The 144,179-nt window shown below is 32.7% G+C and overlaps 8 protein-coding genes across 8 annotated transcripts in view; 4 read left to right on the top strand and 4 right to left on the bottom strand.

Moving 5' to 3' along the window:
* LOC127704899 (CD151 antigen-like) overlaps window positions 1-779 on the bottom strand; it is a 10,498-nt gene extending 9,719 nt beyond the window's left edge. The window contains exon 1 of the mRNA XM_052209133.1: window positions 699-779. The gene's annotated coding sequence lies outside the window, so the exon portion shown is untranslated. The remainder of the gene's footprint in view (window positions 1-698) is intronic.
* Window positions 780-3,193: 2,414 nt separating this feature from the next.
* LOC127704845 (uncharacterized) lies at window positions 3,194-5,300 on the top strand. The gene has a single exon (XM_052209069.1). The coding sequence runs from the start codon at window positions 3,371-3,373 to the stop codon at window positions 5,072-5,074; it is 1,704 nt and encodes a 567-aa protein (XP_052065029.1). The 5' UTR covers window positions 3,194-3,370; the 3' UTR covers window positions 5,075-5,300.
* Window positions 5,301-7,115: 1,815 nt separating this feature from the next.
* On the bottom strand, window positions 7,116-13,205 carry LOC127705312 (proline-rich transmembrane protein 1-like). Its single transcript, XM_052209629.1, has 4 exons — window positions 13,064-13,205; window positions 10,616-10,797; window positions 9,823-9,942; window positions 7,116-7,444 (listed from the first exon to the last, which is right to left on the bottom strand). Exons 1-4 carry the CDS (start codon window positions 13,077-13,079, stop codon window positions 7,295-7,297), a joined length of 468 nt encoding a protein of 155 aa, XP_052065589.1. The 5' UTR covers window positions 13,080-13,205; the 3' UTR covers window positions 7,116-7,294.
* A 25,595-nt stretch (window positions 13,206-38,800) lies between these two features.
* LOC127705982 (uncharacterized) lies at window positions 38,801-50,334 on the top strand. Its single transcript, XM_052210366.1, has 5 exons — window positions 38,801-38,837; window positions 43,390-43,547; window positions 47,007-47,084; window positions 47,458-47,604; window positions 50,151-50,334. Exons 1-5 carry the CDS (start codon window positions 38,823-38,825, stop codon window positions 50,314-50,316), a joined length of 564 nt encoding a protein of 187 aa, XP_052066326.1. The 5' UTR covers window positions 38,801-38,822; the 3' UTR covers window positions 50,317-50,334.
* A 4,822-nt stretch (window positions 50,335-55,156) lies between these two features.
* LOC127704414 (BTB/POZ domain-containing protein 3-like) lies at window positions 55,157-69,243 on the bottom strand. Its single transcript, XM_052208447.1, has 3 exons — window positions 69,124-69,243; window positions 58,093-58,383; window positions 55,157-56,564 (listed from the first exon to the last, which is right to left on the bottom strand). Exons 2-3 carry the CDS (start codon window positions 58,350-58,352, stop codon window positions 55,520-55,522), a joined length of 1,305 nt encoding a protein of 434 aa, XP_052064407.1. The 5' UTR covers window positions 58,353-58,383; window positions 69,124-69,243; the 3' UTR covers window positions 55,157-55,519.
* A 3,810-nt stretch (window positions 69,244-73,053) lies between these two features.
* On the top strand, window positions 73,054-100,609 carry LOC127705543 (kinesin-like protein KIF18A). The gene is made up of 12 exons (XM_052209869.1): window positions 73,054-73,152; window positions 75,121-75,530; window positions 76,123-76,280; window positions 76,849-76,953; window positions 77,778-77,888; window positions 79,109-79,306; window positions 80,526-80,623; window positions 82,338-82,413; window positions 92,608-92,682; window positions 93,401-93,489; window positions 99,108-99,264; window positions 100,430-100,609. Exons 2-12 carry the CDS (start codon window positions 75,143-75,145, stop codon window positions 100,607-100,609), a joined length of 1,635 nt encoding a protein of 544 aa, XP_052065829.1. The 5' UTR covers window positions 73,054-73,152; window positions 75,121-75,142.
* A 2,208-nt stretch (window positions 100,610-102,817) lies between these two features.
* Window positions 102,818-119,828, top strand: LOC127705125 (uncharacterized). Its single transcript, XM_052209379.1, has 8 exons — window positions 102,818-103,002; window positions 105,017-105,225; window positions 106,796-108,046; window positions 110,515-110,611; window positions 113,179-113,315; window positions 115,191-115,269; window positions 116,592-116,657; window positions 117,461-119,828. Exons 1-8 carry the CDS (start codon window positions 102,917-102,919, stop codon window positions 117,513-117,515), a joined length of 1,980 nt encoding a protein of 659 aa, XP_052065339.1. The 5' UTR covers window positions 102,818-102,916; the 3' UTR covers window positions 117,516-119,828.
* Window positions 119,829-127,055: 7,227 nt separating this feature from the next.
* Window positions 127,056-144,179, bottom strand: part of LOC127705326 (uncharacterized) — a 26,481-nt gene continuing 9,357 nt past the window's right edge. Inside the window, exons 7-9 of the mRNA XM_052209642.1 lie at window positions 142,427-142,544; window positions 139,875-139,925; window positions 127,056-127,730 (exon numbers count right to left, since the gene is read on the bottom strand). Coding sequence (XP_052065602.1) covers window positions 127,168-127,730; window positions 139,875-139,925; window positions 142,427-142,544 — 732 coding nt within the window. The 3' untranslated portion in view covers window positions 127,056-127,167. The remainder of the gene's footprint in view (window positions 127,731-139,874; window positions 139,926-142,426; window positions 142,545-144,179) is intronic.

The following is a 144,179-nucleotide window of genomic DNA, read 5'->3' as shown; positions in this document are numbered from 1 at the left end:
TTCTTTTACTTTAGGGGTCCCAACATTACTTTTTTTTAACATTACTATTAAAAAATGGAGGGTCCAACAATATATAGCGTATTTAAAATGCATTGTGCTGTTGTTTTAATAATACTGTTGTATTTATTGTTTATATAATATTGGCTTGCATATAGGTTGTTAGTCCAAATAATTCTGACGTCAGAATTATTTGGACTAATAGGTTGTGGGACCCCTAAAGGATCCTAAAGTAAAAGAAGGCATTATTGCACTCTTTTACTTTAGAGGTCCCATTAGAACCACCTATATATAGGTTGTAGGACCCCTAAAGTAAAAGAAGACATTATTGCACTCTTTTACTTTAGGGGTCCCATTAAAATTTCATTTAAATAATTAAAATTTGGCCTTTTTCGGCAACCGATTACTTCTTACAACAGGTAAAGAAGTAAATATTTAATATCATTACAAAAAACGTACTTTTATGGACAGGGACCCCGAAGTAAAATCCAAAAATGTCGCGACCCATAAAGTAAAAAAAATCATAGATCATTCATTGGGGTGATTGTGTGCACAAATAAATAGGACTGAAATATAGGAGCGAAAAGTCATTATTAAAGAAATGTATACTAGTATACAACATCGCTGCAAGCCATAGAACAGTATCAGGATATGCAGCTAAAAGCAGTAAGAAATTAAAGACTTTGATATTCATGAATTACCAAGTATGACCTTTAGAATATTTGTAAAATGACCAAGATATATGTCAGACTCTAAAATGCAGACGACGTATTCTGCGTACCGGAAACAAAAGAAAGACCGAAGTAAAAAAATCGATGACGTACCATATATTCGTTCTTTCCTTTACGGAATGGTTACAGTAAATGGACTATGTCACAGATTTCAGTAAAATTTTGCATACAACTCTGGCTCGATGAACTACAACTGAAAATCGAAAAAATAATGCATTTATCTCATTTAACATTTGAAATATTACTGATTGAATTCTTTCAAAATGGGTAAACATTTGTAAAGAAAGCACATAAAATCAGCGAAAACCGTCTAGAATTTGTCTTCAAATTTTCAAACTTCTGATATCTACTCCATAGATTGTACTTAAAAAACTATATGTTGTTGATGCATAACTTTCCGTTTTAATGGTGCAAAAAACAAATAGGGTCACCGACTTCGTTTTTACGGTATATATCATTCAAAATTGAGTTCTTTGTGAAAAAATGCCACAAAACGTCGAAATATATTGTAACGTCATCGCGTTGCAGGTCGTAAAACGTTGATTTTTGACGTTTTTCACTACCAAAAAGGTAACAAATTGATTGTTAAACAAAAAACGAAGTCGATGACCATATGATTGTTTTATATCATTAAAACAGTATTTTATGTGTCAAGAACATACAGTATTTTAAGAAAAATCTATGGAGTAAAAATTAGAGATTTGAAGATTTTAAGACAAATTTTAGACGGTTTATGGCCGATGTTATGTGCTTTCTATACAAATGTTCACCCATTTTGAAAGAATTCAATCAGTAATTTTTCAAATGATAAATGAGATAAATGCATTATTTTTTCGATTTTCAGTTGTAGTTCAACGAGCCAAGGCTGTATGCAAAGTTTTAGCAAAATCTGCGACATAGCCCATTTACTGTTCCTTGACCTCAAGACAAAGAATCATTCATGAGGGTAGGAATGCCCCTTTACCGTCAGGCGTCAAATAATTATCGTTTATACCGTTATTTGTGGAAAAAAATCAACGTGATTCGTCAAATTTAGTCGATTTTTTTTTTATCGTCTAAAAGAAAGTGTACATTTTATCGTCATGCACCAAAACTTACCGTTAACGTCATTTGGCAAGATTGTTTACCGTTATTCGTCATGAAGGGACCCCATTACGTCCCTCATTCATGAGGGTCTGGACGGGAGATCTCCATTTCTGTATCTGTTTCGATATTAGTGTAACATTTGGTGTTTTGTGTCTATTGGCAGACCGGTTCTGCTGGCGGTGCTCGAGTATTTTATCAAATGTTCGTGATGAAACGAATCGCAAAATCATTTCTGATAAAGTTCATAGGAATAATACTCGGAATAATAATTATATTGATTAGTATTTGAGACACCCGTAAGGGCATGGAATATATTCTTCCAGGATATGATACAAACTAAAAAAAATCCAATATTTCGAAGAAAAAAAAGACACATTGAAAGCGGTTTATGTGTGTACCGCCAACGGTACGGTACCGCCCCTCTAAATAAGAAAAAAACGAGTAGAGGGTGCGGCACATCGTAAGCTTGTGTTAGTTATGTATTAGATATAGTTAAATAAGCTAAAAATGAAATCAATTGAAAATAGAAAATAATTCAACGGGATAAATTGGGTGTTAATTGCCTATGGTGTCAGTGACCAATCATGAAAAACTCAAGCAAGTGACTATATGCTATAGTTCAACGGATTCTCCTGTGAGGGTCTGAAGATCATCCGTTGGTGTACTGAAGTGACCTGCGGTTTCAAATAAAACGAAACATCCTTGACTTGCATACACGTCCTCTCCACGGGAACCTTACGACGTCATTGCAACAATATTAATGAGTAGGAATGTTAAGATATTAAAGTGCATGTGCCTAGTTATTTCGATTTAAAAAAATATACATATAAATATAATTCGCGAATCCCGGCATTTTGTAGTTTTATATGGTCCCAAAGGACCTATGACAGTATTAGTAATCAGTGTTCATTGTATGGGGTGCGAAATTCCAGTGAAAATTGATATACATTGTACATGCATATTATATAAATATTCAAATCGTCTCAAATTTAGCCCAACAATGTTAGATCTGCAAATTTGCGTTCTTCCCTCAACGGGATTCGAACCCTTTCTTCTGTGACATCGTGGCCACATCGCCTGCACTGTGTCAAGCGCCCTAGACAACTCGTCCTTTATATATATAGAAGCATGAAAATATGTGAATATCAATGAGCAGAAATCGAAAGTAAATGAATATTTGCATTTCTTAGTACAAAACAAGACTCTTTCTCCTTCGCTTGATTTGTTTGTTTTCTGTCGGAATATAGTTCATAACCAAGGCATCCATGCAAGGTACGGGTTAATTTTTCGTGTTTCAAATATACAATACACAATAATTAGGCATTTAAAAATATTAAAGTTATGATGTAATCTATATTTATAAGATCATAAATAGGACACAGGTAAATGTATAATATATACATTTCCCGTCAACCAGATTTTCCAAAAGTTGATTTAACAGAAAACAGGTCATGTTAACAAGCGTTAACGATTGCAAATAAAATGGAGGAGAATTATTTCTATTGCTGAATATTTCTGGAATTATAAGTCTTTGAACATTAATTCTCGCTGTTAAAATGTCTGGATCGTTTCAAGAATTTGCTATTTCGTGTCAGGGATGTCCGGAACAAAATCCTATCAAGGGTAGATGCTTAACATGTAATTTGTTTATGTGTATGAATTGTTGTATTCTGCATCAAGTGAACGAATTGGACTTGTATAATCAGCACAAAATTGTGGATATCGAGGTAACTGGTTCAACCGAGCAGAGGTATGATAGTATTGTTAACTGTGAAACCCACCGACAGCGCGGCTGTGGTTTTTGCAAGCAATGCGAAGATGTCGTCTGCACAATGTGCATTTCGCAACCCCATAAGGACCATCCAATAATTGATTTAGATTCCGGTTGCACATTTTCTCTTTACAAATTAAAAGCTCGAAGTTCTAAATATCAAGAGATTATTGTCGACATGTTTAGACACCAAAATACATTAGGGTCAATAAAGCAAAGTGGTTATTTAAAACTTGAATCGGAAATTCAGAATATTCAAAGACAAGGAAAGACTTTAAAAGATACCATAGACGCACACACAGAAAAGCTGTTACTCGAACTTAGTATGAAATGGGAGGCAATAAAAAGTGAAATTGAAGAAGAAGAGAAAAAGATAAATAAATACGGAATAGAATTGGAAGAAAGAAATAACAGTCTCACAAATATCGTCAATTCTAAAAATAAAAGCGCCGTGTTTGAAGCTGCGCGAACAGAACTGAGTTTTGATATAAGGATAGACTTTCAGACGAAGTTTGATTCTTTACCGGAATTCAATCCAGGAAAAGTAACCCAGTGCGGTATAGAATCGCTTTATGGAATTGTTAAAAATGTTGAAGAACAAGACATTCCTGCCAGTATCTCGTTCAGTGTATTGGAAAGTTATGAATCGAAATTTCCGTCCATTGGTAATATTGAAAACTGTTCTGACGGTTCTATACTTATGAATGCAGAAAAAACAGACATTTTCGAAGGTGAACTCCACCATGTGAAACTTTTCAATGGAACACTAGAGAAAATACACGAATTCGTTGTTAACTTTAAAAGTATGGCATTTCTGCCGTCCGGAGATCTTTTATTATCTACTGAAGAGTCTATTCTCTGCAGACTTTCTGCTGACAAAAAATTAGAAAAATCTAAGTACAGCGTGGCGCCATTGAAAACAACCGCTGCTCTTCATATCACTAGCGAAGGCGAAATTATTGTTGGTGCCACCGAAGATTATTTGTACACAGGAGATACACAGATTATTGTGATGAACTTGTACGGAAAACACATAAAAAAGTACAGTGTAGACAACAACAAGAAACCACTGTTCGAGGACGATTCCACACCATTCAAAGTTACTTCAGACAAGTCGAGGAATATTTACGTGATAGACAAACGCAAGTATCGTAATGGAAGACTGATTATTTTGAGTGGAGACGATAGTGACGCAGTTAAATGCATTTATAAAGGTTCAGTATCTTCTGACCAGGGAACCTTTACTCCTACTGACTTAGTAGTCACAGAAACGAATCGAGTTATTTTATGTGATGCTGCAAGCCTCACGTTACACATTCTTAATACTTCCGGCCGATGTTTAGCAACTCAGAGTTTGAGAAAATTGGATATCAAACACACACCAAAGTGCCTTGCCATCGACCATCGCGGATTTGTTTTATTAGGATGTAGTGGGGGTTTGGGGAAAAAGAATGCGAAACTCCATGTCATTAAAATATCAACAACGTGAAATTCTAAAAGATTATAGAGTTGTAAACATTCTTAACCGCTCGATTTTTGTTACGTGGTAATAACTTATTCCGATACACATGAAGTGTTATTTTGTCACAAGAAAAACATAAAAGTTCTTTTCATGTCTTTTATTGCATGTAGAATATTCTACCATGAGTGTAAGACATTATGTACAATTTCCTACACGAGTTACTGATTTTTAGAAAGAATAAAAAAATTGTTACCAATTTCGTTGATTCATCAAAATTTCGAGTCAAGTATTATTAAGATAATTTACCTCCCAAGTTTCTGTGCCTGTTAATTACGACAATATTTTTTTCATCATTAAATCTATCTTAACTCGCGTGCTCGGACACTTTATGAGTATAACGAAATTAGAGATCTATATTTTAATTAGATTGCTTCCCTTAGCTGGATTTGGAAACTCCTTTCCTACTCCGCACCTGCATTATTTTCATCATCCTAGACCACTCCACCTTATAGACTATATAGTCGATTAAAGCATTTCTTTCTCGGCTTCTTTTTGGGTTGATGGTTGCATGTAGATCTAACATTGTTAGGCTAAATTATATATATGATTCATTTTTGTTTGCTTAACGTCGTATGCCAAAAACTTTATTCATATTCAAGACGACAACAATATGGTATTGCTCACAAGCTCTATCGAGCTTTTCAGCGAAACGTTAAACGAAATCCATATCCCAAATAATGCGGGAACAGACAACAGAATTATATATTAAGCAAACGTCGCTTAGTACTAAATATAGCAAGAATGCGGATAAAAAAAATCGACGAAACTTGTACGTGCAGTGCATTTATGCGAGGAACAGTCTGATCCTGTGTCAATGCTTTGCTTACAAGGCTTGGACAGATGATCTGTATTTTAACCAGATGGTGAGAAGAATGTATATTGATTTCTTAAAGTCAAAGAATGATATATGGACCATATGTACATCTTGATCTGTCATATAAAGAAAGTTGAATCAATTCAATTAAACAAACAACTTATTCTATTTCTCACTTAACTTTGGTTGTTCTACACTGATGGCTGTAATTGTGATATCACTGCAGCTCAATGTTGAAGTCCTTTTATAAGTAATGCTAATTACGTTACTACTTTGTTCTGCCCAATACTATATGATATATTGTCTCCAGGGCAACCACCGTGGCATAAATGAATCCACTAATTTGAACACTTGGGGTGCTTAAATGTACTTACTATGTATTAGACACGGGCAAATGTTGAAAACGACAATTTCAACTTATCACAAATATAGATGGTTATTGTTGAAGTATTATTCAATCTGTAGTAAAGTAATAAAAAGTAGTAGTTTACACCCAAATTTTGCAGTAATAATATTCATAAAAATAACGAGTCAATGCCCTTTAATCTTTCCATATATCTGGCTTATTGACTATATATATAACTGACGAGGTTAAACTATATTATTGTTTTCCAATCATTGCGTTTGGTATTTTTTGGGATGACACCAATTCGTTAATTTTTATTTTTAAGTTAGACTAAGATGTTCCCTCTGCATGTTCTGTGTAAGTCATTGGATCGTGTCTTATTGTACTGTTTACGACCGTCCTGGATGAAATGTACTCTGAAGCACAGCCATATTAAGAGTAAATACGACGGCACAATTCCATAACAGCAGGTTATTTTTGTTTGAACTGGTGTTTTGTCAACTATTATACTGTTATAAAATGAGGAAGTGGTTGATATCTTTTAAAAAGAGTTCATGTTCATACGCCTGTCCCAAGTCAGGAACCTCGTCAGTGGTTGTCTTTTCAGTATATCTTGCTGGCCATATTGTACAGACGACTGTATATTGTTGTAGACTATATGTTGACCGCTAGACGTTTGTTTTTGTTTTTGTGTTTCTATGGGTTACTGTAGCTTTCACGTATACCCAGTATGTCCGTTCATGCAGATCCAAATTGAGTAATTAAATCCTCATAAATTTATAACAATGCATAATAATTTATATAAGAAAACGTAAAATAAATATAATAGACAGAAAATAAATCTGGAATGAGTAAAAAATAATTTAATTGTATTACAATAATATCAGGTTTTCCAGAACTATTTCAGATCATTTCTTAAATAATATACAAACATTATACATATTCTACTAATTGAAACATGTGATTTTAATTCATCCGTTTTTATGTAAACTGTCTGGCCTTTCAATTGGAATAATCAACTCTCCAACTAAAATACGTAAATCCGAATTAATATATATGCCACTAAAAAAGCCCAACCAAGAAGTCCCACAATTACTGCAACTATTACTAGGTTTCTGGCATTCTTTGCCTTCAAATGTGCTAATTCCATATCTCCACGTTGGACTGCTTGTTTTGCCTGTAAAAAAATAAATAATAATTCTTAATTGATGAATCAAACCTAAGAATGATCTTATATGTAATATTTTTTTGCGTTGCTATCCCAGATTCAAAACTTTTTCTTGTTACCTTTTATTTTAGTTTGCATACTTCATACAGACAGAGTTCATGTAAATTATTCGATGTTTCAAACAAAATGTTTTATATGTATAGGCTTAATGTCTGAGGCTAATGAGAAGTAGACGGGTGCAATATTCAACATGTTGCCATTATTGAAAGAAATTTCAGCGATACGAAGAGTAAAGACTATTACACACAATTAAGGCTCGTTAAGTGGTCAACATTTCACCGTACCGGCTCCGAAACTAATAGTGCAAACAACTTATTAGAGTCATCATTTTAATTAGGAGGAACTTCAGCAATACAGAAACAGACTTTTGAGTGCTAAACCATTCACCGTTTTGCTCTGAAACTGTCACTATGGTTGGTTCCAAATTTGTCCCCAATTACATCGCTTTCATTTAAGAATTGAATCCTTTTTATAATTTATAGGGGTGTAAAGACGTTGACCGAAGCACATTTTGTATGAAGCGCTTTCGTAGCATGTGCGCACGATCAACGCTTTTACAACACTATAAAATTACAAAAAGAAGCATTCAATTATTAAAATTACATTTTAATGCTAAAACCACTAACTTAAAATTTATATCAAGCTTTTCGTTTGTTTTTCTATGCATTGTTTTACCATTATCACGGATAGCGCGGGCAGTCGTAACTGTTGTATTCTAATCGGAAATAAAATACGGTAATAGAGTGCCTGGCGATTGTTGACAGCCAATCAAAATTACGGATTCTAATGAAACAAACGTGTAATGTAATTATTTTATTCTATTCTAAAAGTTCATCTTTGGTCAGCACTACAATTGCTTTTTCAATTTTCAAGTTTAATTGTATATTATCCTGCAATCGACCTTTCTAATATAACATACAGGTTGACAGATCTATATCATGAAGCGATATAAACGTTTATTGTCTTCTGGTATTCTTCGTCTGTTGTGAGTTCTTCTTCTTCTTCTGGTATACAGTTACAGCTTCATTTATATTGAAGATTACGAACTGTTAACGGTTATTATAGGATTAAACGCCATTTTAAGGGAATTTATTGGTGTATAATTCGGACTTTTATTTGTACATTGCAGGAAAAAATATAAAATGTATTTTTACACGCTACGAAAAATTAGAAAAGCTAGGCGAGCTTCGCTTTTCTCTCCGTTTCTAAAGCTTGTACAAAATAAATTTTATATTTGCCTACAATGTACAGATAATCTATTTATCTTAAGGTAATGAACTAACATTTCATCAAACAGCGACTCTCTGTCGTTTAGAGAAAGAGCAAAGAGTGTGGTCGACTAGGAGGCAGAATAATGTGTCTGGGTAAGGTGACGTGTCTTCCTGTAGACTGTGACCTTGTGACGTGGAGGTCGACTAGGAGGCAGAATAATGTGTCTGGGTAAGGTGACGTGTCTTCCTGTAGACTGTGACCTTGTGACGTGGAGGTCGACTAGGAGGCAGAATAATGTGTCTGGGTAAGGTGACGTGTCTTCCTGTGGACTGTGACCTTGTGACGTGGAGGTCGACTAGGAGGCAGAATAATGTGTCTGGGTAAGTTGACGTGTCTTCCTGTGGACTGTGACCTTGTGACGTGGAGGTCGACTAGGAGGCAGATTAATGTGTCTGGGTAAGGTGACGTGTCTTCCTGTGGACTGTGACCTTGTGACGTGGAGGTCGACTAGGAGGCAGAATAATGTGTCTGGGTAAGTTGACGTGTCTTCATGTGGACTGTGACCTTGTGACGTGGAGGTCGACTAGGAGGCAGATTAATGTGCCTGGGTACGGTGACGTGTCTTCCTGTGGACTGTGACCTTGTGAGCTTGTACGCTAAATATCCGTTTCAACTTTTAGGTCTTGAACAAAGGTTCATATTTATTGAACATTAACATATTTTTATTTTGAAATATAGATATAAGAAGACGTGGTATGAGTGCCAATGAGACAACTCTCCATCCAAGTCCAAATTTATAAAAGTAAACCATTATAGGTCAAAGTACGGTCTTCAACACGGAGCCTTGGCTCACATCGATATATGCATATAATATTTACCACAAACACTCCCATCCATCTTATTGGAAAAGAAATACATGCATTATAGTGATTATACAAATACCACCTTCATGTTAGACAGTATGGTTTTGTGTAAGGTATGTCCATACCATATCCTGCAATTTTCTATTTTTCGAATAACAGTTTTATATAGACAAAATCATATTTAAACTTCTATTAACTGCAACATATAAAAATATAAATAGACTCTCATTACTATATAAGTTTAAGACTCACGTTACTTGCGCTTAAGATCGCCATTATCCCCAATGGCCAAGCACAACAGAAGGTTGCAAAAACTGCAGGCACGGTCCAGTCTTTGGGTATGTTCCCTTGTGTATGTTGTCCGTTCGGTACCTTAAAAATACAAATCAATACAAAAACATGATTTGTCTCCTTTCATTACAAATTGAGAATCTGTCATTGTTTATCGATTACGATATTACTTCACAATTCTAAAAGAGCATAGACTTAAAATGTATGGTTTGACCCCATGTTGTCCCTGTACTTAGTCGGACCGTCTGGGCCATGTGTTCTTTTTGTTCACGAGTCTGTTTTGATTTGTGTGGGTTTTGATATTTGTAGGTTGAACAGTCGGTAATGTAGTTTTTTTCACGCTGAGAAAGTGAGGATTCTGATTAATTTTCAGAAAGTATAAATAATTTAAAAGGATATAACGCACCAAGTAATAAGACGGGTGCCACTAATAAAGCAAGAATTGCTTACCCATCACGAGAATCTGAGTTTCGCCGGTTTTTGATGGGGTTCGTGTTGCTTCATCTTAGTTATCTGTGTAGTGTCATGTTATCATTGTATTTACTTCGTTTCTTTGCCAAGGTGTTGTTTGTTTTTATTGGAATACTGATTTTTTATTGCCCCTCGGTATCTTCTCCCATTTTTACAATATCGCCTTTACGTAGAGGCATACAAGTTAAAAATAACGGGGCTCTTTGTGGGCAAATCAGAAAATTCCTAGTCTAACTTTAAAGGTAGATAAGTAAATGTTTATTCATTTAAGTTTCATACTCACGACAACATTTCTTGAGGGTATAATATTTGGTTGATTGTACACTGCAGATTGTGAAAAACCTTGACCCGGGTGTGAAAACCCTTGACCTGGTTGTGAGAATCCTTGACCTGGTTGTGAGAATCCTTGACCCGGCTGAGAGTAAACCTGACTATAGGCAGGTGGTGGCGGATAGCCAGACTTTTCTGAAGGAAGAGATGTTGATTATTAATATTAAGTATTTGGAATGTGATTGTCGGAGGAGTGATATCCAACCCATATAACAACATTCATGACAAATAGTTTATAAGACAAATGGGAAATAATGACATTGGTATGTTAACTGAAACCCATCTTGGAGATGACACCATCAATATTTTTCAGTATGTAGATCAAAATCGTCTTATTTTAGATTTTATGGAGGGCTTGGTTATCCTGATCAAAAATCATTTTCGCCAAGGAGTAATTTTTTTAGAAAAATGCGAGTAAAGATTTCCAATGGCTAAAACAATTTTTCGACTTGCATGACGAATGATATCTTTCTCCTTTTTGCATATATAACACCAAGCAACTCAAGATATTCAAACGATTTAGTGGATATTTATTAGAAAGTAGATACTACTAACAAATATAAGAATGACAAGAATGAAAGCGGAATTGTATTGTGTGGCGATTTGAAAGCCCGGTCATGTTCAAAGCCAGATTTTTTAACAAAATGATGAATATATGATAGTTGTGCATATTCCTATATATAAAAATTATGATTCAGAAAATGTACGAGAATTAAGGTATAGTTGTGATAAAAAAAACTTGATACAAGAGGTAAACAACTTTTAGATGTATGTATTTTAAATATTATGTGAGATTTACATGGCAAATTTACTTGCCATTAACCTAGTTGATTATGTAATAGTATAAAATAACTTTATTTGAAAATTACATCCATATTGGTCAAGAAAATAACCCACAAAATATATATAAAAAAAGAAGATGTGGTATGATTGCCACTGAGACAACTCTCCACCAGAGACCAAATGACATAGAAGATAACAACTATAGGTCACCGTACAGCCTTCAACAATGAGCAAAACCCATACCGCATAGTTAGCTATAAAGGGCCAAGAAATATAAAACAATTCAAACGAGAAAACCAACGGTTTTATGTACAAAACAATAAACTAAAAAACAATATGATATACAGCAACAAACGACAACCACTGAATTATAGGCTCCTGACTTGGGACAGGCACATACAGAATGTGGCGGGGTTTAACATGTTTGCTGGCGTGAAACCCGCCCCTAACCTGGGACAGTGGTGTAACAGTACAAAATGAGAACAAACTACAAAAATCAGTTGATAAGGGCTACACTCATCGGATCTATATACAAAGCACAGAAAACGTAACAAAACCACAAAAGACACAAAGTACAGATCTGAGAGTACTCGCAGTTACTGTAAGCTAGTTCAAAGCCGATAACAACTAAAAATTAAACCATGCATCTAAGACAGTTCAGTATTAACACGACAGTCTAGAATTACAAGAATAAACATTAACAAAAAAATAGTCCTGATAATGTAACTTGATATGGACCTTATTTTCGCAACTATAAAGTCACAAACTGCTTACAAACGTTATATTTAGGATTTAAAAGTTGTTTTAGCTTGAAACGTAGTTGATAATTTGTATAACCGGGTTTTATATTATTGGTTTTTTAAAAATAACTGATCTCTTTAAGTTGAGTTCAGTTAACAATCGAGAAAAAAGTGGTATGCATTCTCTAGTTTATTACAATATTTACAGAACCTTTGGTCTCTGGGAATATTTCTATATCTTCCATTTTTAACTTCACTTACCCGAAATTTAGAGATTAACAATCTGGTTTAAATAATATAATTGATAGTTTTGATAAGTAGTCCACTATTTTTAACTCAGATTTTATTTTGCTCTGAAGAAATGATTTTATTTGTCTGTAATAGGGAAAAAATATTTAATACCTTTTTAGTATAGACGTCATGTGTTATCTGTTTAAATTTCATCTTTAAGGAATATTTAATTTTACTATATAGTTTATCTTAAGTTTCAAAATCTGCAGCAGCTAATCCCGTCTCTTTAGAGCAAAACCACAATAAAAACCACCATTATGCAGGGACTTAATATTTAATTCATAGTTTTAACAGAGGGTTAACATCATGGTATGAAATCAACAAAATATAACATGAATTGTGGTTTAACAGATGAAGTCATAGCCAATCTACCTACTTCTGTTTTGGTTGGCTGATATATTACATGTTTTTGATAGTCCTAGGACAAATTTACAACATTTTTTCAGTGTAAATTTGTTTGTTTTGAACAAGGAAGTTGATAATAAGTATATTATATTTAATAAACCAAGTTTACAACTTTTAAAACATTATATTCATATACTATATATATAATCTTTATTGCATATATAGCTTGTAGATTTACATACCTGGATAGTTGTCCATGTTGTGCAGCAGGTATATATTATTCTGTGGATTTTATTTTATTGACACACATTTAAATTGCATGTGACTACATTTCGAAATGGGTCTGGTATTGATCAACAGTAACAATTAACGTACAGTAATTTTGATCCGACATTTAATTTATTAATAACGATGAATCGATATTTACAAAACTCTAATACAGGTCGATGTTACAGACCGTATATTATGAATGATAGATTTATATAATACTTCAGTTGGTGAACTTTTCCTTTAACTAGTTTTTTTTAAAAAGGCAGTCACGAGACTTGACTTTTGATATACATCATCTATAATCAACACAATGAAGGGTGATTGACGAATGTGGCTGCGAATTTATGCATCTCGCACAATAAACGGACCTACCACTTTTGCAATGAGTTTGCAACTAACGGTCGGAAGAAGACTAAGAGCTGACCATATTTTTATTTCCTGTCACCCTTGGGGTTCATGATAAAGGAGTTTTGAGGATATACTTCAATGAAAGAGCAACCTAATCATGCTAAAAAATCTTTCGTATTTCAATAAAATGTTGAGCAGAGAAACGAAGAAAAAGTCGAACATTTGGTTGAAATGATGAAGGTAACAAGGCGTGATTACGACACAAATTACCAAAGATATCTGTAGAATAACATTCAATCTACAACAATAGACAGGTGTATATTTATACAGCTAGTTAAAATGTTAAGCTCTTAAGTTGCCGGAGTCTGAACACTATGTGTTTATTTAACACAGACTTTCGAAGATCTGCCAACAACACCGAGCTATCCAAAAATAGCACCCCAAAATAAAAAAGTAATGAATATTCATTACTATATAGACATCGACAAAATGTAGGACCATGAATGTACATATGTGTATAGCAATACTATTTAACTGGGTGTAAATTAAGTGATAACAAAATCAATATTTATACCGATAAAAACAACTCAAAGATATAATGACACTCACAGAACTGAACTCATAACCGTTCAGAATAAGATTATTTATAGGATCAATAAGTTTACCCGGATCGTATCTAAATTTTCGGGCTCGGTAAACAACATCACCGTAAAAATTGGATGTTCTATCCCGTTTGTAATAAGTTTTCTACAGGTATAGCCAAACGTCCAAACCAAATCCTTGTATCAAGAAAGAATTTAGTAAACTTAAGGTTTAAGTAATTTGTGGTAACGGAATCCTTTAATCAATAATTAACCAGTACTACATATATATTTGGATTTCAATAACGTTTATTGAAATCCAAAACGTCACCACAGACAACAACGCAATACAACAAGAACTGTAAACAAAAATGGACGGAAGGATCAGCATTTCCTATTCCACTTGTGGCACATGTAGTGTTACCCATGACAATTTGAATCCGACAGCAAATCAAATGTTTATGGTGTCAAAAACGAGTAAAAGAAGGAGTTATTGCTACGATATATAAATCTGTCAGTAATCATCTTTCACAAAGATATCCAATGATCTTTCTTTTACTCCAATCTTGGTGTGATCGGTAAATATACAGCAAGAGTTACAATATACTGATTTATTCACGTGTTGTTAGAACTTTTACCATGCACAGTATTCGTCGAGCACCTGAAAGCACTAAATATCGGTAGACAGATTTTTTTCATAATATTTGTTAGCAAATTGTTGGTAAAATGTTGGATTATTAATGTTTTACAATTTAACTCAAAGGATTCATAATAATTTTCCGTTGCTCACCTATAACAAACAAGTTATTTCGAACATCTACTTTAATTCTTATTACACTCATATTACACTCTTATAAAAATTTGGTAGTGATCGAAATTAATGATAGAAATCAACAGAAAACTTTTATCATGAAATATAAATTGAATAAAAAAATGATGTTCAGAACTGCAGCACATACAATCTAACAACTAAACCTCCAATTAAAAGACATTCTATAATCCCAACAATTACCGCCCACAAAACCATGTTTTGAGCACGTTTCGCCTTTATATATGCAAGCTCCATATCTCCATGTTGTTTTGCCAGTCTTGACTAGAATAAAAAAATATATAGGAATTTCAATAAATGAATGTAACATTTAATGTTAAAATTGTTTATTCAAATCATATCTGTTTGAAAATATCATATCATGCCCAAAATATACTAATACCATAAACATTCGGTTACGAATCATACGTCGTAAATAACAGTGTATTCACGAGGATAAAGGTCAAACTTGATAAGGTTTTGAATTAATTCTGCTTAATACAAATACGAAAACAAGTCTTTCAGTAGGAGTGCAATATTAGTATCCATTGGAATAACGACTGTCTGTTGAAATACCAATCCTCCAAAGTCGATCTTAAAGTCCACCAATTTGTTGAAATGATATTCCGTGGATTTAATTTTGGAATCAGTGCTGTTCTCATGACCAAAAAATAAGAAATTTGTATCTACAATTCTCTTCGTAAATTTTACGGACGACATCACGAGTTGGTTGACCGTTATGGAATATCCGTTTCACAGATGACAACGTTTATGTTCCAATTGTCGTATCTACAATCCCGTCCCCTTTTCCCCGAATGTGACCTACCGAATTAGACTTATCACCGGGTTTGTACTAACATAAGCCACACGACGGGTGCCGCATGTGGAGCATGTGGAGCAGGATCTGTTTATCATGCTTCCGGAGCACCTGAGATAACCCCCAGTTTTTTGGTGGGATTCGTGTTGCTCTGTCTTTGTCTGCTGTGTTTTGTGTTTTGTGTACTGTTGTTTGTCTGTTTGTCTTTTCTTTTTTAGCCATGGCGTTGTCAGTTTATTTTTGACTTAAGCGTTTGAGTGTCCCTTTGGTATCCTTCGTCTCTCTTTGTAGAAAATTTAAAAGCTCAGTTTAATGAAACGATGTATGCGATTGGATATTTTGCAGTAGATCTTTAGAACTTTAAAGAATGCTGATCCGATTGACACCACCGGTTGAATATGCATCATCACAATATTTCTGAAAGCAACCCTTTACTCTAGAAATAATGATGGTTAAAACTTCAGACATATGTCAATATATGATCATATATATGGGATATTTATCGTTGATTATAAGAATTTTTGTGAAGTTTAGGTATCCAGTGTAAAAACGGGAGATTGTGTCGTCCTTTTTTATGTTAATACCAAAGGAGAAAAGAACGAGTTAGTGATTTTCTAAAATCCCCTCTTTCGTGAATGGTGTAGTGGTAAATGTGTGATTCCAAACTTTTCTGTGAATTCCGACAACAACATATTTGTCATGGATAAAACATAAAGCATCCAGAACCTCGGGCTTCTGGAAAGGGTTTTAAACTCGTGTGCTCATTGCAGGTCGTAGATTCATTTGGCTTGCGATTTACCCATTTTCTGGCATAATCTTCAACTGCATGCTTGAAAGCTTGAAACTCTTATTACGGTTGATGGGCTGGGGAATTCGATTTAGCTAACAACTCTCTTTGTTGTCCCTTGTTGGCAATACCAAGGTCTCCAGTAATAAAATGACCAAAGGACTATACCTGTATGGGGACGATGAACATGAGCACGCAATCAGGAGGTTTGTATTTTACATCCTGGATGGTAAAAATCTCTCATATCCTCTTGCGGTTTAAAACAGTGGATGCAATATCTTTGGTGTAGAAATATGAAATGACAGGTGCAACTATATCTTTGAAGTTATCAGGTATTGATTTGTGCGCATATTTTTGATTGACAATATTTGCTTATATTGCTAATATTGCTAATATTGATAAAGGATATCTTGATCTTTTCCGCTATATTGACACAGATCGATAAAGTGTACATATCTCTATTGATACGTTACGTTCGTGTATTACACTATACGGTCTTCATAAGCAAGGTCGTGCTCCTTACACCAAATTGTTCCAACAGAGTTATGAGGAAGAACGACTGAAATCAACACTATACTATAAAGTAAAAGTTTTACCGTCACTAATTGGTTTGACTGGTACAATGTGTCCGTGTCTCAACACGCGACATGTTTTGCGGTCTTAGATCTTTAGATACAAGAATAGTCGTCTGATCTATTGTTCGACTGATTGTGTTCAATTCCAGATTGTCACCTTTTGGCTGAGTATGATTTCACAAGGCGGGTGATGCAAGTATAGCAGGAAACGCTTACCCTGTCGACGCACCCGGTTTCTCTCCTTTGTAATATATGCAGTTCCCTTAGTTTTTGTTTGTTACCTTAGTTTGTCCCTTTTTAATTGATTTCCGATATTTTATCATCGTACACTAATGTTGCCTTATTGCTGACTATGCGGTATTGTTGAAGGCCGTACGGTGACCTATAGTTGTTAATTTCTGCTGTGTCATTTGGTCTCTTGTGGAGATTTGTCTCATTGGCAATCATACCACATCTTCTTATTTTCATATTAATTGACAGCACCTTCAACCTGATTAGCGAATTCTACGTAAAGCACAACGTTTTTCCTCATCTTTCGGAAGAGTTGTAACAGAACGATTACTTTGTGGTTAGCAATGTCCATAACAATTGCAACCAATCTATACCGAAAGTGTTCTGGTCCTTTTGGAATAGAAAATTTAGCTTTGATAATGGTTTAGAAAAACATCATCAAAGATACAGTTTCCAAAAGTTTATAAACAAAAAGTAACAAACTGTTCATAGATACGGTATGAACTGAAGGTAGTGTATATTTTCGATGAACGTGACTCTCATTGCGTCGAACAGAGGATCACTACACCTGGAAGTAGACAAAATACATACACCTATCAATTTTGTTGTTACATCCGTGGTGATCATTCATTCTTTCGTTTTAGTGTTTGTCGTGTTTCATCGACACATATCAGTCATCAAAGAGTACCTTCAATACCGTACACAATATTAGAAGTAGTAAAATATAGATCCCTACCATTACGTGTACCATTTGGTGATCAAGTTACTGTGAAACTTATAGGGTCTTTGCATCGGCACTAAACACATTTATTTAAAAACCAGTTGTTGGCATGACACGGGTTATGTTCTTCTCATATATGTTATGATGGTATGATACTAAACCCCTAACGGGAAGGATTGTGCCTGATATTCATATGATGAAGACATAATCTTTCAATCAGTTTAATTGAAGTCTGGGGCTGGCATGTCAGTTAACTGCTAGTAGTCTGTTGTTATTTATGTATTATTGTCATTTTGTTTATTTTCTTTGGTTACATCTTCTGACATCAGACTCGGACTTCTCTTGAACTGAATTTTAATGTGCGTATTGTTATGCGTTTACTTTTCTACATTGGCTAGAGGTATAGGGGGAGGGTTGAGATCTCATAAACATGTTTAACCCCACCGCATTTTTGCGCCTGTCCCAAGTCAGGAGCCTCTAGCCTTTGTTAATCTTGTATTATTTTTAATTTTAGTTTCTTGTGTACAATTTGGAGTTTAGTATGGCGTTCATTATCACTGAACTAGTATATATATTTGTTTAGGGGCCAGCTGAAGGACGCCTCCGGGTGCGGGAATTTCTCGCTGCATTGAAGACCTGTTGGTGACCTTCTGTTGTTGTCTGTTCTATGGTCGGGTTGTTGTCTCTTCGACACATTCCCCATTTCCATTCTCAATTTTATAAGTAGTGAGTATACAACAAATTTTTACATTTTGCTTTACCATAACATTACGAAATGAAACAATGTTGCAAGTTGTCATTGCAATCTAATATATTTGAAAATTGTACAGTAAAGTGCCGAATACAAACAAAGTTTTACAGTACAGTGCCGAATATAAACAAAGTTGTAGAGTATAGTGCTGAATATAAACAAAGTTGTACAGTACAGTGTCGAATATAAACAAAGTTGTCTGAAGTTTTGTAGTACAAAAAGGAATATAGGTTTTTGTATGCACCTGTCCTAAGGCAGGAGCCTGTTGATCAGTGGTTGTCGTTTGTTGATGTGGTTCATAGGTGTTTCTCGTTTCTCGTTTTGTATATAGATTAGACCGTTGGTTTTCCTGTTTGAATTGTTTTACACTAGTCATTTTTGGGCCCTTTATAGATTGCTGTTCCGTGTGAGCCAAGGCTCCGTGTTGAAGACCGTACTTTGACCTATAATTGTTTACTTTTTACACATTGTGACTTGGATGGAGAGTTGTCTCATTGGCACTCATACCACATCTTCTTATTTCAAAGAAAGACTAAATAAAGGTTGTATTTATGTCATCTTTTAAGATGATCATAGGAATACCTATTTCATTCGGTGTTATTGTGTCCTTGACAACATCAGATTGACACCTATTCATCTTGTGCGACATACCATCTAGTATATTGATATACTGACTCGAAACAAATGTCCTCAATTATTATTATTATTTCATCTTAGTCTTTTCTTTTGTACAAAAAGAGTTGAAAAACATAATTAAATCAAAATCAAAGAAATCCGAGTAAACACATAAATATGACACTAAATAATGTAATTGACTAGAGGCTTTTTCCTAGGCGTTCTGCTAAAAAAAGGCCACAAAGTAATTAAAAAATTTCTGCATGCTGTTTTTGCACAATTATATTTTATGGAAAATGGTATCCCATTTTTTTCTTTTTGTTTTTTTTTTTTTTGGGGGGGGGGGGGGGGGGGGGCTGTTAAAAAAGAATTAATACATATAAATTTTATAAATATACTTATAGTAACATCCTTCACCATCTTCTAAATCGGTATCTACGTATTTGTAGAATTTGTATGATGTCGTCTTGACGCTTATTCGTCGGATGTTTTAATATTTATGCAGTAAATGCGGGTACTCTTAGATCGGAACTTTATTTCCTTTCTCAATTTCATAGTGATTTAGTGTTTAGTATCGATCTGACTTGTCAAACCTTTATTCAACTGGTTTTGAATTTTTGTTTTTGTGTTGTGCTGTTACAATGTCCCTTTTCCAACTGAATTTTTACTATTTATCCTTGTGTCGTGCTGTTACAATGTCCCTTTTCCAACTGATTTGTATTGTTAATTCTTGGGTTATGCTATTGAATTGTCCTTCACATGATTTTTGTTTTTTATCCTTGTGTTGTGCATTTACATAGTCCCTTTCAACTGATTTTTACTGTTAATCCTTGTGTTGTGCAGTTACATATTCCTTGTCAACCGATTTTTACTATTTGTCCTTGTGTTGTGCTTTCAAATTGTCTCTTTGCAACTGATTTTTACTGTTTGTCCTTGTGCTGTTTAATTGTCCTTTTCATCCGAATGTTACTGGTTGTCCTTGTGTTGTGTTGTTCTTTTGTCCCTTTTCAATTGAATGTCACTGTATGATGGTACACTGTCCCAGTTTATGGCGGATGGGCGCTCACAAACTCGTTTAACCCCACACCAATCTAGATGTGACTGTCCCAAGCGCGTGGTTGTCGTTGGTTGTTAAAATTGAGAATGGAAATGGAGAATATGTCAAAGAGACAACAACCCGACCAAAGAGCAGACAACAGCCGAAGGCCACTAATGGGTCTTCAACGCAGCGAGAAAATCCCGCACCCGGAGGTGTTCCTCAGCTGGCCCCTAAATAAAATTGTGTACTAGCTATTATAGTTTAGTGAAAATGGACGTCATACTAAACTCCAAAACATATAAATGAACTAAAATTAAAAAACATACAAGACTACCAAAGGCCAGATGCTCCTGACTTGGGAAAGGCGCAAAAATGCGGCGGGGTTAAACATGTTTTGTGAGATCTCAACCCTCCCCCTATACCTCTAGCCAATGTAGAATAAAGAAACGCATAGCAATACGCACAGTAAAACTCAGTTTAAAAGAAGTTCGAGTCCGATGTCAAAATAGGTAACAAAAGAAACTAAGCAAAATGACAATGATACATAAATGAACAAAGGACTACTAGCAGTTACTGACATGCCAGCTCCAGACCTCAATTAAACTGATTGAAAGATTATGTCTTCATTATATGAAAATGTAGTCTGGCATAATTTTTTTTCGTTTAATGTAATTAGAGTAATGTGATAGCGGTTGAGGTTATCGATCAAAATCTCAAATGAAAACACCAATATATCATTTCACCCTAATTTGGTAGAAATTGGAATTGAACTTATCAGAATTTTTCATCAGAATTTGTTTGTTTAACACTCCTTCACATAAGCGCGCCCAAACATGTAAAAAATCAAATATACGCACATGTAAAATTCGGTTGATTCTACGTTAAGTAAGACCCCGTTCACACTTGGACATTTAGATATATGAGTTTGAATGTCCCTTAGGTATCTTTCACCTCTCTTTTAGATCGATTTAAACTAGATCGGTTCACTTTAGATCGATTTTAAAAGTCCAACGTGAACGCTTTGAATCAATCTTGAATCAATCTTGAATCGGTCTAAACTAAAACACCAAAAGAGGTTGTTTAGATTGAATCGATCTCAAGTGAACCGATCTAACTTTAAATGTAAAGATCGATCTAAACTAGTACGATTGAATCGAAAATAAATTGTGCACATGTATGACGGTAAAATTACACGTGCAATTCATTACAAAATGGATGACAACATATATAAAAGGGCTGAAAATAACGAATACGAACAGCAGTATCAACATTTGAACTTGTAATTCAAGTGAAACAATAACTCCATCCATTATTTTTTTTCCAAGCGTGTGTATCAACACAATACTTTGATTTTATATTTCTATTTATACACATTGTTTTCAGTTTCACGGGTAATAAGGTCAGATCGATTGCTTGTTTTCTTGTAGCGTGAACTATTGTATTTGTATCTATATCGTTATTGAACTTTCTCTGTAAGCTTGTCCATGTATTTAGTTTTTAAAGAATAAAGTATATATCTATCTAACGCAGTGGTTCAGATTAGACTGATATAGATCGTTAGGATTTCAGATAATGTGAACGCTAACTGGTTTTATTTAGATCGATTTAAATTTATATTGGTTAAAATAAATGCTAGTGTGAACGGGTCTAAATGTTCGTTTATAACTAGAACATGATAAACACGAAAAGCAAAAAGGCTTACTTCCTTGGCGCTTATAATTCCAAGCAACCCCATTGGTAGTGAACAGAAGAAGGCTGCCAGTATAGCGGGTATCATCCAATCTTTTGGTTGATTAAAATCAGGTTGCTGTTGTCCATTTGGCACCTGTTTGACAGACAAAATAGTTTATAATATAATCTAAATAATTTCGTTTTTAAAATTCGGTTGTTAACGTTGCTGCGTTGATGGCGCTTTTAAAGATTCACCTTTATCAAAAACTTTCCAAGTTGCAAGTCTAAGTAAAAATGATGAAGCAATTACAATCACTAAAGAAACCGTGTGAAGATAAATTTAACTATATTGTACGAATATGTGCATTTGATAATGATGTAAAGATTGTGACAAAATTACTCAGTCGATATAAATTTTGTTGAAGCAAATTAGCTTTTACAAAAATACACGTTAACAAGTTTTACTGTAATTGATCACATCATATGCGTCATTAAATAGTTTGTTTCTTGTCCTTTTGAATGTAAATAAGTTAATTTCATTTCTTGGTGTTTAAATTCTATTTTTCAGTCATCTGCTTTTTTGTAATATTCAGTAAAGTTATTATACTAATATGATAGCCTATTAGCTCCTATATTCTTCACCGTTTGAATGGCCTCGGTGGTCGAGTGGTCAAAGTAATTCAACTACTAGTACTGTATCACTAGCTTATCAACACTGATGTTTTTAGTACGAACCTACGCAAGTGGCAGGTGCGTTCGGCTTCCTCCGCCAATGAAAATTGACTGTCACGCCCAAATCAGACATCTGAATTGCTAGAAGGGCTAATTGTTACCACAAAGTCGTTAAATGCAAATTACTGTAAAAATTCATCTTTTAGTTTGCTTTTTATTCTATTCACCGATAAACTCAATGTATAATAAGAAACTCGATGTATAACAAGCAATACTATTAACAGCAGTATCACGAGCAACAATATTGGTTTGACTGTTTAGTGCAGTGTTGCGGTACAATTTTATCCCAAGTATTGCATTTCTTCAGTTTGATTACATATTTCAGAACTACAGACTGGTCTTTTTTCATAACAGTGAACCGCTGTTGCTTGTATTTGGTTTTACCGACATCGTTGTGGTTTAGCATATTTAGTTTTTATATGAAAAAAAAATTTTCAGTATCATGCATTTTAACATTCAAAATAAATAATGAAGAAATCAACTGAAAACACCGATCAAATATTCATATATGTTGAAATTAAAAGATAACGAAACTACATTGAAAGTTCTGCCCTCGATGTGTACTTATTATTTCAGATAACAGTCTCATATAATAGAAAGGCAGTCTACGGTTACAACAATATGTCACTTGCAAGTCACACAAATTATTATTTAGGGAGCTACCATTTGATCTTTATGGGGGGCTAGGATGAAAAATTTTGTCCTGCATTTTTTTTTAGTTGTAATCTCTGTCCTGCCTTTTTATTTTTTTCTCTATTCGGTCCTGCCTTTTTTTTAATAGTTTATCTTGACTTTTTTTACATAAATTGTCATCCAGCCTGTTTTTTTTTTTTACTCAAAACTCCTGTCCTGCCTTTTTTTTTAAAATTTCATCCTAGCCCCCCTAAAAATCAAATGGTAGCTCCCTTACTATTATCCAGAAATTCATGCAACTGCAGCAATAAATAAAAATCTGCTTTTTTATATAATTAAAGGACGTAAAACTAACCAAAAACAGTCGAGAAGTGACAAGGAAATACCACTGAATCGTATCAGCTTTTTCCTATTCAATCCCCCGAACAAAACCTGTAAACATATACTCACATAGATACCATCATTCAGATCATCTATAATTCTTACTAGTATCTAACGTTTAGGTTAGCTGTGCTTATCATTACACATTTTATAAATTCTAGATTCGATCCTTAAACTTAAAATTCAATTCATATCGGTGTTTTACTGTCTTTTGGAACTATATGCATTAAACGTTCAGAAACTTGATCATGCAGGGCATTTCGGGCATTATTGTCTACCAGCATGAACAACTATAATCGTAACAGAAATTTCTGTAATTTACTTCAATATGTTTATTTCTTGCTTCTTTCCTGCTCATTGTTTTCTTGTTCTCCTTGTCCTGTGAATTTCGGTACAAAAGAACCACATCACGCTGGGTTATTCGTCATCGAATTCAAATTCTAAAGCATTAATGGAAGTCAATGAGGATCTCAAATACACCTTGGTCTCAATGAATATCCCTTCTAGAAAGATTTTTTTCGCCATCAGTAAATTTGGTGTATAAATATTGTATGAATGTAAATCTCTAATGAAAACAAACTTCTTCTTTGGGGAAAGGGTTATAAAATGGAGGCAAAAGATACCAATGAGGCATTAAAACTCGTCAATGGAAGACAAACTGGCAACACTATGTCAAAAAACGAAAAACGCCGAAAAGACAAACACCAGTTTACAAAACAATACATAGAAAACTAAAGAGGAACACAATTCCCGCTAAAAACCTTTAGTAACCTTTGTTGCAGAAACTGCTTAACATTTGGCACCCGTCGTAATTAAATGCTCAAAATATGTACCGTGTTAAATCGATCCAACAATTTTCACAATCTTTAGAATAGGACGTCTCGATTTTTTGTACACAAATGTATGGTTTTCTCGATGATTACGTATTAAATGTTTTTATTGGAATAAACATCCGGTAGAATTTGTCAAAAATTCAAACGTTTTAAGAAGTGTTTTGTTATTGGTGTCATTGTCTTTAACCTCTCTGGACTAGCTGCATGTAAATACGGATATTTGGTATGTATCAGTGACGTATAAACCCAGAAGAAAATTTAATTTAGGTTGGTAATTAGGAATAATTATATCCATATTAACACCTGAAACCAAATTAACACAGAACTATAAAGTTCTGTTTCGTCACTTGCTATATTTAGAAAGTGATGATAGCATCTTTTATTAGTTCTGTCTTTATTGTAAAGTTTTCCCCATTTTTACAACTTTGAAAAAAAGCGTTTTTCCTGTGAAAGAATAAACGATAGCGTCCTCGCGGAGAACGTGTCAAACATTGAAAAGTTTTTGTCACTTGCTTGTCCACTGACTTGCTTCCTGTACAGAGCTACCCACCAGTGCCGTATCACGATCGAATGTTATCTAACAATGATCGATCCCGTGAAAACGTTTTTGCCTTTCTGGGTAAAATACTAATATTCACTTCTTTTGTATAGAATGTTTTTTATTTGAATGCTTAAAAAAAATGATTATAGTCTACTATTGGTAAGTACATGACAGTTTGAACCTCAGCAGCAAAGGGTGGAGTAAAAAAGCGATAGAAAAATAAATCTACACACCCTATAAATATGTTGTATTTGGACGAAGAAAGATAAGAGAGAAATTGAGGCAAAGACACATCACATCAATCGCGTTTTTTTTTTATTTCTCGTGGTATACTGACTATTTAACACGCGAGTTTATGCGGGTATTTGCTAACTTATATATTTGTAAAAGTTAGCGTACGATTAACTACTGCTTTTAGATTAATTCATACAATTTTACTACTAAAAAAATACATCAGATAAAAAAAACCCATGCAGATGGTAATGGCAAATCATTCTATCTGCTTATGCATGAAAACAGTTTTGATTGTTTGCTTTACATTCAGAAATAGAGAAAAAAAATACAATAGGATGAAGGGCGGAAAATTTAGAATGCCACTGGGAAATTAGGGTCTGCTGGAAAGGGACAGAAATGTATCCTAGTACTAGGCCACCTCATAGGAGTTGCATGACAATACATATTGAATATACGTCAAAAAGACAGCAACAAAATACCACAAAAACATTGTTATTCTTTTAGGATGGGAAATGAGTTGGTCACCAAACTTTTTGTTGTGTAAGTGAATTTAATGTGAGACAAGATCTTAATGTATCTGTTTCTTCAAATCAAATCTAATTTGAATTTACCGTTAGAAATGTGCATTTATTGTGTAGCAATGATGTACAGTAATCGGAATAAGCATTTTAGAAATGCAAAATAATAATTTAACAGCATAGAAAACTCAATGTGATTTTTTATGATAACTTGTAAAATTAAAATGATACTTAAAATGTTCTTATTTTCCAGTTGGCGAATACCACTGTAGATGTGTTCGGCTTTTTAAAAAAAACAATGAACAGTCAATTGTATTTTCAAACGCAATGCTAAATGTACTCACAACTACATTATTCGGATATTGAATACGCGTGTTTTCCTGACTTGTCGACTGAGTGTTATTGTTTGGTTGTGTGTATCCTGCGCCTGGTTGGGAGAAACCTTGATCAGCATGTCCTTGTTTTGAGAATTCCACAACGGGAGCTTCTTTTGGGTAGACAGTCTTCTCTGAAGAGGAAACACATACTGATAATTTTCTATGAAATATTATATAATTACAATATACTTACACCTATTCAAAACTGAACAAAAAATAAATCATAATTAATTCAATTGTGTTATAGCTCATGTTTCTAGCGAGTAAGACATACCACCGCGTTTGGACTTACATGAGCAACACAATGGGTGCCACATGTGAAGCAGGATCTGCTTACCCTTTCGGAGCACATGCGATCATCCCGGGTTTTGGTGGGTTTCGTTTTGTTCAGTATCTAGTTTCTTTTTGTATACTGTTGTTTGTCTTTTGATCGTTTTTTGTCGTTGTTTACCATGGCATTGTCTATGTTGTAAGTTTGTTTTCGACTTATGAGTTTAAATATACCTTTGGTATCTTTTGCCCCTTTTTTGTAAATATTATTTTGTTCCTTCATTACATGTTTCATGTGAAATGGTTTTACAAATTTAAAACAGGTTCTATTTTAATACGATCGACATGGAAAACTATGACAACGCTTATGAATAAATTGTGATTGTCCAAAAAGGCCAATATGAACTTTATTATCCAAATTATTTATATGTAATTTCTGATTAATTTTGAAAAAAATAAAAAAATAAAACTTTTCTCCTTGTTCTTAAAATCATTTTAGTAAATGAAATATACATGTAGCTTCCACTGAACTTCCGATATGAATTGACTCGGATGATAAAACGTAATCAAACGATGGACATTTTTACATAGAACTATGCCCACTCTTCCAATACACAGTTGATACCTGAACTTACAGACAAAATATTACTAACAAATTAAAAAAAAAATAATGGAATAATACAAAATGTATATACTACACATTTGTGAAAAAATGTATATCGATAAGTTTTTGTAAGTTGGTTTAAGTCATTATGCCATAATTTTAAAAACAAGTCTAAAGACGAGTTGAATGTTAATGCATTATATGATAAGTATGCAATAAAGGATTGTAGTATAGCCGGGTAAAATGGCGTTCCGACTATATGGAATCAAGAAGGAATATTTCGCTCCTTAAAGTTTTATTTTAGCAGTCCGGCAAGACCGAACAACAAACTCCAAACTAAATGTAATTAGTGTCCGACACGTATTTGTAAATTATTGTCCAAACTGTCACAGAGAATACTTGAAATAATTAAATGAATAGAGCAAATGAATTTAAGTCCTTTGTCCAAGATTATGACACATAATCCGTGTAAAACACTTATGTCTAAATTTACGACAAAGTCTAGAATAATAAAAAAATTAAATAAATGCAAAACATTAAAATACATTAAAACAATTGAATTAATAAAATGTTGTTCAAAAACTAATTTCACACTGCAAAGTCCAAATTGTCCGGTCATAGTAGTTTCGGGTAAAAAAAATGAAGGGTGACCAGCTGCAAATATCAAGACATTGTTTAGCACAATAACTCTTTCTCACCGAACCATTTGTTTTAATTTTTTTTGGTAATCATAGATTTTGTTATTTATTATTTTCAGGTGCAGTCTTCTTTAGAATTGATAAAGTTGTCTAAATATGTATTTTTTTCTAGTTATTTAAGTTAATTTATCAAAGATACCAATACACATTGTAATAGATGTAAATCTACAAAATCTTTTCAATTACATAAACTAATAAGAAAAAAGTCCGACTTCTTTTTTATGTATACATGTATTAAGATGTACAAATGGAAAACATTTTTCAAAAATGCTTCAAAACATAACTCACCCATTTTGCAGATATATATATCGAGAGTAAGTCTTACCATAGGTGAAGTTCCGTTGTCTCCAAATACATTTTATACAAAAACTCTATGCAACAAAAATATTTACAAATATTCGTATACTTTTCTTTTATCGATAATCAAGCAATATTTAAAATATAAAATACTTAAAAAGTTTAAATTCCTGAATTGTTACGTATTTGAAGTTGAAATGTTTGCCTTGTTTAACATTTGATCAAGTTCATCTACCACCTTTTCACGCAGCTTTGTAGAAAGGACGAAATTCAATTTTATTCCCATTCCAAATATTTCTTCCCATTTTTATGCCACCGCCGTAGCGGTGAGTGCATTAGGTTTTACCCGTGTCCGTCTGTACGTAACGTACGTACGTACGTCCCAAAATTGGTTTCCGTTCTCTAACTTGAGTTTGCCTCAACCAAATGTTATGAAACTTATATTCAATGCTTATTACTACAAAACACAGATCAAGTTTGAATTTTGGTGGCGTCACTTTAACCGTTCTAGAGTTATGCCCCTTTATAAATGGAAAAATTGCAAAAATTTTAGTTTCCGTTCTCTAACTTAAGTTTGCCTCAACCAAATGTTATTAAACTTTTACACAATGCTTATTACTACAAAACACAGATCAAGTTTGAATTTTGGTGGCGTCACTTTAACAGTTCTAGAGTTATGTTCCTTTATAAATGGAAAAATTGCAAAGTTTTTAGTTTCCGTTCTCTAACTTAAGTTTGCCTCAACTAAATGTTATGAAACTTATACACAATGCTTATTACAACAAAACACAGATCAAGTTTGAATTTTGATGGCGTCACTTTAACCGTTCTAGAGTTATGTTCCTTTATAAATGGAAAAATTGCAAAATTTTTATTTTCTTCTAAATATCAAGTAATTTTTTAAATTGGAGTTATCTTCCTTTGTCCATGATTATAGTTGAATCATATAGTTGAATCAACTACAATCAATGCTTTATACAATGCAATGTTTAATTTTGACTTCCACTGATAAAACACAGATGAAGTTGAATTTGGATAGTGTCACTTTAACCATTATTGAGTTATGCCCCTTTATAAATCGAAAGATTGCAAAATTTTTAGTTTCCATTCTGTAACCTAAGTTTGCCCCAACCAAACATTATGAAACCTATAATACACAATATTCATTACTACAAAATTAAGATCAAGTACAATTTTTTTGTTTCCGTATTTTAACTTTAGTTTGCCTCAACCAAATGTTATGAAACTTACACACAATGCTTATTACTACATAATACAGATTAAGTGCGAAATTTCACTTTTACCATTCTTGAGTTTTGTCCCTTTATAAACATAAAAATTGCTGAATTTTTCGTTTCCGTTCTCTAACTTTAGTTTGTCTCAATCAAATGTTATAAAACTTATACACAACCGTTCTAGAGTTATGCGTGTTTACAAATAGAAAAAATTGCTGAATTTTTAGTTTCTGTTCTCTTCTTAAGTTAGCCTCAACCAAATGTTATGAGACATACACGCAATGCTTATTACCACAAAACTCAGATCAAGTTCAAATTTGGGTAGCATCATTTTTACCGTTCTTCAGTTATGTCCATTTATAACTATATGATATGCAAGCGGGGGCATCATCTGTGTCCACATGTGGACACTATCCACATTTATTTATATTATCAAACTGCAAAAACATCTTTTAATAGCGTTTGTCATATTCGAAAAGGTAAAATACAAGGCAAAATATCAATATTTCACAAAAGATCGTATAGCTTATTATTCAATATATAATAGACAGTTTGTTTGAAGTTTATTCAATATTTCCTAAGGACAAACGAATTGTGTAAACATATAAAATCTTATTACAATAGCATAACATTGATACCACAATTGACATAAAAAACGTGAGAATACATGGCCAACTGTAGGTCTCTTAATAAATCGTCTTATCTGGCAAATGAGTAATTATTGTTATTTTTAGAAGTCAAGCTTTTTTTCATTTTTCCTTGGGAAGGGGTGAAATGGTGCAGACAAATTTCAAACAATAAATATAGCAACAGACGAATTTACTGCACAGGTTACTGTTACATAATTATATAAATATTAAACATATAATATTACAAAATATTAAACATATAATATTACAAAATATTAAACATATAATATTACAAAATGAATGAGTGTAAGGAGAAGTGTGGAATTGTCAATGAGACAGCAACCACACAAATAATTAAAATACATGGGTAAGTCTCCTCAGAAAAGAATGTAAGAATGTTGCGACAACTGCGTCAAAGTCGCCTCTAACGACAAAATTCGTAAAGACGTTGCACACGATGTTGATACTAGTGAGTGTTACACGACATTCCTTATTATAAGGCGATTTTGACGATTTCAAAGAACGTTTGAAGCGTTCAAGCTTATATTTGATGAGCTCAATTAACTGTAAAATAATGCATAATTTTTACAAATGAAACTTAAAGTGGTCGTATATATGTTTTTTTAATTGAATATTCATTTGTACAGGAGTTGTAAGTCGTTCATGGTCATTAATAAAAATTTTCCGTTTGCCTGCAGTTCGCATCAATGAATGCATATAATAATTTCAAAATTTACACATATTTTTTTTAATAAATTATATATTGAATTTATATTCCCTACTTTTTGCATATATATACTCCTTTCGTCGCAATTCTTTCAGTTTCCTTTCATTTCTATGTTTTATCATTTCCCGATGTCGCAAAAGATCTAGGTAGCTAGCTATACAAATGCACACTATTTGGGAGTCGTATTTTTCTCATTTCCGTATTTTGTGGCATGATGCATGTCCTTTTGTTGTTATAATTTGCCGGCAATGGTTTTTCTCTATTTTTTTTAAAGTTTACGATAATATTTTCTTTTTTTTCTTTTGACCACTTGAAACCTGTAGATAGAGGTGTAATACCACCAAATCATAGTACTTCACATCCGGTTGCATACGAAAAGGGGTCGAAAAAAAAATATTCCCTTGAATTTGACAGTTGTAGGAAATTAATCCTACATTTCATTGCAGTAAAACATTCTGAGTAATAAACTTATATCTTGGGTCTTTCAAAGCACCATAATTTTTTTATTTGGTGTTTCTATAGAATATTTTGGAAACTTGAGGTTACATGGTTACTAAAGCTTGTACACAGGAAAAAAAGGGGTGAACATTTGATTTGTTAACTTCCAGTGATGGTTATTTTCTTATATGCAATGAAATGTTATGTGAAATTTTGTCTATAGTACTGGACAGGATAAAACTTTACTCATGCCAAGTATTTCTTTATTTGAAACGAAAGATAAATTTTGCACAATTTTTTGAAAAGTGCAAATTTAACAAAGACTAATAGGGGAAAATCAATGATGGCTATACTTTTTGAAGTCATTGCGATAGAAACTATAATAGTTTTCTACATAACACTATGTCTTTCCTGCGACTGTTGTTGTCAACGTATACGTTGCACTTCTGTAAATATAGACAATGCAATTTCCCATAGGAACTCCCTTTGCGACTAAAGCTGTGCCACTTTTACTATGAAGTTTCGTAAACAATTATATCCTAGAATGGAAACTTGATATGCACTACTTTTTTATTCAGAGGCCAAAACATAGGGCTGTGCGGCATATTTTCAACGTTTATATACCCCGAACTTCTGAGAGTTAAAACTTAAACTAAAATTCTGTACTACCCCTACCTTCACTTTGGGTCTTTCTGAGAATTCAATTATCACCGCTACCATGTATTTTTATACTGGTAACATTCCCAAGTTAATTTCTCTATGACATGAAACATAGAGATCATATCTGGGAACCAGTACATAAACAAAACAAAATATCTATGAATACTATATATCTCCCCAAAAGAGGCGTGGCTTGTGAAACAGCTGTATTTACTAAGTGCAACCTATAAGTTAGTAAAGTCGACTGCCAAAAAGGAAGTTCTCTCATCAATAAAATACAAAAACATGAAAAAGAAAAATGCTGTAAATTGTGAGATCTTTAGAAAGACATTAAAAAAATGATGTGTGCATATGAAAACAATAATGTTAGAGGCCAAAAGAGAATAACAAAATGTATCTAAGGTTATTTTTGCCCGAGAGGGTTGTAAACCTTATTAAAATTATTATCTAATGTATTAACGGTCATTTACAATCATATAATCATGCATATCATTCATCAACAATTATGTACCCGGTTAATTGTAAAAAAGTAGATTGTAATTTAACTAAACTAGCAGAACTATTCTAGTATTAATGTAAGCCCTTTGTATTAGTTTCTTTGACTAATTAAGAAATTGTATATGAATGAATATTTTATTTGCAAAAGCATACAGAACATGCTATGGCAATACATAATATATACACAATGTGAAAAAAGACTGATAACAGAGAACAATACAATAATAACATAACTAACCAATAATATCAGATCTAGCTTTCCATGCATTCTTCAAATAGTTACAGATCTTAATTGTAAGCGATCTAGAATTAGCTTTCAACAAACAAGATAGTTTAAAAATATTAGGCCATGAACAATAATAGCGTGGCAGAAAAATATTTCTGATTGCCCTATATGCTGGACATACCAATACAAAATGGAATTCATTCTCAACTAATTGCATTTTACAACATACACATAAACGCATTTCTCTTGGTATATCAGAGAAGCGACCAACTTCAACATTTAGTTTCAATGTACCATTTCGTAGTTTCGTAAGAATGTGAACATTATTAATGTAGCTTAAATAATTCTCAAGACAAAAATCAAACTTTATACTGCTATATACACTTAATTTCTCACAGTCACATATATCTGCTGACCATTTTTGTAGATATTGGTCTTTAATGCGTGTCTTTATAACATCAAAAGATATATTAATATTATTTTGGTCAATCCAAATACGGTTCATTCCAAGACTAAATAAAAAATCACGCACATTAGATGCCCAATTAATTTTACCTTGATTTGCATCGTCATATAAAATATTATATACATCATATACAAAAGCTGGTTTATATATAACAATACGTAACCAATACTTTCAGATTAATTGTTTTCTCAAAACAAACATAGGTAGATGACCAAGCGCACCACACAGAAAACTAATTTTAAAACTAACCTACAAAAACGGTTATGAATAATCTCTATGTCGTTGGCGCGGTGAAAACCCCATATTTCGGAAGAATAGTTCAGTACAATAGATTTGATAGAATGTGGGAATACCAGAAGTAAACCATGCTCAGAACTTAATTCCAGAAGTAAACCATGCTCAGTGCTTAATACCAGAAGTAAACCATGCTCAGTGCTTAATACCAGAAGTAAACAATGCTCAGTGCTTAATACCAGAAGTAAACCATGCTCAGTGCTTAATACCAGAAGTAAACCATGCTCAGTGCTTAATACCAGAAGGAAACCAAGCTCAGTGGTTAATACCAGAAGTAAACCATGCTCAGTGCTTAATACCAGAAGTAAACCAAGCTCAGTGGTTAATACCAGAAGTAAACCATGCTCAGTGCTTTACTGAATATGATTGAAATGTAAAGGTAGTATACAAACACTATAAGCTTCAACTCTTACACCATGTATCTGCTTTTTTTCAACAATTGCGAAAAACAAATATGACAGACATGAACCATCGACAACCACTGAAATACAGGCTCCTGACTTTGGACAGGCACATAACGAATGTTTATGAACGCTCAACCCTTCCCTGGGACAGTGGCGTTACATCACAACATAAGAACAAATTAAATATAAAAATCTTTTGAAAAGGGCTTTACTCAGCAGATCGATACAAAGCAGAAACATATCTAACAAAAACAGACTGGACGTGGATTTAAGTCTGGATCGTCGTCTTGCAGTAAGAGGACATTGAATTAATATAGTCGATGTTTTCAAATATTGTTGAATAGTTTCATTTGTTTCCTGATCTAGCATACTTCAACACATGTCTTTTATTAGTCGCTTTGTTAATTTTTGTATGGTTTATTAAATTACGTTTTTTTTCAGTTTTCATTTATTGATTATTTCTTATGTGGTTACTAATACCATGTATTACAAATCTATGTCAGTGTCTTTTTCGTCTGAAAGCTCGTGAGTTTGAATCGATAGAATCTCAATCGGTTTTTACACTATTTTTAAGATGATGGAAACCAGCTTTCATTTAATCATAATCGTCTCGGGGATAAATTTATATTTGCTGCGACTCTGCTCAGCACACTTAATTTAAGAGTAAGACCAATTACTTGTCTGCCTGGAGTCGGTTTCACAAAAAACTTACGACCAAGTTTAATAGTAAGTATACTGAATTGTTCATGACTTACGATTTATTTTAGTCGTAAGTTTTTTTTTTAAACCGACTTCTGGAGACCAAATAGTATTTCCGGGTATTGTGACACGTTTTCCTGTTGACTCTTAACTTGTTAAATAGCACGTTAAAAATCCGGCTTAATATGTCAGTCTAGTACAAGGCGGAGTTTATGTTCATATTCATATCATCAGCACATTCTCGTCCTGACATGTAACATTTGCAACTGAACGTTAGATACCAATCAATCCATTTGATTTGAAGATTAAGGCTTCTCTCGGTTTTCAGCTATAGAAAATATCCCTGCAAATTGGTATTGTGCCAATAGTACAAAAGGTCTTTGACTGAATTTTAAGTAAGTGTTACGCCCTAAAAAGATAAATGTGCTTGATTATTTTCAATATCTATATTAAAGGCAGGATAGCGGAATATTCCAATCAAGTAAAAAGTAAAATAACAAAAATATCGAACTCCAGGGGAAATTCAAAACGGAAAGTCCTTTATAAAAAGGCAAAATCGAAAGCTCTAACACATCAAACGAATGGAAAACAACTGTCATATTCCTGACTTGGTACAGGCATTTCCTTATGTAGAAAATTGTGGAGTAAACCTGGTTTTATAGATAGCTTAACCTAAAAAGTAAAATAACAAAAATACCGAACTCCAAGGAAAATTCAATTCGGAAAGTCCCTTATCAAATGGCAAAATCAAAGGTTCAAACACATCAAACGAATGGAAAACAACTGTCATATTCCTGACTTGGTACAGGCATTTCCTTATGTAGAAAATGGCGGATTAAACCTGGTTTTATAGCTTGCTAAACCTCTCACGTGTATGACAGTATAAAGGATTGTTAACAATAGTCAAAAGAAAAGTCGTCCCACTTTGCTTGCAATGGGTATAACAAAACTTATCAAAGCTACAAGGCTAATTAATTGTTATGCCATACGCACTCTTCGTCTACATCAGACTGATCAGTGACGCTCAAATCAAGTATGAAGTTGGAGAGCATTAAGGGCATACGATACAGTTACAGGACGTTGCTAACGTAAAATGTTACTTTTCACGACGAAAAAACTGTGAAATATTTGGAAAAGATGCATTTTTCGACTAATTTGAATCAATTTAATAGCGTGAAAACAAGTTCATAGACCCTCTCTTTTAAAATGATATTTGGCTTGATTTTGTATGAAGATTATTTGTTCCAATTTTTATGAACAAATCACCGATGGTTTTTTTTAAATTAGATGAATAATCAGCAAAAAATGCGTTTTTTTTTTAAATCATGAACATTTGATAAAATCAATAATTTCCAAAATTTAGATCATACTTATGTAAAGAAGATTTTTCAAAAGTTTTTACAAAAAACCGTTTCTGTTTATCTTTTGAAACAAAAAAAGTTAGGTATGTCTTTCCAAAGGATAGAAATGTCCAAGAAATCGAAACTTTGAGTAAATGTTTAAAATTTCGACCCAATTTATCTCTAAAAGTAGCACATGCAGTATATTTTTTATAACATATTTGAATTCACTAGGGGAGAAATAGCTTCTATGCAAATTTTTTTTCAAAAAATCAACATGGGACCAAAACTGTATCGTATGTCCTTAAGAACTAAAAATAACCAAAAGTTTAGCTAAATACGGCTAAGGTAACTGGGCGAAGAAAATCCAATGAAAGTCTCAAGATTTTCCAAAACCTTTTATATACTGCTTGTAACATGTGTATATAAATGTTTGTACATATAAATACATATTGTATGTCAAAAAGCTAGAATAGATTATAGTTGCGTCAAACTTAATAAAAATAAGGAAATTGATGTTGAATGAGCTGCTTAAGTATTTAGAACAAATAGGATTAAAGATATGAATATATAACTTATGGAAATCATAACATTTCCTTACTGTCTTGAAATGTGTTATTAATGATATAAAATGATGTTCTGGTTTATACCTGTGTGACATGATTTATAACAAACCTGTCTAAATTTGTCCGTTTATACATTTCGAAATTGATAAGAAACTAAGGTTTCAACTCCCTCAGGCAAAGTTGACCTTAGATGGCTGTTATTTCTATGTCCATTTTGATTATAAAGCTCTTAAACTGTTTAGGTTCTTATATATATCCCTGGCTTTCAAATATTTTACATTGATCGTTCCTGATGAAGGTAAATCAAGAAAAGCGCTTCAAACGCATGGAATTTATTAGGTGTTGTTTTTGTTTTTTTTTACATTTTGCAAAAGAGTTGCGCATGTAATTTATATACTTAAGATAAAGGAAAGCAAAGAAACATATTATCTAATCATAGAGTATCTTAAATTGACATGAGTAATTTATGTAAGTAAAAGTGAAAGGCCATACTAAAGTTAAATTTGAATACCGGGTACACTGTAATTGAAATTTGCAAACTAATTTCTTGGCAGTGTATCAAAGACTAATGTAAAAGTTGTTTTATTCAGTAGTAGTCCCCATTTTTAGAGCAACAGGAGAAAGTGCATTGATCAAAACGTTGCATGGAAAAAAAATTAATATAACTACACAGTATTTGATCTGTTCCTGGATTCAACTTCAAAATAATTTAGACATTAAAAAAAAAACAAAAAACAAAAAAACAAACAATTTATGACTACATTAATACAATAAAGTGCGCGCAAGATATAAAGGTACGAATACGCTATATCAAGAACGACCGACGTTCACATGCCAGTATATTTCTTTTTCAGATAATTTTCAAAATAATTTGTTAAATATTAGAATTCATACAGACTTTTGGTTGGGATAATTATGACTCATTATGAATTATATTTTATAGAGAATTCCATGACCAAAAGGAGAAAACATCTTAATTGAAGGAATAAAATTCATCCTGAAGAATAATTCATTCAATTTTGACTTTCAAATATATAAATAAGTGTCTGGAACAGCCATTGAAACCAAATGGGAGACGCTTACACTGTCGACACACTCGGTCACTCTCCTTTTGGGGTTCATGGGTTACTATCAGTTTATTGTTGATATCTTGGTTTTGCTTTAGTGATTGCAACATCGGTAAAATCTCACCAAAGATACCCGGCTTATAATTTAGTACGCCAGACGGTCAATTACTATCGAATTTTGGAAACCTGTAAAAGGCTGACTCTTTGCTCAATTTTGAGACATCTGTAGATGTTTACATTTTCACCCTTTAGACTTTGGCTAAACGATAGGTATCTGTATAAAGTTAGCCCGATCGGGCATGGCTAAACTTCTTCACAATTGATGCACGTTAATTTAAAAAGGGTTTGTTAAAACTGAGCCACTACTTAGATGTTGTAAAACATTTGCTGGGTCATATTCTTGAATACATAGACATTAGGATCACGTGTTTATCTTTTCGATAGAATGCCTTTAAATTACATAGTTGTTCAAGCCTAACCTGGTCAAGTAAAATTAGTATAGGAACATCGCTTAATTTTCATATTACATATATATAGCATTTGCAAAATTACATTATTTAGCCGAATATAGCAATTACGCAACAATATTACAATCCAATTGAACATACTAAACAAATAAAGCATAGTAGTATAAAACCCAAACAATTCGTTGCCCTTTATTTCTCTGCACAGGAATGTCTAAGGCATCAATTGTGAATCTAAAATTAAAATAAATTGCACTGTGGGATCTGTATTTATTTCTAGGTACTTTTTACAATACGTTCAACATCCTCCTTCGGAAAGGGAACAAAATTAACAAACCAGACACTAATAAGACCCTCATCAATTTTGTATACTATAGTATAGTTATTGCCCAAGCATTGACTGCTGTTAAGCTGATTTTTCTTTAGTCTTTGTATGTAATAACTACCAAAGCATTAACTTAAAAGATTCGCTAGAAGACTCCCTATGGAAAAGGCTGTCTACCAGCAAAAGTTAGTTATCGATCCAACGGTATTCTTAAAATTTCCTTTAAAGTGGTATCATGTTCGTTCAAAAAACAATTAGGTTTCATTTAAAAAGCACACATCTTTTAATAAATTTGTTTACTTAACTATGTCGTAACTTAAATATTATGAATCTAGTTGAAGCGATTTTTATAATACAACTAATAAGCTTAGTATTCATATCAAATATTGCACGACTATTTCTATTAAAAAAGCTTAGAGGTAACAGTTTTTGTTTTGTTATTTACAAATTTATGCATTTCAAAGTACAAAAAAACTCTTTCAAGAGGAATGGAAAATTATGATTAAATTATAAGTCATCGACCACATAACACTGTTACACATGCATGTACAATAAAGGGATAAGCAAGCAATATGTCACAGGAGTATAAAAGGAATATTCACTGTTTGTGGTATCCTGCTTTGTTGGAAGCATGGAGAAGTATTTTGTAAGTAAAGTTTGAAATTCTTTTTAATAGAAATCACACGTTCATTAATTATTGCATAAATATATTATACTAAAAGTAATACTCAATTGAAAAAAAGAAGATAGGCTATGTCTTGATAGCAAAGTTTATCAAAATTAAGTATAGGCTATCAATAAAGACCTTTTTTATTGATGCGTCAAAGCCTTTTGTTTTCCAAAACGTTTAAGTCTAAATTGTGTCAGTTACTGATCCAGACAAAAGTAGTGGATAAGCAGAAGATTCAAAGAGATGTGCTACTAAATAAGTTTGGCGTCGGATATAGCTAACCAGCATATATAAGTAAAAATTGTTTTGGATCACTTGTAGGAATAAATCTTCGTTTGAATTTAATGACTTTCATTGAGCCCAAAGATTCAATAACTTTTCTAAGGTGAAACAACACCAAAAACATAAATAATCCAATTGTCCATGAAGAATTCCAGGCCAGAATAAAATTGAGAACGGAAATTTTCAGAATCACTATATATATTATACATTAGGCATATATGATTTGTACCAACTTAGAAATTTTATATTGGTCAGTTTAATAAATTAGTACACATACTTAGCTTTACCCCGGAATATGTTTGTCATACTGGAGTCTTCGTTAAACAGTCTTTACAGATCAGGGCGACGGACCCCTGTCAGACAAGTACAGTATTTGAATTTGTTTATACTACTCGAAATCTATAATAGAACGCATTATTTTGATCATGAAATAGATATAATAGCATCAATGTGCTTTTGTGAAATACAGTTTAGAGTCAATGTACAGTAAATGGGCTATGTCACAGATTTTTGTAACATTTTGCATACAACTTTGGCTCGTTGAACTATACTGACGGATTATAAAAACGCACTAAAAAGACACTAGATTATTCTATTTAATCCTATTTTCAAATATGCATTTTTTGTAAAATAAATTTATAAACACAAATTTCATTCATTACTTCATTATCTAAAAAAAGTTTGCAGTTCGAAAGTTGAATTGAATACGCCAAGTTTATTGTTCAAATCACGTGATATGCACTGAAACCCTGGTTTTCCTTTTATCAATGGATGTGTCACCGTCGAAGGCAAGTTACCAACGCCTAGATGATTAACAGAAAAGTCAACCAGTTCTGTTGGGCATGTTTTTAGTTCTGATTTGGTCTCTGTCCCATCCATTACAGTGTAGTGTGTTTTAGCTATTATGCGGATTAAGGATAAAACGTTTTTCTGTAGTCGATTCTTTGGCATTTCATTCATGGCGTGAATCTTTCTGCCATGACAATCGACGACTTGATTAGCAGTTGACATTGCGGTGGTAAACATGTCTCGCAAATGACGTAAACGATTTTTTGACATGGCGTTGTCACTACATATAATAATTATAATAATAATAATAATAATAATAAAAATAATAATAATAATAATAATAAATACTTTATTTAAAGAGGGTAAAATCAGTTAGTACAATACTAATCTCCCCTGATGCCCTCTGAATAACTTAAAATATAATAATATAATATATATATATATGGTCTCCAATATGTTGGTGAATCTATGCAGCCATTTCACAAACGCCTTAATGGCCACAGGAGTGACCTCACAAAAAAACCGCACATTCCTGTCAGCCAACACTTCAGATTACCAGATCACAATCTGAAAGATTTTGATCACATGAAGATCCTTGTGATCGAACAGGATTGTACATGGCAAAATAGGCAAAGAGAGAATCGGGAGAAGTTTTGGATAAAAACACTGGGTGTCCTCCATCCAGATGGAATCAATAGAAAGAAATAATTAAATTTACAGTCTAATGCTTATATTATGATATTCAGGATTTTGGATTAAAATCAATCGACCAAAACTTACCTGTATTATAACTGATCTATGTTTACACCTTATACATTATATATCAGTATTGTTGAAACTTTTAACACTGAGGAAGGCCATTTGTTGAGCCGAAATATTTGCAATTATTGTATAATTTATATCATCTGTTCAGTTTTTCCATCTTTGTGCGATGATATTCAACACTTTTTAGTGTTTTGTTTTCCATCTATTTATCGGTATTGTTACACAATCTTTTAGACTCATATAATTTTCCCTGTTTGTGTAGTATTGTCAACTTTGATGATCCAATACCTATTAAGTTTACTGGTTGGCAGATTCTTATAGACTCTATATATATATATATATATATATATATATATATATATATATATAAGCAAGTCTAAATTGAAAACAACGTTCAAACCTATGATTGCGTTGGATAAAAACCGCAATTTTTATACGTGTGCATGCAAAACAAATTTCTTGGTAGAGGGGTCTGAATACAGCACAAACAACATTTTCCAAAAGACCAAAAAAGTATATATATATATATATATACAACTTTTTATGCAAAACAAATGGTGAAAACATAAAGATTTTAAGTGTTACGTTTCATGAACATATGTTCTTAATGATGTACAAGACAAATATATGGATTTTTAGACTATAGATAAATTTCTGTGATAATCATTATTTGGTTGGTTTTACATGTTTGTTTATGAATCTGATAATTAGCTGCCTTTTTGTTCTAAAAACAAGAAATTATGATACCTTTGTTTGAACTGTTTATCTTTTCTATTTTTTTTTTATTTCTATAGGAATACTGTTCCAAAGAACAGTACCGGAATATTGAAATGTCTTTTTCATAAAATTTGTTCTCGGACTTGGTATAAAAAGACAATTATTGTCCGATGAACGCAAAGAATATCTTGCATTGGCATTCTGGTTATTGTTAAATACTTGACACAGATAATCAGGTGCAATACTATTTACAGACTTATACATAATACTCCTTTGTGATATATGATTCTTTTTTGAAAAGTTAACCATCCTAATTGATTGAATAAAGTTTTTGACGGTGTTTCATATGCTTTGTTAAGAATGATTCTGGCTGCCCTTTTTGTAATTTTAACATTTTTTTCCATATTTGAATTACTTGTTTCTGTCATTATTGTACAGCAATAATCAAAGAGAGGAAGTACATATCCATTATAAAATAAATAAAAACCTTTTTGTGGGATATAATGCTTCAATCGATTTAGTAAACCTAGTCTAGTTGAAATTACAGTACATACTTTGTTTATTTGTTGATTCCATGAAAGACAATCATCGATTAAAATGCCAAGTAATTTTTCACTGTTTACATTTTGTAAAAGAATTCCACTGTATTCTATCTTCAATGTTTCTTGTATGCTTTGAAGCTTCCTGTGTGATCCAACCAACATAGATTTGGATTTTTTAATATTTAAAATCATATCATTATTTTCACACCATATTTTAAAAGTTGCTATTTCGTCATTTAGTTTATCACATATATCATCAACGGAATTTGAAGAGTATTTAAGTGTTGTGTCATCCGCATACAAATCAGGCTTTGTATGATTTAGTTGAAGTGGGAGATCATTAATATATAAAAGAAATAATAAAGGGCCTATCTGGTCTATATTGATCTGGTCATGGTTGGTCATCAACAAATCCCGTCTGTCTATACCGTTGTTGTTAGAACAGAGGAGTTTCTGACGTGAAATTGTCTAGCAACATCACGTTCACGTATTCCTACTTACAATCTTCTTATGGCCTGATTAAGATGTTCATTGCTCAGTTGTGGCAATATAGAAATGCAACATTTTTTTTACTGATTTATATGTTGGTATGGATTGAAAGAATTGTTTCACGAAGAAAAAAATCTTAAAAAATCATTTATGGGTTTCAAATATCGCTTTGAGAAATTCTTGCGATTTTCATAATCCGGCATGTTTTTAAAATTACCTCAGGTACATCAGGTATTGAAGTATTCTAAATAAAAAAAAGTATGGTAAGCCTGAATAGTAGTTATATGAGTTCAATCATGATTTTGTAAAAAAAAATCATCACAATGTGTGTTGCGTTTTTAAAGTCCGTCAGTATATCACTGTAAATCTAAAAAAAATTGCATTTATTTGTCCTTAACATCTTACTGAATTAAATCTTTTAAAATAGATGCATTTTTTATTTTGTGTATAGGAAACACATAACATCAGTGAAAATCATCAAATGTCCAATTACAAATCCATAGAATTTTCTTAAAAATTGATATGTAGTTGATATATAAATTTCCGTTTGATTGATATCAAATATTCATAGAGTCACCGACTTCGTTTTTGGGGCATTAACCAATTTGTCATCTAGTTGGTAGTGAGAATCGTCAAAAATAAACGTATTACGGCTAACAACGATATGATCTTATGCTTATTTCGACGCTGTGTTGTATTTTGTTCACCTAAACGAAGTCAGTAACCATATTATCATTTTACATCATAAAAACATAATTTCACCTTTTTCAGGATACACTTTTGTTAGTTGCTAAATTTTTTTAATGATTTTTTATTTGTTTATTGTTGCTTTTTTGCGTTTGACAATGGACATTTTATGTAATATTCGATTATAGTTTATGAAAATCTGTCTTAAAATTGACTGAAGAAATGTACGATTCAAATGCGAGTGTATATTTTTGTAGAAGTTGGTAGTCTTTGCAATAGTTCTGTTGTTCTGTGTGCAAACACTGGTAGAGGCACAACAAACATCGAAAAAATGCCCAAGGTCTAGTTCTAAAGTCAACAAAACCGATGATACAGAACCTCCAAGTTCCGGTGAAAAGCCTGAAAATAGACTAAGGTTGGTATGCTTTTCTTTTGTAGTGATATTTGTTAAAATCAACTTTGTTTAATCACTTTTCTCCGAACAATTGCAAACATCCTATTCTTCATAAAATAGATATCGGAACTGACAAATATATAAATATGTAGTTGATCTATTATACGACCGAAACCTTTTTTTGTGTGTGTCTATGAGTTGCTGTCTCATTGAAATATACATTTTTCTACATATTACCTTTCATTCGTACAAATTTCTAACCACCTTCGCCCAAAAAAGAAAGAAAAAAACATCATCTAAGAGACAGTGGCAACATTTTCACTGTCGATAATACTATAAACCAAAGAAAAAGTTGGGTAAACGTCAATGATATAGCAAAGCAACGACCTCAGTCAACATACCGTCATCAACGTTAGAATATGCAAAATGTTAAAAAATCATAATCGTGTTAGTTTAGAGACGTTTAACAGAAACTATCAAACAGATACCACCAGTATCTCATTCTCTAAAGGACACAAGAATTTATCATTATTTTATAATACCAGCTACTACTTAACTGTAATCTCTCTCTCTAACTTTCATTCCACAAAATCGCATCATATATTAGTAATGCCTTTTAGATTGATCAAAATATTGTTCGTATATATTTTCTAGGCTGTAAAATTTTACTTAGGTGTTACTTCACTACATGACAATCAATTATCATAAAAAAAAACTCCTAAAATTATCATGTTTCTAGCGAGTTTTGCTTGATTGTACATATTTCAAATATTAATTTAAGTTGCGCGTCGGCTTTCAAATGTTTGTTACTGATCCTTCTTGATAGGAGGTTTTTTGGTTGTTTCCTTGGTATCTTCGCTACTTGTGGTCTTTGATTTCCTCCTTGGTATCTTCGCTACTTGTGGTCTTTGATTGCCTCCTTGGTATCTTCGCTACTTGTGGTCTTTGATTGCCTCCTTGGTATCTTCGCTACTTGTTGTTTTAATTAGTCTCCTTGGTATCTTCACTACTTGTGGTCTTTGATTGCCTTTCGCTACTTGTGGTCTTTGATTGCCTCCTTGGTATCTTCGCTACTTGTGGTCTTTGATTGCCTCCTTGGTATCTTCGCTACTTGTGGTCTTTGATTGCCTCCTTGGTATCTTCGCTACTTGTGGTCTTTGATTGCCTCCTTGGTATCTTCGCTACTTGTTGTTTTAATAAGTCTCCTTGGTATCTTCGCTACTTGTGGTCTTTGATTGCCTCCTTGGTATCTTCGCTACTTGTGGTCTTTGATTGCCTCCTTGGTATCTTCGCTACTTGTTGTTTTAATTAGTCTCCTTGGTATCTTCACTACTTGTGGTCTTTGATTGCCTCCTTGGTATCTTCGCTACTTGTGGTCTTTGATTGCCTCCTTGGTATCTTCGCTACTTGTGGTCTTTGATTGCCTCCTTGGTATCTTCGCTACTTGTGGTCTTTGATTGCCTCATTGGTATCTTCGCTACTTATGGTCTTTGATTGCCTCCTTGGTATCTTCGCTACTTGTGGTCTTTGATTGCCTCCTTGGTATCTTCGCTACTTGTGGTCTTTGATTGCCTCCTTGGTATCTTCGCTACTTGTGGTCTTTGATTGCCTCCTTGGTATCTTCGCTACTTGTGGTCTTTGGTTGCCTCCTTGGTATCTTCGCTACTTGTTGTTTTAATTAGTCTCCTTGGTATCTTCGCTACTTGTGGTCTTTGATTGCCTCCTTGGTATCTTCGCTACTTGTGGTCTTTGATTGCCTCCTTGGTATCTTCGCTACTTGTTGTTTTAATTAGTCTCCTTGGTATCTTCACTACTTGTGGTCTTTGATTGCCTCCTTGGTATCTTCGCTACTTGTGGTCTTTGATTGCCTCCTTGGTATCTTCGCTACTTGTGGTCTTTGATTGCCTCCTTGGTATCTTCGCTACTTGTGGTCTTTGATTGCCTCATTGGTATCTTCGCTACTTATGGTCTTTGATTGCCTCCTTGGTATCTTCGCTACTTGTGGTCTTTGATTGCCTCCTTGGTATCTTCGCTACTTGTGGTCTTTGATTGCCTCCTTGGTATCTTCGCTACTTGTGGTCTTTGATTGCCTCCTTGGTATCTTCGCTACTTGTGGTCTTTGGTTGCCTCCTTGGTATCTTCGCTACTTGTTGTTTTAATTAGTCTCCTTGGTATCTTCGCTACTTGTGGTCTTTGATTGCCTCCTTGGTATCTTCGCTACTTGTGGTCTTTGATTGCCTCCTTGGTATCTTCGCTACTTGTGGTCTTTGATTGCCTCCTTGGTATCTTCGCTACTTGTGGTCTTTGATTGCCTCATTGGTATCTTCGCTACTTATGGTCTTTGATTGCCTCCTTGGTATCTTCGCTACTTGTGGTCTTTGATTGCCTCCTTGGTATCTTCGCTACTTGTGGTCTTTGATTGCCTCATTGGTATCTTCGCTACTTATGGTCTTTGATTGCCTCCTTGGTTTCTTTGCCACTTGTGGTTTTTGATTGGCTCCTTGGTATTTTCGCCACTTAGGGTTTGATTGCCTCCTTGGTATCTTAGACACTTATGGTTTTCAATTGCCTCCTTGGTATCTTTGCCCCTTGTGTTTTTTATTGCCTTCTCGGTATCTCGTCTACTTGTGGTCTTTGATTGTCTCCTTGGTGTCTTTGCCAATTATGGTTTGCAATTGCCTCCTTTGTATCTTAGACACTTATATGGCTTTCAATTGCCTCCTTTGTATATTCGCCACTTATGGTTTTTGATAGCCTCCTTGGTAACTTCGACACTTCTTTAAACTTGGAAATTGACGGAGACTCAACAAATTTGCTTTAGTTTTACTTCCATTGATGCGTTAAGATGAAATATGAATAAAACTTGTTACTTTCATTAAAAATCGTTTACCGGTGACAGACCATGTGATGCCAAGGTCATATCTAGTGTAGTAGATGGAATAGATCCTCAAGGTATAATCAATAAAACTAAAATTTACTGAGAGTATAGCGCTGTATATAGCCAGAGAAAATCCATAGCAATTGCCATCAACGATGGGTATATGCATTGACTGTCATGAAAATTGACATGTGAATTTCAGCCCAAATGAGCAATCTCACTTGGGAATTTGAAGGTTATTTCCACCAAAAAATTAAATCCTTACTACCGAAAAAAAATATTCTTTTTTTTAACTCAATTCAAACCGTCAACCATACAATAGTAAGCATTTATCCAAATATTTATGTAAATTTAAAGTGAAAAATTTCACTTCACTTTCCCTTGAAAACAATTATTTTATGCGTATTTCAAGTAAATCTTGTGAAGTTTACACTGTGACACTACATAGGGTAATTTCCTTGTATATTCAGAGAAAAATGTCCATACAAATACGGCATTGAAGTTTCGTGGTTTTCAAAAACTGTATGCGCACTTGGATATATATATATAGTGGATAGCAACACCAATGAATCGTTTAATATGTTGTTCTTTTTTCTCTACAGGTTGCCTAGGAGTGCACTTAAACACCCATCAGATTACTCAGAGACTCTGAAACAGTTTAAATGCCACTGTCATAAAAAGTATGTCTTATTGTATATGTATGTTCAAGTTTTAATGGATATATAACAAAAACCTTGAATCAGTTTTAGCATTCTGCGATCTTCATAAAAACTAACGTTATTTTGCCACGAGTTTCCCTTCTGAATCTCGTAGTAAATTAAACAGAACTTGAGAAACCGCAGGCTGCATATAGATATTCATAATGACACATATTTCTTTTCGGAGTTCGCTTTGAATTACCGACACGAATAGTCTTTTTCAGAGATGATCAAAAAGATAGTCTAGGTATTCTAAAAAAAATGAAATATCATACATGATAAAGAATTTGATCAAAATTTGAACAGAGAACAATCGTAATTTCATGCTTTTAATGCTATTCCTGTATTTTTGAAGCATTAAAGACGTTCCTAAGATTCAGCCAAATTATTTAGATGTATGTCCAGCAAAAACAGCCATTTTTAAAATAGGCTCATGGTTTGGTAAATGCTGGGTAGCCTGGCCATTTAGAAAATATCACTGTCCATGGACAAGATGTCTTAAGTAAGTTTATCTTGTAAGGTATGATAATATAGTGGAGACAAGCTGCTGTATCACATGGAAAGATGTACGACCAGTTTTCTTTAAATCAAATTCACACAAGTATGATACAATCCTGTGTATGCATTACTTTTTATCACAATGTTATGTTGTATTTAAGAATATGTAAACAAATTAGAAATCCTTAAGGAGGGTCCATGTTTTTAAAACATTTTGGAACATGCGTATATACGCATAAAATTATGAAAAAACATTCATTGCCAAGAACCAAAATTTTTATCAAAACTAAAGCAACGTATTATCTTTTATATTCATTTTAAGACGAGGCAGTATCTACGAAATTCGTGTTTTATGTGATAACTGAACAGCCGCATTATTTATAGATATCAATTGAAAATGTGTTTCATGTCATATTCAGGACTTTTTTTTAGTAAAATGTAAAATAGGCTTTAGGTTATCACATAGGACTTTAAGCGCAATTTCTGAGTTTGAAGGCTTTTTGTTTCATTCGTATCAGTGCAAATGTTATATTGTCTTTAAGCATATTATTAAAATATGAAAAAAATATATTTGGGGTATACATATACTTTAATGAGATATATTCCTTTTTCATATTTGATTTTGTAAGAATGAGTTGATGTTGATAAAATTCATTCGTATGTTAAGATAAATCTTGATTGCTTAAAAAAATATTCTCTTAATTAAGGTCTTTCTCTCTCCAGACTGAAAAACCAAATATCCATACTTCTGTTTATTAGGTCTTCCCCATTTTCGTGGAATGCCTTTGGAACCTGTTTTCGTTACATTTGTTTCCTTTCGCTATCTGGTTTTGTTTCGCAAACGACCACAAAGACTTTTATTTGTAGGCGGTATCTCCAAAAAAATGTTTTTATTGTTACTGCTCCACTTCGTAACTGATAAAAAATGAAAACAACACGTTATAAATTGTATGCGTCCGAAACGCTTTTCTGGATTTACCTTCACCAGGAATGCTCAAAGCCGAACATTTGAACGTAACAGTTGGCCAAAAAGGACCTAAAAATAGCCAAATTTATCAACGGTCAACTTTGCCTAAGGGAGTTGAAACCTAAGTTTCTTATGATTTCCAAATTTATTAACGGACAATTTTAGAAAGGTTTGTTATAAACATCGACAAGTTGTACAGGTTCATTACACCCTCAGAAAGTTTCAGTCAATTTTAATCAAGCTACGTCTCAAAGGAGTATTATCTTCCCAACCACTATTTTACGACTTATGAATTGATATGTCGTTTGATTTGAGATCCTCATGTAATAAGTGATAACTGTCGCATCTCCTCTAAAAGTATAAAAGGTAGATATAAATAAAAGGACTGGTGCCGAATGTTTGGGTTGTTGAGGGTGTAAGAGTAGCCCTTCCCTGACAAATAATAGTGCTTTTGGTGTCATTGTTTACTTGAACTAACCAACAAATTTGCAAAAATGAAACTGTTGATGAAAGAGAAATATATTTAGACCATATTGAGCCAAAATTTACTTTTCCATGAGTTTTCATTAAAAATTGAGAATTAATGCGCTCTATAGTATACTTATTTAAGATTTCCAGAAAACCAGGGAATATTTTTAGTAGTAGTTACCTTCGAAACGTTGGTATTTTACTACAAGATTTTAAACATGGGTTGAAAATTGGCATGTAGAAAGGTGATGCATGTACAATTCAGGATATATCTGGTTTCTATGAAGTTAAACTTAAGGTAAAATATTTAGAAAGCTGTGAACAGTGAAAAATTTGGTTGAATAGATAGGGATTTTGAATTGGTGGTCTAACACCTGAAAAGCAGATTTGGCTCACTTGGTCGGACGTACGCGATTTTTTTACTTAGGTATAATTGCAAATTAGAAAACTGTCCACCTTGGACCAAGGGACATATACATAAACAGCAATAAGGTAAAGAACGGCCTTCAACCATGAGCAAAAAATAAACCCATACTGTATAGTAAGCTACAAAGGACCTGCGAAACAATTAAAAATAAAAAATCAAGCCCAAATATGCTAAAAACAATAAAAAAAAAACGCTGCATTACAGGCTCCCGACTCAGTTGAATAGGAACTTAAAATGTGATTTGATTATACATGTTTTAAGCGCTCAGCCCTCTCCTATAACATTGGACAAGGGTGTAACAGCACATCATTAGAACACACCGTAATAATATTTTGGAAATATATAGATATAGGAAGATGTGGTATGAGTGCCAATGAGACAACTCTCCATCCAAGTAACATATATGTATTAAGATCTACCCTTCTACAACGGGGTGATCACTGCAGAAAGGGGACCAACACATGCGTCTTATAGAAAGTACAACGAATAATGTACAATCAAATAAAATACACATAAGACAATAACAGTTACAAATTGTTATCCTTTAAAAAAGGCATCTTTCATAAACTGGAGAATTAAAGTTTACATGAATATTATTGCACACCCAAATCACAGTAAGCTTAATTTTCTATGATCGAAGACTTGTGGGGGTAAATCGGTGAATTTTTCGTTTATTTTTTAATTTTAGTTATAATAAATGCGACTATGTCAATCCCTATTTTGGAAATTCATGGTGTGTGCATACCCAGTTCAAGAAGTTATCGATATATGTCATTTGCTGGGAAGGACATTGGCATTTCAAGAAAGTCTCCATTAAGATACCGACCTGTTGTGGTTGTAGAATATATTGTTGATTTACATAGTAATAAAATATGTTATCTGATTCTCTTCTTTCGAACATACGCCACTCTTTTAGATAGAATCCTGAAATTGCTGAAAAAGTCGAAAACAATTACAGGACATTACCAGCATTTAAAATGAACGGTCATTTTAATATACCTTTCAGTTGAAATGTATGTGTTCTCTGGTGGATGGTTGTCTCGTTGGAAATAAAATCGCATCTTGGGGCGATTTAGAACTTGATATGACACAGACAGTATTAGACTGGTATTTTTTTACCTCTAAATGTCTTTCTGTATATGATAATGACTGATGCGGATCCATGCAGGATTTAAAAAAAAGGGGTGACTAGGGCCCCAAAACTAGACATAGTTTGGAGTGGAATGGATAAAAAGTCTTGATTTAACCTTAAATGTAGTTTCACACCCCCCCCCCCCCCCCCACCCCCCCCCCCCCCCTTCCTTAATCCGCCTCTGAATGAACTGTATTGTAATTGACGTTCATCCCACATCTCTTTTTTATGAAAGTAAGGAGATGTGGTTTGATTGCCAATAAGTCAACTATCCAGCAGAGTTCAAATGACGTAGATATAAGCAATTATATGTCATCGTACGCTCTTTAACGATGAACAAACCCAATATGGTACAGTGATCAATTAAAGACCCCGACATGACAAAATCTAAAACTATTCAAACGAAAGAACTAACAGCCTAGTTTATAACAAAACAATTTACGAAAAACAAATGACATACATGAACCGACGACAACCACCGGATTCTGACTCGAGACAGGCACATAAAGAACGTGTGTGTGTATTATATCAAGTTATGTTTTAACTTATCAAGAATAAAATCAATGTAAGTACCGATTAAACAATGTTTGAGGATTTAGACAGATCATCACTAATTTTTGCCTTTAATAAAACAGGAACAAGTCTGATATTAAAGGGTGCAATTGGTGCCAATAGGAATACCTAAACCTCTCGATAAAATGTATTGCCGAGACGTACATTATAGATGTTGTTAATGAGAAAATTTACAGCTTTTAGCATCTCATCACAGTTCAAATAAAGTTGAACAAAACCGAAATGCAGTATTCAGTATGTAGGGCAAACTGGACGCCTATTTTTCAAACGAACACAAGAACATCTATACCGCTTTTAGCAGACCTAAGATACTCAAAAGTTTAATTTACCAAAATTTAGAATAACACAAACACAATATTAAATTTATAAAATTCTAACCACTTCAAACCGTCCAGAAACAACCAGGACAATTACATAAACAGTTTGACGATTCCTATAAAATTGGCTAACTGTCTTGGATTAAACGACTACAGACAGGGTATCCCCTAGGTCTAAATGACAATATCATTGGCCAAGGGAACATATCTAAAACTTCCTCTATTGACATCATGACAATTGTGGATAAAAGACAATGACAATCGCATTAACCACAATCAACGAAATCACAATCGTTCAAATTTTACACTTGATGATTTTTATCTATATTTAAAAACAATGATAGACATCAATTATTATGCAAACTGGGTCAAATGCAAATTAGTAAATTACATAATATTTATAACGAGTGTGATATAATATCGTTTTTCAGTCCAAAATATGAGCGTATACGTATTATTACAGCTTTTGACAAAACATACCGTTCAAAACTATACACCTCCATATTTTGATAACATAGACAAATGATAGAGCCACCTATAATTTCTTATTCGTATAAAAAACTCAGTAGAAGTTTAAATTTTCAGTTACTTCAGACGTCAGTACAGAAAATAATGGTCCTTCGACATCAGACTGTGAAACATCAAAGTTTAGATATAATCCCTATGGCCATGTAATTACAGGGTACCTCATTATCTTTCAAGACCGAGAGGTTATAAACTTTCTGAAAAAGGGACCAAAATATCCTCCACCGTCGAAAATAAATTGAGAAGAGTGTCGTCAGGTTATTACAGATGCTCTTTCATCCTACTGTAAAAAATGGTGTAAACGGGAGAAATCTGGCAAAAAGTCACTTAGCCTCTAGTAAGTGTTCTACTACTAATCTTTCAGTGCTTTTAACGAGTTCATTAACTACTATAAAAGAACTTATCATTAATTTTTGTAATAACACATACGAAAATAGTGGAATTAACCATTTTTTGGAGTGTAAAAACATCTTTGGATGTTTCAAATAAATTACGTGCCTTTGATGGTCCTTTTGGCTCGTTTTGACTTTTCCACTCTTTATACTACACCTCCACACAATCTTATTAAACAATATTTTCCTATTTAATTAAATGGTCGTTTGATAAATCTGATTGCAAATTTATTTGCTGTGACTCATATAAGTCCCTTTTCTCTAATGAGAAAGGTAAATATACAAAATATACTTACTGGAGGTGTGATGGGATGATTAAAGCCATACATTTTCTCCTTGACAACATTTATGTACGTTTCGGCAATAAAGTTTATCGACAGATAGTAGGTATTCCTATGGGCACCAATTGTGCGCCTTTAATAGCAGACTTATTCCTGTACTGTTATGAATCACAGTTTATGACCAAACTCAGTAAAGACCCATCTAAATTCCATTTAATTGATACATCTAACAACACTACAGTTATCTTGATGATATTTTTTCGTTTAAAAGTCAAGAATTTTCTAAATATATTCAAAGGACCTAACCTTCAATAAATCAAATATTAACAGCAATAAGCGTCCTTTCCTAGATTTAGACATTTCAGTTTTACACCAGAAACTCTCCACAAAAATTTACGACAAAAGGGTTGATTTTTGTTTCCCTATTGTTAATTTTCCTATTTTGGACGGTGATGTTCCTTTGGCACCGTCTTTAGGTGTTTATATGTTCCAACTCGTTCGCTATGCCCGTGTCTGTAGTGACGTTTTGGATTTCAATTAGCGTAATCTATGTAATACTGGTAAATTATTTAGTCAGGGATTTCGTTACAAAAAATTACTTAAAACCTTTACTAAATTCTTCCATAATACAAAAGTTTTTGTTTGCAAGTTTGGCTGTACCTGTAAAAAAACTTATTTCAGACGGAATAGCACATCCTAAATTTTACGGTGATGTTGTTTACCGAGCCCGGAAATTTATATACGATCAGGGTAAACTTATCAACACTTTAAATAAACTTATTATAAAAGGTTACCAATTCAACGCTGTAATTAGATCTTTAAATATTGTTTTTATTGGTTTAAATATTGATTTCCTTATCAGTAAATTAAAACCATACTAAAACACATATGCACTTTCACGATACTACACTCTGTCGATACTTATAATTTGGCATTGCACAAGGTCATGTTTATTAGTCTTAGATACATGATTTTTTTTATTTGTTTTTATTGGCTTTGAACTAGCTGTCAGTAACTGCGAGTACTCTCAGATCTGTTTTTTGTGTCTTTTGTTGTTAGGGATGTATAAATACCCTGCTACGTCCGGTTAGTGTTTTTGTTAAATGTTTTTCTGCTTTGTATCGATCTGATGAGTTAAGCCATTTTCAGTTAATTTTAATAGTTTGTTCTTATGTTGTGCTGTAACACCACTGTCCCAGGTTAGGGAAGGGTTGAGCGCTCACAAACATGTTTAACCCCGCCACATTCTTTATGTACCTGTAGTTCAGTGGTTATCGTTGGTTCATGTCTGTCATATTTGTTTTTCGTAAATCCTTTTGAAATAAATTAGGCCGTTAGTTTTCTCAGTTAGATTGTTTCATAATTTTCATGTCGGGGCCATTTAAGCCGAATATACGGTATGGGTTTTTCTCATTGTTAAAGGCCGTACGGTTGCCTATAATTGCTTACATCCACTTCATTTGAACTTGGGTAGATAGTTGCATCATTGGCAATCATACCACATCTTCTTCGTTACAGCAAAAAAATAACTAAACGTAAAATTTTCATTCATTCTTTCTTCATTATTTGCTGTAAACATATTTCATATTCATCAGGGACTGGTCATTTTCTTTTATCTGAATTTCTCTTACGTTTTCACATCCCCACCATGAATAAGGAAAATAAATTCAACCCCCCTTCCAAAGACATGAACATTTCAACCCCCGCCAACACTTCTCGATACTTTATTCTTTACAACAACAAATACACATGCATACAATTTCTATTTATAATATTATTATTCAATAAGATAGTGCATCAGTCGTGGAAATAAAGCTTTAAGTGGGGTTGTTGTTTGTTTGTTTGTTCTGGTCTTATTGACATTTACCACACCTTCATTCAATTTCAGTCCATTGTTCCTATCCTTTGTTAAAGGATACATCGTGGTCCACTCACTTTGGTTAGTTGTTAATCTATTCCCGTCCGGAATATACTTAAAATATTAGCCAACGGACTAAATCAAATAACATTCAATTTAAGTTATAAACGTATTCAACAGATTTTATTGACACTTGTTCATATTTAATTAATGAAGTTTGCGCAACTAGATCATTAAACTCTCAAAACCAAAGATGTTTAACATGTATAAGTACATCAAAGAATAATCAATATTTAAAAAATAAGGCGACGTGTTTTTATTTTCAATGAGACAGCTATCTATTTGAGACCAATGAACGAGGATGTACACAACTATAGGCCTTGAAGAGAATATTTATGCGAAAAAAATGTAAAAACAGCAGACAGCAACCAACGACAAGCACTGAATTACAAACTGTAAAAATCAGTTTGAAAGGGCTTGACTATAAACTAAGGTAATCTTCCATTGCATAAAGAAGAGGGAACCTTAATAAGCTAAAGCTGAGAATACCTCTATAATTAAACATTTCTGGAATATAATATTTCCTCTTAAATTTTAAACTTCACTGTGTAATGAAATGACAGAAATTTTCCAATTGATTTATCAAAAGGTTATCATTTTAAGTCATATAAAAATGTGTTTGAAAACAACATGTAATATTTTCAATTACAACTTAAAATGATAAGAATTATTTGTAGTCAATACAATAAAATATATCTGTAGTATTAACAAGTCTGTAAGAATCATGATTAATAAAAGAATAGTGATACATATCATATGTCTTAAGTGTTTCTTTCATGAAAGATTTGAAAAAAATACGCAGCTGTCTCAGTTACCTTCTCTTGCACTTGCATGGTAGTTGAATGTTTTAGTATAGTGACCGTCTATATTGTGTCTGCTTATCGTTGCCTCTTAAAAGTAATAGGTATCTCTGTCAAATTTATAAACTAAACACTAAACAAGCAAATTGTCCTTGATGTACATTCGTACCACTGGTACAATGCGGAGAATTCCCGAATGATATTGTGACCCCACATGATGGTACTACAGCTTTAGTTCTACAATTTGACCCATAATATGAAAGAGCCATGATTCCGTGCATTTTTATTGTGTAGTCTCTTTCAGCTAGAATACGAGCAGGTTTAGGAAAAGTTATCTTACTTGTTGAACCATAGCCTTCACCATAACAAGTCTCTGCAGTATACAACAACACTTCGTCATCATAAGTATCTAATACATAAATAAATACAGTAATGGACTCATTGTGTCCAGAATTACTTGGGACAGGATTAAATATATGGACCCCTCTTAGCCAAATATCTACATCTGGTTTGAAGGTTAGTGCATGCACACCATCGCGTCCCCAAGGGTGTGAAATCGACGAATGTCTTCCAACGGTGTATATTTTTTTCTTTGATACAGGTTCTCGAGGACCGCTGATGAAAGTTTTTTTCTTTACACCAAAATGAGACTGGTATACGTCAATGACCTCTGCCTCTGTAAGTAACCCTGATTCAGCAATTTCTTTTGAAAAAAATTCCATATCGACGACTGGAAATCGTATCAAAAATATCAAATCGCCAACAGTTTCTCGTATACTTTCCGCTGTAAGTTCTAACTTAGCAATCTCGCACTGACCAATTCCCCATTTTAACAGAAAAGCACAGACGTCATTTTCCGAGCAATTGAGTTTCTCTGACTTTAGAATCTCCTCTACGCAGATTCTGGACAGTGATATAGCATGTTCTGATAAAAGGCATTTCTTTGTGTTTTGTTCTATGTATTCCATACTTTGTTCTTTAAGATCGTCAAGATGAAATTCACAGGCTGTCTGTAGAGATTTAGTAGCATGTTCGGATACTGCAGATTTCTTGAGAAGAGTTTCACATACCTTTTTCACTTTTGAAAGCATGTATTTATCCGAAGCATAGAGCATTTCTTTTACGTTGTCATTGGAAACGTTTACCTCGTCAGTGTATATGTACCTAAAAAAGAATACCGGTACATATATTTTGCAAAATCAAACCTGCAATCTGCCATCTTTTACCATGTAAGGGCGGGTTAGGAGAGTGGTGCTTCGCATGCAGAAATCGTGCTCTAGAATATCCTATATCGGGGCTTCAAATAAATTCAACAGACGATATAATAATAATATAATAATAATAATTCTTTATTTAAAGAGGGTTACACAGTTAGCTATAAAACTAATCTTCCCTGAGGCCCTCATGAAATACAATGAAATATAACAAACAATTACAAAATATCAAACAAACACACATATATGAAAAAATGAAATAAAAAATTGTTATGAAATATACAATTTTCAAAACAGGTAAAAATTACAAATTCATATAGTATTGGCATCATTCAAATTACCTCAACAATATCTTAAGTTTGAGTAAGTGTGTGAAAAATTATTATACATATAAAATTACACAGCTTCTTAAATTAATGTTCCAACAAGTAATTTTTTAAATCTTTTTTGAATGAGCTTGTACTTGAGGTTGATTTTTTCAGGGATGTTGGTAAGTTATTCCATAAAATAGATCCTAAATATACAAAAGATTTCTTATACAGCTCTGTTTTGGCTTTTGGAACTTGTAAATTTTTGCAAGACGCATTCCTCAAACAATATTGGTTTATTTCTGGCATTTCTTTAAATTTTTCAGTGAGATATACAGGGGCTTCGTTCTTAAGGCATTTCTGCATCAAAACAGATTTGTGGTATGAGATTCTGTTCTCTACTGTCATCCACCCAAGCTGTTTAAACAGTGGAGCTGATGATATCAAGTACAAATTCAGCCATTAGCTTAATATGAATCTACTATAATAATAGAATGACTTTAAATTACTAGCATCTCACACTGTGGCAATCCAATACATGCTTCTTGCGGTAGAATTTGGTAAAATATCTTTTTTTAGCAAATGGTCTTTTTTAGTATATCTAATCAATTAAGCAAGACAAACGTAAGATTTTTTTTCGTGGAAATGTGCCGGCATTTGTCGCTGGCATATTTTATTTTAAACTGACAACACTTTATACGTTTGACCGCATGACAATCATACATTCTACTTTGTTTTGTTGTGTTTTTTAATTTTATGTAACAAAATTTCGTAAATCATTTTAAATTAAGAATTGTATCTCCCTCATACACAGTTCTGATTCCTGGTCCGACTTTTTTTTTAATTTTTGTTTAATCAGCTCTCCAAAGTTAACGTTTGTATTCGGTTTGGATTTTCAAATATTGGCCTCGAGCATCACTGAATAGAAATTGAAAATGCGCATTTGGCATAGTAAAATTGTTACCGTTAATGTTATTTACATAATTTTAACCAAATGACAATAATCATGCAGTAACTTTTGTCTTTCTCTTAAATTCTATGTACTTGCAGGGAGAATCAGCAAATACTTATCTTCTCAGTGATGGATAGAATATATGACCTCCTGCATTCAGTTCTGTGTGGAGCTACTTAATTAGAATCCATATTAACATTTGATAAACAAAAACTTACTTTAAAATTTCACGAAATGTCTTTAAGTCAATATCCGGTATAAGTATGTCTCCTGTTTCAGGCATCGAACCTTCAAACATCGTATAAAATACAGGACTTCGACTAGACATCATATACTTGTGTGCATTTATTGGTGTTTCTTCATCACCTATCATCAGTGTGACATCACACATTATTTCTTTCTCCAACATATATATCATACATTCCGATAGAGTCTTTCCGTCTTGCCAGTCCTTTATGTCTGCTTCAGAATTCATCATCTAACTCCAATAGACTGCTGCTGATCACACACTGTAAAATAGATATTTCTTGCTTGTAATTAATCCTTGAATAAATTTCTGCTCGACTCCTGAGAGTTCACATTTTTAAGACATTGCAACGTTTCTGTCTACTTTTATGAAAAACAAAAATAGACAAAGTGTGATCGTGTTTGAACTTTTAATTTTTCTAGAGATGTTTGCCTCTCATGTTTTCAACGTTAACTAGCATTTGGTGTGTCTTATGCAATACAACTTCTATATTTCTCAATAATTTAATTTTGGATGTAAAACGTCTTCTGATTTGCTGAAAGTTTTTTGTCTATCAGCTCATAGACAATATTATGTCATGTGACCGTGACGTCATAAAACGCTTTTTTCATGATTTGCTCCTTAAAAAAAGGAATTTAGAATTAAATTATAAGGAATGACTGTTCACCGGCCGAGTGTAATAATTTTTTTCTGTCTGTTCGAAATAACCTCAAAAATGTGGTGCACACGTTTAAATAACCCACTACGCGGGTTATTCAGTGTGCATCACATTTTTTATGTTATTTCTTCATATTATTAGACAGAAAAATATTACAGTCATTCCTTAAATATTTTTTTTTCAATGTAAACATTAACGACGTCATAGGAAAAATATCGATAAACAGATTATCAATGGTCTTTCAAACTCGGGGATGTTTCTCGGCCACATCTCATCTCAGGGATCTCGCTCCTCTCGTTTGAAAAATCATCGACAATCTATAAATATCAGGGACATTGACTTTTCCCGATAGTCCATGGTTAAACAGGATCGCTACAAGATAACATTGGGTATCGGAAAACCCTCAATTCGTTAATTGTCAGTAACTATTGATTACCCGGAAAACAAAGGATCTGGACAGTGCATGTAATCTGAGATTACTATAACACATGTGTTATAGCAGTGTCAGGTGTTATTGCCGAATAAACAACGGTAAAGCACAGCTGGGTTCGTCTTTACAACTACGTAGCTTATATGAATATTTGTGACATCAAGGATTTCATAATTTTCTAAGATTGTCAGAATTTAATTTTCAAAAGTGTATATGTATTACAGTACAAGTTGGAATTCAGTAGGATCCATAATCCTCCTAGTACAAATTGGAATTCCATTATCTGTTAGTAGAAATTGGAATTCTGCATGATTTGTACTAATTAAAATCCAGTACAAATAAAAATTTCAATATCTGCTCGTAAAAATTGGGATATCCAGAGGATCCTTGATTGTACTAAAAGATTACTTACATAGAAACAATGATAACAATATTTCGATTTCCTTAAAAAAAACAATTTAGTGTATTTCTGAACATTCAATCACATTAATATTCATTGTAGGTACCTAAAGATGGTTTGAAACTTTGATTTGAAAAATTTTTGAGTAATTATTCAAAAATGAATAAGGATATTCTACCAGAACCAAAATTAAAAAGGAAGTATTTCCTTATATTAACTATTAGATACACATTCAATCTAATTAAAATATAGATCTCGGATTTCGTTATACTACGTTATACTACATACGAAGATCTAACAACTACCCGTATAAGGTTTCACTTCTGAAGGATTATGCATGTGACTTTTTCAACCAATCAGAATTCTAGTTATCCAATCTGAACAGCGCACGCGGAACATATTTACTTGAATGAGGTTCATTGAAAGGTCCCGAGGGTATCCAAAAATAAAAACAATGGGACTTAAAATTTATCGCTTCGATTGTTAATCGTTTGGAAATAGTTTTTAAATCTCTTTCGTCGTCATATTGTAACTATAGCCATGAATATTTGAAATATGTGACGTTTGTCAAAGTTTTCAGATGTGCCTCATATGCTTTATGACTTGAGGTCGGATCGTAATCGTGGAAATTAAAGAGTACAGTAAACACTGTTAAACTGTACACTATAGCACTGCCAGTGGCGGATCCAGGGTGGGGGGGAGGGGGGGGTTGGAACCCCCCTTTTTTTTGACGATCAATGCATTTGAATGGGGACATATAGTTGGAACCCCCCTCTTTATCCTGGGTTAGGAACCCCTCCCCCTTTTATAAATGGCATTCGCCCCTGACTGCTTCCCTCTGCCAGACGTGGATCAAGGATTTTGATAAGGGGGTGCAAACTATGCATAGTTTGAATGGGACATGTAAAAAGTTTAAGCATTGATAAACCATACATATATATATATGTTTAGCGCCACAAGCACCCCCCTCGGCTTGCATACAAGAAAAAAAAACTGTCCTCTATTAGCTGCTCTAGTGAAGTTTTTTTTTAGCTCAGTTGATCGAGTCTACAAGAGAGGTGCCTTACTGTACGAATTTTTGTGAACTGTCAGGGAGGGGGGGGGGCTCTTTTATTTTGTATCTAGTAAGAAAAAATCTTAGGTAGTAGGCTATATATTTAAATACATGTGTATTTCCTATACAATTCCCATGCTGTAGCAGATACATATATACAAAAAACCAATCCTAGTGTATCATTGACATTATAATTGATAAATAAAATTCAAACTTGATCTGTAACTTGTCATGATAAAACAATACACCAAAAATCAAATCAATATCTTCAAGCACGAAGAAAAAAAGTGTGGAAAACTGATTTGCCAGACTGACGGAGTGCAAACCTTAAGTCCCCTTCCTGTGAATTTAGCTCGAACTGAAAATTCTTGCTTTTTTACCTTTTAAATAAATCCTTACATTTTCAGCTGAATAAACCTGACTTCCAAATAACCTTGCATTTTGTAAGATCAATATATGATTGAGATAGCTGTAGAGTTTTATTAAAATCCAAGTTAATTTGAAAAAGTTATATAGGGAGCTACCATTTGATTTTTAGGGGGGGGCTAGGATGAAATTTGAAAAAAATAGGCAGGACAGGAGTTTTGAGTAAAAAAAAGGCAGGATGAGACACTTGCAAAAAAAAAAGTCAGGCCACACTTAAAAATATTTTGGTTTGCCCAAACCCTACCCAAAGGTAGAGACAGTGGGTAGGTAGGTAGGCATTTTCTTTTTTTTCAGTAAAGAGTAATTGAAGTGTCAGATAATTTTTAGTCTTCATGCCTATCTGATTAAAAAAAAAACTTTTTCACATCAGGACAATAAAAGATTTTGAGTAGGCAGCTATTATATGGGTAGATAGGGTTATAAGGGCAAACAAACATATTCTTTTTTATGGCCTCAGGATGACAATTTAGGTAAAAAAAAAAGTCAGGATAAACTTTAAAAAAAGGCAGGACCGAATAGAGTGAAAAATAAAAAGGCAGGACAGATATTATAACTAAAAAAAAATGCAGAACAAAATTTTTCATCCTAGCCCCCCCCCCTCCCTCCACCATAAAAATCAAATGGTAGCTCCCTTAGTCCAAAATGAAAATTCTAGCTTTTTTTACCTTTTAATCAAATTTTTAAATTTGAAAGCAATAAACTAAATTATCAATAACCTGTCTTTTTTTAAGATCAATATATACTCGACATAGAAGGGCTGCAGAAGTCATATGCAGAATATAGTGGCCCTATTGCTTCAAAGTGTCTGCAAAATAGACCAAAATCATAAATAGTAAATCATGAAAAAGGTCAAGGTCAGAAAAAAATGCCTGTGTCGGACATGTTCACCTTAAAATCATTCCATACACCAAATGTAGAGGCCTAATTGCTAGTTTGAGAAATAGACTTAACCACAACAACTAAAGATTGAACCATGAAAAAGAGGTCAAGGTTCGATGAAAACTGCTAGTCCAAAATGCACATGTACATCTAACAATTATTCTATACACCAAATATAGTTGACCTATTGCTTATAGAATCTGACATACAGACTTGACCATAATACATTTGTAAAGTGAAAATTTCAAATGAGAAAAAAAAGCAAAATTTTTAATCAAGCAGTCACTGAACCATAAAAATTAGGTCAAGGACAATGGACATTTGTTGGACAGAAACTTAGTGACTACACATATAAGGTACACAAAAATGTATCTGTGTACAAGGTATAAAACATCCAGGTCATCTATCTTCTGAAATATCAAACTTTATTCAAATAGTTTATGCTGCTGCACGATTATGCTGATTGTAATCCCTAAGTGTCACATTTTGCAACAATGGTCTCAGGTGACACAAAAACTATTTCATTAAATTCAATCACATTTCAAGTGCCTGTACCAAGTATAAACCCTGTTGTATACTTGTAGTACATGTTGCATGGCCTACAGTTTTTATTTTTTTATTTTTAGAATTGTGTATTAAATGCATATGACAGATCTATATAAAATAGATGTGGTACATTTTTGTACATGCAGTGATGTGATGTACATGTACATGAATGATTATCACAGACACAATGAACAAGATATTTCTGCTGAATTTATTCACTACTTTTATAGACACATTAAAGACTAGAGCTTGACATATTGCATAGACAATTGCCTTTCCCTCTATTGAAGCCTTATATATACATGTAGGTTTCATTCTAGATGTCATTTAATTATTTTTTGCTATTTTAGTTGCTGTCGGTCTATTACAAAGCAGGGTTATTATTCACATCATATAAACATATTCTTGTCCTGAATATGCATATTAATTTGCCAATGGACTGTAAGCAGCTATCCATCATCATCATCATCATCATCATCATCATCATCATCATCATCATTAACATATATATAAACGTTTCATGTATAGTATCTCTTCTTGTTCATATGTAAACTTTGACCTACTGCTTTATATACATTGTGTAGAATCTGAGAAATAGAATTAACCACAATATATATTAATTTGCACAAAAAAATAACCTTAATCACTGATGGGTAAAATGAGGTTGGGGTCACATGAACACCGTCTTTTGTTTAATTTAATTTTTACCTAATGTGTATACCTTAATTTTTTATTTAGATATCTGTAGACTATAATTATAAGTTGAAACAAGAGTGCACACGCTGAAATGTCTCGCCTACTATACTGACCATTGATTTTATGTTGATAGTCCTACTTGTAAAGTTTTACTACAAGTATCACATTAACATTTATGATCCAAGAAAATGAGGTCAAGGTCAGATAAACCCAGGCGGAAATACATGTACACCTTTAATACAATCATTCCATACACAGAATATAGATGACCTATTGCTTGTAGTATAAAACAAACAGACCAAACCATGGAAATTCCATATGGACCAATGAACCATGAAAATGAAGTCAAGGTCAGATGATACCTACCAGACATACATACACCTTACAATCATTCCTTACACGAAATATAGTTGACATATTGCTTAAAGTTTAAGAGAAAGAGACCAAAACACAAAAACTTAACATTGAGCAATGGACCGTGAAAATTAGGTCAAGGTCAAATAAAACCTGCCAGACTGATATGTACATTGTAAAATATTTCCACACACCAAATATAGTTGACCTACTGCATACAGTATTAGAAAAACAGACCAAAACACAAAAACTAAACTAGTACCACTGAACCATGAAAATGAGGTTTCAGATGACACCTGCCAGCTGGACATGTACATGTACACCTTACAATCATTACATACATGTACGCCAAATATAGTAGACCTATTGCTTATAGTATCTGAGATATGGACTTGACCATGAAAACTTAACCTTATTCACTGATCCATGAAACGAGGTCGAGGTCAAATGAAAACTGTCTGACAGGCATTAGGACCTTGCAAGGTACGCACATACCAAATATAGTTATCCAATTACTCATAATAAGAGAGAAATTAACATTACAAAAAATGGTGATATACATGTATGTGCTCAGTTGATACAACATTTTACAATTTTCATGCATCTTGGGACTCGCAAGTTTTGAAAATGATGAGTCCAGACTGATTATGATGAGTCCAGGACTCGCCTAAGTCAGAACCCGGGGCTCGACAAAAAAATTGAGAGACAAGTTGAACCCCGTCTGACAACACATGTAAACCTTTGATCCCATACATGTATACCAAATATAGTTATGGTATTACTTATAATATGCCACAAATTCACTTGATAAAATCATTACACATGTAGTTTTTTAAGGAGCTCTGAACAATGAAAATGGAATAAGGACAATGGACATATGTCTTGACAGAAACTTCTAAACATAAGGATTCCTTATACATTATCATGATTATGATTTTAAGTATGAAAAATCCATGATTTCTACCCTCTGAAATATAAAACTTCATATAAATAGTAAATGTTGTTGTCCGATTAGCATTTCATGTCTTGCATGTCTTGTATTCTGAAACTTTTGTCACAGACAGGACATAACTGGAGACCTTGGAGGAATTAAGCCTACTTATACATGTTATAAGCCTCATGGTGATAGTCATTAATTTATCTGGAGGAAAATGAACAAGGAAGATACAAAAAGTGAAGGTAGACTAGTCTTCAGTTCCAGAACAGACATAGTTGTCAGAATTTTTTTTTTTAATTATCTGGTTTATCCGTTCAAATAAAGACAGAAGAAATCTATCTATTACTAAAATATAACTGTTCTGAACTGCATTTTATTTAATGAACATATAGCACTGTCAACATGTACAATGTACCTGACAACAACCAAGCAACAATCTTTTAGTTCACAAGTACAACAGCTTGATCCATATGTGATCCAAAATGTGCAGAATGCTATTATGGTGGGAGGTTCAAATTCACTTTATACTTCTCTACTTTGAATATTATATCCTATATCACCTTCATTGCTGGTGATCATCATGTCATGTACATGTAGAACTTATTTTTAAACTTCTATTGGAAACCAGATTGGTCAAATATGTCTTCATAACGAGTTGAAAATATGGAATGTCTTGGACTAGGTACCGTGGCTTCCAAAGATTTAAAGATTGTCTGATGGCCTTAAATCTGTATGGTCATGATGGTATATGACTGTTACATGTATAAATGAAAAAGTCTTTTATATCTCTGCTTTTGTACAGACATCATTGACATTTATATTAGCAAACAATTTGCATTTCCTGGCATATCTATTTGTTTGGCGGCTGAACATTCATGTTTTTCACATCCTTTTTAGTTTTCTGATGAAAATGCTGTTGCTTCCAGTTGATACAGATTCTATAGCTGAGCCTGTGTCTGGCCATTTCTTTATGTCTAGCATGTGTGTGAATTATTCACAGTGACTCTAAATTGCATTTCCCCAAACTTTCTGTGTCTGATTCCTTTCAATGAAGCTATATAGACCAGGGAAGAATGTCTGCTCCTGAAATATCAATTTAAATATATTTATGGAATATTCTGATTTCAAAACAATGCTGACTTCATCATAAAGCTTATTTATTTAAGATTATTTAACATCCGTTTCAGAGGAACTCATTTAATTTTTGTCTTTAATAATTATTACTAGCTTTTCCAGACTAAAAGATGAAGAAAAAATGTACATGCATGTTTTTTTAGGGTTTCCCTACCTCCATGTACATACCCTGTTACTTAATACTAGTGTTTATTCAAACACATTTTAATTGATATGTTCCTCTGGTTAATGACAGAATGTTTTATTGTCCTTAAATAAATGTTACTTACAGATATACATGTAGGTTATCTAAAAGTAAATTTATAAATTGACACTGTGAATCCATTTCTAGGATCCACATCTTCTTATCTTTGAACATTTTTTGGGGAAATAAAAACACTGGCCCTTGAGTAATCCTTTTTGGGATTAGTCCTTGAGGTGTGGATTCCCTAATCAAATTTGTACGTACATGTATTAATTATCAGAATCTGTACACAAATCTTTAAACTTGTATTTCATTTCATTTCACATTTTTTACTTTTTGTTTAGCATCATCATTTCCAGACATTAATCTTATAAGATACCTATTGATTTTGTTTGATGGTTGGTTGTTTTCTGAACAATTTAACATATATGTATGTACTATGATAGAGATAGCCTCGTCTGTCTTGTTCTTCTATATATTGATCAAGTATATGTATTGGACATGTTGAATTTAAAGATAGAGTATTCTATCAGTCAAGAGCATAATTACTTAATCAAGTCTTCAAAATTATTTATACTAGTAATGTTACAAATAAAAACAAAGCAGTGGCGGACCCAGAAATTTTCTTCATAATGGGGGCCTGTACAGCCATGCTTCAGTGATTCCCTATATAAACAACCATTTTTCCAAAAAAGGGGGCCTGAGCCCCTTGAGCTCCCCCTCTAAATCCACCTCTGCAAAGTTACTCAATCATGTAGTTAAAGCTAAATATTTGAGTATGAAAGACTACAATAAATGGGGAATGTGTCCATAGGACACAGATGATGCCCACTCTTGCAGATCATATAAAGTTATAAAGCGACATAACTGAAGAAAGGTAAAAGTGATGCTACCCAAATTTGTGCTTGATCTGAGTTTTTTTGGTAATAAGTATTGTGTATAAGTTTCATAACATTTGGTTGAGGCAAACTAAAGTTAGAGAATGGAAACGAAAAATTCAGCAATTTTACCATTTGTTCTGGAACGGTTAAAGTAACACTTTTTGCCTCTTTCAACTGATTTTTATAGTTCGTTCTTATATTGTACTGTTACACCACTGTCCCAGGTTAGGGGGAGGGTTGGGATCCCGCTAACTTGTTTAACCCTGCCACATTCTGTATGTTTGTGCCTGTCCCAAGTCAGGAGCCTGTAATTCAGTGGTTGTCGTTTGTTTATGTGTTATATACTTGTTATTCGTTCATTTTTTTAGTACATAAATTAGGCCGTTAGTTTTTCTGACTGTGCTATATGGGCTTTGCTCATTGCTGAAGGCTGTACGGTGACCTATAGTTGTTAATTTCTGTGTCATTTGGTCTCTTGTGTAGAGTTGTCTCATTGGCAATCATACCACATCTTCTTTTTTATATGTACATAAACAGGATGAAGTTATTTTTCTCACAAAGCATTAAACTAATATTTAATGAACACTGAAACACTAATTATCATTCTGACCCACTGTAGCCGAGTCCAAGAATAGTGAACAATTAATTTCTTTCTTGGCAGAAAATTTCCCCTAACAATTATCTGGAGCACCACATGATATCAACATGTATCAGTGTGTGACAGAAGTAAAAAAAGTATGCTGATATTAAAACTTCTTCTGCATGTGCTGGCATAAGTATACATGTATATCTTTGCAAGTACACAGTAGAATGTCATTAATAAGATGACATTATGATTTATATACTATTTCCAATGAATTTAGATTTATCTGATCCCATATCTTCATTGACTTTGTAAATTATAATTTTTTGGTAGGAGAATTAGGAGAATGAAGACTTGCAATGTATTTTCTGGGATATTGTCATGTTTTTTTAAAGTACACTGTGAATCCTCCACAAATATTTTTTTTAATAAACACTCGGAAGAAGTTGCCCAATGATAGAAAAATGTCAACCTTTATTAAAGGCTTTAATAATACTCTATTTTCGAGAATTTACCTTTGAATGCAGACTTGATTGTCGCCATATCGGGTAGCAGATATCTGGTATGTAAACTCTTTCCATATCCCGTTTGAAGCATGTTGGAAGCCTGACCATGCAATCTTTGATTTCCAAAATTTTTCTCTTCTCAAATTTCAATTCTTTCACTTTGTACTAAGGCAAAATTTCAGTTAATGCATTTTCTATGTTGTTTTTCCATTTCTACGTCGCCATCTTCAACATGTTCCTAGGTCGCGTTTATAAGGAGCATTCTGATTGGTCGATATAAATACTTTCTGGGGTCAAATATTACGTTATATAAGGTCACAAAAGTGAAACCTTGTAGGGTACTTGTTAGATCTTCGTATGTAGTATAACGTAGTATAACGAAATCCGAGATCTATATTTTAATTAGATTGATACACATTAATTAATTTATGTACATAATTTGACAAAAACATGTTGTTTTCAATATTGTCTTCAACAGCAATATGCAGTGCTGATTATCACTTTGATTCTAGGGAAATATGTAATATTGATGATTATGTTTTAATATAAAATAAGGAGATGTTGTATGATTGCCAATGAGACAACTATCTATCTACTAATTGACGTAAATGTTTTCAAAAGTCAATAAAACCACACTATTTACCTCATCAAAAGACAGTAATTTTATAATATACGTTATAATGTAATTCCTAACAATAAAGAGAATCGTAACAAAATTTGTACGAAATATGCATGCACCGGTCCACTCGTGTTTTGATAGGGTACTATCTTTCGCAGAGTTCTGTAGATTAAAAAACATATGTTTGACCGATGATAATGATGCAATATAACTATATCATGGATCAGCAGGAAAGTACAGGTGAAACAACAAAATTCATGACAATTGTACCAATAAAGAGGAAGACACAAAGAGGGCAATCAAAATTCATCTGTAATAACGAGGATAAAACAAACAAAAAAACGACGAAAAGACACAACAATAACAAAAAATTACCCAGAAAACTTAAGAGTGAGCAACACGAACTCCACCAAAAAACCAGTGGGTAAACGCAAGTGCTCTGGACTGAGCAGTTCTTGCTCCATAAAGAACCAAGTCTTAGATCAATTCACTCGAACAAAACAAGAACCCAACCAAGAAACCTACTGCATGTGTAAATGTTATAAAATGTTGAAATATCTTGATGTGTATATTGCGATCTATGTATAGCTTCAAATGTAAAACACAGATCAATAATGCACAAATGGCATTTCAAATGGCTGATTAGCAAACAACACACACTTAAATATAAAACATTTATAGTTAAACCTAAATTGAATAAAAAAGAATGACTTACCTTTTATCTTCACTATAAAATAAGTAGTTAACATTTGTTTTTATAGATTCATGAGGTTGATTAACACCTTCATCATGTTCATCAATAATACCTTGCTAAATAAAAGTCGACTACGTTAACTGACAGATCTATCCGGATGTAAATTGGATGGATGGATTGTTGTTTAACGTTCAGCGGCAAGTTTAACATACACATAAAGACGAGAACATATTGAAGTGATATAAGTATGAACCCTAGTACTCGTTATAACGTATCAGTTCACACGGAATTATCAATTACATTCAGGCGCAGATCTAGAATTTGATTGGGGGATGTTAGCGCGCTCCTGAGAATTAAGAATTAGATGTTGACCCAAAATTGGCTGTAATTTTCCTAAATTCTATTTTTTCATTTATATGATAAGAGCGACCCAGCCTGTTCGGCACTTGACATTTTATTTTTCACAAAGCCATACTTAGAGCATCGGGCAATTCTATTTTACTGAACACACAGGTAAATCATTAAATTTGTATTTAAAATGTATAATTGTTTGTCTGTATTGCTTGACCCTTATGGTGTAATTTTGCAATTTTGCAATAAAATTAAACAAATCGTCGAAATAAATGTTTATATAGTACATATAATGTTTATATATAAATAAACTCATTATAGTTACCAGGATTAAAATTGTGCACGCCAGACGCGCGTTTCGTGATCAAAAGACTAATCAGTCAGACAGTGACGCTCGAATAAAAAATAAACGTATAAAGGCCAAATAAAGTACGAAGTTGAAGAGCATTGAGGACCCGAAATTCCGAAAGGTTTTGCCAAATACAGCTAAGGTAATCTATTCCTGGGGTAAACCACCGTTAGATACTAATGTACATGTGATCATTGTAAACCTTGAGATTATTCCTTCATCAAAATGGTATCTGTCATATAGGCATAGGTGTTAAGTGTCGGTATCGATTAGTTTTCGATAATGAAATTCAAATGAAATATATAAATGTTGTTGATTTAAATCATAAATTAAGTATCTGAAACTAATCAGATTTGCAAATGTTTTACTGATGCGATTAAAATCACATGCAGTCGTAAATGCATCAGATATTTGTTACTGTCAGTCAAATCTAAGTTTAATCATGATTGATATATGTGCATATTTTGTCAAAAGAATATGATAGGGTTTGTACATTTGCTATTCAAATTATATGGATAGGTTGGTATTGGGCCTACCACAAAAGGGTTGAAGTGCCTCCTTCCCCTCGATCCGAAGCTCGTTAATAAGGTAACATTTCCTCGGGTTATCAGAAAGGCATGTCACCCTATCCGGATACATGTCATCATTCTGCTTCCTAGTCTTACAAGCAGCTTACTAATTATTTTCAACTGTTTGGTTTGACCCGGTTGGGATCTAACTGCCGAACTCTCGCAGGCGAGCACGCTATCAGGAGGTCCGGGTTTAAAAAAAACCTTGGATTTTCTTGTATGATAAACATATGATATCATTTCACATGTTTCAGGATAATTTCTTGCAGAAGGAATATATATCATATATGGAATGTGTTTGTTTGCAGAATCAGGCGTAAATGGATTAGTGGAAGGGTCGATCGGTTTTAAACTTTATAGTTAAAACATGTTAATTATTCTTAAACTAAACTTTCAAAATATTCGAACGTATGTTTGGAATTTTGTGGTGTCCACATCTGATCCAGACCGGGCTCTATCACCGCCACAGTTGCATTATTTCAAAATATAGGTATTCATGTCTAACTTTGAACATTTGAATACTTTGAAAGACATTGATACTTAATATTTCTTTGCCCAACACCATGTGCATGTCGTAAATAAGGTTGAAATGTCTGCACGGTCAAGGTCAATACTTTTTATACAAAAGCAGAATGTTTTATTGTGTATGCTTTGCTCACAGTACCTATAGTCTTTAAGAAAATGTAGCACAAGGAATAATCTGTACAATTAGTTTTGTCAGAAAAAAAAAATAAAAACAGTCATAAAAATATTTCAAGCTCGTTTGCTTATTAATACCGGAGGCCGATTTAGGGAAGGGCAGAGGGGGGCCTTTTTCAAAATCCTGCATACGCACCTGAATACAGCTATAAGAATAAAGGAATTTTTATTGTCCTTAATTAACCGTGTTTTTCGAGAGCGTGAAGTCTGGGGATCGATCCTGGGCGGGTAAATACCAAATTAAAGATAGTGAAATTGGTGTTGGCTGCTTCTCTGCGAAGCACGCGTCATGCAGGAATAAGTACAAAGACTGGTCTTCTCAGAATAATGTGTCTAGGTAGGGTGACATATCTTCCTCTTGACTGTTACGTTATAAACTAGCACCTAGCACCTTTAAAATCTGGCTCAGTTTGTCGGTCGATTCCAATGCATATTTATAACACACCAAGATGTTCTAGTCTTGATATGCTAGTTATATTTGCCACTGGACTTACTTCTATATTGCAATATGTTATAAAAGTCTCTTTTAAGCGCAACTCAAACTAAACGGTTGGGTCGATATTGATGACAATTTACATACTTGCATGTCGTATTTCTGATCATATGTTTCATTTTAGGGCCAAAACATCGGCTTCGAACTGCGTTTTTTTTTAATTCAAATTGGAGTATTGATAATAATTAAAAAATAAACTGAATGAGTATTTTGTTCTTGCCTAAAGGCAATGGAACTTTCCCTAATTACATCAGCCATGTCAGCAGTTATGAGCTGTTCAACTACCTAGAAAACCCGACCAGAAGCTTTTTACCATATATAGTTATATAGGAAACCATCTTTGTCATTGTGATGTACCTGAATAATCTTCTTTTCGATTGTAACTATCTCTCCATAAAATCCAAAACAACACAGGTACAACGAATTATACAACTTTTGGACGAGTTTTTTTCCTATTTAAAAGTTTCCTTTGTGACAGTCGTGTTAAATTAAAAACCCACGGTAATTCTATGTATCATTTTTTGTGATGATCATGGCGGATGTCTCATTCTGTGAGGTCTCATTATGTTTTCAGTTTTTTTACACGGAAGTATCGCCGGACATATAATATACTCGAATGGGCAATAGAACACACGGCTCTAATTTGGTAATCTTCCGTTATCTAGAAAAATTTAACCGGAATAATTATACTTACCAGGCAGCAGAATATGTTCCATCGCATATTACAAATGAATTAAACTTACTATTATGTCTAAAAATCTTGATACTTTAGTCAAACGGTATGAACGCTGTAGATTAGTCGGTTAAGGGGTACTCTCTTAACTAATGTTTAAAATAATCATTGAACTTTTGAGGTATTTTGAAACATTTTGTATCGTTGGGAAATTTTCATTATCTATATATATATATAATTGGTTAAGACAGAGGCCGAGTCATAATTTCTCAACTTCTGTTTATAATAATAATGATGATAAATACTTAAGATAATTGTGGCAATTCATTTTTTGTGGACGACCGAATATACTGTCCCTATACTGGTCTGGTAAGAATGAAAACAAACGATCCTGTTCAAGATATGTTTCATTCATATCATCTGGCTTATTGTGATGAGAGAGCCTTAATCAATTCTAAATTCTTTAATTTTAAACCTTTGTCTCTATTCATTATGTTTGCCCATTTTAGCTCACCTAGGCCTACATAGAGTGAAATAAATCCGCATCTTTCTATATCCCTGTCATAAAAGTGGTATCTGTAACTCTATGAAAGTAAACTCTTATATTAATGATTATATCAGAGTATCTAATTATTTTCACCAACGAAGCTAACTTGCAGTATGCAAATGCCAAAAAAAACTAACTGAAAAGAATGGGAAAAAATCATTCCGTATATTCTAGGCAATTTCGGAATTTATTTTGTTTTAGTTTTGAAATTAACCAATCAGATTACTCGTTACATGCGGCGTGGGATTTTTAAACGGAAGATGCTAAAGATGTCAACAAACATATTTTCCCTAGTTTACGAATAAATAATACCGTAGTACCTTTATCGTATAGATAAATAGTGTATAAAATCATAGATGTGAACAATACGTAAGTTTTAAAAGGATCAGAATAATCCAAAGGTGATAATTTGTAGAGAAAACATAATTTTGCGAGTAGTAAACGTCTGTTAGTAACTTACTAAGTTACGCCACTGAGTGTTAGTGTTACATTTTTTGTGCTTAGTCTTAGAGTCGTGCATATATATATTTCCAGATAATGACGCCCTTAAATCTAAATTATTTCAAATATACAATAAAAAGGAAAAGCAAGTTTCTTGGGACAGCATTTTTTTAATTTGTGTTTAACAGGCCTCACGCTAGCACTGTAGCAGGGGGGAAGTCGCTTTACTTGTCCATCAATTCGTTTTACACGACCATCCAAGGAAATATATAGTTGTGTGGGTGATCACAATAGTTGCTTTCAGTTGCTTTCTTCATCTGCAATTTTTAATTTTTACTAAGTCGACAAAATTTTTCATTTATTAGTAAAGAAATTCAGACATAAACGATTTATTTCTCTAGAAAAGAGGTTAAAGCATTGACTTTACATATTGGTTGTATGTTATTTCATAGAAACAACTGTTATGAAGTATTTTCTTTCACTTTCGGTACTTGCTACTTGAGAGCGTGAATCAATCCTCAATCAAACATTCTGATTTTCGGCAAAATAAGTTTGTTACTTCAGAAGAATGTGATGAAAATCGTCTTTAAATAATGTTTCATCCATTTATTGCATTAAAAGCATCATATTCCTTTCCATGTCGCTTGTCAAACATTGTTTGTTTTCGTAAATTTTTCCTTGTCTGCCATGTCTGCCATTGAAATATTTGTACAAACTATGGATTGGAGGTGGGATTCATCAGAAGTTGATCATCTATGACTGAAATCCGTCTTCTTACAATAATAACTACAGACGGATGAATTGCACAGCTGACAGAAGAATAATGATCCCAAAAGTGAAAATTACACATTCCACACACATTAACAGAATTTTGGTTAGATCTCCTTGTTAAATGTAAATATTTCCATGTAATGCATTGTTTCAATTATTGATTAAAGTTGCTCAACTTGTTAAATTTATATATCTTAAATTAGACATAAACTGAAACAAGTGTAACTTTAATGGTATTTTCAGGTATGAATTGAACAATATAAAAAAATAATTAAATAAATAGGATACATACTGACATACACGTATACAATGTATTATTGTAAATATTAAACATTGTAGTGCCGCGAGAGAACTTAGATCTCACCACTTCTATCGAAAAGAGAAGTCACTTCTCCCTATGATTTCTGAAGTAGTGTGAGCCCTGGATAATCTATTGAAATATCAAAATGTTCACTTTCTAAACTTTCCTCCCTCAGCTCATAACTAATGACCATTATTTTGCGACACTAGACACACATATGCATATAGGAAGTTGTCTAAGTGACTATTTTTCCAGATTGGACTAAATTACCGTCACTAAATAACAATAAGGTGTATTTTTGCTGTTTGTTCTTTATTAAAAAAATATTATTTTCATAGGTTTGAGCTTTAAATCAAGCACCCTAGAATAATTATGATTTTTTTTTTTAAACAGCATCATAAAAATCATTTATTAAAATTCTTCAGAAGGTCGGATTTACCAGAAGGTACTGTACATGTATATATATGTATATAAAGTGGAAATATTACACATTATATTTTATTGTCTTAAAGGTTGAGGCTTGAACAATAAGATATCTTATAAAATCATATATTGAATAAGCAGGGATTGAAGTTAAAATTTTGGCATGGTAGCCCACAGCTTTAATTTTGTAGCCCACATATATAGTCCTATACAAGAAAAGCAGAAATTTAAGTAGCCCACATCAAATTTTAGGGGCCATTGGCGAGTGGGCCCCTGCTAATTTCAAACCCTGATAAGCATTACATTGCATTACAGACACATTATATACGTGTTTTACACTTACAGTTTGAAATGGAGGAAATAATGAACATAACTTTTACATGTTTTAATAATATTTACAGGTCCAAATAAAAGTGAAACAATATGACGCTAGCAATGAGACAGAGAAGACCAAGCTGTGCTGCAGTTGCCACACCAAGGAAAGATCAGAAAGGTGATACAGAAAACAAAAGTAATGTCAAAGTAGTTGTCCGCATCAGACCAGAAAATAGTATGGAACAAAGTGGGAATCACAGAATTGTTGTCAGGGCCATGAATGAACATGTTCTTGTTTTTGACCCAAATGAGCAAAGTTCCCCAGAGTATGGATACAGACACCGGCATCATAGAAGGGACATTCGTAAACGACAAAATAAAGACTTGAAGTTTGCTTTTGATTATGTATTTGATCCAGGGTCAGCAAACCATGAAGTTTATCAACAGACAACAAAGAAAGTCTTAGATTCCTTCATGGAAGGTTACAACTGTTCAGGTAATGATTGTACATGTACTTGTAACATTAGTGGATCTCAAATTGATATAGCAATTAAATTTTTCGATTCAAAACATGATTAATACACTGCACTAAAATCATTTTTTTTCCAGACTTTTGATTGAAAGCTGGGAAATAATCAAGGCATCTAATTGTATTCTACATGCATGACATGGAAAGAATATTGAAGGAAAGGAAAAATTTAATTTTTTTATTCTCTGATAATGACTGTCATGACTGTTTACCTGTATAAAATAATATATATACCCAGTCTTTAGTTTATTTATATAGTGTTTTGTAGACTGTTGTTTGTCCTACTTTGTTTTTTGCCGTGAATTTGTTGGATCCTCATTCATTGACTTTTGAATTGCCCACCTCTTTTTTCAGGGAGAAAAATCTGAAAGCAAATATAAAATATCAACAATGGCAAGAAAGTTCCTCCAGCTCACTTTGTCAGGATGTATTAAATGTTTATCCATTGCATTAGTAATGTTAGTTTCTGTTTTTGTTATTATAAGTTTTATACGAAACTAAACGACTTAATAGTTGGATAACTTGGATAATATAACCAGTCTTGTTTTATTTACTTCAGTTTTTGCCTATGGAGCAACAGGTGCTGGGAAGACTCATACTATGTTGGGAAACCCGACGATGCCAGGAGTTATGTATCTAACTATGATGGATTTATATAACAGGATTGGTGCTGTGGAAGGACAAAAGACTTGTGATATTGCTGTTTCTTATCTTGAGGTAAAATGAGCTTCAGTGTTTACATGTATGTAGCTTTTTGTTTAATTGCAAAATATCATTTTATTTGGAGAATGAATGTTACCATGGTTACCTAAACCAGTTCGATTCAGAAAAATATGATGTTGATGGTATAGAACTACACATTAGGCAACACATATGATAGCCAATATAGGCAGCTTAGAGTATTTATATATAGAAAATGAAAGGATATGGAGTAAATGTACATGGGACAAAATCGCACACAATACATAGAAAACATAGAAAATTATCAATGAGCAGGGCTTTTATTCCTGTTCTTCATCTTGACAGTTGATGTAGGGTCTTCAACAATGAACAAATCATTCATACCTACAACAAGGTCAAGACGACCCCTAGCGTTGACTTAAGCGGTACTATTGATAAAAATAAACCACAGTTCACCTTCTAGCTCCCCACCCGCCTCAGAGTGCCAACATACATTTTTTGTTGCAATGTTACATCAATAGATCAGATCATCATAGCTAGTAATCAAAGTTGTTGTTTCTGTTTTGTCACTACATAAATAAATATGTTGTTTTATATATTACAGGTTTACAATGAACAGATCAGAGATTTATTAATGGGAGGTAAAACTTTACCTGTTCGTGAAGATGCAAACAATGGAGTTGTTATTCCTGGTTTGTCATTGCATAAGGTAAAAACTGTTGTACAAACTGAAAAATGACAACTCATTATAGATATGAATGAAAGGGGACAATAAAAGTTATGTTATGAATTTTATAGAAAACTTAATATGAATATCAAAACAAATCTCAGAACATGTGAAACCATGGAAGTAAAATGAGAATGAATAATAGCAATTAATAAGAATGTATTGATGACCTGCAGAACTCTGTACTAAAGTCATAGGATTTATCCAATTGTTGTAACATTTTGATAAGAACCCTTTTGTTACTACATGTATCTGTGATACCATGGTTGTCAAAAGGCAACTGGAATATGTTATCAGTCAAATGATTTAACGGTGTCTGGTAAATAAAGCGCACCTGTGGGAAATCCCTTGTTTATTAAAAACAAGGTGTCGCTGTTATTAGACAACTTCTACCTTTAAAAAAAATAGAAAATCGGTTGAGATTTGTTAAAACTTCCGTATCACGGCGTATGTACAACATTTTAACATGGGAAGTTGTATTTTTATTTGTTTTTGTTGTTTGTTTAAACTGATCTTAAACTATTTGTTGAAGTGGGTCTAGAGTAAAACAGGTAATAACAAAGAAGCAATTAGTTTTCACATGATGTTTTACCAAAGTTGTCAACATATTTTTTATCCTTAATTCCTTGAAAAAAAAACATTTGTATTAGGTTTTGGTATTTCAAATATTTTGGCCTTGGGTATCACTGATGAGACATTGATTGCAGAAATGCCCATTTGGTACAATAAATATGTACCGTTAATGTAATTCTTGTTAAAGGATGTAGATGAGGTTATTATTTATACATGTGTCCATATACTTTCAGCCAAAAGATGCAGATGAGCTATTACACATGTTACACTATGGAAATAAAAACAGAACACAACATCCAACTGATGCTAATGCAGAATCATCACGATCACATGCTGTTTTTCAGGTAACTATTCCTAAAACATTTTTTCATCTGAAAATTCCAAAGGTTATCAGATAATTTGTAGACGTGCAATTTTTTTTGGTGAAAAAACAAATTTGGGGCAGTGTTCTCCCCAGACATTTCATTTAGCATCCTGGTAAACAGGAAAATTTGAATTACCATCTTGTTTCTAAAGATTATAGCATCACATCCATAACATTATCTATCAAAAAAAACAATTCAGATAGCATCACATTCAAGAAATATAGCATCACGTTAACATGATGCTAAAAGGCCCTGGGTAGAACACTGTTGGGTAAAAAGATGACAAATGTTGAGAAGTATTTTTTGTAACCACAAAATCTCCAAAATATAAGTAGGATAGGAACATAATATTGTATATTTGTTGTGTTTCATATGTAGAAGTGCATATCATTTTTTTGGTGAGAATATGAAAAAATATTTGCTCTATTTAAACTTTGCTTAAAATAACAATTTTTGGAAAACATCAAAATGGTCACCAAAATACAAAAACATTAGAATTGCAGTGATTTCAAAGGATAGAAAATGATATCCTGAATAAATTCTTTGTGCCAAAATTTATTGTTGGCCACCATTTTCAAAATGCCAGTTTTAAGAGTAACACATTAGAATTCAACATGCTCATTAGAAAATAATTAGGCACTTACTTTCATATTTTGAACTTGAAACTTAGTTTTAAAAGATGTATGCCAAGTTAAGGTTTTGTCCCAGATTGCGCAGTTCACTGGTCAATTTAAAAGTTTAGGTTTAAGGGATGTTGTCGCATTAACTTGTTACTCAGTAAACATATTTATTATATTGGAAACTTTTTGAAATATAAGCCTAATTTGGGTTTTGACAAAGAATTCATGGTTCACTAAACATGGAAATGTGATAATGGGAGTGGGGCATGGTGTGCTATGGACAAATATTCTGGTTATAAAGAAATTTATAGGCAGAGAGAGCATTTATTTATTTAGAAGTACAATCACTGATTCCAAAGGTTAATCTTTAATTATTTCAAGGGAAGATTGTGTTGTGGAAACTAAGTATGCTGTTTAGTTCTAATTGTTGTTGTACAAACATACAGAAAATGATATATACCCTGATACATTTATATATTTAAGTTTGCAGTTTTCAATTAAATTTTTACTGACTATTTGAGCATCCACAACTTTAGACACCGAAACTAACTTATTTGTATTTGTTTATCTATATTGTAGGTTTTTGTCAGACAGAAAGACAGGACAGCCAACATTTCAGCTGAGGTCAAAGTTGCTAAACTTTGCCTTGTAGATTTAGCAGGATCAGAAAGAGCTACTGTTACTAAAAATAGAGGAAAGAGGTTCAGGGAGGGAGCTAATATTAACAGATCTTTATTGGCCTTGGGAAATGTTATTAATGCGTTAGCAGATCCAAAGGTTTGTTTATAAACATGATAAAGAGAATCTTACTTTATATATGAATAAAAGGAGATGTTGGGTATACTTCAATAAGACAGTCAGTGAATGTTTCTAAGATTAGAAATTGGAAGATTTAGTACCAATATCACACATGAATATGTGGGAAGAAGATTTAGAAAAAGGTACTAACAATAGTTCCTGACAAGTCTTTGGTAAAGAGACTGTTATGATGGACTAGTTTTAGAATGAGAGATAATTTCATTGCAGTCAAAATCATGTTAATGTTGCTTAAATACTGGCTTGATTAAATGCTTTTAATATTTGGGTCAGTGTCTGTTTGTGGATCAAACACACTTTTCTCAGGTTCTACTTACACAGAATGACTGCATATTTGGTCAGGAGTTTGACAGTGATAGAGTTGTAAATTTTGATAACTTTTTGGGATGAGTCAGAAATCAACTTCCTGTTGGCTGATACAGTCAAATCTGTATTTAGCAGTCACTATTGGGAAGTATCAAAAGTGACCGCTCAAGAGAGGTGACCTTTGAAACGAGGTCCAAAAAATTCCGATTCAGACATCGCCTTTGGCCAGGATGGGGTCAAATTGTTTTTGTGTTTTCAATCGGTAGAGTTATCGTAGTTGTGAGCAGTGAAATAAAAAATGGACGACGCTGTAAATTTTAAGAAAATATCGAAATATGCTGATACTGTTTTCAAAGGAAACTTAAAAGATTGGAACAAGGCGAATTCAAAATTCACCTTCTATTGCATGATCTTGGTTGCAAATGGGTTTTGATTTTCTTATTGACTTCGATATTGACAACATATATTTTTCGTCATGATGATTTTTTGTAGTTAAAAACATTTAAATGACCCGTTGTTAAAAGATGAAATGACGATTTCGTTCAAAAGTAAGGTAACCGCATTAGACAGGTGACAGCTGAAATGACTTAAATTATTTATAGAGAAAACGTTTGGGAGGGTCTGAAAGTTGACTGTAGTTTGAAATAATTCATAATAGTTCATAATATTTATTGAATTAGAATTAACTGACATATATTTTATGTGTTTTCCGATTTTGCACTTTCTCAAAATATTATAAAAACAAGGTATGGGGTAAATGGTACATGTAATGCTATAACAATCCAACAATTCAAATTCACAAGAAATTCAACACAAGCTATTTTCAACAACATTGTAGTTATTTTATAGATATATTAACTATTTTCATTTTCAGTATAAAGGTCATGTACCCTACAGGGATAGTAAACTTACACGACTATTAAAAGATTCACTTGGTGGTAATTGTAAGACTGTTATGATAGCTGCAGTAAGGTAGGTTCATGTTTCCATGGATACTATAAATAAGGAGATGTGGTATCACTGCCAATGGGCGACTATCCAGCAAAGTCCAAATATGTGGATTTAGGCAACCAAAGGTCACTATATGGCCTTTAACCATGAGAAAAACCCTTATAGTATAGTCAGCTATAATAGGCACTATCATGACAAAATTCAAACAATTCAAATAAAAAGAGAACAAGATTCTGATTATGGCAGTATTTGATGATATGATAAAAATAGCTGCAATAGACAACTTTCAAGTTTGTGCATTTTCCTGCACATTTCCTATGTCACAAGGGTTATGTTTTTACATCACATCAAGAACCAATTTATTGTTGATATCATTTATCCCTATTAACCTCAGGTCAAATGTTGTAATTCATTCATAATAGTAACCATGGTAACTGGAGATTTGTCTATAGTATTAGATAGGGTCATTTTATATTGTATTGTCATATGTTGGACATTTACAAAGATGTATTTAATGTTAGAAATATAGGTTAACGCATTACTGATGACAAACAACTGATTGAACCCCAAAGCAACATATATCACTTTTGTAAGTCAGAAAAAGCAAAATGATTGATTGGAAAGCAACTTCTTTGCCCTAGTTACCCAGGGGCGAGAACCCTGATAAATGCCTGCAATTTTCCAGTTTACTTTGTCAAACTACTGTGAAAGTACTTTTATACCAATTTTCGTGGATGACTTTATCCACGAATTTAAGTGTCCAACGAAATTTAACAACTGTCGTCCAAATCAAGACATGAAAAGATTCCCATGTAGGTTTGACAACCGATATGATCTAGAGAATACATTGAATATCAGCAAATCTGAGACTACTATAAAAGTACAATGAAGTCTCAGGACAAATGCACTATGAACTACAACTGCAGGCAGGATTATACCCATTTATTCTTTAAAACCTAATCTGTACTTCTGATCTTTTAATTCTCATAAAAAATATTTTTGATCGATAAAAGTCAGATTTGCAGTGATGATATGCTATGATAAAGTGTTCATTTTATATCCTCATAATTCTTGTATGGGAAATAACAATTTCATGCTGGACTTGCTTTTGATATGAATTAATTTTACAATTAAATGTACATTTATAGCACTTGTTTATGTAACTGTTTTCTTTAAGTGACATGTTTATGGCCTAATTAACACCTTTGATGGTCTTTAATCTGTTGATCACTCGATCTCAGGTTAGTTAATGTCATCACTACACAGGTGCATCAATTTAAATGTTTTACTTTGCAATTTCCTTCAATCAAGACAATTTGTAATCTGCGTTTCTAATGGCTTCAATTCTACACTATATTTGTTTTGTTTTTTTTAGAAAACTAAAATCCAGGAACATGTAACTCCTACTCTAACAACGAAAATTGATACCCACGAATTAAAGAACTTTCACAGTAATGAAATAAGAAAGACGAAGGCCTAGATTTCTTTTCAAATGCACAAATCATGAATAAGAAAATCTGAATGTTTTCAAAAATTATTATGACTTGATACAAACAACTATGTGGTGTTTCTACTATTTTATAGAGAAACTTCTACCAACAAGGCAACATTAACAGATAACTTGGTAAATAACTGATATCATTGGAAAGGGTAATAGTCATGATAGTTTTTGTTGTGAATAAAAACAGTTTATAGATTATCCTTTGTTATTAACAATTTATTTTTGATATTTCAGTCCATCTGGTCATACCTATGAAGATACTTACAACACATTAAAATATGCAGACAGAGCAAAGAATATTCAGTCTACGGTTAGTGACTATAAATCTAGGCTCTCAGTCATAAAACTTTACTCAGTACTCGGAGTACAAAATTATGCTCAAAACACCAAATCCACGATTTTGATTGGTTGATTTCTGAGTGAGTACGAAAATCGTGCTGGAAAGTTTTATGACTGTAAGGCCTGATGTAGTATTTGTATGCTATAAGATTGTTGTCTCCTTATGATACTTATAAGTTAAAAAAATGAAATGCCATTTACCTCACAGTTAATTTTGATGTGATCATCCCTACTGTACATTCAAAAAATTGAAAACAACATGTTTAATAATTTCATGCGTCCGAAGCGCTTTTCTGGATTTACCTTCACCAGGAGCGCTCAAAGCCAAACATTTGAAATCCTAGGGATGTATAAGTACCGAAACAGTTGAAGAGCTATATGACAAAAATACAAAAAACAAATAGCCATATTCATCTAAGGTCAACTGTGCCTGAGGGAGTTGAAACCTTAGTTCCTTTATAATTTCAAAATTTATAAACGGACAATTTTAGAAAGGTTTGTTATAAATCATGTCAGTACCGAAGTACTGACTACTGAGCTGATGATACAAATGAGATCAATTTCTTTAAAAGATAAAGATGACAGTTGAGATTATAAAACTTAAAGATAGAGATGACAGTTGAGATTATAAAACTTAAAGGTAGAGATGACAGTTGATATTATAAAACTTAACAATTGATGCATCTTCTACATAACATTTTAATATGAAAACAATATACATGCTTTGTTGGAATTGTGTAAACTTTATTTGAACAAGCTAAGAAAAAAGTGAGGCTTAACAAACTTTTTGTCTTGTATGCACATTATTGTGTATTAAAATTCTTATGAAGAGAATGGTCACATTGACTTGAGATGTGAATAAAAATAAATGGTGTCACTGGCAGACCTTTTTGGAAAATCACCGCGATTTTTGTAAAAACTCTGGTGTTTTTTGGCTAATCTCCGCGAAACGGATAATAATTCGAGGTTCATCGTAAATTTGCTGTATTACAGGATATTTTGCATGTTATCCGGAGATTTTCCGTGTCGGCGGGAATTAGCCGTTTGTCCGATAAAACTGGTGTGTATTGAGTCATTGATGGAACCACTAATGCGTGAGCGACGGTTATTAATAGGTCGTTGTATAATCCGTTATGCGTGAGCGACGGTTATTAATAGATCCTTGTAGTGTGGTACAAATTATGATATATAGATGTTTACAGAATTAAAAACAAAGTAACTATAATCGTTTGAGATATAAGGAATTTTCAAAAATTTATCATATAATGTTTCTGTAAATTTAGAGAGAAACAGATTATATATATCTGGGGATTAGATGGTTACTTTTTTTAATTATATGTCCGAGGCCGCAGATCATTTAATTGCTTCTAGAACCGTTTATTGAAACAAAAATAAAATCAATATCATAGCAGCTACGTAGCGGCTATGTAGTTGCTATCAATATCTATGTAGCAGCTAATCTATAGCTACATGTTCAATAGTAAAAATCTACATAGCACTACGTAGCCGCTACGATATTGAACGCAACCCTGGTAATACATAGACCGTCGTTGCATAATATGTATATGTATTTACACAAAATGCAGTGCATTCAAACTCGATTTCGCAAACTCGTGGGTTGTCTTTTTAGGCAAAAAAGTTCAATTTAAAAGATATAAAAGTTGCGTACATGTATACGTCAACGCCTGTCTTGTAAACTAATCTGTTACACTTTGAAATGTAAATAAGTTCTATTTAAAAGATTGGACGGTTATTTCACATGAATAAAAGTTCTTCTGATCATTTTTGTTTTACAATGATTTTTGAAAGTGCGATCTTATAAAAACTAAGTTTGTCCGGACTTGCATGGAATATTTGCCACTGGAAGTTAAGCAACCAACAATTAATCATCTTAGAATAAAATAAATATGCCTGAGCGATAATATTCTTAAATTTTTTAATGTGAAACACAGTTTCTTCATTTATTAGAAATCACTTTCAGGTCTAATGGTAAAGTGAATATACATTCCGGGATGAGATTAATTTACTATAATTGCCAAAGAAAAAGAAATGATATTACGTTTCTTTTAATTAAAAATTAGACTGCAACAAATGTAGATCGAACATTTTTAATAATGAAATAATGCACGTCAAAAATATCTGTAATCATCTTGATCTTAAATTTAACTTCGCTCACAATAGAGATGTTAAAAATAGATTTTATCAATTGTGTCACTGCACGAGATTTTCCAACGGCGGGAAATATCATGTAGCTATAAACACAGGTGATGTTACTGACCGATTGTGGAATGTCAATTTAGGGTTAAATTTGATGTGTAATGATTGACATTATTGTGCGCATTAGGTTGAAGCTCTAGAAGGTTCATTTCAATTGATAACCAAAATTATAAAATCAAGTTTTTTTTTCAAATCAACGTTTAAAGGGAAAGTCCGCGATTTTTTACTTTTCATCTAAATATGTTCATCTTAACATAAAAAACACATTCACAAAGTTTTAAATTTATATTCTTTCTAATAACGGAGAAAATCAAGTATTTGTAACTTTTTTGGTTGACCTACGTCAATGGGTTGTGACGTTTTAACCTGATTTGTTGAATCATGGGAAAAAATAAAATCGGTTAAAGTCTTAATTGCTTATCAGAATTTTACGTAATTAAAAGCGCACAGATGACCGTTGGTCGTAGTTAATAACCACAATATAAGAATGAAAGAAAATGAATATGTGTGTACCGTTTTGTATTGATTGAATAAAACTTCCTATATAAAATTATCTAAATATGAATATTTTCGAATTAATTTCATAAATTATTGTTGAGATTTTTTCATAAAATATCTGTTGAACATTTTGACTGATATTGAACTGAAAATATTTTAAGTTATATTTACCGTTATAACTTTGATAACCATTTCAATGCAAAATATTTGTGAACAGAGTGTGTATATTATTTTGTAAAGTCATTGTTTATTTCTCGATTTGAGAAGAATTCGTTTGTACTTTACCTTGCAGCAATTTAGCCTCAGGCGTACACAAGTGTTAATATTGTCATTTTGAATGGATTAACAGAAAGAGTATAGCGTGTTTAATACATTTAATACACCAAGATGAAATACCCGATGACAATAGAGAAATAATAATTAAATTGTATAAATTAATTGAAAATTAATATTCAATTTTTTAATTCCGGAAGTGTTTACAATATTAAAATGGAACAACTTTCGATTACGTTCTATGCAATTACCATAATTTGAAAATTAAAATATGAAGTTAAAAGAATAGTACTATTAATCTTAAAAAATAAATGTTACATTTCCCAATTAATAATCATTGCACATCTTTTTAATTTACTTTACCGGAATTCTTTAATTTGTATTTAAATCTGGCGATGTTTAAATGCTAACAATCGTAAAACTAGCGCAATTTTAAAGTTTTTAATTGAAAAAAATACAACAGTACAACATGCATGATTTTTTTTAATTTTCTTTTTAACATTTCATTCTTACATAATTAAATTCATTTGACAATCACTTAAACCAATTATTTGTGAAAAGAATACCAATTATCGTTTATTTCATTAATGGATATACATACATATAAATCTAAGCTAATACATTATTTTGTTTTAGGATTTTTTTGAGGATAGCCGTCATTAAACCAAATTAGTAATACAGTAGTTGTAATTAAAGGGCATATCTTAGTAATGTATAACTGATATTGACGATTTAAGAATAGTTCGTCCCAACCTCGTTGTTCTTGAAACAATCTTTTACTAGTATACTTGTAAGTTTCCTGACGTATAAGCGCCATTGAGGATGAGCTCCAGAGAAAGCAGACTAGTAGCGTTTCTTTAATTTGTTTGTTGGGGCAGGAGAGGCCATGCAACCACTTACAGATAAATAAGCGTATGTTGTCAACACTATCAGAAAGAGTTCCCATTGTCGGATGGGGTATATGAAGGCTTCCAAGAATGAACAAGTGACATGTCTGACTCTGAACAGTTAGTGAACAGACGTAACAATGATCTATAGACATCGACCGCTTGTTCTTGATATTTGAAACTGCATGCATATATACGTTTATGAGAGTGATTATTTATCTTGTGTCTGACGAAAACTAAATGCCTGCATGGTTATATCTTGTCATACGTTTGTATTGGTTTGGTGGGTGTTCACTCAAAATCGTAATTCAAAAATTGTGTTTGTGAGATGTAGATTCACTTCAATACCGAATTTCGTCTATATATTTTACAAGTGTATACCACGGAGAAGCTCTGAAGGTATATTATTCCCATTTTGTTTGGGTGTGAACCATCGATGTTTACAGCAATATGTAATGAATAAGATGATGATGGTAGAAAGAACTATGAGCGTCATGTGGCAAATATTACATGCATGTCGAACCATGAGTAGTCAATCTGTATGAAAAGATTTCCAATACAACTATATTGAGTAGGAATTTTTACATGCTTTACTCTCGTACTAGTATTACAGGGTTCTTGTGTCGTTTAACTCGTTTTATTTAAAGATGTATGAAAGGTTCTATATATATATATATATATATATATATATATCTTAAATGTAACAATAATCAAACGCCTATAGGCAATCACTAAAATGGTATGAAGTTTTTATACAGATTTATTCTTATTTACACAATCATTAACATGTGATTTTGTATAACTAAAAATATCAAAGCGAGCAATAACTTTGTCAAGCAAACATTTTTTTTCACTATGCCTCTCTTTATCTCCGCTCCTTTACAATAACTATTTTGCTTTTCGTCGATCGTTCTCTATATTGTTCTCTATTTGTTTTTTTTTTTTCACTATGCTACTCTATCTCCGCATCTTTACAATGACTATTTCCCCTGACGTCCAAATCCTTATAAAGATAAGGACATTAATAAAGATAGGAACATTAGACATAGAAGGGGTTCTCTTATCTTCAGTGAATTAATATTGATAGTGACTATAAGTGCTGCATTACTTTATATCTGCATGTTTGCCAATCGATAAAAGCTTGTATTTGCGTGAAGAAATTTTTTTTTCAAAATGGTTCAGAATCATGACAAAACAATATTTATTTCACAAAAATTTTCAAAGGTCATGTTTATAATTTTTTTAAACTTATTATCAGCAAAAAAGTGGATAATATTATAATCAGAACATCATTCATTAAAAGGTGGAATTATAATTTCAAACACACACAAGATAAACAACGTTTGGGGCCCTTTATAGCTTACTGTTCGGTGTGAGCCAAGGCTCCGTGTTGAAGACCGTACTTTGACCTATAATGGTTTACTTTTATAAATTTTGACTTGGATGGAGAGTTGTCTCATTGGCACTCATACCACATCTTCTTATATCTATTAAGACACAAATATATGGTTCAATAAATGTTACCTGTGCACACCGGGTACCTCAATAAAGAGGCCATCCATGAACCTGTATTATATAATTGTGTAATATGAATTTTTAGTCGACAGGATGTCACTGAAATATCCAAGGAGGTGTATCTAATATACGTCCTTGCAATACCTAACTGAAAGCGTGGCTCTGACACGACATCTATCAATAATTCTGAAATACCTATTATCAATTTGGGAGGAATTTTTTCGTTATATATAGCACTTTCGTCATACTTAAGTTAGGTTTCAAAGAGTGGATCATTGATATGAACATGTCGGGGTCTTTTCGAGCTGACAATGCGGTATGGGCTTTGCTCATTGTTGAAGGCCGTACGGCGACCTATAGTTGTTAATTTCTGTGTCATTTTTGGTCTCTTGTGGAGAGTTGTCTCATTGACAATCATACCACATCTTCTTTTTTTATATATAATAACAATATCATAATTACAAATACTAATTCTCATTACGTCATCCGAGAATACACGTGTCTTTTCTTTAGGCTAAAGCGCGAGTAGATGGTCAGATATATATATGGAATTTTGAAAAGGACCTTGACTGGCTACACAGCCCTTGCACGATCTGATCGATGGTCAGAAAGATGACCGGACAAGTTCTAAGTGCACACAAATGGTCACATGTCATGAATATCCATGAACGTACAACGAACTAAATTTTATATATACGAGTCCTTGCTGTACCACAGGTGTCCTTGTGTAAAGAAATTTTAGGGTATTGGTGCATAGTCAAGTGATTAGATAAACTTGGATAATCAATGAGAGAGAATGAATGACCATTTTAAGTTAATCCAGGGACTTTCTATTGATTGTTGTTTGCTTAACGCTGCATTAGCACAAAAATGCTATATCGCGGCAAGAGCTTATTCCAATATTTTTACAATTTAAGGTATATTTTTAAAATCAGACAAAAAGGTCCTTCAATAAACTAAAATTCTAGACTAAAGGGACTTTCTAAACTAACGGGATAAGATAAAATAAAACTTTTTTTTTATTAAATAATGAAAGCTTTTTCAGATAAAGGGAGTGTCGGACATAGTTTTTACTCTAAATGAAACTGTTCTTTAATTCATAAATAATAAAACATAAAATTAAAGGCATTTTAGACCCTTCCTACAAACGGAAAAGATGAGCATGAAAAATAAGTGAAAGGGGGTGGGCATAAGTGACTGGTAACGAATTAATTTTAATAGTAGTTCACCGTGCAAGAAGTTTTAAAGTACTAATGGAATAGTGTGACAGAAGCGGATTTAGAGGGGGCCATGCAGGTACCCCTTTTCTTGAAAAAAAATTTGGTTGATTATACATGTATTGGGAATCACTGAAGCATGACTGAAGCGACCCCCTCTTAGGCAGTCAGTGCATATGAAAATTTCTGGATCCGCCACTGGTGTGCTAGCTTATAAATGATATATTTTTTACTACCTTTATTTTTTTTAATCCGTACTCCGTCTTTGTGAAATAATCGAGACTTCATCAGGTATACACGCGGAGAAATTAAATATTGAAGTGATTTGAGTACCGATATATGAAATGTCTCCTTGGTAGCTGGTATCCCTTGTGGGATTAATAAATTGAACTCATGTGTGCCGGAATAGGTAATTAATATATTTTATTTTTTATTGTTTATCAACTTATGGTACGGTAATGACTTTTATTTTTTATTTTCCTTTTGTTTCAATTTCAATTTGCCCTTCGTTCTGTGAACAAAATAACACACCTACACATTTTAAGACAAAACACACTTATAGTTCGACTCACACTTTGACTTATTGTACTCACTTAGTATCAGATAAACGAGATGCATGCTCCTTAAAATCATTTCAGATATTCTATGGAATTTTTAATTCACCAGTAAATCAGAAATGTCCATCTTAAACATTTCTTTTTTCATTGGATGTTATATCATTTTAAATATCTAACTAGGCACATACAAAATTCTATTTTTTTTGCGATGTCCAATATTACGTGCGATGATGCGTAGCTGCGTGGAAGTTACTACATGAATTACATCATTTTGATTATCTTTGAAATCACTCACACCTGGCGGTGTACACATTACACTCAATATACGACTTAAAATACCTGGGGCAATTTATACTTCCGTTTATTGTCCCTTCACTAGCCAGTGTACCTGTGTAAGGTTATAGATGTAATTTTACATCTATGGTAAGATGTATCTCTGACTCCAAAACAGTCGAGTGCGAATCCCGGATTTTGACAAAGAATGTTGGAGGACGAAAAGACAACATTCGAAATGTGATTTATGTATAAAGTTTATATTATGCATATATACCATTGAAGCAGCCTCTGATAAATTGTCATCTAAGACGGTATAAATTAAAATTCTGTTGACATGGCACGAAGAGGAGTTGAGATATATGCGACACATTTTATTCAACGTCCTCACAAAGGTAGTTTATTTTACATGTTCTGGGACATTAAATATATTTCTTGTGTGACAGTTTGCTGACTGTTAACACCATGTTCAATTTATCTTAATTGACAAACATTTTGATAAGGTTCCATCATTCAAAAATAAGGTATTAAAATCTCAGTAGGTTCAAAACTACTAAATTTTATCACACAGAATGCAACAAATAAAGGTTACAGAAATGGGCTCTACCACTTCACTCTTTGGCAATTTATGTTTTTTTTTGTTCACATCTAATCCTTTCTTTTTCATTCATTTCCAATGTTTGTCGACTTGATATATAGCCTGGTTAAGGATGAACTTATGTGATGTTTATGAATTTGTGTTTAGCTTGTTATGTTTCTTTACAAAAGCTTCTCCGATTCCGACTTATAGTATCTATCTATCTATACTACTTAAACGAGAAGACCTCATTTTGTTAGTCGCTTCTCTTCCTTCCACAATAAATTAATCATCATGACTCTGTGTTCTATAGGTTCCATGCATAGTTGCATTTGTCATCTATTCTTATGATTCTACTGTTTGGGTTATTTTAGGAGAAATCAATTTAGCAGTGATCGCAGTGTAGAAGAAACTTGGAATTGATAGTTTATATCAAATATACTTTATTGATAATAAATGTATGTTCATAGTATACATGAATATAGATACGGGAAAAAAGAACTCAAATGTTTTATTTCCATGTATTTTATGACATATTAAAAAACACCTTTGTGTAAAAGAAAAATCGAATCACATCAAATTTTGATCGTCGGTAAAATAAACTTCACATCACTTTATTTATATCACAAATCAATTTACAAAAACTTCTCAACGCATAATAGAGAGCAGAGTGATCTATCTGGGGACCAACTTGTGGCTAATGATTGACAGGTATGATTAGATCTTGAGGCTCCTATGGGGAACGTGGTGTCGAAAGGAAAATAGAAGATTATTCAATTATAATTTTTAGGACTCGTACGAAATGTGATCTGATATGGAAAATTTTGAGTTCTTTTAATAGCACAAAGAAATAAGACGTTAGAAGGGTAACAATTGTAACTATAAACGAATGACTCGTATGTAATTTAAGGGACTGATTTTATCAAAAGTTTGTTGAAAACTTTCAATTTCAAACCTTCTTGGTTGGAATGAATATGTTCGATTTATATGCAAATAGGTCTTTATTATATAATATATTTAAATTATCTTCATTAATTACAATACAATATATAACATGTATCTATGATATCCTCCATAACGACTAAATATATGTACAGGTAAAATTAAATTCTGATCAATCGGGTACAGATTGATTTACGACCTTCCACTGGTATTGCACAAGCAATATCACAGCAGGTGTTAAATACACTAGGACAAGTGTCAGATCATTTTGACATCATGCCCGATTACGGTATCTTCCGTAGACTCTATTAGTACAAGGACTGATTTTTTTCTAAACATGACAATTGTGAAGAATTTTATAAAGTGAGAACAAAGTTTCTGACCCAAACTATCGATTCACATTATGAATCTATCATGAATAGTAGATTAGTTTACGTTTTTTAACGTAAATACGATTTCCATTCATATATTAAAAACAAATGTAGTTGTCTATAGCAAAGATAACACGTGTATTCATCTTGTTCATTGGTCACATTAAAATAGATTTTTCTTTAATGAACAATGACAACATTTGATATTTAAATTGTAAGTAACTTTATTATCAAAAACACCGTTTTATCTCGACTGAAAAGGGAAATAAGATAGTTTTTTTAATCTGACTGTAAACATTGTATATATCACAACGATCTATTAATAACCGTCGCTCACGCATAATGGATTCTATAATCATCTATGTACAACGATCTATTAATAACCGTCGCTCACGCATCACTGGTTCTATCACTGACTCAATACACACCCGTTTTATCGGACAAACGGCTAATTCCCGCCGACACGGAAAATCTCCGGATAACATGCATAATTTTCTGTGATACAGCAAATTTACGATGAACCTCTAATTATTTTCCGTTTCGTGGAGATTAGCCAAAAATCGCGGGAATTTTCCAAATAGGTCTACCAGTGTGTAAATGCTTATGAAATAGTTGACCCAGCAACACAAAAAAAAAATATCTAGATATTAACATACAATCCTCAACAATAGAAAAGTGTCCTTACAATAGGTTAAGTTTTTAATACCCCAGAGTCCAGAAAAGGTAACCAGTCCAATACAATTATGTAGTTTTATAGATGAAATTGTTATTATTTAAAACTTGAGAAATCTGCTTACAAATTTAAAAAAAAAATGCATTTTAATTTTTTTGTTTACAGCTGAAGAAGAATGTACTAAATGTAGATTTTCATGTGGCCAGATATGGAGAGATTGTAGAGGAACTGAGGAAGGAGGTTGTATTAACATATATTTTTATATCCCCACTTTTAGAAGCCAGAATTGTATCATGATAAGGATATCAGTCTGTTCCTCTGTCTGTTCTTAAGTCCCACTTTTGTATCATTAACTGCTCCTGAACTACATGACAGAATTTTATAAAACTTTCATGGAATCTTGCTCATAGGATGTCCTTTTTCATCACTTATTTCATATCTTCATCCGAATGAATTGTTGTGTTGATTTTTTTGACGACATGCAAATACTGCCAATAGTCTATAAAAGTAACCAATCCAGTTCTATTATGTAATTTTATGTAAAAAAGTATTTAAAAGTTTTAAGTTTTTCAATTCTAAGAAAACATTTAAGTAAAATTAACACTTTAATATTGTGTGACCAAAGATCTTTTCTAGAGTTATGTTCATGAATGCTCAAACATAAACAATGGAAAGCCAGCTGGGATGTAAGAATATATTGAAACATTAGGGGCTATATTATCAAAAGGGACCTTTTAAGAATAGTCAAATTCATCTAAAAGGAACTCTGAGAGTTTTTTAATAATTTCTTTATTTATCAACAGTGAATTTGTTATACATGTTATATGTATGTTACAAATCATGTCAGTACTAAAGAAAAATGTAAAATTAGAAATTCATGGTTCTCCAAGTTGTGTTACCACAAAACCTTAAACTATATATCTAAATGTGAAACTGAAATATATTTTGTTAATTACAGATTGTGGAATTAAAAGAGAAATTACGATTTTATGAAGAAGGAAAACTTGTGATGACTGTTACTCAGACAAGCAGTGTAGAAATCTGCAGGTATTTACATCTATAGTTTACAATTAAGTTGATTCTGTGAAAATCACTCTTGCTGGTGGGATGTTAGTGAGTGTAAAACATGACATAACAACACTCTTAGGTCAAAAGTGATTCACCTATTATTTCATAAAAGGTATGCTGTTTTTGGCGGTGGTGGCGTCAACAATGTATTAGTTTGTGATTTGGTCAGTTTATGGGGAATCACTAGAGGTAGGTCAATGATATTTGGTATGCAGTTATATTATTATCAGTGTTCTCCCCAGGCCGTTTTAGCATCGCGGCACCGAGACGCTATATTTTTTTCCCGTGATGCTATAATAATTTCCGCGACGCTATAATTATTTTGAGGATGCTATTTTTCTTGTGTGTAAATCGCAAAACCATGTCCTAAATATTGAACTTTCATCTAATTACCGCTTGTGATCATAAAAATTATATCACCTTTAATTGTAATCCCTTCAAGTTGGACAATAGAGGCAATTAAGAGTGATTACATAGGTGTTAATTGCCCTTTGGGTGATAACTGAATGGATATGAATACCCCAAGCTGACACTTGTGACATGAATAATACCACGTGGTCCAATCACAAATTTCGACATGGAGTAAATGTAAGTCAGAAAATCAAAACAATTCGAAATCTACGTTTGCATAATCCAAATTCAAAGATACAAACGATTTCTCTCTTTAGAAAAGAGGTTAGGTCGTATATTTTTACAACTTTTAAAAAATTACTTTCTTTCATTTCCGGTATAACTAGTTAATCGAGAGCGTATATTAAACTTTGATTTTGAGTTAAATAAGTTTGATACTTCTTTAGAAAGAGATCATAATTGGCTTTAGTAAATGTTTCATCCATTTAATGCATTAAAAGCGTCATATTCATTCCCAATTTCTTGTCAAGCATTGTTTATTTACGTAATTTTTTCTTCCACCGCCATTGAAATATTTGTGTAAACTACGGATCGGAACTGGACCAGATATGACAAAATTACGCATTTTTACGATAATAACTACAGATGCACAAATGGCACAGTAGACAGAAAAAAATGATCACAAAAGAGAAAACTACCGTACGCATTCCACACACATTAACAGACTATTTATTAGATATCTTTGCTAAATGTATTCTTTTTGAAAATACATCGTTTTAATATACTGACTGAAGTACAGTAGCTTAACTTTGTTAAAAATATATATCATTTATATATAAGAAACAACTGGGACTAATTCATTGAGTACCATGAAACAATGAATTCCATAGACATGATAAAGAAAAAAGTTTTTTAATTGAAATTTTATTGCTATATGATACTTTCTCTTCCACTTTTATATAAAAACCAGTTGTTTTTTTTTGCTAGATATTTAGTATTGTATATATACAGGTTGCACTATAATAAACCATTCATTCATTCATTTAGTTGAGTAGGTAGGGTAACTGGAACCACACATATATTTTTATTTGGCCCAAGAGGAAAAAAATAATTCTGTAACAATAAATGAATATAGAAAACATAAACTGAAACAACTGTTATCATGGTTAAAGTTTAATTGTATTCTCAGTTATGAATTGAACATTATAAACATATATAACATAAAGGAAATAGACCATCGCCGCGACGCGTCAAATGACATTGCAAAAAATACAATTTATTTTTTTACGACAAATGTGATGCTATCCAAAATTTCTGGGGAGAACACTGTTATTATTGATACATCCCATATCCATGGCGATTGTTTGGCCCAGCCCTTTCAGTCATGGTCTATTGATTTGGAGATATTTACTGAGTTTACCTGTATTAGTTTGTGATTAGGTCAGTTTATGGGAAACCACTAGTGGTAGGTCAGTGCTATTTGGTATGCAGTTGTATAAGCATTGGCACATCTCATTTCCATGGAAATTGTTTCGCCCTTCCCCCTCAGTCAGTCTGTTGACCTTGAAACTTTTACTTAGTTTACATGTATTAGTTTGTGATTAGGTCAGTTTATATGTCTATGGTATTTGGTATGCATATGTATTAGCATTGGCACATCTCATTTCCAAGGAGATTGTTTGGCCTTGTACCTTCAGTCATGGTTCATTGACTTTTATATTTGCATATCTTACATGTTAATTTATTGCTATTTTAATTTCAACAATTCCAATTTAATCAAAATAACAAAAAGGCAAGACATATCTCTGTGTTAACAGTTTATTAAATAAAATTCTACTGAAGTAATTTATTTTCCATATTGAATGATTTTTTTCCAATTTTAAAATACAGAGATGTCTGCAGTTTCTTGCAATAATTATGAAATATATTTATGATTTACATTTTTAGGAAAATCACTGTTTAAAAACAAATATTAATTCCTGCACGAAAAAAATCATATGACTTTATTGGAAAAAATGACACTAAATTTTAATATTTGTATACAAATAATGATTTCTCAGTAATGACATGGCATAAAAAATATTGCAGAATAACCATTAAAAAACTTTACATATTTGTGAGTTTAACATTAAAAATTTCATCAAAATTGGACCTCAAACATGTCAAATAAGTTTTTGACAATGTTTTTACAATTTTTTTTTTTTATATGAAATAATAGGGAATTTTGGGATAGGTGAAACACTTTTGACCTAAGACTGTACATATAAGGAGTGAGCCGCCATATTGACTTGCCATTAATATGTGATTAATGCAATATGATCGATTATTAAACAACACTGACTTCAAAAACTCCATTTTAAATAGAGGTGTAATACCACCAAATCATAGTACGTCACATCCGGTTGCATACGAAAAAGGGTAGAAAAAAAATATTCCCTTGAATTTGACAGTTGTAGGAAATCAATCATACATTTCCCTGCAGTAAAAAATTTCTGACTCATAAACATATATCTTGGGTGTTTCAAAGCACCATTCTTTTTTTATTTGGCATGTTTGGTGTTTCTGTAAAATATTTTGGAAACAAGGTTACATGGTTACTAAAGCTTGTAAACAGGAAAGAAAGGGGTGGAAATTTGATTGGTTAACTTCCAGTGATGGTTATTATCTTATATGCAATGAAAGTGAAATTTTGTCTGTAGTACTGGACAGGATAAAACTTTGCTCATGCTAAGTATTTCTTTTATTTGAAACAAAGATAAATTCTGCACAATTTTTTGAAAAGTGCAAATTTAACAAAAACTAATAGGGGAAAAAACAATGGTGGTATTACACCTAATATAGTATCTGAACTTAAAGCATGCAAGTAACAGAATAACCTTCAGCTGGAGAGTATAGTTTTCTTTCGAATGATGATGATGTTTTCACATGACATTAATGCGCCAAGATCATTTATGAAATTTCCAGATTTTTTTTTTTTTTTTTTTAATACAGTTTACACATTTTTCCAAGCTCCGGTGGGTTAAATCTTTTTGTTATCCATTGGAATAGGAATAAAACTTCAAACAGTTAGTATATTGGTAACAATACATTTGGATTTATGTTGGACTGTACATCCCTCCGTCGTCAACACTTTGGGCAATCCCTCAAAAATGCTAACACCAATTTTCATGAAGCTATGGTGAATTGTTTATATCCATTGATGTAAGCTCCCTTTCAATATTTATAAATTTAAGATGTTATGTTTCCAAGTTCTGGGATTTTATTCATCAAAAATGGAGGATTTTCCAGTTTTTGTCGAGCCTGCGACTTTTGTCGCAGAAAGCTCGACATAGGGATAGTGATCCGGCGGCGGCGGCGGCGGCTACGGCGGCGGCGGCGTTAGCTAACTTCTTAAAAGCTTTATATTTTAGAAGGTGGAAGGTCTGGATGCTTCATACTTTGTATATGGATGCCTCATGTTATGAAGTTTCCGTCAGTCACATGTCCAATGTCCTTGACCTCATTTTCATGGTTCAGTGACTACTTGAAAAAAAAAAGAAGATTTTTTGTAATGTTAGATTCTCTCTTATTATGAGTAATAGGATAACTATATTTGGTATGTGCGTAGCTTGCAAGGTCCTCATGCCCGTCAGACAGTTTTCACTTGACCTCGACCTCATTTCATGGATCAGTGAACAAGGTTAAGTTTTGGTGGTCAAGTCCATATCTCAGATACTATAAGCAATAGGTCTAGTATATTCGGTGTATGGAAGGACTGTAAGGTGTACATGTCCAACTGGCAGGTGTCATCTGACCTTGACCTCATTTTCATGGTTCAGTGGTTATAGTTAAGTTTTTGTGTTTTAGTCTGTTTTTCTTATACTGTATGCCATAGGTCTACTATATTTGGTGTATGGAATGATTGTAAGGTGTACATGTCTAGCGGGCAGCTGTCATCTGACCTTGACCTCATTTTCATGGTTCAGTGGTCAAAGTTCAGTTTTTGAGTTTTGGTCTTTTTTTCTAATATTATATGCAATAGTTCAACTATATTTGGTATGTGCGTAGCTTGCAAGGTCCTCATGCCCGTCAGACAGTTTTCACTTGACCTCGACCTCATTTCATGGATCAGTGAACAAGGTTAAGTTTTGGTGGTCAAGTCCATATCTCAGATACTATAAGCAATAGGTCTAGTATATTCAGTGTATGGAAGGACTGTAAGGTGTACATGTCCAACTGGCAGGTGTCATCTGACCTTGACCTCATTTTCATGGTTCAGTGGTTATAGTTAAGTTTTTGTGTTTTGGTCTGTTTTTCTTATACTGTATGCCATAGGTCTACTATATTTGGTGTATGGAATGATTGTAAGGTGTACATGTCTAGCGGGCAGGTGTCTTCTGACCTTGACCTCATTTTCATGGTTCAGTGGTCAAAGTTAAGGTTTTGAGTTTTGGTCTTTTTTTCTAATACTTTATGCAATAGGTCATCTATATTTGGTGTATGGAAATTCTTTATGACGTACCTGTCAGTCTTGCAGGTTTTATTTGACCTTGACCTCATTTTCACGGTTCATTGCTCAGTGTTAAGTTTTTGTGTTTTGGTCTGTTTTTCTAATACTATAAGCAATAGGTCAACTATATTTGTTGTATGGAAGGATTGCAAGCTGTAGTACATGTCTGCCTGGCATTGTTCATCTGACCGTTACCTCATTTTCTTGGTTCATTGGTCAATGTTTAGTTTTCTTGGTTAAGTCTGTATCTTAGAAACTATAAACAATAGGTCAACTATATTTAGTGTATTGAATGATTGTAAGGTGTACATGTATTTCTTGTTTGGTTTATATGACCTTGACCTCATTTTCTTGAATCATGTTAAGTGTATGTGATAGTTGTAGTAAAGCTTTATATTTAGGACTATCAACATAATATCAATGATTAGTAAAGAAGGCGAGACATTTCAGCGTGTGCACTCTTGTCTGACTATAACTCAAGAATTCTATGAGCAATTTTCATGAAACTTTGGTGAATTGTTTATATATATTGACATAAGTTCCCTTTTGATTTTTAAAATTTTTTGATAAAGCCTTTGCAATCATGACTGATATCTATATCATCACAGATGGCTGATACATCAAGATTGCCATAAATTGTATTTTCACATACAATTTACTTGTATTTTCTACTGAGTAGATAATAAATAGTTTTAAAGCTTCTTAAATTATAAAATTCAAATTCTAAGAATTATTATTTCATCTCTTATTTTTTCAGACTGAAAGAAAAATTAGACGGTGTATTCTGTACTAGGTTAAAGTTCTGTAGAGAATTTTTAGATGCTGAGCTGAAGAGTAGAGATTTGGAGTGGAAAATCCACAGGAAAGAAAAATGCCTATCCAGGATGGCTTTAATTAGTGATAACGCTTCAGGGGTAATTGATTAAACATAAATTCTGAACACTGTTATCAATTGTAAACATTGCTGTTATTTCTAGACATAATAATTCTTTCTTTTCACAAAAAAATAGTTGTATCCCATGTTTGTCATTCAAATAGGAAGCTATTGTATACTTTCTATTGAGAAATTGTCTATAAGCAAAAATGTAATCATAATACCAAGGAGGAGATAACTGAACAATACTTTCTTAGAATTGGTCAACAAATTATTACCTGGAGGATATATATTACTCAACAGTAGTTTTACACAACTTCTGAATTGCAGACAATAAAGTAAAACAAAATCTCGATTTACCTTTCAAGTTTGTGTTTTCTTACCTTCAATCATTTATGTATTCAAAAGTATTGCAGTTATGTTGGTAAAATTTCAGACAGCTACATTGTTTGCAAACTTTGAGAGAAAGGGTCAAAATTGAAAGTCACAATTTAGACCTTTTTTTTCCCACTTGGTCTAGATAAAAAAAAATGCATACAATGAACATAATTGACTAAAGTGGTATAATTGATTATATATGAAAAGAAACTTCACATTTCCCTTGCAAAAATAATGAGAAAAAAATTTGGGAGGGGCACTTTTTTACCCCTACCCAAATTTTTATCATAATTTTTTAGTTTTCTTTAATCAATTCAACATTTTTTAAAACAGGAATACTGTTAATGTCAAATTATTTTGAATTTTCTACAAAGATATTGGCACTTAAAGTTTGACCCCCATTGATCTAAATAGAAATGTTGCAAAACTTTCTCTGAGTAGTATATTATGGCGCTAATGAATTGGGTTTTCAATTTTGCAATTAACAATTGCTTAATTGATTTGCAAATAAAAAAATTCTATGTAAGGTTTAATTGCACATACAAAATTATTCATTAATGCAACCTTTGTTTAAACAGAAAAAAATGATAAATATAATTGGGTGGTGACTTCAAGGATTCAGGTAGGTGTGACATTAGGATTCAAGTTTATAAATTTGGTCATCAGTAGATATTGATACATGCCTATTAAAATATTAAGAGCAAGATAATAGAATGTAAAGGCATGTAAGTTGTCTCCCTTTGAGTACATAGATCATGTTAGATACTTGCAATAATTTTTTATATATGAAATTAGGAAAATAATTTTACCTACATGGTTCTTTATAGTTAGCAGATAAACTTAAAAAGATGGTTTCTTCATCAAGGAGTCGCTTGGATCAGTTCCATGGCAATAGGGACAAATGTATGAAAAGTTTGTTGGAAAATAGGAAAACTGTAGCAGAAATGGAAGAAAGTGTCAAATCACATGATAATTGTTCTGGTGATAATCTAGAAACTCAGGTATGATATATGTTGTAAATGAAGAATTCCTATCAAACTTTTATCGAAGTTTCCTAATAATTGGTGAAATAGCTTAAAGGCATACGATACAGTAGCAAAGGCAGATAATTGTGCATCCAAATTTATCAAAAACTATGGAAATATGACTAATGTCATCAAATCGGTAAAGTGAATTTGAAAGTTTTTGCAATGGAATATGAAGAAATATATTTAAGCACTTGAAATCTACTGTGGGACATACAATTAGAGGCAAATGAAGACTGTTAACTCTTCTTTCATCAATAAATTTGTATATGACAGTAATTTTTATTGTGTTTTAATGAACAGCGGGTGTAATCGGCACAATGATGTTGCATTAAGAATTCACTACAATGTAATTTAGCGCCAAAAAAAATAGGAATGGCATCTCCAGGATTTAAAAATCTAGATTTTCTATTTCTGGTTAAGAAATGAATGCATGGACCCCAATTTTTTATGGCCCTGTTATGGCCCCGCAACAAAGTTGTCAGGGCCATATAGTTTTACCCTTGTCCTTCATTCCGTTATTCTGTCATTCCGTCATTCCGCAACAAACCATTATACGCAATTATTTTCAAAATGCCTTCAGATATTGGGTTGATTTTTGTTATGTGAGTTAATCATGATGAGTTACAGATCAAGTGTAAGTTTTGTTCCGCTCTGCTAATTTTTACCGAAATTACGGGCTTTGGACTTTGATAAATTGTTAAAAATCACAGTTATACGGACTTTTTTTCTAAATGCCTTCAGATATTGGGCTGATTTTTGGTATGTGAGTTAGCCATGATGAGTTACAGATCAAGTTTAAGTTTCGTGCCGCTCTGCTAATTTTTGCCGAAATTAGGGACTTTGATCTTTGATAAATTGTTTAAAATCACAGTTATCCAGACTTTTTTTCTAAACGCCTTCAGATATTGGGCTGATTTTTGGTATGTGAGTTAACTATGATGAGTTATAGATCAAATTTAAGTTTCATTTTGCTCTGCTAATTTTTGCCATATTACGGGCTTTGGACTTTGATAAATTGTTGAAAATCACAGTTATACGGACTTTTTTTCTAAACGCCTTCAGATATTGCGCAGATTTTTGGTATGTGAGTTAACCATGATGAGTTACAGATCAAGTTTAAGTTTCGTTCTGCTCTGCAAATTTTTGCCAAAATTAGGGACTTTGATCTTTGATAAATTGTTGAAAATTATCCAGACTTTTTTTCTAAACGCCTTCAGATATTGGACTGATTTTTGTTATGTGAGTTAACCATGATGTGTTACAGATGGACTTTAAGTTTCGTTCCGCTATGCTGATTTTTGCTGAAATTACAGGTTTTGGACTTTGAAAATTGTTGAAAATCACAGTTATGCACTTTTTTCTATACGCCTTCAGATTTTGCGCTGATTTTTGATATGTGAGTCTACCATGATGAGTTACAGATCAAGTTTATGTTTCGTTCCGCTATGATGATTTTCATGTCGTTTCAACACATCTTGTTAGATCTGCAGTACATCCGCTTCCTGTTTGCTAATAGTTTGAAATTAAACTGCTCATTGATCAAGGAAATTTTTCATCAAACTAGTATTGGATTAGAGCTGGATCCTATCCATGCATGTTTGTGTCCACATGTGTTGTTGAAATTGCAGATTATTCAACTTTTTGAGAGAGGGCCATTCACGTCGTTCCGACACATCTAGTTTCTTTTGCAACCCACTTTATACCTTGAAGAATGTTAGATCAAAATTGTAAGAAAAAATTAACGATAAATAATTTTCTATATGCATTTGTATTAGCAAGAAAATTGTCTACAGCTTTTCATATTTTTCGATAATTGCATGATTTCACATAATTTTAACGCATTTAACCTTAATTGCAGGGACTGCCATAAAGACCAGACAATTATGGAACACTTTGTAAAAAACGGGTGAAAATATCTCTTTCTGTTCGAAAGTTGTTTTTTTTTTCGGAAAAGTATTGAAAAATGAATGAGTTTTTACATGAAACATGCAAATTTCAGACTAAATAGAAGTGAACATTTTGTTATTTCTGAAGTCATTAAAATTGTATCAACTTGAAGAACTTCTCCACTGCTTTAGGTAAAGCAGAAAGCTATGCAGATGTGCTTTACGTTTTTACGAATTCAATATCATTGCGTAAAAAAGTTGATGAAAGATTTATCTCCACCATTAAATTATTGCACAACATTTAGAGCAAAGATGTTTCTGAACAATATACAGTTATGTGTAATTCTTTTATTTCCTTTGACAGAATTTGAAGTTAACTTTACAACTACATCAGACCAGTATGGCATTAACAGAAAATCAGTATTGTGTAAAGTATCTGACTAAAGTGGTCAAATCACAGGAGAGAGAAATACAGTCAACAGAAAGGTACCTCACACCTAAGATATCTAAAATTTCCATATTGTAATGATTATTTAGTGTTAATGTAATTGAAATACTATTAAATTACAGGAGTAATCAATACTTAACTGATAGGTAATACTATACAATTATTGACTTTTGTTGAGGTTGATACAATGATTTATCAACTGAAATCAAAAGTCAGCAATTGTTTTATTATATAACTCTCTATCCTTCTCCAATTTTCTAGTATTTGCTCAAGATACTTTTAAAACTGCTCCCTGTTTTTATACTAAATATATCATCTGCTTTTTGCAGTTTCTAATTTTCATAAGTTGAAATATTCAATAAAGTTTACTAAAAAAAAAACACCAAAAACAAGAAGAAAAAGAAAAAAACGGTAATTTACATGACAATAAACCTACGTCATTGACTTGGAATATCTATATTTAGGTACACGGACACTGTTCCAAATCGTATATTAACCTCTCGTGATTTTTGCCGTGGTAAATATAATGTTTTATCAAAGAGGATTTCTTATGCTTTTAGCCAATGAGAAAACAGAAAATTTAAAGTCATATAATAATAACTGGAAATGTTTTTTCTCGATGGTGACAGGAGAGATAAATTTGGTCCGCAAAAAGGTGGTGTGAAAAGTTGTGTATAACCCTTATTTATGTATAATCTGCACACACTTTTTGCCACAAGAAATTAGGAAAAAAATTATTATGTAACTTGGTGAAAGTTCAGTAAATTTAATGTCGTATTTGGTTGTTTGCAGAATTTCCATGGAAAATCTTGTTTTCTTTCTCTTAAAAAAGTTAAGTAATGGTAATAAACCTCTCGTAATTTTTGCCGTGGTAAATGTAATGTTTTATCAAAGAGGATTTCTTATGCTTTTAGCCAATGAGAAAACAGAAAATTTAATGTCATATAATAATAACTGGAAATGTTTTTTCTCGATGGTGACAGGAGAGATAAATTTGGTCCGCAAAAAGGTGGTGTGAAAAGTTGTGTATAACCCTTATTTATGTATAATCTGCACACACTTTTTGCCACAAGAAATTAGGAAAAAAATTATTATGTAACTTGGTGAAAGTTCAGAAAATTTAATGTCGTATTTGGTTGTTTGCAGAATTTCCATGGAAAATCTTGTTTTCTTTCTCTTAAAAAAGTTAAATAATGGTAATAAATGAGACTATGAATAATAAACAAGCATTAAAATAAAATAAGTAAAAATCATCCAAAAAAATTATAATGCAAAAGTTGTGTTTATAATTTATTGGAAATTAAAAAGTTATTTGTAATTCAAGGATCCAGAAACTTTTTTGCACAGTTTCATTCATTTCATGGACTTCACAGTTGGGTTCATTTTTTTCAAACTGTCAAATTATTACCAGTCATGGCATAAACAAATGTCATATGAAATCTCCTTATTTTTTTTATTTTGTATCAACTGTTAACCAGCATTAACTACATGGAGTTTTTACTTTTTTATAAATGTTAAAGAATGATTTGTTTAAACACTTTTTAATATTGAAATGATTTTAAAATCACTTAGAGTAGAAATTCTTTAGGAATTGACAATGGTACTTTAATTTTGGAAAATGAAATAAAAAAACCATTAAAATATTTCTACCTGAAATACATATGCTGGGTGAATGAGTGAAGTGTTCTTATCACTGTCATTGGTCAATAGACTGGTATCACACTTTGTATTTGCATCTCCAGAAAAAAAAATTATTATAACAGTGCAGGAGGAAGTTTAATTTTCATATGTTCATGGTGTCTAAGTATTTTTTAAAGAAATTTGTAAATACTGTAAGTTGTCCTGCTCCATCTATGATTTTCAAATAAGATCTTAGATTATGATTATGACACAATACTTGAGATCAAAATTGTGGTAAATTTAAGATAAATGTTGTTTGATCAAAGTCAGCATTGTAAAGTAAAAATGGACAATGTTTGATCAGATAGGAAAATGTTTGATCAGATAATATTTTCTAATGCAATGTAGTTATATTTGACTTTTCTTATATAGAATGATTAACAGCCTGTTACATCTGGTTAGACAGCAAAATTTGATCATCAAAGGATCTGGTATGTTGACCTCTGACCTGGAAGGTGAATATCAACAGATCCAGAGCATGGCTGAAGGGAGGGAAGTGTCATTTGCTGATCAAACATTCACAGCTGGAAACCAGCCATTTTGTCTATCTGGTCTCCTAGACTTCAAAAGTTTGCCTTCAGGTAAAAAAATAATACACATGTATTAAAACGGATTTTATATGATAAAAATGTTTGATTGACAATATTCTTGAGACTGCTGTTTCATGTACCACATTTTCTTTTTCCATCAATAAACTTTATAAATTGTCATTTTTGGTCCTTTGTAGAACTCTCAGAAATCCTTCAGAAAATTATGAAAAACAGTTCTACATGTAACTGATAACCTAAATGTTTGATGAAAACATGATATGACATTGTCATTTTATTCAGCAAAACAGAAAATATTTTTAAAATATAAAAAAAATGTTGTAGATTGTTTCATTTTATTCAAAATCTGATAGATGTTTTGTGAATTTATGACAATTGAAAAGACATGAAATTTACAAATATTTTTCTCTAAGACTTTTCATATGATTTTAGAAACTTGATATGTACTTATAAGATAAAAGATAATAGAAGTACAACTTGAGCCTCTTTTAAAACAAATTCATTTATTTCAAGCTAACTTGAACACACCTGTGACATCTCGGGTCCGTGACTGAATTAAAGTACCTACGCCTTACTTTTAGCCTGATTTGTATTCGTATTGTCATCTGATAAAGTCATGCTGGTTTTAAGATGCACAGTTATCTCTGCTTTCAAAATCTTTCTGTTTAAACCCGTCCTTGTTTTTTTTACTACAACCTTAAACCACATGTGACTGGTAATAAGATCCGTCACTGCCAGGCTGGGAAACTAGGTAGGAAAATGCTCACATTAAATCTGTATCGATACAGTGTGTAAAATGCCCTCCTTTACACCATAACCCATGGTGGTGCTCCTTATAAAGGAGGCCGATACAGAAACATACATACATACATATACTACTGGTATCTGTATCAGATTCGACCTTGAACTTGTTAATCATGGTAATATTAATTATGTGGAAAACAAAAGGGCCTGGAATGGTGTAATTTTTAATCAACACCATTGTCCTATATTAGTTATATATAAAGTTGAATTCTTTGATTCGTCGTTTTTACGTCATGACGGCTAAAAAATTGGACCTCGTTAATTTAGTAGTATAGATAAGATAAAGTTTTATTTGACTGCACAAATTTATCAAATGTAATATTTGATTTTTTGGCGACATTGGCAATAATTATTTAAGTCCTGCACAAGACTGGTCAATGGATCATAAGTGCCTACAACATTATACACTTAAAAAAAGGTGACCCATTACTGCGGCACACATCTGTATGAACTTAATGACAGCAACAGAAAGCTTCTCTGAAGTATGCAAGAAATAATTATTACCAGTAGGTTTAATATATCATGTGTATATTGAAAATGATAATGGGGAAAATATTTTGCTTTATGCTTCAACCAAAATTGAAAGAAAACAAACAAAATTATTAAATATTGATATGTGAAAAACACCATACTCCACTAATCTAAAACATCTTTGGACATAATTTTTGAAAATATATTGTAATATTTATTAGCTTGGGAAGATCATACTAACAAAGGCTGTAAGGATTGTGGTTAATTTTGTGATTACATATATTTTGTAAAGAAAGGTAGTTTTAATGTTACACATGTTTTCTTCCAGAGTATATTATGGGATTAGAAAAAAGTACAGCATCTGAATCATTATTGTGCAATAAAGAGACTGGACATGTAAGTTCATTAAAACATTCGACGGAAACAGAAAGTGAAGGAAATTCCTACAGCTACAAGTCAACATCAACAGCTGGTCATACACCATTTCCAAATAAATCTCATCCTTCAAGGGAGACAACTGTGATATGTAACCAGACAAATGATGCAAACATTGCTCCAGTTGTGCCAGAGAGACTGGTTTCTTGTATAAAAAGTGCAGAAATAACTGCTTCTTCTACAACATGTTCTATTTTAACAGTAGAATCTAGTGTAGATAAACAAAATTTGAAATTAAGCAATCATATGCTTCAAAATGCTTTAAGATTAGAAAATAAATCATTAAATTTGGTAAAAAACAGTGATGTCTGTCATACCAGTCAGTCTCTTGATTCAACTTTTACTTTGGAGGAAAATAAATCAGATGAACAAAACTCTACTTTCACATTGATGGATACCAGTGACAAGGATCCAGAAATTATAGCAAGGACACCAGTTATTGCTGACAAATTTTCAAGGTCATTTAATTATGACCAAAATAACTCTAGTGTGCCAATTGTTGATACAAAACAGTTTGTAAATAATACTAGTACTAATGTACAAAGTAGTCTGTGTCAGAATACTGATAGTGCTATTAATATGATGCCACATGTTGCCGCTTTGAGTGTCTGTGATTCCACTGTCTCTGTAAGCAATCAATGCTGTCAGAAGTCTACAATGCTGTCTCCTAATAGTGTAAACATTTCACATTCAAATTCCAGTGTGACTGCTATACAATCTCAGAGTAATGGAATGATTGAACTGCAATCTCAGTATCAACCAGTGTGTGACAGTTCTGCTCTCCAGTCACAGAACAATATAACAGGAAGTACATGTGTGGTGCAATCTAATAACAATGCAAATGTTAGTTTACCAATATCAAACATTCAAGTCTCACAAGAGAGATGTAGTCTACAAAATAGGTCGCCTAGTCATCATTCTAGCTTAACCAATGCAATGAGAAAAACACCTGTTGCACCTGTCTTTTTATCTAGAACAAGTCAGTCAAATAGTATTAACACAGATACATTAGAATCAGCAGGTCATGAACCATCAGATTTGCAAGATGATGGATCCTCAAGCATGTCAAGTGATAGTAAAAGTCATGCTGTAAGATCAATAACATTTGGTGGTTTACCATGTACACCAGATTCTGTTCGGAAAGGTAAGTAATTTAAAACTTTATATGATTTACTAGCAGAGTGCACAATTTCAGGGGGATAATGAATAAATTTTAGTGTTTAAGTTTATATTTTCTTTCCAAAAATGTTTTGTGACAACAAATTTAAACAAATTATTTCTGTCAGGAAACACCTCTTCTTACATACCCTACGGTAAAAAAATATGGTCTGAATGGGTCAGAAGTTCAAGCTCCACTTATAACTTGTTTTTATACATGTTGATACCATATCAACAAAGTTTCCATCTATCATTATTCCAGTTGTCATTGACCTCTTTTTATGACAAAATTTCGGGGGGCATATTAATTTACCACTGTCTGTCCGTCCGTCCCTCCGGATTAGGATACATTGTTTGTCTGGCTATCTCCTCCTACAGTTCTGGAGGTACAACTTTAATATTTTGTAGGATGTTCATACACATAATGAAGGTGTGCATGGCAACAGGATTTTGATTTTTTTCAAATATTCTGAAAATGACAGTTAGTTGGACTTAGTCATTTTTTTGGTACTAGCTGCATAAAGAGATCATAGTTTGTCCTGCTATCTCCTCCTACAGTTTTGGAGATACAGCTTTAATATTTTGTAGGATGTTCAAACACATAATGGAGGTGTGCATGGCCACAGGATTTTGATTTTTTTTTTCAAATATTCTGAAAATGACAGGTATTGACAGGTAGTTGGACTTAGTCATTTTTTTGGTACTAGCTGCATAAAGAGATCATGGTTTGTCCGGCTATCTCCTCCTACAGTAATATCATCATACATAGTGTTAAATTTATAATTTCCTTTGGTCAGGCGGGGGCATCATTTGTGTCTTACAATTTCAAGTTGTATGCCAACATCACCGTTTGTCAAATCTAAAATATGTGGAACTATATTCATGCATATGGCAGAAAGGGGGGGGGGGGGGGGGGGGGGGGGGGGCATCGTCCATATCTAGTTTATGGTTCATTGATTTTCATAAAATCAGAGTTATATATTTATGATTAGAGATCTTCTGAGACAAAAATTAATTGGTAAACTTTACTACCGGTAATGTATCTATGACCTTAGTCTCTTTATATGTCTGCCTGGTTGTCTGTGAAAATTTCTCAGTATTACTTTGACATGTTTAACCTATGTGCAGTTATGAACCTATATTTCAGATCAATTTTTGTTGTTCATGTTGTTGCTGTTTCTGATTACAAAACATTTACGTAACTGCATTAGTGGTGCTACATGTATCTCAGATGATTAATCATATCTATCTTTATAAATAATCATAATAATGTTCTCAATAATTGAAATAATCAAATTAATACAAGATCGACAATGATTGATGAACACATTTGTACATGTATTGAACATGTTGAACCAAATGAAGGATAACTTATAGTTTATATTCTGGTCATATTTCATTTATGTTGTTTATATTACTGTGGATTCATTTATTTTCGTGGGTATCAATTTTCGTGGATGGAGGAAAACTTACACTTTTTTGGATATTTAATTTCATGGTTTTGCTGAATTCTGCATACAAGCCTATGGAAAATTTGTAATACGTTGAACTTTTAAATTTGTGGTTCCCCTGTTCCCACGAAATCCACGAAAATTGGTATCCAACGAAAAATAATGAATCCACAGTATCTTTGAACATTGAAAGATAATCTTATGTTAATAATTCAATTATTTTAAATTAGAAATGATTTCTTCTGAATGAGATACCTGCTTTTATCAGATTTAAGCTTGTTCACTGCAGTGGTCTGTCTTGTCAATACCTGCTTTTATCAGATTTAAGCTTGTACACTGCAGTGGTCTGTCTTGTCAATACCTGCATTTATCAGATTTAAGCTTGTTCACTGCAGTGGTCTGTCTTGTCAATACCTGCTTTTATCAGATTTAAGCTTGTTCACTGCAGTGGTCTGTCTTGTCAATACCTGCTTTTATCTGATTTAAGCTTGTTCACTGCAGTGGTCTGTCTTGTCAATACCTGCTTTTATCTGATTTAAGCTTGTTCACTGCAGTGGTCTGTCTTGTCAATACCTGCTTTTATCAGATTTAAGCTTGTTCACTGCAGTGGTCTGTCTTGTCAATACCTGCTTTTATCTGATTTAAGCTTGTTCACTGCAGTGTTCTGTTATGTCAATACCTTTTTTATTCCCTTTCAAAAGAGAGCAAAACAAAGAAAATCTCATAAAAACAAAGACATGAAGAATATGATGGAATATGAAAATTGTTAAAAATAATTGTATTTCTTTGACAGATCAGCTTTAGATTCGTTGATATACATTTTATACTGTACAAAATTTCAGTTAACCTTTCAAGGGTATATATTTTGATCATGTCACTCAGGGCTTATTGACAATCTTCTGGTTTTAATAACCCATCAATAATATATATGATTCGATGGTAGGAAGAAACTTTTTCTTGCTACTTCTTTCTGTTCTATTATATTTTTTCTTTATCATTATAGCACGTAGCTATGCAGAAGTTCTTCAGTCACCACAAGTAGTAAGGACTCCACTGAGAGAAATGAATAACAACACACCACTTAGTGAACAGAATCAGAGGTCAGTACTTACACTGGATTGGAAAACATTCACATATTTTGAAAAGAAAAGCTATCATATTGATTATTTTATAGACAAATATACATGATGCAGCTTGCTTCATAAAAGCATTAGCTTAAAGAGAATGTCAAAATGACAAAAATTATTTCATCCAGGGCCTCCAAAAACAATTTGAGCCAGACGGACATTTTTGCAATCCAATTTTTGTCACGCCTGCGACAAAAGTGGTAGAATGTGTGACAAATTTTACGACAATTAAGCAAAAATTTTATTTTCTTGAATATTTGTTTTTTAGCTCACCTGACCTGAAAGGTCAAGTGAGCTTTTCTCATCACTTGGCGTCCGTCGTCCGTCGTCCGTCGTCCGTAAACTTTTACAAAAATCTTCTCCTCTGAAACTACTGGGCCAAATTTAACCAAACTTGGCCACAATCATCATTGGGGTATCTAGTTTAAAAAATGTGTCCGGTGACCCGGCCAACCAACCAAGATGGCCACCATGGCTAAAAATAGAACATAGGGGAAAAATGTAGATTTTGGCTTATATCTCTGAAACCAAAGCATTTAGAGCAAATCTGACTGGGTAAAATTGTTTATCAGGTCAAGATCTATCTGCCCTGAAATTTTCAGATGAATCGGACAACCCATTGTTGGGTTGCTGCCCCTGAATTGGTAATTTTAAGGAAATTTTGCAGTTTTTGGTTATTATCTTGAACATTATTATAGATAGAGATAAACTGTAAACAGCAATAATGTTCAGCAAAGTAAGATCTACAAATAAGTCAACTTGACCAAAATGGTCATTTGACCCCTTAAGGAGTTATTGCCCTTTATAGTCAATTTTTAACCATTTTTCGTAAATTTTTGTAATCTTTTACAAAAATCTTCTCCTCTGAAACTACTAAGACAAATTTAACCAAACTTGTCCACAATCATCATTAGGGTATCTAGTTTAAAAAATGTGTCCGATGACCCCGCCCGCAAACCAAGATGGCAGACATGGCTAAAAAATAGTACATAGGGTAAAATGCAGTTTTTGGCTCATATCTCTGAAACCAAAGCATTAAGAGCAAATCTGATGGGGATAAAATTGTTCATTAGGTCAAGATCTATCTGCCCTGAAATTTTCAGACCAATCAGGCAACCCGTTGTTGGGTTGCTGCCCCTGAATTGGTAATTTTAAGGAAATTTTGCAGTTTTTGGTTATTATCTTGAACATTATTATAGATAGAGATAAACTGTAAACAGCAATAATGTTCAGCAAAGTAAGATCTACAAATAAGTCAAACTTGACCAAAATGGTCAGTTGACCCCTTAAGGAGTTATTGCCCTTTATAGTCAATTTTTAACCATTTTTCGTAATTTTTTGTAATTTTTTACAAAAATCTTCTCCTCTGAAACTACTAAGACAAATTTAACCAAACTTGTCCACAATCATCATTAGGGTATCTAGTTTAAAAAATGTGTCCGATGACCCAGCCCGCGAACCAAGATGGCCGACATGGCTAAAAAATAGTACATAGGGTAAAATGCAATTTTTGGCTCATATCTCTGAAACCAAAGCATTTAGAGCAAATCTGATGGGGATAAAATTGTTCATTAGGTCAAGATCTATCTGCCCTGAAAGTTTCAGACCAATCAGGCAACCCGTTGTTGGGATGCTGCCCCTGAATTGGTAATTTTAAGAAAATTTTGCAGCTTTTGGTTATTATCTTGAATATTTGTATAGATAGAGATAAACTGTTAACAGCAATAATGTACAGCAAAGTTAGATCTACAAATAAGGCAACATGACCAAAATTGTCAATTGACCCCTTAAGGAGTTATTGCCCTTTATAGTCATTTTTTTACAATTTTCATAAATTTTTTACAATTTTCATAAATTTTGTAAATTTTTGTAAATTTTTACAAAGTATTTCCCACTGTAACTACCGGGCCAAGTTCATTATAGATAGAGATAATAGTAAGGAGCAAGAATGTTCAGTAAAGTAAGATCTACAAACACATCACCATCACCAAAACACAATTTTGTCATGAATCCATCTGTGTCCTTTGTTTAATATGCACATAGACCAAGGTGAGCGACACAGGCTCTTTAGAGCCTCTAGTTTGGTTTTACAAAAGTCTACAAACAAGCCTAAAGAATGTATACTTTGTTGAACATTTAAAATTGTGGTTCACTTGTACCAACAAAATCCACGAAAATTGGTGTACCATGAATAGTAATGAATCTACAGTAGAAAAGATCATATAAAATTGATACTTTTCTCATTGAAAACAAAAGGTTACTACATTAATCAATCTTGACCAAAACATGAAAAAACCTAAAGGGCCTAAACAGAGCAGAAAAAAACCATCATAGGGCAACTTTGTTGGAGGGAGTTCCAAGTTTAGTTTTATCACACATTAGGTTCCTTTAAGTTTTGATTATTATTTATTTTGACAATACATGTACTGAATTTTAAGATTGATACGTGCAATAACAAAAAGAAAAAGTTCTGTGTCATCTTGTTTACAATATGAGTAAAAAGAGATTTGGGTATACATTGTATTTACATAAATTTACAGGCAAAGTCTAGGCAGTAAAATGATGATGAAGAAAGAGAATTTGTTTGAGGATAACAGTGAAGAGATCAAGAAAACATGTAAGAAACTGAACGAGCTTGGATTACCTTCTCTGATGGAAAGATGGCATACTGATCCCAGTAAGTATAAACATACAATTACTGATGGGGCATTTAAAGTTTATGGGAATCATTTTTTTCTAACCTTCCCATCATTTGATAAAGCGCTATAGCAAAGGGACAGAATAATGGTCTGAGTCCATTTGTTTATGTATTATGTCTCCTCCTTAAGCCCTAACTGAATTTTCAGACAATTGTCATTGATTGTCTCAGAATGCTAGACTTCAGGATGGTAATCCAGCAGCAAAGGCATCATTTCTATAGTTTTTTGTATAAAAGTTCCTACCTCAGAAGGTAGAAGAGCTGAATAATACATATCTGATATAAAGATGCCTCAGAGTCTGAAGATTTCTCATCTGGCAAAATTAATGTCGTTCTTGACCTCATTTTCATGGTTCAATGACTGCTTAAAAAAACTGTAATGTGTTTTCATCATATGATTTTTTTAAGTTACTATGAGTAATAAGACAATCTTATTTGGTATATAAAATCATTAAAATTAATCAGTCAGACAGGATCACCTCATCTTGATTTTATTTCATGATTCGGTGATCAATGTTAAGTGTTTGTGAGATACTATAAATTCTGGTAATAGGTCAAGTTAAATCAATTATAGGAAGGTAATATTTACATGTTTGTCAGACAGGCTTTTGTTTACCTTTTGGTGTTTTTATCCAATTTGCATCAAACAGAATGATTATACATGTATCCTATTTTATTGATTTAAGTGAGCTTGAGTCAGATTAATGTTTCAAGGTTGGTGATATGTCTTCTGTACCCTATTTTATTGATTTAAGTCAGCTTCAGTCAGATTAATGTTTCAAGGTTGGTGATATGTCTTCTGTACCCTATTTTATTGATTTAAGTCAGCTTGAGTCAGATTAATGTTTCAAGGTTGGTGATATGTCTTCTGTATCCTATTTTATTGATATAAGTGAGCTTGAGTCAGATTAATGTTTCAAGGTTGGTGATATGTCTTCCGACCCTATTTTATTGATTTAAGTCAGCTTGAGTCAGATTAATATTTCAAGGTTGGTGATATGTCTTCTGTACCCTATTTTATTGATTTAAGTCAGCTTGAGTCAGATTAATGTTTCAAGGTTGGTGATATGTCTTCTGTACCCTATTTTATTGATTTAAGTCAGCTTCAGTCAGATTAATGTTTCAAGGTTGGTGATATGTCTTCTGTACCCTATTTTATTGATTTAAGTCAGCTTCAGTCAGATTAATGTTTCAAGGTTGGTGATATGTCTTCTGTATCCTATTTTATTGATATAAGTGAGCTTGAGTCAGATTAATGTTTCAAGGTTGGTGATATGTCTTCTGTACCCTATTTTATTGATTTAAGTCAGCTTGAGTCAGATTAATATTTCAAGGTTGGTGATATGTCTTCTGTACCCTATTTTATTGATTTAAGTCAGCTTGAGTCAGATTAATGTTTCAAGGTTGGTGATATGTCTTCTGTACCCTATTTTATTGATTTAAGTCAGCTTGAGTCAGATTAATGTTTCAAGGTTGGTGATATGTCTTCTGTACCCTATTTTATTGATGTAAGTGAGCTTGAGTCAGATTAATGTTTCAAGGTTGGTGATATGTCTCCCTGTGGACTGTTACTTTATGAGTTAGTTTAACTAAAAAAAAAACCTGATGCACTGGTCAGTCTGGTAGGAAGCTGGGTATGACATTTTCATCCTGGCTAAGCATGTGAAATTTGCTTGTTGATGGTTAACAGTCATTGTCAATCAATCAATCAATAGTGTATAACTTATGTAGCTTTGAATGTGTTTCCTACCTTTAGCTTGTTGTCAGTTAATAGTCTTTTATCTTTTTTTATCACTTACATAATTTTTATTCATGGTTATAACAACTATTGTGATGACAACATTTCTATTTCAGGAAAACCAAGAAATCAACAAACACAACAGCCAAGCTACATGCAACCAACAAAAGCTGCAAGATATAGAACTAAAATAAAGTAAGTATTCATAGCATAACATTGATCAACACTTGACTATGGTATTAACTTAGTCAAGCAGACTAAGTATGCATTATGGGATTAAATTTGACCATTCTTGACATTACATTAAGCATAATGGATATCAGGTGATCAATACAACCTCCTTGGGGCCTCTATTTTTTTGGCAGAGGGGATAAGAACCAATACCTGCATGTATGTAATCCAAGAGAGTATTTGAGAAAAATAATTCAGTTTATTTAGTAGATTTTGGAGAATCAGAATTCAGGTCCCTTATACTGCCTTGACAGAAACAATTAACCAAGTGTCACAGATTTCTCGTACATATATTTTGTTTTAGTCTAAAAACATAGGAGATTTATGAAAACTTGCATCGCTGTTTGAGTTATTTATTTGTCCTCAAAAATTCTTTACCAATAGAAAAGCAATAAAAGAGCTGTTCCTTGTCTTGTTTTCTTTTTCACTTGTCTGTAATGATTTGTTGTTATGAATTGATACATCACAGTCTTTCTTTTCTATAAATGTAGGAGTTCAAAAATTACCATTCAATTAAATATTTGACATCATTAAAGGAAAACAGTGATAACAATCAGAATTTAAATAACATATTGAAAACTGTTAAATGTCAAAGCAATGTTCTTTTTCGTTATGTTAATACTTTCACATGCAGAGCTGTTATTTCATGAGAACAAGTAGTTGTCACATGAATATTTTCAGTACATAAAAGAATGTACAATGAACATTAGAAATACATGAAATACAGAAGTAATTATGTTATGGGATTCAAATAAAATTTCATTGTTATGCTAAGACATAGTTTTAAGAATATCTTTAAGCACCGGAAGCAATAACTGCTTCAAAGATGATTTATGACATTTCACATTTTGATTCCTGTGAAATCAATAAAATTTTCTTTGATGATTTAAATGATATGCCAATTGAATTCTATTCATCAATATATAACATGCTTGTATTATTAAATATTGGAAGAGAATTGTTCAACATATGTAGGCTTATCAAGTCTTCTAGAGTTAGACGTTAAATATTCACATGTTTTACAGATCTAGTGTGATGTTAAAAATTCTTGTGATGTATTTAGAATGCTGTCATTCTCTAATCAGATTTGAGCAAATAGTAACCATGGTAACAATGTTCAATAAAATGCATTATAAGAATTAATGAAACTGTCCAGGTTAAATAATCAAACTCCACCTGAAAATTAAAAAAATCCATTTTAACAGAGTATTGCAATTATTTGTGTTTCTGAACATGCCTAAGAGTTTTTTATGAGTGCTAACTAATACATTTATATTCTTTTCTAGACATATAAATAATGAAAATCTTGAACCCTCAAGAGTACCAACAGGCAACCAGTGCATTAAAAACAGGTAGGAAAAAGAAAAAAAAATATATTGAATTATAATTTAGTTGATGCATATTTTATCTAAATTTGACTCATTATCAAAGGCCATCAACATTTAACTTTGAAAAAAAAGATTTTATGTTATAATAGTATGGAGGACATTGTGACTATGCAGAATGAGCTTTGCTCATTGTTGAAGGCTGTACGGTGACCTATAGTTGTTAATTTCTGTGTCATTTGGTCTCTTGTCGAGAGTTGTCTCATTGGCAATCATACCACATCTTCTTATTTTTATATGATGAACAGTGGTTTATTATTTCTCAAAAAAAAGATTGGGATTTTGAAGAGGGGTGGAGTAGTTGTCACATCTTAATGTCTTTGGTTATTTGGAGGATTTGGGATTACTTTGAGATCTTTCTTAGTTTCTGTTAAATTTAAGTTCTCAGATTAAGAACTTGACATAATGTATAGATACCATCATACCAATTTATTGTTGAAGAGTGTTTATTGACCTCTAGATTTATATTGGTTCTTTGTATTTTGGGTTGCTGTCTCACTGATCCTTTACTGCACAGTCTATTTTTTAAAAGGTTACCTCATTTAAAAAATACACATCTTAAAAATACTGACAATATCTCTTACAATATTCAAATTCTATACAATATGTCAAGCTCTTATTCTGAGAATAAATTTAACAGAAACTATGAAAGATCTCCAATCAACCCCAAGTGGGGGTTAAACTGCACATACCTGTACAATTTGTATGCAATTTGTTGAATTTTTTAATTTACAATATGATAAAATTATTTTTTTCTCTCTATTTTTCAGGAATTTTAAAAGAAGTCAGTCAGTATCCAATGTAAAACCTGGTTGGCAGATATGATAGTGAACTCACATATATTTATTTGCATTAAACAGAAATGAACAAGATGCCAGATTTATTTCACAGTGGATATATAAATATTTCATTCATTTGAACAAAACAACTAAATGAAAGATAATATATAAGTAATTGTAGTCTTAAACCATACCACAGTTAATTTTGTTCTTTGGATTTTTCTACATAGAATTTGTGCAATGTTTTGATTACAAGAAAAACAGTGTATTAATCCCTTACAAAGGACCTTTGAGGTTCAAAACTTTTATGAACAAACATTTATGCATTTGTTTCATTAGCAATATTTTATGGATAGCTGCTTAGTGGAAGTTTACAACTGTTTCCTGTTGAGATATCTTTCAAAATCCCTCTTTAATTTTGAGCAACCACCAATGTAAATTATTAACTAGAAAACATTCTTATGTCTCAGAAAAAAAGGATAGATTATGTACTAGAAATTGTAGTCTTTTACCTATACCACAGTGGGTTTTCTAATTTCTTTTTTCTTTTTGTTCTAATTATTTTTCTGAATCATATTTGTGCAAAGTTTTCAATTACAAAATAAAAAATCTCTACCATGATATTGCAGTTTCAATAAATGATTGAAAATCTATATTTTTTTACACTAAGTTCTGTTCCATTTAATGTTTATTTTAGCTCTGTCAACCATTGTGTACAGTTTATGGACTCATTCTTTTAGAAAAGTATTTTAATTTTGCTAAGGATTTAAAAAAATATTTATGTGCATGAATTAGATTTCATTTTTGTAATGTGTTAAAATAATATATTACATTTTTTTCACTTCGTACTATTTTAAGGTATATACCGAGGATTTAAATAAAGCAAAAAATGAAAATTTATTTGAAACAAAATTGATATGATCATTATAGTTACTGTTTATTCAAAATTTTATGTGTTTAAAGGGTTTATTAATTACTGAGAATTTTCAATAAAGGACAATGATGCAAAATTTAATTAATACAGTTCATCTTCATATTGTACATTTAGTAGAATGTTACTGTCAAAAATAAACATGCAGGATTTAATTATTGGGATTTTTTACTCTCTGAAGCATTGCATGAATGTCAGAAATTACCAGTACTGTATGACAGAGGTAAAACTTTGTCAAAAATATAATAATATTTTTGTAAGTTGTAATTAACAGACTATAGTTATTCAAATGCCTGTAGAAATGTAAAGTAGAAAATAGAAATGCTATAATGATATATAATTTTCAATGTTCATTGAAAACTGTCAATACAAAATATGGCATTGAGATTGAATAACAGAAATCTTCTGAATTTGTAAATTATTTTATTGAAGGTTTGAACTTGTTTTAAATTTTATAATTATGTCTATGAAACTAGTTAACAGTAATTTTATCTGTTGAGGTATTTCTTTGAATGAACTGATGTATTCAAATAAAACAATTGTCATTGTCTCACATGTTAAAGACTATTGCATAAGATAAGACACAGGTAATGCATGAAAGAACATTCAATAAGATAGAGGCAAAAGATACCAAAGCAACATTAAAACTCATAAATCAAAAATTAACTGACAACGCCATGGCTGAAAAAGAAAACACCAACAGACAACAGTACACACAACACAACAAAGAAAGCTAAAGACTGAGCAACACGAACCCCACCAAAAACTGTGGGTGATCTCGGGTGCTCCGGAAGGGTAAGCAGATCCTTCTCCACATCAATAAATATCAATACAGTAAAAACTCTAATCTTTAGAATAACAACATTATAAATAACAAAAGCACAATTACAAACTAAACAATATTATACTATATCAAAGAATGCTAGCTGTTGCTGACAGCAACTTGCTTATAGGAAATTATGTCAGCTACGCTCTAATATATTATGCTGTACTTCAAAGAAGATTTCATACAGCAAGCTGTCCTGGAAAAAATAACAATACCGAACTCCAAGGAAAATTCAAAACGGAAAGTCCCTTATCAAATAGCAAAATGAAAACATCATTTTGTGCAACGGCCAGAACAAACTACTGGATCAATAAGTCTAGTTGGACAAAAAGACTGATTTGAGAGACAACCTGTAAAGCTTTAATAGTATTACTGTAAAAAGCTTGGTGTAACACATCACTTTTATTTATTTTCTTGCAGATGGTTCATATGCATGCTTTCACAAGAACTTTCTATATTTGTGAAATAATTTAGTATAAAAAGTTATTGTCCAATTTATGATGTAGATTTGTTTAGTAATGAAAATACGTATTAAAATCTGAGATGTTGCTGCAAATATAAAATGCTTTATATGTAATAATAAAAACAGAAGACATAGACAATCCTGATTTTGTTTATGGATGCCATATGCTCTGAAAATAGAAAATAAACACTTTTATAAATTTGGTGTGTCCAAGAGAGGCGAAGGATACCAAAGGGACATTCAAACTCATAAGTCGAAAATAAACTGACAACGCCATGGCTAAAAAGAAAAAGACAAACAGCAATAAACAAAACACAACATAGAAAACCAAAGACTGAGCAACACGAACCCCACCAAAAACGGGGTGATCTCAGGTGCTCCGGAAAGGTAAGCAGATCCTGCTCCACATGTGGCACCCATTGTGTTGCTCATGTTAGTACAAACCCGGTGATAAATCTTAATTCGATGGGTCACAATCGGGATAAAGGGGATGGGTGCTTTTCTAGATTTAACTTCATCAGGAATGCTCAAACACAAAAGTATTGAAAACCATTGATGTATGAGCACTTGAATACTTGAAAACCATTGATGTATGAGCACTTGAATAATTTAGAATCTATACAACCGAAAGGTACCTAATAGCCAAATTCAGCTTGAATCAACTTTACCTTACGAAATTGGAATACTAGTTTCTAAATTTATTAATGGAGAATTTAAGAAAAGTAAGCTATAAATCATGTCAGTACTGAAGTGCTAACCTGGTTAGCTCAAAATATCCTCAGAGACTAGCAGTCTACCGATAGCAGTATCTACCCAGTGCTAGAAATTGAAAATAAAACTTCATAAATTTTGTGCATCCATAGCACTTTTCTGGATTTATTTTCATCAGGAACCCAAAACCACAAATTTTGAAAACCTAGGATATTGAAGTACTTGAATTCTTGATGATAATATATCCCAAAATGACCTAAAAGTAATAACTAAATAAGCTACAGTCAACTTTGCCTGATGAGGTGGAACCTTTGTTTCTAAATAATTTGTAAAATTAATAATGGAGCATTACAGAAAAGTGTAATAATTCATGTCAGTATAGAGCTGAAGACACCCTCTTGGATTCCGTGGCGGATCCGGGGGTTGGACCCCCCTTTTTTGTGACGATCAATGCTTTTGAATGGGGACATATGATTGGAACCCCCCCTTTATCCTGGGCTGGATCCGCCTCTGAGGACTGACAGTCCCCCATCAGTGGTACGGACCCAGTGCTAGAAAATTAAAATAATGATTTATAAATTTGGAGCCAATGATGTATAAATACCTGAAGTGCCTATTGAACAAACCTGATGTCATTGAACTCATTTTTGTCGAGCCTTCGACTTTTGTCGAAAAAGCGAGACATAGCGATCCTACATTCCGTCGGCGTCGGCGTCGTCGTCGTCGTTGTCGTCGGCGGCGTCCACAAATATTCACTCTGTGGTTAAAGTTTTTGAAATTTTAATAACTTTCTTAAACTATCCTGGATTTCTACCAAACTTGGACAGAGGCTTGTTTATGATCAGAAGATAATATCCAGAAGTAAATTTTGTAAAAAAAAAATTCCATTTTTTCTGTATTTTACTTATAAATGGACTTAGTTTTTCTGCCAGGAAACATTACATTCACTCTGTGGTTAAAGTTTTTTAAATTTTAATAACTTTCTTAAACTATCCTGGATTTCTACCAAATTAGGACAGAAGCTTGTTTATGATCATAAGATACTATCCAGAAGTAAATTTTGTAAAAAAAAAAATTCCATTTTTTCTGTATTTTACTTATAAATGGACTTAGTTTTTCTGCCAGGAAACATTACATTCACTCTGTGGTTAAAGTTTTTAAAATTTTAATAACTTTCTTAAACTATCCTGGATTTGCACCAAACTTGGACAAAAGCTTGTTTATAATCAAAAGCTAGTATCTAGAAGGAAATTTTGTTCCTGTTTTTCCGTATTTTACTTATAAATGGACTTAGTTTTTCTTCCAGTTAACATTACATACAGTCTGCAGTTAAAGTTTTTTAAACATTTATTAGATTCATTAACAATCCTGGATTTATACTAAACTTGGACAGAAGCTTCTTACAATCAAAAGATAGTATCGAGAGGAATATTTTTTTTTTTTTTTTTTCCTCATTTTTGTTGAGCCTGCGATTAACAGCAAAAATAGGCGAGACACTGGGTTCCGTGGAACCCTTACTAATTTTTATATGTAATACCTCTTTTTTTAAATAGTTTTTGAAAAATTGGAAACAATTTATATATAGATCTACTGTATATAAACTCATCATAGATACCAGGCTTAAAGCTGTGTATGCCAGATGCGTGTTTCGTCTACAAAAGACTCATCAGTGACGCTCAAATCAAAAAAGTAAAAAGGCCAAATAAAGTATCTGGTCTTTGATTAATTGTTTTCAACAGAAGATTCACAAGGAATACTCATTGGTGACTATTTTCCTTGATTCCATATTGTAGAGCGATTCCAAGATATTTGTGACTTGATTTCGTGATTTGATGATTCACTTGTTACTCCGCATGCCCCGACTGAAAGATTAACATCTCTCTGTGTGTGTTTCACAAACAATTTAGATGATTCGAAGACTTCATTATAAGTCAAGTTTGTGACAAACACCACGAAAACTATAATAAAAACTCACTAAAGATAACAACCTTATAATTTTGTACGCTTTTATTAGAAATGAGAAAACCAATGTTTAACTAAAGCGATTCTTTCCAAAAATACGTAGATGATATGTGTCTATCAAGCACTAAGATAAAAGATCGCAGAAAGGTCACATAGTTAATCGTGTAAATACTTAACATACAACTCATAATAATCTAGCTGTTGACATGGATTTATAGATTAATTGTCTTTTGCTGAGTGGTTTTGAAAACATGACAATCTATTAGTTAGTAGAATGTTTTTCACTCGTTCTGTTGCTAGTTGATAGGTTTTATATCGCCTGATGATTAATTTGCATTGAATTTACATATTGAACTTGTAAATCGGTTTATATAGTTCGCAGTTCTCATTTCTATTTGTTTCATAAACAGATTACCTTGGGAATATTGATACGGAGTGCTTTCTTAATAGTTTGATAGCCAGAGGACGCTTTATATAAATCGCATGGATAACCACTGCAGTTTGGGCCGGGAAGGGGTGTGCAAATTAAATTATTTCTCGCATCCGAATACGCATTATATATTTGCTACTGAACGTAATCAACCAACAATCAATCAATCAAGCATGCTTTGATAACGACAAAACTAAAACAACTGTGGACAGAGATCACAAATTCAATCCCCTGCTGTCTCAGTTTTCATTGATTATTTTATTAAATTATTAACATACGACGCAGCCGCCGACACTTAAAGATTAGCAACTTAACATTTGTTAGCCGCTTGTGGACTTTAAGTTCACTTGGGATACACGTAGCTAACTATCCAAGCATTTAGTACTTTAATACTGAAATTGTGGTACTTTAATATTGGTATTTCAGAATTTTACAGTTGACAAAAAAGATGAATAATTTGTTTCACTCTATCTTCTCAATGTGAAAGAATCCCTTAGCTGATAACGTCGCTGTTCAATTTCTGAAAATTATGGTTTCCTGTATATTGTTTCTAGCAACATTGCGATGATGAGAAATATTCTTTTAATGCGTATATGGTATACAAAGGATATTAGATATTTTGTATGTAATACTAATTGGTCTATGCTATTGTACTAGAGGAACGTTGGTAAACCTAAATACAAAACTATATTTGTGACGGAAGGGATTGGTATTAAATGATTCCAATGTCATCTTTTCTTATTGAAGCTAAAGCAATAAAACTAAATTCAGTATAATCATTTGTAATGGAGAAGGTAACAGTGAAAGATCATTCAAATAAGAATGTGATAATTTTACTTGATAATTTTTAGAAATTTCTCATGTGGTTGGTGTAGGCTTGACTCTTCCTTGATGTCTTAGTCTTTTATGAAATACAACGGAAGACTTATCGGTAACTTGAACTTTCAAGACGAAAACAACAATAAAAGATATAAAAAAGAGCGACAGATTGTACCGAAATAAAACGTGTATGACACACTCCAATACTAAGTATTGTAACAATCATTGAAACGATATAGAAGGACACCAAACACACCAAAGGGACAATGAAAAACTAAAATAAAATAAAACCGATGGTGTAACAAGTTTAAATTCGACGAAAAAAAAACCCATCTGCACTCGAGGAAAAGAGGACGGGATTGTAGCAACGACAAATGGAACATATTCGTGGTCATAAATAACACAGATATATTCAATAACTGTCAACTATATCACGATGGTGTATGTAAAACTTTAAAAGGCCAGGTTACTTTGTCATCAATCAACTGAACAAAAAGTGTCTATTTGATATTCATAATGCAAATCCATTTATTAGATATCAATTCAAATATTAGTTTTACTCTGGATAACTTTTTATGTCAATTTAATTAAAAGCACTAAATGCCAAAAAGGTCTAAACTATTACACAAGATTTACACTTTTAGACATGAATGCAATTTCAATGTTAATCAAATATTTGAAATTAAATAAAATTGACAATGAACTTCTATTATTATGGAAAATTCGTTTTTATCGAAACTGTTTTTTTTTGGTTAGATTTATTCGAATAGGAATTTACGATCAATTTAATAAACGTGATATAATTTACTACCTCTTACATCTAGAAATTAGTATAACGAATCAGGATTCTAAATAATAAGAAATATAGTTTTCTATTGTCGAGTGATGCCGTTCCTAATCGATTTCAGTTAGAACTATAACACAGTTTATGATGTTTTAGGCATCTAGATGGAATGCCTTGTAAATCAGATGTGTTTGTCCGTCGCAAAGAATGATAATACTAACCATGTATGCATATTGATAATTTTTCGTTTTATACATCGAAATATATGAAAACTCTACATTAAAAAAAATAGACATTCCCCGTATGATAACATATGGTTATACAGGGCTAATGTTACAAATTACAAATATTTCGTAAACATTTAGTCTAATAATGACGGTTATATCTGCAAATCTGTGTCGTGCGCCCTAGGCCAGTGGACAACTCTGCTACATAAGATATATAACCTGCGCTATTCGAGTGATGTCTTTTTTCGTCGTGTTCTAGCATGTTTACCTTTTTCATCACAGAAGAAGGATTTGTATGAATTGCAGCAAATAATTTTACGAACTGATTTTTCAAAGGACCATTATATTATCTATACTATTTGACTCAAGGTGGACCGCATTTCACTTTTTTATTCGAGCGTCATCGATGAGTCTTTTTGTTTGTTGTATTTCGGCCTTTCGAACAAAAACCCTTAGCTAGTACTTTTTTAAATCGTAGAAATGTGCTCTTTTATTAATAGCTCGGCATTAAGGAGTAAGATCAAACTTTAAGACTGGTCAGCTCGGAGTCAGAACAATGTCTCTGGGTAGGTGACATGTCTTCCTGTCGACTTGTGAACTAGCACATTAAAATCCGGTTCAGCGTGTCGGTCTAACACACAGAATTCATATTACATAAACTTGTTCTGAATATGCATTTTATTTACCGCTGGACTTGAAACAGTCACCCATCATCTTTATTAATAGCTAGACTATTTTCGAAATTGATATGAAAATATCTACAATATTCATTCTTTTATTCAAATAAGAACCAAGTGATTTTTATCAGATTTACCCCGTTTACACTAATTTTTTCTTGCGATGCAATCTCATTTTTTCCCTTTTTTTAAACGTTTACTATATATATATATGTAAAAATCTACGACAGGTATTCACCTAAGGATAACCTAGAGATGATACCGGGCTTAAATCACAAATTCTATTAACATCGTCTAAAACAAAGTCAGATCTGCAAATGCGGTATCAATATTTTGTCCTTCCCTCAGTGCACGTGGTATTTGACCCATTCTCTGCGACAACTCCTCCTACAATGTGATCAGCGCCCTAGATCACTCAACCAACTAGGCTATTTATCGTTAGTCAAAGGAACCAACTAGGCTAGTTATCGTTAGTCAAAGGAACTAACTAGGCTATTTATCGATAGTCAAAGGAACCAACTAGGCTAGTTATCGTTAGTCAAAGGAACCAACTAGGCTAGTTATCGTTAGTCAAAGTAACCAACTAGGCTATTTATCGTTAGTCAAAGGAACCAACTATGCTATTTATCGTTAGTCAAAGGATGCCTTTCCTCGTCGGATTCATTCAGACTCAATCTAGCTACCAATTTTAGCGACTTCAAGCTAGCAACCAGTTCTAGCGACCAAATAAAATCTCAATAAGCATCAACTAGCTAGATGTCCACAATGCATTGGGTAACAACGTTCTGATAAAATTTCTAGTTTGAGTTTGGTTGTTTGTATTGTTTTACAGTAGTATATGGTGTATGATGGCATGTAGTTGAAATGCGTAAAGACAATTTCCTTGTGAAGAGGATTTATTGACCTCTGACTAGATGTCTTTTGTAGATTTTTGTGTTTTGGTTTGATGTCTCATTGACATTGTGTTTAGGCCATATTTCGTTTAATTCATATTTAAATAATCTCACCAAAGATACCAGTATGAAAATGTTGTGCGCCAGACGTGCATTTCGTCTACAAAAGAGTCATCAGTGACGCTCGAATAAAAAAAGTAAAAAAAAGGCCAAATAAAATTGAGAATGGAAATAGGGAATGTGTCAAAGAGACAACAACCCGACCAAAGAGCATAAACTACTAAGTTGAAGAGCATTGAGGACCCAAAATTCCGAAAATACAGCTAAGGTTAAGTTATTATCATACTTTTATTCAGAATTTTAATGTACCAGTTATTAACTCTTCCTCATGTCTGAGTAGAATGTTGCACAATAATCTGCATTTTTAAAATATATTACTGAACTATTATCTTAAACCAGATTTTGCTTGTTTAACGATGTGATTTCTACAATAAGGATACATTTGGTGATCGGCTTCGCTCTTTAAACGAATATATATACGTCAAAATCAAAAGGCAATATTCCTTGCGTATAAATATGCGTAGGAAATCTAATGTTGTGTTTCGTTTGAAGAGACGACGAGTGTCACAATAAAAGCTCATCGGTTATGCATTATGTTATAGAAAATCAAATTAAAAATTGTTATGCTTGGATATGCGAAAAATATCAATGCAGTTGTTTAGTTTAAAATGTAACTATTGCATTTTTCACCAATTTACTATATGATTTCTACAACATACTGTTCATAACAAAATGTGATTGAATATTTTTGTTTTTAATTGGTTTATTTGTATAGATTTTGGGCTTTCAAATATAAAAAAAAATAAAATGACCTAATTCTATTTATTGAAAAATCATAATTTAATAAATCTATCAACATGGCATAACAATGATCAACAATGATGCATGTTCAGAAGGACCAGATAAAAGGTTTAATTATGTTATTCTTGTAGATCGTCTTTGAATACATTTAATATGTTTGGCAAAGGATGACATATCAAGGAGTAAAATAAAAAAAAGCACCAAACTTAAAATAGTGCCTGCAAAATAACCAAGATATGAAGATGTTCGGCTATTATCGTCTGCACTTATCAATCTTCTCCGATAAGACGACAGAGTTGTTTTATTAACTGCTAGAGCTAATTTCAGCTCCCTTAATCTAGTTTCTAAGTCGAAATTCATTCCAGCGACACAAGAACATAAGCATGCAGAAGAAGAACTTGACGTCAGCAGGTTATCATTCAGCGATGAAGGTGTTGTTACTTCTGGAGATGTGAATCCTGAACTGACTTCCGGTGACGTATTTCTGGTAGTAGCTACTATAGTCGTATGTTGATTGTTCTGAGTATTTGTTCTCTCCGTGACTGTTTCTATGCTTGTTTTAATTTCAGTTGCTGTTAATGTTGCAGTATTTGATTCTGTAGCTGATGTACCCGTCTTGTCGTTTAATGTTTTCAAGAGGTTATTTGCAGCTTGTGATGTACCGTACGGTAAAGAATCTAAAACGAAAAAAACCTCATCAATGATACAAACAGGAACAAGATTACACTATGCAATGTAATTTAAATTAAAATGTTTTTTTTATTTAAATCAATTTTGTCCAATTCAAACGATCGAAGCTTTCAGGTGGGCTTTAATGCAACAAAAAAGAAATAATACCTTTCGCATTTAGCTCTGGTAATTATTTATAATAAATGAAATAAAAAAGGCTGTCATCTAACAGTCCATTACGGTATCATTTTGTCTACTTTTCATTCAATCAGAGGAACAGTGGTTTATAGGTTGGCTAAAATAAAAAAAACTGAATACAGTATAATGTTGCTATGAACTGTTAATAAAGTTTAATGGATTACTTATTTTTATTACATATAAATATTTCTTTTTTTTATTAACATACATATGTAAAGAATAAATTTGACATTGTCTAGGAAATGGAAAATTCCAAGGGTAGAAATGGCCTTTATCACCAAGCGTCAAACGCTTTCTTTTTTCCCTTCTATCTGCATCAAAAAGGGTTTATCCGTACATAGATATTCTTATTCTGTTGTGAAAGTGTTGGCTGCAGATTGATGAGCTGATTGCATAATGGCTCCTATAAAGTAGTAAGTCCGTAATGTGGGTATACTTTGTTTCCCTGTACTTTAAACTATCACTACAAACTGCCCAGAGTCTGAAAAGACCAGTTTTTGTGCTCGACCAGTAAAGTCGAGCACAGAATTTACTGGACTAGACTCGACATTGTCTCGACAGTACTTAACTGGACTCGACTTTGGTCTCGACTTTACTTAATAAGTCTGATTCAGTAATTTACGATATTGGTGTAGTCTGAAATGGTCTCGACCAAGGCTCGACCAGTCTCGACTCGGTCTCGACCTGTCTCGACTGGTCTGAATCAGCCCATCTAATTAAATTAAATAATGAACCAACTACCAAATAACCTGGAATTTTGTAAGATCAATATTTAATTTAATTAGATAGGCTGATTCAGACCAGTCAAGACTAAATTTGAAGGTCAAGAATAGTTGAGACAGGTCGAGACTGAGTCAAGATTGGTCGAGACAGGTCGAGACAGGGTAAGACTGGTCGAGACAGGTCGAGACTGGTCGAGCCTGGGTCGAGACCATTTCAGACTAAACCAAGATCATCAAGTACTGAATCAGACCCATTAAGTAAAGTCGAGACCAAAGTCGAGTACAGTTAAGTACAGTTAAGTACTGTCGAGACAATGTCGAGTCTTGTCGAGTAAAATCTGTGCTCGACTTTTTACTGGTCGAGCACAAAAACTGGTCTTTTCAGACTCTGAGCAGTTTGTAGTGTATACAGATGATAACATGAAGCTTCATTTTTACAATTAAATGGTCAGTTGAAATGCTATTTCTATCTCATTCGAATATTATTTTATCAAGTTATAGTTCCTTACATTTTTCTCAAAACACCGTCCGTTTCAAAGAAATTCTGAAGAATCCCTTGGGTGCTGAATTTTGACATTGGATTCAAATTGCAGGAATGATCCATAGAAAAGTACTTTAATCTATGATGAGTTTATTTTCAATAGAAACTGGGTAACTCTAAAAGTGATTATTAAGATTCATGATTTCTATCGGATATTAATCGTTGTTCTTTGTTTGAAACGTATTTCTGGTGGAAGTGATGCATTTCGAAGTTAGTTTTCTCTAAATCCTTCATTCTTGTTTGTTGTATCATATATATATATATATATATACATACAAAAAAGTGTACAACAACATCAAATTTAATAAAAACAAGATCAATAAATATTTTGGATAACAAGTATCCTTCATCACTTTAAGGGGGCCTCGGTGGCCGAGTGGTCTAAGTAGTTACTTCTGTAATCACTAGCCAGTCAACACTGAGGTTGTGAGTTCGAACCCCGCTCGTGCGGGTGCTCTCGACTCCAATCTTAATTGACTAGGATTGTCAGCTTTCCTATCAAAGGTCGGTGGTTTTCTCCGGGCACTCCGGCTTCCTCCACCAATAAAAACTGGACGCCACGAAATAACCTAAAAGCGGTGTTTAAAAGTGGCGTAAAAACACCAAAAATAAAATCAAATCATCACTTTAATATAAAACGCACGAATCTTATTAATCTATGTTGATTTTTCTTAAACAATCTTGAATACAGTGCAAATTAAAAACTGAACCACGATGGTATAATTCTTGGACCTACAACTTTGCATTTATCCCGTTTGGTTCCAACGCTTTAAAATCGTTTAAAATCTTTCCAAAGTGATTCTCTCCTTACTAGACCAGGCAGTGTAAACTGAGATATGCCTTATAGTGCATACAGGGGATCTCAGATGTCGACGGAGAGGAAGGTTTGGCTTACATTCATATGATATATATGGTATATTTCGTACCAATATCATATCCAAGTACATATGCCACTTATTTCCTACCAATATCATATCCAAGTACATACACACGCTTAAAACACATGTCTTATGTCTATCTCTAGATTCGCCTTACGAGACAAGGTAAACACTACGACTATTAAAGTTATATTTTTATAGCGGATGTGTTTGAGTGGTCTAAGCGATTGGTGCTGTAGTGTATCCAAGGTGTGAGTTCAAATCCCGTTGAGGGACACAAATTTGTCAGCATAAAAATCCAATTCTAACACTGTTGGGTTTGATTTTCAGACGTATATATATATATATATATATATATATATATATATATATATATATATATATATATAAACAAGTTTAATTTGAAAACAACGTTCAAACCTATGATTGCGTTGGATAAAAACCGCAATCTTTATACGTGTGCATGCAAAACAAATTTCTTGTTAGAGGGGGTCTAAATACAGCACAAACAACATTTTCTTAAAGACCAAAAAAGTGAAAAGTATATTTTAACAAAACGCATTTGACTAACAGGTCGAACAACAAATATTCTTAAACCCTGCTGACTGCCATTGGCGATTGCTAAATAAACGGATCACCGATGTAATAAATGGGTCTTAATTATATAATTAGTCATAAATTTAATACTTAACAGAAAACAATAAACTTTCGGAAAAGATGGTATACCGCAAACAAAAGGTGCAAAGGTTTTTGTACACCATATCCGGATTTCGACAATTAATGTCTCTTCAGTGATGTTAGGAATCGAAACGGTATTTGGAAAGTCATACAATTTACCTCAATTTAGGATAGACTCTTGAATTTTGAGGAGTCAAAATAGGATGAACGGATCATATAAACCCGAAGGCAAATATAATACAAGCCCAAACGAAAAAAATATAAACAAGTCTAAAGTGAAAACAACACAAATTTCTTGTTAGAGGGGTCTAAATTTTCCAATTCAATATCAAGGAAAGATGTAGTCTTTTACCGGATTTTACCGCAATAGACAACAAATCATAATAATGTTTAAATGGAATGTCTGGACTTTTCCTACATGAACAATTAGCAGTCATATACTGATGTTTGTGTAATAAATAATTTCCTTTCACCAAATTATATTTCAATTTACCCCGCTCTTCGTTTTAGTTTGTTTTGGGTACAAAACGAAATTGGGTACTTCTTTCAGTTATTTAGAATAGAAAATAATATATATATATATATATATATATTAATTTTTCTAATTTAAACTTCGAAACTGCATGTACGACTTAAACAATAACAGCAGCATGTCTTCTCATTTATCCAATTAACAACATTTTTTTAGTCGATGGATTATTACATACTTAATGACTACAAAAACTTCAACAACAATTAAAAAAAAATTCTATTGCGTTTTGTAACGTAGTTTTTGATACATTCAGATAAATTGATTAAACTCTTAATAACAACAGAAACAATTTATTTCCCTGCTGAATTTAATCGTAATAAACTGCAGTCATTCGAAATAATTCATAACCCAACGTACATGACAATACACAATTTAAGCCATTTAAAGTAGCGCAAATCGATCAGTGAAAAGCTGTTCTGAAGATTTTACAGATAAAACAAAACTTCAATGATTTCGTGTGAAATTACAGTGGAATTGAATTGCATATCGAGACTAACTGATTTCTACTTAATAAGTGAACACAGTGACACCACATAAATGTATATCACTGCAAATGAATTATTCGTAATCACTGCAAATGAATTATTTGTAATCACTGCAAATGAATTATTCGTAATAATAACAAAAATAGGTGGACAGGTTTTCGAGAAATACCAGTTATAATGGGGTAAACATTCATATTTGCGATGCCCTTTAACTTATTTCTATTCATTCATAGACCTATTTCACAAATTTTGACTGAACTATTCTTCATTGAATAAATGAGCCGTCAATCAAATATGTTTATTGTAGTGAAAGATAAGAGCAACAGTGTCCTTAACATTGTTCTTAAAAGGTCTAAGGGCTATCTGTTTAAGTCAGCATAATGAAACTATGTTATGGTACTCGTAAATTGTCACTCTCGACTTTATCAACACATAAAGTACAAAACGAGAATAATCCATAAATTGATGTTTTAAATTTACCATATTCCGAGCTAGGGTTACAACTACAATGTTGAAGTTGTATACTTGTCTGTTGTTTGTTTTGTTATACTGTTTTTTTTAAGTGTCGTTACAGATCAATACTTTCTAAATTGTATAAGAGAGGGACGAAAGATACCAGAGGGACATCAAACTCATAGATCGAAAACAAACTGACAACGCCATGGCCAAAAATAAAAAGACAAACAGATCGACAAATAATAGTACAGATGACACAACATAGAAAACTAAAGACTAAGCAACACGAACCCCACCAAAAACTGGGTTATTATGTGATAGTTTAACAAATATCTTTGAACAAATAAATTCCTTAAAATTACATATCGGTCAGCATCGAGTAAACTCATCAGTCAACAGAGTTATCATGTTCGTATATCATATATACTGACTGATGCTATATTAACAACATTCACAGCATACATAGGAAATTATGGGAATGCAAATAATAGTGTTATAAAGATTAAAGCAAAGGGAATGCGTATTAATAGATGTATCAATTTTGACTATCAATGCTTATCCAACAATATGTGATCTTATAGCAACATATTCATGATCAGGTCTCGAATACACATACTGCCAGACCATCCGTATATAATTTCTTCTCCCATCCTAGGGTGTTCCTAATTTTACAACTCATTCAAGCCAATGTAATCTTAGCTACAACAATAATCAACCAATCAGAATTAACTGCTGTTTAGTAATGATTTCAAGATAGTGTGTTTATTGATTGAAACTAAGAGCTTCGCACTATGCGAAGCAATACAAAAAACTTTGATTTAGACATACAAGTTGCTCTTTACATTTGTGAAACAATGTATTTCCCGATTATATTTTATTATCAACGTAACCAGTCAACCGTCTATATATACTAATGCCTTCAAAATAAGTGCAAATTAATTTGGATATCAATAATGACATGTGAGATTAAAATGTTTATACATTAGATAAATTCAATACTATTGTCATATACATGTACAAATACAATAGATTAAATAATAAATAAAATCTATTTTCACTTGGAAAATAATATTGCAAATTGTATCTTATATGACAAACAATTTTGTCTAGTTTTGTGGATTTGTTCTTTATCTGTCTGCAATACTTTATCTGTCTTCAATATGTGGTCGACCTTTTGATCTCCACGGTAGTCTCGAGGTAGACCACTCACATCGAGTGCGGTAGATCATAAGGGGTGGTCGGTCGGGTTAAACATTTGAAAATTGATATATGCTTATATCTGCTAAGCACGCGGCATGTAAGAGTGGTCGTCTCAGAGACAGAATTATATGTCCAGGTAGGGTGTCATGTCTTCCACCTCGTTCCAGCTCGTTAAAATCCGAATCAACGTAGTGGTCTAGTACATAGCAGGGTTCATATTCATATCACATTAATCTAATATATGCATTCTGAGTCATTTGGTCTCTTGTGGAGAGTTGTTTCATCATCATCATCATCATCATCATCATCATCATCATCATCATCATCATCATCATCATCATCATCATCATCATCATCCTTTACTTTTAGTCAGAAGAGTATACTAATATGGTAAATTTAATTTACATAAAATAGATCGGTATTAAGAAATTTTGTGATACGTGTAAGTACATGACTTTCTTATAAAACATGCTGCATTTCTTATATCACATATACTATTTCTGCTATTGTCTTTTTAGTATATAAAATGAAAGGTTTGCTACATTTAACATGTAAGATACGTTCTGTTTGAACTTTCAGATGTCGGTAAAACACAACTAGTACTGAAGAATAATGCAAACGTTATGTCACTTGAGATCTGAACATTTTAATTTCATGTCGTTCATCAACTTTTGATAAAACGCCTGTTTACATGAAAAAAGGAGATGTTTGGTATAAAGTCATATACCACAGCAGATAACTGAACGACTCAAAATGACATAAGAGATCGACGTACAATCTTCAACAATATACAAGTCCACACACCATATCAAGCTCTAAGCATAATCCAAAACTTCACACTAAGTTGACATAAGTTATGTAGAAATATACTAAACAAAATCATTTTTGTTTCATATTTATTCTGGTAAATCTAGATGTATAAGCAAACTGGAGCAAATAACTCAGGAAATATCTAATTATATTATTGAACAGAAAGACAATCTATAGTATTGAATAGAGAGACAATTTATAGTATTGAATAGAGAGACAACGCATAGCATTGAATAGAAAGACACTTGATGTTGGTATCAATAAAGATGGAAAAAAAATAGAATTCTTTTACTAGTATACGCAGATGATATGGTTCTCCTAGCTGGTTCCCCTGATGACCTTCAGTTACTCTTAAACACTCTTTCTACTTGGTGTGCTGATAATCATATGATAGTAAACGATTAAAAGTCTTAAGTCGTGTATTTCAGACAGACGTATATTGAAAGAACTAATTTTTGTTTTGAATGTGGGTCCTTTCAATTTCAACAGTGGAAACATATACATATCAAGGATTAGCTTTTTTCGGAACATTAAGATTACAACCGCATGGTCAATCATGTTTTGAAATCTGAGAGTAGAGCACTTGGATTAGTAATAGCGAAGTTTAAAACGTTTGGTGGACTCCCGTATAACTTTTACACAAAACTATATGATTCAATGGTTTGGAGTGTTATTAACTATGGTGTTACAATATGGGGTACAAAGCATTTTCCGTGTATTGCTGCCGTACAAAACCAGGCAGTTGGTTTCTTTATGTGTGTGGGGCGATATACGCCCAATACGGCCGTAAATGGTGATATTGGTTGGACACCTGTTTAAGTAAAACAATGGAAATCTGTGCTAAATCAGTGATATAGACTTCGGAATTTTGATAGGGAACCTTTGAATAAAAGAGTCTTCGTATGGGCTGACAATCAAGCCTTTTTAAATTACAAAAACTGGAATTTTAAAATCAGAGACAAATTTAAAAAGTGTGGTATTTCAGAACGGTACGATATACATGATGAAAACATACAATTCTGCGAAATAAAAGACATTATCTGTCATTCTGTTTTAAATGACCATATTTCCAAATGGCATGAAGACTTAAACAGAGTTAACGCTGTGAGGGGAAACAGACAAAATAAACTACGAATTTACAGACAGTTTAAACAAACATTTGAGACTGAGTCATATCTTAAGGTGAACATGCCAACATTATACAAAAGTGCGTACGCAAGTAGCCCCAATCCGTATCGAGACCGGAAGATATGAGAATTTATGATTACAAGAACGGACTTGTTTTTGCTGTCCGAATTCCATTGAGAACGAAGAACATGTACTTTTATTTTGACCTTCTATATGATGATATTAGAGACAGCTGTTTTAATAATTTAAATGTTGATGGTTTTAATAATTTTTCTAGTTGAGATAAACTATCTGTGATTCTAGGTGGAGTAAGCAATGTTCGTTTGTGTGCCAAAACCTGCGGAGACAATTTAGATAGACGTCTTAGATTTTTATATACATGTAGATAATTTTGTTTTTCTTTTTATGGTTTTTAAGTTTTGAGTAGTTTGTTTCTAACGTGTAAGTAATTCTATATGAATTAGTCAATGTGTTATGTATTTGTTTGTTAACAGTGAGACGTTAAAATGAACTATTGAATAGAAAGACAATGTATACTATTGAATAGAAAGACAATGTATACTATTGAATAGAAAGACACTGTATACCATTGAATAGAAATACAATGTATAGTATTGAATAGAAAGACAATATATACTACTGAATAGAAAGACAATGTATACTATTTAATAGAAAGACAATGTATACTATTGAATAGAAAGACAATGTTTAGTATTGCATAGAAAGACAATATATACTATTGAATAGAAATACAATGTATAGTATTAAATAGAAAGACAATGTTTAGTATTGAATAGAAAGACAATGTATACCATTGAATAGAAAGACAATGTATACCATTGAATAGAAAGACAATTTATAGTATTGAATAGAGAGACACATTTTGTATTGAATAGAAAGACAGTTTTTAGGCACACAAAAATAAGACTTGCACCATTTCGGATTATCGTAAATTGCAAGCTCAAATTTTAAAAATAGATGCTGAAAGAGTATTCACACATCGACCAAGTCTTAAAATTCTAAGATGTCTAATTGAAATTAAAATATATTTACGTTTTCTTTCACGTTAGGGATGACAACACTTTTGGTCAGAAATAGGCGGATCCCTGATTTTTGAAAGGGGGCGTAATTCCATAAAACGGATTGTATACCGTTGAGCGAACCGTGACGAAAAAAAGTTGACGATTTTTATGCTAAAAAAATCATATTAATCGTGAAAAACATTATATGATTATTCAATTGGCGATCAAAAAGGGGGGTGGGTACGCTCTCTACGCCCCCAGATCCGCCACTGAAAGTAGAAATTTCAATTTAAAAATCAAGCTAATAATGCATGTTCAGCTGTATTGTATACCAGCTATGGATTATCATGTAAGAATTTAAAAGCCTTGATACATTTTGTTTTGCATTAAGCATTTGATATTTAATGAATTTCTCATGTTTTCAAGTACAGCTTTATATTACAGATGGTTGTGTAAGAAAGACTCAATATAATAAATATGATTAATGAAAACACGCCTGTACGTATAACATAACATGAAAAAGGGATTAAAGAAGATACGGATTAATTACATATATCAATTGACTACCATAACATGAAAAAGGGATTAAAGAAGATTCGGATTAATTATATATCAATTGACTTTAGTTTGTAAGGATGCAACATAACTATCTTATATTTGATTGCCATTAGTTCGAGAAAATAAAGTAGTTTTGAGCTTGCGTTCTGTGGCTGCTACGTTCTATTATTTACTACGGTATGATTACTTTATATACTACTTATTTTTATATAGCAGCATAATATTACCAACAGAACGTACCGAAGTTAGCGTTCAATATCAAAAGATTATCGTATGAATATTCGTAAATATCATCCCTCGTAGAATATACAAGTATTGTACTCACAAGCTCGTGCGATATAAATATCTAATCTGGACAATTTTCATGAAATACCCCTATAGTATTACATTGCTCATATTTATCGATAGAAAACATCAACCAGTCCATAAATCGCAAACGACCTGGATATCGGACGGATGATTGCAGTGTACTGTAAATGTCAACAGAGAATGTTATGAAAACGATTTCAAAATAGTGTTTCAGAAACAATGGCTTTAAATGATAAAACAATATATATATATAATCAAAATTATCTACTCTCCATGTAATTCAGAGCTAGTCGCTCGTCCTATATCTTTTCTGTTTTTGTCTACTGAAATTTTTGTGTATAGTTTGAAATAACTTTGTGTATTGAAATCAGATATCCAAATATTCCCGTTTAATTCGATCCCCTTTCTTCCTGTTTCTACAGTTCCTATACATAAATGATATTTTTTTCTTTAATTTAAACATATCTACTACTAAAATAACGAGGTCCAATTTGTTATCCGGCATGACGTAAAAACAACGAATCAAAGATTTCAACTTTATATTTAACTATCATAGGACAATGATGCTGTTTAAAAATTACACCATTCCAGGCCCTTATGTTTTCCACATAATTAATATCGCCAAAAATTAACAAGTTCCGGGTCGAATCCGATACCGATACCAATAGTATATATCACATGTAGTTTCCTGTTACCTTCTGTAAATCACTCCTCTATCAGGAGAACCTGCAATTCTTTCAGTAGTTGTTTTATATCTATGTTACACTATTGTACACTATTTAACAAGTCTATTTTCTTCCACCTCAATACCACTATTAACTTTGTTAATTAGTTAAAAAAAATAATTTGTTTGTAGTGAGAAAACAAAGACGGGTTCAAATAGAAAGATTATGGAAGCAGAGAAAACTGTGCACCTTCCAATCAGCATGACTTTATCAGATGCAATACGAATACTAACAATCCAGGATAAAAATAAGGCATAGGTACTTTAATTCAGTTACGGACTTTCAATGTCGCGGGTGTGTTCTTGTTGTATATACATTTTCCCATCTCGGACATAGAAATCATAACAAAAATTTGATATCTTAATATATGGTGCAAAAGTCTGATTGGCGATGCATCAATTCGTCACCAGAGTACTAGTTTAGTTATATCGAGCCTTAGCATGGATTATTGGTAACAGTAGTTTAACAATGTTAAAATAGAAATCAAGTTAAAAACAAACTGAGGAAATCGCATGACCTCCAAAAGATGAGAGACCGGAAGCGTCGACAGGGCATGCGTCGACAGGGCATGCGTCCTCGTCTCCTGTTATGGATGCACCAAAGAAAGAATTCAAGTTCATATAGAAAACACGGAAATTGCCGACCAACTCATGTCATGACCCAAACCCTTTAAACAAATTTGATCAAAAGAATCGACCTTTACTCCCTCAAATCCTTAATTTTTGCACTTAGAACAAATTATGACGTGACGTTCCAAGGTCTGGCCGTCAGCAATATCCATGTATTTTTGTTATCGACTCTATTATGACAACCTTAAGCCCCAGAAATTCCTTAAAACAAGTCAGACGACAGAGCAATCTGAGATGTACTGTTTTACTGTACGGTTTGATAAGAAGAGTTCTAACAAAGTAATCATCAGTAAAAGGCATTAAAATGACATTACCTTTAAATAAACTATATAGTCAAGCTTTTCGATTTGAAAATACTAGTAATCAAAACAACAATTAAATTCCAAGTCAAGTATGTGAAAGATGTTTCCATTCGTTTGATGTGTTTGAGCTATTGATTTTGAAATTTGATAAGGGACTTTCCGATTTGAATTTTCCTTGGAGTTCGGTATTTTTGTTATTTTACTTTTTGATATACATATTTAAACTATGCGAGCCGAAAGCACAGTTTTGATTAAGACGCAAAATGAACACAACAAGTTATATGAGTGTGTGATATTAGAATTGATCTCAAATGATGAGCATAATTCAATCAACAGGAACGTTAAAACAGATGATTGTGACCTAGTTTTGGCATGAAACTTTTAAACCTCCTTATACATCTCTACGTTTTTATGATCGCTGATCATACAACATCTCTCTCATTATCATAACCTTGATGAATAACTCCTCTCTAATTTAACCAACACAATCATTTTGTTCATCAATTTGGTTTTGTTTGATGTTAATTTGATTTTTTAGATATAAAAAAAATTATTTGGTTTCTGATTGAAACTCATTGTTTACACAACAGAATTGACAAAACGTTCTAAATCTAAAAATAAGACACTTGAATAAAGTTTTTTTATAGTAAGCAAGATTTACATATTGATACAATAAAAACCATGCAAAATTTTGTACACCTCTTAATGAAAAGACAAGGATTTTCTCCGCACCAAATTGGTCACATTTAAAACTCGTAATATTTCCAAACGATTACTAACTACAAGTAATTGTGAATAATTTCATTATTTCGGTATTTCACAGGAACTCAGTAACAGTGTTGCGTAATTTCCGTTAATACAATATATATTTTATAAAATCAAATGGCAATAGATGTTCATCAGCTGACATCAACATACAAAGACTGACACACAATCCATTAGAACGACTATATTTATCTAATAACCACAATTTACTTACCAGTGTACCAAAATCCACGGATTAATACAATAGGAAAGATCAGGAAATCATCTGAAATTAGATTAAGATAAATCAATTACTTTATTAAAAGCCTTCTTTTTCAGAAATTTCTACATTTAACAATGATGAATTATTTTACATCTATATAATTTTGCAACATAATTAACGCTTAAGTTATAAGCACATCTGTACTTTGTTAACCAGGGTCAAAACAGATTATTGGTGTGCAACATTTGGCCGTTTATATCATAAAACGTCAACTGTTGTTAAGCTAAGCAGGTCAAATCGGTACGTTCGTTATGCATATTGAATTTGATGTCAAACAATAATTTCAAAGTTTAAATCTTTTGATATGAGGGAATTTATCTTGGTAATTGATGCCCTGGGATGAATATCAGATATATACTGACAAGAAGACCACAAAAGATATCGAATCTCAGATTTTCAATAAATCCATGTCTGTCTAGAATATCGTTTCAACTTGGAGCGATATACTCCATATACAGGCGCTGCTTGATTGTTGATATAAATCATGAAAATTCACAATGGGAAAACTTAAATCATCCATTTTGTCGTAAAAAATTGTTCTCAATCGATCACCATTGACGATTTATAGACGTCTGGAAAGATATGAGGCAGACTTGATATTCCTTATTTAAAGTTCGATGGGATAGATGCGTTCAACAAAGTCATCAAATTTTGAATAAGTTAGTGCAAACAAATCATCTTTTCAGCCAAAACTGAAGTTAGCTTCTTTCCATTCTTCATAAGAAGCTGCTTTGGCTCTGTACAAAGTCTGTTTCATATGAATAAAACAATAATTCGACAAGAAGAGGGACATAGTTTGTTGCTGATAGCCGATTGTGTGTTGAAAAAAATAAGTTTTTCAAACGTAACAAATATGTTATCAATAAAAAAAAAACAAGAATCTTGAACCTTAACTTTCAACCTGTTTTGAATTAAGAATTATGAATATTACGTAAAAGATAGAAAATTCAAATATTGTTTTCTATTGCAAGATTAAAGGCTCGTAGAATGTATGCTCTTTAAGATATTTGGAAATATCCACATCTAATTCACTTCGCCTTATTAAGGTAGCTGCCCAAAAACTCTGGAGGCCGGTTTTAATTACTGATGAAATAGAGGTTTCGTAGAGCATGTGGGAGACCCATCAATATTATGTGTTTGTAAGGACAAATCGCGAAAATAAATCGCCACAAAGTCGGCTACGAAGGGCTAAACGCGAAATAAAGTATCCGCGAAAATAAGTTGGTTTACAAACTGACAACGTCATGGCAAAAAATATAAAGACAAATAATACAAATACAAATTTACACTGTCCCTCTGGTATCTTTCATCCCTTTTTTGTAGCTAGAGTATTCATTTCAGTTTTTAATTTTTAATTAAACGTGGAACAGGATCTGCTTCGCCTTCTGGACCAGCACCCGAGATCACCCCGGTTTTTGTTGGGGTTTGTGTTCCTCAGTCTTTTGTTTTTTCTATGTTATTTTTTTGTACTGTTGTCTGTTTGTCTTTGTCATTTTCTTTTAAGCCATTGCGTTGATAGTTTACTTTCGACTTATGAGTTTGAATGTCCCTTTGGTATCTTTCTCTTGTATCAATATGGAAGGTGTGGAAAGTTTGTCTTGTAAGAAATCACGTACAAACCCCTCAAAGCGTTACTACAGAGGGTCTAAACCGTGCCCGAGAAAGTTGTACTCTATCATGAGTTGATGATTTCATATCTGAATTTTGATGCATAGTTATACATCCAGCAGAGCCAAACCAATGCCACTCTTTCCGTTTTGAATTTTCCTTGGAGTTCGGTTTTTTTGTTATATTACTTTTCAATGATGGATTGGAAAAGTCCGGGCTATCGCTATTCTCTACCTCTGTACTACTCTTCATTAAAAGATTCATAGCCAGCTGTTAGTGGTTAAGCTGTTGAAGTACTAAGTGGCTTAGTCCGTTAGAGCGCTTACTTCGAACACAGAGGTTTCGGCTTCGGGTTCCATAGGTGATAATGTGATTTTCTAGTAAGAATTACGACCACCGGCTGCATTGGGCACCAAACTCAAAGACCATCGGTGGTTACAGATGACATATAGCCTGGGTAAGTGAAGACTCATTATGGTATGATGACTGTTGAGGTGGGGGAAGGGTGATTTGATTGCTACTCGTCACTGATAGATGATTAGCCAGCCGTAATCGATTGAACTATAAATTATACATCTTTGGCTCAGTCGTTTAAATCGCTTGCTTCGAACACAGATGTCCCGGGTTCGAATCCCAGAGGAGACAATGCGATTTTCTAGTGAGAATCATGCTCATTGACTACATTTGTAAACAATTTGGCTTAAAGTAGATAGAATGATATTCATGTCTCATTCGAAAAAGTGATATTACTTTGAAACACAAATTCAGTAAACAAAGTTTCTTCTGTGAAAAACAGCAAACAATGAAAGAGCAGTCAGAATCAGAATGTTAACTATGAGAGAGAGAGAGAGAGAGAGAGAGAGAGAGAGAGAGAGAGAGAGAGAGAGAGATATTACCTTCTGGACTTGGAGCGTACACGTTGACCTTTATACTCCACATTTTTCTTTCAAACGTAATCCAGAGACATCTAACGAGTAACGTTTCTATCCTATTTATAACACTTGTTTTAAAAATCTGCAAAAATTAAAAACTAATTCTTAAAGGTTAGTAGTCTCAATTTATAACTTTTAACAATATATTTGAATTGTCATTATTGGTACTAATTTTCATTTTATATTTAGAATATAACAAAGTGCTCTCGACCAATGAAATTGTAGGATTTTGTGTTTCTTAATTGTGAAGAATGAATGAAATCATGTTCTTAGTAAGGGATTATCCTATTGTTTAGGCCTACTTACAGTTCAAAACAAAGAGTTGATCTCTTTGGCTAACTCGGCTGTGAATTTTTATGTGCTGGTTTATGTTGTTTTATGTATCCGTTTTTATTCTGTAGTTAGTCACCACTTCGGTGTTATCATGTATATCTATTATATAGTCATTTTTATAAATTTACCGTTTGCAAAAGTATGAATTATTCTAAATACTAAGGATTTTCTTATCCCAGACATATAACCTTAGCCGTATTTGGCACAACTTTTTGGAACTTTTGGTCCTCAATGCTCTTCAACTTTGTACTTGTTTTGGCTTTCGTACTTTTTTTATCTGAGCGTCACTGGTTAGTCTTGTGTGGACGAAACGCGCGTCTTGCGTATTAAATTTTAAACCTGGTACATTTTGTTAGCTATTATTCGTATGTTTTTCTGTCCTTTATGTTCTCCCATTTATTTGTATTGTAGTCCTGTCATGTAATGTTGTCATTTTAATGTTATATTTAACATTGCCATAAAAGCGGGAGGTTTGGCTAGCCACAAAACCAGGTTCAACCAACCATTTTTTTCTTAAAATGTCCTGTACCAAGTCAGGAAAATGGCCATTGTTATATTATATTTCGTTTCTGTGTGTTACATTTTAATGTTGTGTTTCTGTTGTGTCGTAGTTCTCCTCTTATATTTGATGTGTTTCCCTCAGTTTAAATTTGTAACCCGGATTTGTTTTTTTCTCAATCGATTTATGAATTTCGAACAGCGGTATACTACTGTTGCCTTCATTTCTATAAATGAGTTACAAATGGCCCGAAGCTCATTTATCAGCTTGAAAGAATTTGTGATTAAAATTGACTAAAAGTTGAATTTTGAAACAAACAAAAAAATCAAAATTAGATGAAGTTTACTGGTGCAGCAACATTGGTACCATTAACGTTATTATGAGAATATTTATAACTTCAAATTACTAAAAAAAAAAAACAATATCAAAGCAATGAAATGCAAAAAAAAGTTAAATAAAACCTAAATCTTAAGCGTCTACCCTTTCAAAAACTCAGATTACTGGATCCGCAGTTGGTGAGAATAGTAATTTCCAATATTCTGATAAAATTCTTAAAAAAAGGAATTCAGTTTAACTTTTGAATATATTTTAAACTATTTTAAAGGCACTGTATTTGAACGTTTCTTTGACATAATGAAGTAGTATTTGATGTAAAGGACTGGACTAAAATATTGGCTGTAAAATAAAATTTATTTGTAACTCAAATTTTGAATTTATTGATTTGAACTGGAAATACACAAAAAGATAATTCCTCGCTAATTAGTTATCAAAGGTACTAGGATTATAATTTAAATCGCCAGACGCGCGTTTCGTCTACATAAGACTCATCAGTGACGCTCAGATCAAAATAGTTATAAAGCCAAACAAGTACAAAGTTGAAGAGCA

This window comes from Mytilus californianus, unplaced genomic scaffold, assembly GCF_021869535.1.
Source record: "Mytilus californianus isolate M0D057914Y unplaced genomic scaffold, xbMytCali1.0.p SCAF_6, whole genome shotgun sequence".
Taxonomy (NCBI): Eukaryota; Metazoa; Mollusca; class Bivalvia; order Mytilida; family Mytilidae; genus Mytilus; species Mytilus californianus.
This window is presented reverse-complemented; position numbering and strand designations above follow the sequence as displayed.

What these genes read in the sequence shown, in the direction of transcription:
- LOC127704414 (XM_052208447.1), bottom strand. Translation starts at nt 58,352, where the DNA reads ATGATGAATTCTGAAGCAGACATAAAGGACTGGCAAGACGGAAAGACT. An exon ending in ACATTTCGTGAAATTTTAAA is followed by an intron (nt 56,565 to 58,092) that starts GTAAGTTTTTGT and finishes ATTCTTTTTTAG; the next exon opens with GTACATATACACTGACGAGG.
- LOC127705543 (XM_052209869.1), top strand. Translation starts at nt 75,143, where the DNA reads ATGACGCTAGCAATGAGACAGAGAAGACCAAGCTGTGCTGCAGTTGCC. An exon ending in GGAAGGTTACAACTGTTCAG is followed by an intron (nt 75,531 to 76,122) that starts GTAATGATTGTA and finishes TATTTACTTCAG; the next exon opens with TTTTTGCCTATGGAGCAACA. An exon ending in AGCAGTGTAGAAATCTGCAG is followed by an intron (nt 93,490 to 99,107) that starts GTATTTACATCT and finishes TTATTTTTTCAG; the next exon opens with ACTGAAAGAAAAATTAGACG.
- LOC127705125 (XM_052209379.1), top strand. Translation starts at nt 102,917, where the DNA reads ATGGCATTAACAGAAAATCAGTATTGTGTAAAGTATCTGACTAAAGTG. An exon ending in CTTAGTGAACAGAATCAGAG is followed by an intron (nt 110,612 to 113,178) that starts GTCAGTACTTAC and finishes ATAAATTTACAG; the next exon opens with GCAAAGTCTAGGCAGTAAAA. An exon ending in AACCAGTGCATTAAAAACAG is followed by an intron (nt 116,658 to 117,460) that starts GTAGGAAAAAGA and finishes TCTATTTTTCAG; the next exon opens with GAATTTTAAAAGAAGTCAGT.
- LOC127705312 (XM_052209629.1), bottom strand. An exon ending in TACCCTCAAGAAATGTTGTC is followed by an intron (nt 9,943 to 10,615) that starts GTGAGTATGAAA and finishes TGTATTTTTAAG; the next exon opens with GTACCGAACGGACAACATAC. An exon ending in CGATCTTAAGCGCAAGTAAC is followed by an intron (nt 7,445 to 9,822) that starts GTGAGTCTTAAA and finishes ATTTTTTTACAG; the next exon opens with GCAAAACAAGCAGTCCAACG.
- LOC127704845 (XM_052209069.1), top strand. Translation starts at nt 3,371, where the DNA reads ATGTCTGGATCGTTTCAAGAATTTGCTATTTCGTGTCAGGGATGTCCG.
- LOC127705982 (XM_052210366.1), top strand. An exon ending in AAGCCTGAAAATAGACTAAG is followed by an intron (nt 43,548 to 47,006) that starts GTTGGTATGCTT and finishes TTTTCTCTACAG; the next exon opens with GTTGCCTAGGAGTGCACTTA. An exon ending in CCATGGACAAGATGTCTTAA is followed by an intron (nt 47,605 to 50,150) that starts GTAAGTTTATCT and finishes TTTTAATTTTAG; the next exon opens with TTATAATAAATGCGACTATG.